Source organism: Diadema setosum, chromosome 8 (assembly GCF_964275005.1).
Source record: "Diadema setosum chromosome 8, eeDiaSeto1, whole genome shotgun sequence".
Lineage (NCBI taxonomy): Eukaryota > Metazoa > Echinodermata > Echinoidea > Diadematoida > Diadematidae > Diadema > Diadema setosum.
Genome location: NC_092692.1, coordinates 16,509,136 through 16,637,144, shown reverse-complemented (window position 1 = coordinate 16,637,144; position 128,009 = coordinate 16,509,136). Strand labels below are relative to the sequence as shown.

Below are 128,009 nucleotides of genomic sequence, written 5' to 3'. Positions count from 1 at the left end.
AATATTGAATCTCAAATTTTGTCAAATTATTTTAAGAGTATAAAGAAAATACAAGCTTAAAATATGGTATATGGTGAGCTGGGTATTTGTTTGGCTAAATGAAGAATGATTAACTTTTGGTTTGAATCAGTCTCGCAAGACGATTTCAGATTGTCTTAACAGTGTATAAAACTTGTGTTTGTTTTCTATATTTAATTAAATCAAACGAGTGTAGTTAGATGGATTCAGTTGAAGCCTTATTGAGGCCATGGGCATGTTTGGCTTAATAGATGTGCTGAATAGATTTTTATGGTTAAAAAAAAAACAAAAACATACAGTACCACATGCTCTGTCGGATCAAAGAAGACAAGAGGCAATATCTGGTAGTTAAGCCTATATATAATAATGATCATTCCACTTGAAGTGAGAACTTGTGTAAAATGCAAAAAGAAAAAATGTTGTATGAGATGAATTTTACTATTAAAATTATACATAAGGAAAGAGGAAATTGTTAATTAAAAGGTATTATTTTGAGAATCTATCCACCTTCACATTTAAGAGACTTTTTCAAGCAAGAGGTAAAGTATTGATTAATTTGTAAAGACTTTAAATGCTTTATGTATCTCAATAGGAATTCATAAATTCATCTTCCCATGACAAACAGAACTTGTGTATTTTCCCCTTTTCGTTGTGGTTGTTGTTGTTGTTAATACTTGTTGGTTGTTGTTATGATAGTTATTGTTATTATTGTTATATAATGGAACCTCATTATGATACATTGTGTACGGATTTCCATGGGACCATGCGCATGGAAATCACGTTTCTTGTGTTAATTGTCCTGTGGTGCCTAAAACAAATAGAAAATGCATGTGAAAAGAAAGTGTTTAAATCAACAGGGTCACCTTGGTGTCAACATTTATTTCTTTTTTTTTCTGAACAATTAATAACAAAGTTTCATGGTAGTAATTTGTTATTGAAACATGTTATGCTGTTTATAAACTTTGAGATTGTTATACCATGTTCTTGTGCCTATTTGATACAAGGTTTTGAACAATAAAGAAACTTGAAATTTGAAGCGATGAAATTGAAGAAGGCATGGCACCACGCAGTTTGGATCGGGCATGCACTAGCTAACATAATGTTATAACACAGAAACACACGTGTATGACAGCTATAGAATTAACACCAACGACAAAATTATAAGTGTTAAGAAAAATATAAAAAAAAAAAGAAACAGTGCAATTCAAGATTTAATCAACTAGCATGTACTATAAGATTAAAGAGACGGTCAGTTCATCAGTATCATAGTTATGTGTAGAAGATGGCATGAGGGAATTACAGTTGTGGACTGAATTCAGTCAGAGTAAACTATATAAGGTTTTCTTTTTAAACATTAAGAGAGAAAGATTTTGACGTTGATAGTTATTTTGATTACTATCTGATAAATCAATCCATGCACTATACAGTATAGGTCTACACAAGAATAGGGCTGATGTGAAATGACGATAAATCAATGAAACAATAAATCCACTATACAATTTATAGCTCAGTGCTGAAACCAAGATGTTATACATTTGGGAATCGATGCGTATCCGTAGATTTGACTTTGTATTATTTATGATACTAACATACTCGATACTGTCTTCACCAGGTTTTGAAGAAGCTCACATTAGCAGGACACTCTCTCATTAATTCCTACTTCTTTTATTTTTGAAAGCATGTGTATTTTAACTGCCAGTGTCACAGGTCTATACTGCCCCATAAAGGAGAGGGTGTTGACTTCTTCGGTCAATTTCTTCGTCTATTCTGTTATACCATCATTCCACAGAGATATTCTCTCACCGATCACTCGTCGGAAGCAAGGATGTTGCTTCCGAAGTGTATCGGATCGCTCCCCAGTCTGATGAATCCGACTTCGTTGACTATATATCAGGCGAGTGTGTGGCGCATGATCCTCATCGGACGACCTTGCCTCCTCGGATCACCACCCGACATGTCTGACACTGACCTGAAAGTCGATTATTAACTCAAGCCGGATTCATCAGACCGGTGGGTGGCCGGAAGCGATAAACAGCACTTTGTTTCAGATGAGTGAACATGACCGATGAGAGAAAATTTCTGTGGAATGGCGGTATTAGACCTATGCGTTTTAAATTTTGTTGGTGGTGCATGGTGGTGGTAATGGTGGAGGTAAATTCCTTTCTCTTTTTTTTCCTTCATCAATCATCAACGTATCATTCATAAACAAGGCAGGAAGTTAGTGGTGCTTTTATTGGCGTGCCACTTAATCTTTTGACAATTTGCCAAATTTATAATAATAATATTCTCCCAGGGTAGCCTATTATTATTATTATTATTATTATTATTATTATTATTATTATTATTATTGTTTGCCAAATTTGTGAGATTGGCGTGCACGAACCGATCTAATTTAGCGCTGTATAGTCCTGCCAATATTTTTGTTTTGACTGTCTGAATTCTGCTGTTTTTTCTGTAACCATTTAGTATTTTCTTTGAACAACCACTTCCTGAACAACTTTATTGTTCTTTATCATTTCTTCATTTTATTCTTTTTTATAGTCTTTCGTCCACGACGAGACCGAGTTCCATTGGAGTGTCTTATGGAGATGACTCATCAAGAAGAGCTATATAACAGACTGTTATAGGCCCGAGTGTCTCTGATTATGTTCCTATAGATAAAGAGTTTGAACGTGTTTTTCAATTATCTATTTTTTTCCCCGAAATTGTTCCAGTTCATGTTCTTCAGAGACCAAGTCTTATGGATGGTATCTTGCGTCACTATAATGAATCATTGAATGTTCCCGAGATGCACTAAACCCTATGGCCCGAATTCACGAAGGTGGTACATTTAATGAAACCATGGTTTAAACCATGGACAAAAACCATGGAGCGCCAAGTGTCGCATGGAATATTTCGTTGCGAAATCAGTCATTTCGTCGATGAAATGATTATTTTGTAACGAAATGACATCATTTTGTAGCTAAATGAATATTTCGTCCACGAAAATTTCGTTAACGAAACGGTAATTTTGTCGATGAAATGACCAATTTCGTAAAGAAATATTTCGTAAACACTTTGCGCTCCATGGTTTTTGTTCATGGTTTAAACCACGGTTGTCATATACCACCTAATTCGTGAATTCGGGCCTTTATGTGCTTTGAATGCTGATTGACACAGGAATATCCATAGCATATGTAGGCCTATACTGTTCAAAGTCCCTGGCAAAGTAAGGTTTAATGGAGAAATGGTATGACTTAAAACGTGCCATTGACAGTTATTTGCCATAAACATTGATATACTTGTAAGGACAGGGGGGTAATAGGTTAGTCAAGGCGAGATAGTTTTGTAAGCGTGTGAGTCTATTCTAGCCCCAGAGCCGTCATGGAGAATGACCATAATTTTTGAGAAAGTTTTCGATTCAATATAGGTTGAGTGGCCAATGCCAACGGTTTTTCCATTAATAACCAATGCCTTTTTGTGTGAGTGTGTGAGTAAAAATCTCAAAAACAAAAACAAAAAACAACAACAATTGATTTAAGGGCGGTGAGTTGGCTCAGTCGGTAGCGCGTGTGCCTCACGATCACGCGGCCCGGGTTCGAACCCGAGTCTGGACTGAGCAATGTTGTGTGTAAACATACCGTCCCCTCTAGCAAGAGGCAAAACGCTCTGTCCCTCGGATAGGACATAAAATGGAGGTCCCGTGTATGAGAGAGTCACAGCTCATGCACGTAAAAGATCCCGCTTCATTCATTCATCGCAAAGAGCAGGGTGTCTAACCCGGTGAAGTGGTCCCAACCCACATCCAACTGGACCCCATGGAAGACCAGCTTAGTGTAGCTGAATATGGGCTATCCAGCCATCTTCACAGATGGAAAATGAACAACAACAACAACAACAACAACAAGAACAACAACAACAACAACAACAACAACAAGTCGGGCCTATATTATGTAATGTCCTTTACTGAGCAATGAATTCAAATTCTTTACGTATAATTCATTCCATGGATTATAATGACTGATTTACCGAAATAATAAAGTCGTCTAAATATACATGTATAACAATCAATAATTGCACTTCACAATGTTGTCAAAGATGGGTAGGCTATGGTAATCGTAGTCGAATATTGTGAATGTATCATTATTATGAAATTTATCAAAACAACCTATCGATATCTATGACTGGCGTTCCTGGTCTCTTAAAAAAAAAAAAAAAAAAAAAAGGATATTAGGATATGTGTTGTCTAGGCCTATATATATATATACCATACAATGTGTATTCTGTATGAATTCATCTTTTTCAGAATCTACGTACACCATGCAGCTCATCCCCATGCGCTTGCATGACATGCGCTTTCCATTGGTGCATGAGTGCGGGCGGCGGTGATGGCTGGCTTGTGCCTTGAAAAGCTAGGGGTAAAAGCTGGTCAGCGGCGGTGGTAATAATAGCAATAACAATGATGATAATAATAATAATAATAATAATAATAATAATAATAATAATAATAAACTTGTTGGTGGTTTTTATTAAGCAGCTTTCTTTCTGTAGGATTGGGCGTGAAGCTTTATCTTGAATTGCTGTTCCGATGTTTGAATTGTTGTTACGATGGGTTGTGGGGAGGTGGCCAGTTTATAGGAGTTGATATACATTTCGGCAGTGGTGGATCCTGTAAATTTGTGCCTGCACAATGAATGTTTTTGTATTTCCTTTTGTCCTAATACGGTGATCCTGCTGCCATGGTGTGGAGTTGGGATTTTTGTTTTGTTTATTTGTTTGTTTGTTTTTAGTGCTTTGCCTGCCTGTGTATTTATTTACAGCCCTTATTCTCTGAATTTCGTTCGATCTCTTAGCCTTAATCACGGCAGAATGTATACCCCCCCCGCACACGCAAACACACACACACACACACACACACACACACGCACACACGCATACTCACACACACTCACACATACACACTTACTATTATCTGCAGACTATCAATTAAAGTATCCGCATTTTGTGATGAATTCAAATTTGCAGAGGTGGAGAGTTATTAATGAAATCTGGTAAATTGTTCTAAATTTGAGATCCTAATGATGACAATTTTTCTTACTGACTGTTGAAAGTACAGTTAGTTTGAAAGAAAGAAAGAGAGGGATTTCGTTTGTTATCAAAAACTCTGAATGCTATAGGGTCAGTCCATTTATTCATTTTTATCTCTTTATTCACATCTTTGAACATGGACATTCTACAAGTAACAATCAAGCACCATCTCAAGATGACAGACTCTTGAATGTGTCTGTGTGTGTGTGTGTGTGTGCTTTCTCAAACTGAAAATAAGTGTGTTGCTGTTTTCTTTTATTTCGTTTCATTTGTTCTAAAATTTCAGAGATTATCGTGATTTTTTTTTTTTTTCGTATGTACATATTCATTTTTGTTCAAAGTACATGTACCGTAAACCTTGGATGATTTTCATGGTAAATGCAGAAAAAACTTCAAACTGAACTGAACTGAACTATTCCATCAGGACTTTTTTTTTTTTCCTTCTTCTTTTTTTTCCCCAAAGAGCCATATATGCAGACTCACGAGAGCCTGGCTCGACTGTGTGAGCGTTGCTGTGATTTCAAGTCCAAAAGAGGAAGAAAAAAGAAAACAACGGAAAGTCAACCTCGGGAAGACGTAACACGATCATGTTGGGATAAGGGGTCAAAGGCAATCACCCCCCGGGCAATTACCCCCGGACCCTTCCCCTGGCCCTAATCCTAATCGTAATCCTGAACCTAGTCCTAACCCTAACCTAAACTTTAACCCCATACCTAACCTTAACCCTAAACTTTACTCCAATCTTACCACTAACTAGTATTTAGCCAAGGGGTAATTGTCCTCGGGGGTAATTGCCCTAATACGGGGATAAGATTCAAGTACTTCCTCGCTCAATCTATTCTCATCGATCTCAACGATGGAACGGGTGAGGTTATCTCACATGGCCGTAGGGAGTGTCAATGCGGTCAACAACAGCTGATTACTAACTATTATGTAATCAAAGCGGTGTGCCCCGAAGATACATAGCAGCCAAATATTGTTATCTCTTTCCCGTTTACATATTGATTATCTTCCAGACTGAACAACAACAACCGAAAATCGTATACAAGAACTAAAATGAAATGACCATTGTTTCCTTCTTTCTGCCTTTTGTGTATGTCATGGCGCATTGGGCATATTGTACATAGTATGATTATATGTGTATATATTGGACATATTGTACATAGTATATATGTGTATGTATATACATATACATAATGTCTAGGGGGGGGGGGGGTGGAGGTCGGCATCATTCTGTTTATAAACAGTGGCTGGCATTATAGTCCTTTTCTTTATAGCCAAAACAGTGAAGTTTGGGATTGTGAGGTTCGGTCAAGTGTTAATTGAAATGACAGTTATAGATCGAACAAACGTCAAGAAAAGAAACACACACACACACACACACACACACACACACACACACACGCACACTGTGGAGAGCTTTGCTACAGATAGAAATACTGATGGCAAAATTTAAGGTGCTGAGCGCTTCGAAGCAGCTAGAAGGGCATAGGCCTATACTTAGATGACTGCTATACGTCTAATATACAAATTCCCATTATGCTTGCAGAATATTACCCAAAAAGAACACTTGTGGAGGTTTAGGGACCTCCAGGAATGCATGGTGCTCTTTTGTACATTTCACCACACTGCGGATGGCAATTAGGGCCTACCTGTATAGTTTGGAGAAAGTTTAACCATGCGTTTTCAAAACGAAAATCAAAATGTGAAAACTGACCCCCACGGGGCACACTCACGGATATGCTATGAACAAACTTGAAACTACAAAAAACTAGATGCAAATACACGTTTTTGTTTATCATTTTTTTTTAAATAATATCCGTGAATATTTTTGAAAGGACTGTAAAGAAACTTGTTCTCTGACCATGGGATTCTGAAGATAAGTACCGTTCCACAAGGTGAATTAATGACGAGGTATAGGAATCCACATGAATATCATAACTTATTTAAATGGATCGTATAGCTTTGGTTGAGACCTAACTTCAGATTTTTTGGTGAGATGAGAAACCTTTTAAGAAATATGAAAGAACATGTAATTGTAAGAGGTATCCAATGTTTATTGGGTTACAGGTCGTTATTCCGAAGGTTCGTTATTCCGAAGGCTCTTCAGTCCGAAGATTCCTTATTCCGAAGGTTAGTTTTTCCGAATTTCATTTTCGGATGAACAAATCTTCGGAAAAACGAACCTTCGGAATAACGCCACAAATGTTCGGATTAACGAACCCTTTTTCATTTTCGGATTAACAAACCTCTAGGTATAGGGAATTTGCGTGTTTCGGATTAACGAACCTTCGGAATATCGAACCTTCGGAATAACGAACAGCACCCTGTTTATTGAATGAAAATTGGTTTTGAAATGGCTAAGATGTCCAAAACAGAGCGATCCGAAAAACTTCGTTTTTGGATGTCTTAGCCATTCCAAAACCGATTTGAAATCCTCTTAGAATAGTATGTTCTGTACTATTCCATGCAGAAACGGTTTCTTGGTATCTTGCAAAAAAGTATCTTGCAAAAAAGCCCAATCTCATCTCCTCCAATTTATACTATACAATCCCATTAAGATTAAAGAAGTTTCTTTATTTGACTTTACATGTAGGAACTTACAGCCAAGAAGAACAACTTTTTACTCTCATTGGGTATTTGGATGAGGGCATCAATTATTTCATTTGCATTTTCCTATTACATGTAGTATCGTTCATAAGCTCATAAACTTGAATGCAGGCGTGTAATTTTATAGTGATTATTCAATATGTTCACTCTTGCTTAAATCATTTTGATCTTTCGCGTCTTTCCATTCATCCATTTACCCACAATCATTCAGACACTATTGCTATCTATGCAAGTCCAGTCTCTGATTTTCACCACAAGTCATGGCCATACCATATTGTGTAGACGCACATTGTATTTCAGTGGTGTATACCATCAGTCAAGACAAAATCCAGCACAGGAGATAGGAAGCTATGAAAAGGTGAAAACACTTTATTCATCATCTCACATAAATAGTACGTATTTGAGTGTTTGTGTATAATGATTATATGTATATACAGTATATGTATATATATACATATACATATATATATATATATTTTGCTTTTTTTTTTGCTTTTTTTCTGCTAAACAACTGAAGAGATGTTGGCAAAGACTGTTCATTGTATTTATATTTGACTTTGCAGGTGAGCATCGTACAGAGCTCGATGCATGAAATAGATCAGATTCACTCAATATACATATACATATATATATATATATATATACATATATTTGCTTTTTTTTGCTTTTTTCTGCTAAACAAATGAAGAGATGTTGGCAAAGACTGTTCATTGTATTTATATTTGACTTTGCAGGTGAGCATCGTACAGAGCTCGATGCATGAAATAGATCAGATTCACTCAATATCGATCTGAACAGTTTGAGTGAGTTACATTATGATAAGAGCTAAAATATAACCCCAAACTCCACCATTATTTACAAAAAGAAAAGAATAATCGAAACAAACCACCAAACTACAACTGCAACCCTCACGTCCCACAGGGAACTGTCAGCGGTGAGACATAACCATAATAATGTTTCAACACTGCATGGGGGGGGGGGGGGAGGGGGAGGTATTTCACGGAGATACTGATATAGCCAGACAGGCATGATCATTATATTTTACCTGATAAATAAGAACCAGAAAATATTCCCTAGCACACACTGCCCTCACCCTCTTCTCTTGTAACATCCTTTACAAAATATGATTCATGAGACAATTATTATGTTTCACAAAACCGACAAAAAGTCGCATGCACTGACTTTGTGCGAGGACTTAAAGTAGGTTAAACGGGTATACCTGTAGTCAATCTTACTTTTTCATGTTTTCTGAAAGAGAAATTCTTCTTCTTCTACATTACTCTAAAGTTTAGGATCATCTATAAACGAAAGAGAAATTGTATTTTTGTTGTTGTTGTTGTTGTTAAGGAATTTGATATCTTTTTTTTTTTGTCCCATTTATTGCAAAGAGCACGGCTGGGTATTCAAGCACTCGAATAGACCCTACTTCAGAGCCTTTTTACGCAGTACACATTTCCAGGACGATGTGCTTTCTTTCCAATATTTAGTAAGGTTAGAAGAGTGAATTCCATTTGATTTATACATCTTTTAAAGCTTAAAGTCTTTTCCTTCGGAATCTCTGCTTAACTGTTAAAAAAAATACTTGTCTGACGACTTTTTGTTGGTTTTGCAATGCAGGGTCACATGATAAAGACTAAACTGATATTTAGGGTTTGATGGGCTAAACTCTTATGTACCATTACACTGCAATGCAATACAATGAACAATATTGTTGAAATATCTTCGCTGAAGATGCCATAACATGTTGGCAAATATAAACTGTCATTTCATATTTCTTCCACAGGGTACTTGTCATCCTCAAACAAAATTAAATAATGAATATGAAAGCAAGAAGAATCCCTACAATTTTCACCGCATGCAATGCATCAGTTTTTCCACGCATGGCACACAATATAAGGTGCTTGTGGTTCAGTCCAAGTATTCTGTGGCATAGTGTGAATTGCTGGGACGATAACTCCCAATCCTTGAGCAAGCATAGCTAGTGCACATAATTTTGTGTTGCTTTAGTTTGATATCTGAAATGCATTGTAAGAGAAATTAAACTTACTGTTCCCTGTATCCCTTTAATCTAGCAATTACCACGTCATCAATAGAACCTTTCTAATGTGCTGGCCCATCATGCCCACAGTACGAAACTTTCAAAACGGTTCACTTTTGAGCACAGTTTTCTTAATAATAGTGCCTGTATATATGATATCGCCCCAACGTTGCTCAAGAGTTCTATTGATATTTTACATTCTCTGAATCTACATGATTGTGGAAATTCCACAGTAAGTACACAAACATAAGACTATATCCCTTGGCTAAAAATGGCCATCAAAGTAAAAGACGATGGCCGCAAAGTGGTTTTAGTAGATGCTCAAGATTTGTCCACAAAAACATGTTCTACGTTCACAGCAATGTTTTAAAAAAATCTACACACTTGATACACAGCCTTCATAATCACGAAGGCAGTTGAAAATGATGGTTCCTGTATGAGGGTGATAAAAATTGTATACCACTATTTTGTGCAATATGACTGTAATCAGACGTAAAAGATCGAGTACAATCAACAGAACTAATTGCACGATCGTGCGATCATAAAGTTATACAGAATGAAGATTTTACTCTTTTCACAGGACGATGACATTACAAGCAATCACATGATTATTAAAGGAGACGATGGCATGATGCCACAATTACTTCTCCTAATTTTTGCATACAGAGAAAAAAAAAATACCGAAGATATGTTCTCATCATAGCAATTATACAAGTCCAGACCTTTCCCCTAAAGGTCTTTCGTAGTGCTCTGTAGATACAAAATAGTGATTAATGTGGAGGATACAAGCTTTTGTCTTCCATACCTTATTTGACAACGGAAATTTAGCACAGGATTTGTGTGCAGACCAAGTGGAGATTTTGTGGGAATTTCATTGTATTCTCAAATAACTTGCCTATGTGGATGCCACTTGTAATGGTTACATGTTTCATGAAAACATGCGAAAACTTCGAAGCCCGATCAAAGTTATTTTTTTGTTATTTGTCTGATATTTTGAGACTTTTGAAGTCTTGCTCTTTCGATTTTGCTTTTTTTTTGCCAATGCCAGCTTGAAATACAAATTGAATAGGGTTAACAGCTCGTTAAGATTAAAACTTCACTGTGTTTTCTGTAGAAACCAGCGGTAAATCTGTCAGCCTGTTAATGCCGCCGTATGCTCTCAGGCATTTTGTAGCCAAAATACGCCATGTCCGCAGAAAGCCTTTGGTTGACTTTTTCAAACTGTTCATCAGAAAGCGTGTCATAGTATTTTTTCATTATGGCGTCATCGCTGCTATTCGAAACGTCAAGTGCCTTGTACGGATAGAATTTAGAATCCACACCCATGAGCTTCAGCACCTCAATAACATCTTCGGTGTACATCTCCAATCTTCCTATGTAGTCGTAACCAAGGCAAGGATTGCAGATCTTGTACACATCTTCCCAATGAATGTCGTAATTCTTGGCTAGGAAATAGTCGATGAATTCTTTAAAGGTGACATTGTACATCTCACTTTTTACTGACGGACCGGGCATTTCTGCTTTAGAATGATTTCCATATTTTGTGTATATTTTCTTATTGTGAGTGCGACGGTGATATAGATTCCTATTCGGATAGGCTTCTAATCGATCTCTAAACGCAGCCAGGAGACGGGTGTAAGGATTCCGGACGAAGATAACTTTCTTATACTGGGCTGCGTACGATTTCTTCACGCGTTCACTGATGCTCTTCAGAAACTTGAATCGTTTCTTCAACAGGTTGACAGTTTCCTGTGCGCTCACTTTGGCGTCTTGACGTTTAAATCCGTAAATGCTGAGCAGAAGTCTGCCCCAGTTCGTGCCCCCACATTTAGGAATGAGGAGAAGGAGTGTTCGTTGTTTCGGAAGGACTCTGAACTCGCCGCAAGCCTCCACAAGCCGCCGGGAAGCACTGGTGTTTTTCCGTAAACATTCACGTCGCAGGGTCTCCTGACGTGCTGCCTGAGTATCTTCAACAATCACTGGTAGCGTGGTTGGGTTCTATTAATATGAAGGATAAAAAAATAAAAGTGGAGTTTTAACGGACTAAGGCTTGTGAGGCCAGCATGAGATCACCATTCTTTGATTTTTTTTTTTTTTTTTTTTTTGCAACTGGGGTCGCTGCTACGTGACTATCAACCTTAGTGAAACGGCGGCCATCTTGAGTTCACAGAATTATTGTGGCAATGCAGTTATGCACAGTTTTCATGTTAAGATCTATTCGACTAGTCTTGTACAGTATGTAATAATGTTAAAGATAGCATGCTATTGATAATAACACGTGAAAATTATTCATACACCGGTCTGAATTTAGAATTGGTTGAGATAAAAACCACTTTCATACTATTTTGTTGTTGTTGAATTTTATTTTGCTTTAAATAAATATTAAGGATCACTATCTATAATATAGAATTGCCCTTTAAAACACTTCAAATACCGAAGGCCACAAAAGTATCACGTAATCATAACGTGCCGGACCACTTTTGGGGCCCCTAAAACATAATGCCAAAAAGCATTCTTTATTAGGAAAAAATGAAACAGACAAGAAAAAATTAAACCTGCATGAATAATGTGAATTGGGTGTTTGCAGTAATATCTGCTGAGAGCACAGAAGTGGAGTTAGAGGAAAATCATATATTGCGTACATGCGTTCAAAAGTTAAGATTTTTAGAAGTTTCGGTATAATACAGCCATCGATGGATTTAGAAATTGAGATAATGAATGTTGTCACAGGAGGACAATTATCCCTCAACATGATAAGTCAGTAAAGAAGTGGAAGAGTCCGTACTTTTCCTTTTTCTTTTATGTAATATTTGAACCATCGGTTGATCATAGGTTAATAAGCAACTTTCCAAGAGTTTATATAATTTTCCAACTCGTGCGTTACTGATTGGAACAAATAATAAGATAACATACGATTACGCCTTAAGATTTGTCAGAGTAAATTGAAGCAAGGCTAAAATGCTCAGAAAAGAAAAAAAAAAATGGTAATTTGGAAAAAAAAAAGTTGTCTTCAGAAAAAATAACAACATAGATATACAAGACAAAGCATATCAAATTAGTTCCTGGAGTGTAAATGATGGAAGGACATTTTTTTTTTTTTTTTTGATTACGTCAATGAAGCAGTAGTGTAATAAAAATTCGATCTACAGTATGATAATCATCATAAATTATCATAAAACAGTGAACCTATAAAGTATGCACCATTAATTCTACATTTAAGCAATCGCATTGATTAGGTTTGTGAGTATAGATATCTTGGTACAGTGATAGACACTAAAACTAAATTTCAGTAGGTACTCAAGGTCTCTCATACAAAGCCTCCTTACATTCAGCTTGATAATGCCGATGCAAAAATAATTGTTGAGGAGCTGGAGAGACCGAGAAAGTTCTTTCAGCTGATTAATTCAGATCTTTTTTGAATCAGTTATTTTTTTTTTTTTTTTTTTGGGGGGGGGGGGTAAAAACCAATAGTTATGATGATCATAAACAGAAATACATTTGTAAATATACTCATTTTTAAAGTTCACAAGATAATGAATAACCCGACACACCCATTCCATTCCTATTACAGCTTCAGTCGCTCTGGTATTCGTATTTGCGTTCCAAAGTCCACTCGCAATAAAATTGTTGTTCCGGTTTTCTTCTGTTCCTAATTCAATTCACATTTTGAAGAACAATGTCATTGGAAACTAGGTCTAGTTTCAATTCTGCGCTTTGTTGTGCGCAAAAGCATGAAAAGTATCTACTTTGTATAGGTCATTCAATTTTGCACACAGTTCATGAAAGAGCATAAATAAGTCATTCAATTTCGTGGAGAGGTCAGCAAAAAATAGTCATTGAAATTTATCAAAGGACAGCTAAAGTTGCCAGTCGCCAATAGACGTATACGAATTCGATCGCACAAAGTGCAACCAGGGAGGTGGAATACAACCATCGACGTCGCTCTGAAGCCCGTACTGCAGTACAACTTTTGCATTCAGTTAGGCCAAGTTGGCAGGTGTTCCATTGGCAGAGACTCCAACTCTCCCGTTTTCGACGGGAGATCTCCCGCCGAAAACCCATTTTTGCAAAATCTCCCGTTCTCCCGTTTGAGATCTAATTTCTCCCGCCCCGGCTGTTTGTCTCCCGTTGGAAGGGATTTCTTACTTATTTCTATCGTATGTTGAAAAAATAAGCCTTAGATAGCACAAGAGAGCATCTAGAACCCTAGGAACTTCGCGCTTCGCACACATCAAGTTCGAGTCTCCCGTTTGCTAGGGGTTTCAGGCGGGAGAATCTCCAGATCAGAAGGTGCTTTGGGTTGGAGTCTCTGCATTGGTATAATTGTTTTTATAGCTATCTCATGCTTCTACATTCTTCCACGTAATGATTTAGTTTTCTTTTTACGGGGTCATTCATTTCATTGGTCTATAAAGTGGCCAAATAACCATAACATTGCTGTTGTTGTTGTTGTTGTTGTTGAATGGGGCAAAAATGAGGAAATAACGACTGCCGGTGAAGGAGCGAGGTTCTCCGGGTTGTTGTTGTTTTTGTTTTTTTTTTCTTTTTGTTTTTTTACTACTCGATATGTGTATGTCAAATAAATCTTTCTTTCTGCTGAATTCAAATATCTTTTTTAATCTTTTATCTTTATACATTTTCTTTCATAACGCATTTTCGTGTATGGTCATTTCAATGTCATTTACACAATCTTTTTCAATTTCAAGCGTGTCAACATGTACAGTATATAAACCAAAGAGATAGGTCATAGGATGTAAACAATATATGATTGTAATAGGCTCTTTGACTATTACAGAGAGAGAGAGAGAGAGAGAGACTATAAATGAAATATCACATATTCTGCCGTTTGGGATAAACGTGTAAACACAATTTTTTAATGGAATCTCGAAAATAAACAGGAGAACTTTAACAATATTGTTGGATCTGACAGGGCCACCTTTACCGGAGAAAGAGGGGTGGGGGCCCGCCTCCTCTATTTTTTCGCAGAAGAGATGTGACAGCAAATCCCCCCCCCCACTCCCATCATAAAAAAACGAATCGAAGTCCCTGCTTCCATAAAGTCGGCCCCTCACTTCGGAAAACGTAGCACCGCGCTGTCTCATATCAGAGAAAACTTTCGAACATAAAAGTGAAGAAACCAGAAAAGCGAAATATAATGAAAAAATACAACAATAAAAGAAACGAATTTTTAAATCAGTAATATAAAATGAAATCATTTTATTTGTATATGATACTGTTCATTTTGTTAAACAGTATTATGTTCTGTCTCTCTCTCTCTCTCTCTTTCATTTTAAACTACCGCGATGTACTTATGGAATTGTACATGGTTATCTTTGATTGATCATGTATTAGTCGAGATGTGTGCCATAGTTTCATCACCATGTTAGTCTGTTTTCTATGTTTCGTTGTTTTTTCTTTTGTATGAATTTTTGTTTTTCATTTCTGATACATGTGCATCTCACTGATGACGAACATGATCATTGATTATCGAAATACAATAATGCAACATTTTACGAGTTCTTCCCTATTTGTTTCCAATGATCAAAACAAAACAAAAAACTTAATGCACCCACAATTTGTATAATAAGCCTAATTTTGCAGGTCTTGTAAATTGGACATGCATTTTTTCATTCTTTAAGACTTTTTTTTAGATGACCGAAGTCATATCAAATCTGGGCATTATCATCCAAATATTTATTTCTGTCTCCACTACCAACAAACTAATTGAATGAGTTCCCGGGTAGATGTTTTAAGTTTAACGCATTATCTTAAATCGTTAAGGGCATTTCCTCACTTGAGTTGGACTTCTGCAAAAATACCCCCTCCCCCCCCCCCCCCAAAAAAAAAGGAGAAAAATCAAGAAAACGTTTGTGTAATTCTGTCACCTGAAGCACCTTGCATTTAAATCTGAAATTTATTTGTATATGATACTGTTCACTTGTTAAATAGTATTATGTTCTGTCTCTCTCTCTTTCTCCTGAACTCTCCTTTGTGTTCGTCTCTTTCATTTTAAACTACCGCGATGTACTTAAGGAATTGTACATGGTTATCTTTGATTGATCATGTTTTTGTCGAGATGTGTGCCATAGTTTCATCACCATGGTAGTCTGTTTTCTATGTTTCGTTGTTTTTTCTTTTGTATGAATTTTTGTTTTTCATTTCTGATACATGTGCATCTATGTTGTATTTTATCCGCACTGACCTGCGGAAGAACAATCTCCGAAATGAAGTATGTATGAGTTTTGTTTTTCATTTCTGATAATGTATATTTATGTTGTATTTCATCCGCACGGGCCTGCGAAAGAACAGTCTCCGAAATGAAGTATGTTGCCGTGCTTAAATAAATGAATGAAATGAAATGAAATGAAATGAGACAGTGCTAAATTAAATACACTAATCTGGAACATGAATGCCAACATTAGTAACGTGTTCTCCCGTGCTAAATGGACGTACAATACACTACTTCTATAAGTGTTTTCGGTATCATAATAAGGCACTTTTTCCCATGCAAAAAAAAAAAAGTCAGGAAACATGTATTTAATGTCATTACAGACTGTCGTGTCCTTGAGTGTTGTCCATGTTTACACATCCCATCTCAGCTCATGTGTCAGTACAAAAACTTGACAGTTATGTTCGGAAACTGAGCCAAAAATGTTAAAAGGTATATCTTTAGGGCTATACATGCTGTCACAGCACGCACAATGTGCAACATGATATTATCACTATAGGATCGTTAAATGGACGAAACACAATGTTTATGCACTTACGGGAAAAGTGACATTGTTCTTTACTTCCTTGGTACAGGGCTGGATGACAGGTTTGGGTGTAGTCCGATTAACACTGGCAGTTGCATGACTGGAGACGTGCCTTACAAACGAGGTCCCATATGCATCTGTAAAGGATAATTATGTAATACAGTATTATACCTGATAGATGTAGCATTGAAGGGGCCCCGGAACGTTTTCAGTGTGTGTGTGTGTGTGTGTGGGGGGGGGGGGGGGGGGGGGGGGGGGGGGGCAGATTGGGCCGATGGCGTCAAAGATTGCTATAATAGCCCCATCCCCCCCCCCCCTCCACACCCCGTTTCGCGGTCCCTGAATTGAACTATGTCACAGACCATGCATGCGCTTCTCAAACTTTTCCAACCCGAGGCCATCTTTGGCGCCTACAATTTTTTTTTTGAGGCCCAGTAACATTAAATATGAGTCTTTTCTATTTCATTTTTGGCCGACATCGCGGCCCACTGGTTGAGAAGCGGGGTCATACACGCTATTCAAAGGTTATACAAGTTGTAGGTCCTACTGTATAGTAAATGACTGGGTTTAAGTGAACTCATCGTGCGGTAGACTGTTTTTAGAACGTTCGATTAAACAATTGGTTCTTCCTCACATACTAATATGTATAGAGGGATTACAATAAGCATTGCTACAAATTACTCACTGATGACGAACATGATCATTGATTATCGAAATATGATAATGTAACGTTTTACGAGTTCTTCCCTATTTGTTTCCAATGATCAAAAAAAAACAACAAACAGCAACAACAAAAAACCTTAATGCACCCACAATTTGTATAAGAAGCCTAATGTTGCAAGTCTTATACATGGGACATTCATTTTTCACTCTTTAAGACTTTTTTAGATGACCGAAGTTATGTCAAATCTGGGCATTATCATCCAAATATTTATTTCTGTCTCCACTACCAACAAACTAATTGCATGAGTTCCCGGGTAGATGTTTTAAGTTTAACGCATTATCTTAAATCGTTAAGGGCATTTCCTCACTTGAGTTGGACTTCTGCAAAAATACCCCCTCCCTCTCCCCCCCCCCAAAAAAAAAGGAGAAAATCAAGAAAACGTTCATGTTAATTCTGTCAACTGAAGCACCTTGCATTTAAATCTGAAATCTATGCACCCCCCCCCCAAAAAAAAAAAAAACAACAACAACAACAACAACAACAAAAACATGATCTCCTTATCGGTGGTTTACTGCTTGTGCTAAAAAAAAAAAGCGCTTCGATATATAATTTAATCTATAAACTCCGACAGAAACGAGAAAGTTTCAAGCAGACAATATCAATTTCTCTCTTAAGCCTTATAAAAAGAACATGAAGACACATGTAGATCGTGCCCTATATTGCTTGTTTCCAACCTATTCACACAACGTCGGTTGTTCAATATTGCATGGATGGCTTGGCCGAAATCTTGAGAATAGTTTTCATACTCACCCTCGCAACTGAGAAATCCCACAAACAGGATGGCGCAAATTGCACAAACTCCAACAGCTATGGACCGGAATCGAAGACGAGGGGCCATACTGTTCTGAAGGTGTCGTGTTCATTAACTCATCCTACGAAGTGATGTCGTGTTCAGGTGGGACATCTATGAAACTGCCATCACGGCTATCGCCGCAAATGTTTGGCCTGTTAACACCAATAATGGTTAACCAATGCTAACAGATGATAGGGTGACGTCACAAGGCTGCCTGATGGCTAACAGCAATTCGGGGATCTGCCTAATTTTAATGGCACATTGCACGTATACACTTACCGCGACTTGTGGAGAGCAGCATTCTCTCCTCTCTCCCCTCCTCTCTCCTCCCCTCCCAATCATCACGTGTTAAAAATGCCCTTGATGTTTTCCTGTTCTTTTTCCTGCGTTTTGGTGACAAATGGGAAATATTCTCACTTGTGTTCACATGACCCTTAAAATATATTGTGTTGCGAGCACTGACAATGCTCCGAGTACTCCGCTCTAGTGACTCTTTTCTTAATGATTGTTATGAAGGAGGCACAGGGTGTCATGGACATGAGAAAAGACGTGCAACAGAACAGATGGAGCACACTCTGTACAGATTAAAGTTCGACCAGCCCTTTGAGGGCGCTACTTATTTCCTGTGCGCGAGGAAGAAAACTGTTGTATGCAATGGTGTCTAGAAAAAAAAAAGTGTTAGCAACGCAAACTGTGTAGAATACATGTAAATGCATAATCATTTCTAATAGTGATGCGCTTTGAATGTAACTTCAAACATTCATCAAGTATGCCCACTTTCAGGTCGATCGAAATGCCCTTCAGCATTCTGACTCTGGACAAGATGCTGGACTTGTCAATTTGGATCAGAACAGAGCATCATAATAGTAACACTATGTGATCACACACATCGGTGGCCCAGAAGTTTCCTCCAAATTGGGTAATTATGATGGTAAAGTTATGGACATTGAAATCTTTCGCAGAACAGTGATACTGGCCGGAGGCGCCTCATGCAAAAGCATCATATCGTGAGCTAAAAACCTCACTTTCTACTCACAACGCCACGTCCTGCAGCTAACAACCATTAGTCTTGCCACCAGGACCTATGACATAGAAAGTGTATTAAAAGTCAGCGTGTATTCTACCTGTCATGTGCTTCTTATTCTGAATCTCTCTTTTTTTTTTCGCACGACATTAAATGTGATGACTACATACATCCTAGATAGGAGAGTAAGCCTATCGATGAATTCATCTGATAAGAATCAGTGATACATAAGTTTCACAAGTTAACCATACCTAGGGCCTATGCAATATTGACACAATATTATAGGCCTACAATTATTATATAATATTGCACTGTTTTATGAAGGAAATTACATTATAAACGTTTTCAAAAATACTGTGTACACTGTATTCCTAAAAAAAGCAAGCTCTTTTTTTCTGTATTCGAATTATGACATGTAAGACGTGCATGTTTTACATTTGCACGATTTTGCTTTATTTATTGAAAGGCCCAGTAAAGTGGGGAAACACGGGTGGCCTGATTGAATCGTCATTCGCAGCCCACTAGGCTATATTCGAAAACCACGAAAATCCACACATCGGTAACGGTGGACTCTAATCGAGATTTTTCAGTAGCTGTACAAAATTCGTTGCGCGGATTCTTGAATACTGTGAAGTCTCCCCCTTCCCCCCAAGAAAAAGAGAGAAATTACAATATCTGATTTTTTTTTTTCATAACTTTTTGATACCTTTCAAAATATTGAAACAATCTAGATGCTATTTCAGGCTATGAAACTGTAACTTGTAACTTAAATGTTGCAGAAAACCCCATTGAATTTGGTTCCGTGCATGGTCGTGGAGAAATGTTGATCTTCGTAATGCATGTCATGGGTCCGTTTGTCCAAGATTTAGCACTTTTGGGATCCATTATGAATGAACATATTTTGCATACAAGTCATTTACCGATTAAATCGTTTCAATATCTAATAAGAAAACACAGTAAATGTGCAATGGGAGACGTGGCCACACGAGGAAGCTTTTGCATATTTACATTAAAATTCAACAAGCTGGTGAGAACTTGTGGTGAAGTTTTTGACATTTTTTATCCTAAAAAGATAAAGATGATATAATGCATTGGTTATGTTTAAATTAACACCCCTCCCCCTCCAAAAAAAAAAAGAAGAATAAATAAATATAGGTTTTCCCGGCCAATTTCGCACTTTTTTCAGTCCAATTCCTAATTGCTGCATTCAATTTAGCACAATTTAGCCTAGACGGCATGTTCGGTATTTCAATTTTATAATCTTTTCATTCAAATTCATTTTGGAGCATTCAAATTACCTTTTACATCATTCGAATCAGCACTTTTTCGCTTCAAATTCGTAAGACAAGAACCATTTCGCAAATCGTTTCCCATATCGCAATTTAGCAGACACGTTTATGCCTTTATTCTGATATAACCTTTGCAACAGTACTTTCAAAATAAGTGTATGTGTTTATAATGTTCGATAGCATTATTTCATTCACAGATACATTGATCTTAAGTTTGTTTTGTCAATAATTGGGAGAAGGAGGTTTCAATTTACATGATTATTTCTTTCATCTGCATGTTTCATTATTTTCATTTGGTGGGTGCTAGATTGCGTTAATTATCATTAGGAATAAATAAAAGTTCTTGGATCAGCTCTAGCCATCAATTTGTCAAGGTTATTACCCTCACTCAAATGCTTATATGATTCTTTCCCTGTTTTCTTGAGAGATACGCCTGTATCTAACTCGTGCTGCTATGACTGGACATAAGAAAGTGAAGTGAATCTATGGTACTGGTGCAAGCATGGCATGTATAGTTCTGATAACATGTATGGAAGAAGAGGGGTGTTACAGAACAACAAATTTGAGTTATTTAGGGTCAAAGATACCTTTACTATATACTTAACAGTGTGTGGATGAAACAAAAATTCACATTTAAATACGCATACTAGTACGAGCTGAAATTTTCGCGTACAGATATTTTCGCGATTTGCTACTTGGAGGACATTTTCGCGTGTTGTTAATTTCGCGGTTACGAGGGTCTAACTGAACGTAGTTAATCGCGTGTTGTTATTTTCGCATGTTGTTATTTTCGCGGTTCGAAGGCAATTCGCGAAATTCGCGAAAATAAAACCACCGCGAAAATTAGAATCACGGTTCTCACTTTTTCAAAATGGAAATAACATTACGCCAATTTGAATGAACATAATTATTTGGAATTTGACTGCTCATACGCGAAATTGAATGACTGAAATACCATTTTCCGCCAGTGCTGGCGAATTTGAATGACTGAAGAGCACGTGCCAATTTGAATGCCCGTTTTACGAATTCGAAAGGCACATGTGCGAATTTCATTGACCGAAATGCTAAATTGAACGAACAAGTTGCAATTTTGAATGACAGAATGTGCAGTGACGAGGATTTTCGCTAAATTGAATGAACTTTTTATCAAATGGACTGACAAAAGTGCGAAATTGGCCGGGAAAACCTATAAATAAATAAATAAAAAAACTGAAAATAAACCAACCATGATCACTGCAATTACAGTTGTGGCTTTATTGGGCCTCAGGCAGATCTCAAGCAGGTTTTCTGGTTGTATGGAAAGTCTTTTTTTATGAAGACGTGCATGAAATCTGAATAATATGTTAGTAAACTTGACTATTTTGTGTCATTTATTTTGGGTCAAATCCCAAAGTGGGGTCTTTTGTTGAAATGTTACAGGTGCAATTTGTTAAGTTTTTGTTAAAAAAAAAACCCCAAAACAACTGTACATCATAGTCAACGCAGCCGTACTGAAAACACAGCGTATTTAACGCAGCTGCAGATGCATTTTGATTGTTGTTGTTGTTTTTTGTAACACGATGTGCTCCATAATGAGCAAGACATTACCAGCTATCTGATAACAGCGAGGGCAAGCAAGAATGTCGGCATGAATTAGTGCCTATAAAATCTGGAAACTGTCATTCTACACTGTTGGCAAACACGAAACAGAAATCAAAAGGACGCGTGAGTTTTGTTTTGTTTAGTTTTTTTCCTGACAAACTCTTTTGAGCTACTAAAATCCTTGCATCTGATCAGCTGAGAGCATATCATTTGTCAGAAAAGAAGTGAAAAAAAGGCTAGATGACATGTCCCTCCCCCAAACACTTGCTGTCATTATGTGTCTGCCAGTTGTTAATAATTTTCATTTTTTGAGGTCTGAATTTAACCACAATTAATGGATAATGAGTATGTGTGTTGGATGTAAGATTGTTAACATTTTTAAATCTTACGGAAATGATAATCTGATGGCTGAGCGAGGGGAATTGTCATCAAACATTAAAAAGAAAAAGTAGAAATGTTGCTTTGGCGACTGGTATGTCGCGTCCATATTGCACAGTTCTCCCATCTGGTCTAGAGAACATCTGGACAATGTGAGACAACAGTTTCACATAACTGGCAAAAAAATTGAAATGACATGTTTGCTACAAATTTGTTGAGTGTTTACTTTCCTTGCATTAGCTTTCATTCGAGTGGATTTAACATCCATTTTCATGACAATACTTTTAGCTCTTTTTTTTTTTTTCAAAATGTGAGGGAAAATTGTGACATTCATTGATCATGACATACATCATAACAGACAGGTAAGTTCATCGTAAGGGTGAAAACTTTATGAAAGTATCACACTTTTGGAGTATACATAGGTGAAAATATGAAATGGAATGATAAAGTGTCTCGTAACGTTAGTATACACTATAAACTTAAGTATCAGGTCTCTAAGAGTATTTTATTTACGCCTTATAACTCCTTGATAATCATCTTACATCTCATATTATATTGCAACGTTGTTTGGGCAACTGCAAAAAGTCACATGGAGAGTATATTACTTCTATAAGAAAGCTTTACGTATTTGCATCAACCTAGGTTATTGGTTACCAGGACCATTCATATCCTTTATTAGCAGAATTAAAACACTCAAGGTAAATGAGAATGAAGTTTAAAGTCCATGTACTCTTTTACGAAAGCTATAAAAATAGTGTTGCTCTGTGGATATCAATCATTTCCTTATGCAGGCCCGTAGCCGGGGGGGGGGGGGGTGCGTCGGGTGCGTACGCACCCCCCCCCCCCCAAAAAAAAAAAAATCTGAAAGGTCCACTTTTTCATAATGACTGTTTTTAGCAATTCTCAAGATAACAATCCAAATAAATATAAAGACACCAGACATTATAGGCCTATGCTACGTAAATGTGGAAGAGTACGTTTAACAATGTTAAAAATAATTGTACGAAACCCTTTTGTTGTATGAACCATCGGATCGTCCCCATGCACACAAACACAAATGTTATGTATCAATTTGTGCGAGCTATTATTATATTGGCACTGCATGCCATGGCCCTTGGCGCGTGTGACCGGTGTTTTGTTGTTGTTGTTGTTGTTTTTTTTTTCCCACTGGCCGCCCGAGTACGTGCGATTCGTGGATGACATTGAGGTTGACACTTGCATTTTTTCACAGGAACAGAGGTAAGTGGTTGAAAATCTAATAGCCTCAAGTTTACATATATGATAAAAATTAAAGAAATTTCCTCGAAATTACTATAATCGAAAACCTGAGACATATTATATCTACGTCTCACAAAGATATAGTACATGTATATATAAGTACATGTTGGCATGATAAGCCTGGGGATAGATTGTTATGTCAACTATTTTCCATTATATGAATGCATGCTCCAATCAAATTGTGAAAAGGTGGTCATGAATTAGCATTTCTTACGAACGATCAGGAGAGACAAAACAAAATGAAAGACCTGTCTTACTCCAGTTCTCTTGTAACACTCATTGGGCCATTATGCATGCCTAACGAATCATAATAGCTGATTTTTCTAGCCCTTTTGCTAGTACCAATATTCGAGAAAAGATCATCTATCAAGTAACTGTACGACCTCCGTGCATAATCTAATGCTTTTAAACACACTTGCCTACTCGCCTTCAGCTGGCATTTGCTTACGGTTCCAACAAATTATTAGTTATACATTTTCTCATGTTGTGACAGTTCGATTGGTTCTCATTTTGAAGTGAGCCAAAACCTAAGAACATTCTCACTTATAATTTCCAAAGAGTATTATGCAGGCACGCAAACTAAATTTAGTTGTATTTCATTTAAATGTAATGGGTAAAAGGGTATGAGAGAGAATGCTGAGCTATGAAGTAAAATGGTAAAGTAAAAAGTTTGTCAGATAGTATTACAAAAGCCTGAATATTGCAAGAGCTCCGGAGTAAAAACAGTCAGTGAAAAACCCTATGTATGATAGCATTGTGAGAGCGTTAGACTGCATTGTGACGCAACGTTATTTAATTTACATTCTTTATTGATATATTTTCATAAATATCTCAGGTAATGAGTCGGATTGGATTACAATTCTCACTTAAAGCTTTGTAGAAGTCTGAGTCAACAGTATCACACAATACTTCAAGACGTATTATAGTACAAACGATTTCTTGAGCCTGCACCGTTTCAGGCTTTGTTCTGGATACGGCGGTAGAAACTCATTCTTTTTTGTTGTTTATTTTATCATTATTTACTAATCTCTTTTCTAACTTACAGGTAGCGGATTTCTTGCAGGCCAAATTCGGAAATGTAGTGTTGATTATTACTTATACATTTTCTCATATTGTGACAGTTCTATTGGTTCTCATTTTAAAGTGAGCCAAAACCTAAGAACATTTTCACTTATAATTTCCAAATTATGCAGGTACGCAAACTCATTTTAGTTGTATTTCATTTAAATGTAATGGGTAAGAGGGTATGAGAGAGAATGGAAAGTGCTGAGCTATGAAGTAAAATGGTAAAGTAAAAAGTTTGTCAGATAGTATTACAAAAGAAACTCATTCTTTTTTGTTTGTTTATCTTATCATTATTTACTTATCTCTCTTCTAACTTAAAGGTAGTGGATCTCTTTGCAGCCCAAATTCGAAAATGCCTAGAGACAGCTGGTAACCAAATATGCTACTATAATTTAATAAATAAGAAATAACCATTCCAGTATGTATCTTAGTGTGCACAGTAAGACAGATCAAATCAAATAGGAAAACATCTGAGCATTAAGCCTGAGGTCTGAATTTGCACTCAACTTCTTCCAATGGCTAACGGATGTTTAATTTTTGAATTTCACTGACCTCCAAATTTCACAAAGAAAACCTTCCTAGCATGATGGTTAATATGACATTTGACTGATATTGGAGATGTTTGCGAATCGGATCTACTACCTTTAATATTATTAAATCTAAAATGATTATTTGAAAGTTCGGAAATGCTGGAAATATCCTACCACAAGGAGGCAAAATATAAATGGTTCACATTTACAATTCATTTTGTTTTAAAATTTTTCTTATTTATTTTCGTTTTTGACAAACTCGCATACCAGGCTTGAGGCCTGCTAACGCGGGTATACAATAGAAAAAATAAAAGTTAAAACAACACCAGGAAAATCACTATTCTCAATTTTGCGGCGCGCTACGCGCGCAGAGTCTCGAACACAATTAAACTTTGCAACTTCCTGGCAAAATGAGTTTTTACTATTTCCTAGATGAAATACCGTAACGCGATTGCATGCAACAGACAAAAATACAAATTTCCTCGAGACTTTAAAACGTCATTAAAACAGTCAAAATTCACAATTTGCGGCGCGCTATGCGCGCAAATTCTTATACAACTTTTGTAGTTCGGTCGTCCAAAGAATATATATATATATATATATATATATATATATATACATAATTGTGTGTGTGTGTGTGGGTGTGTGTGTGTGTGTGTGTGTGTGTGTCATCATTGGTATTGGTACCAAAGGTCCGTTTTTTTAGTGACCGCACCCCCCCCCCCCTTGAAAAATCCTGACTACGGGCCTGTTATGCCATAGTTAAGTCAATGTTTCCAGCAGACTGACATCAGCTAAGGTGTCATTAACTTTTCAAAAAGATTAATCGCATAAAAGCTACTGCCGGCGTGAATATGGTGTATTTATAAGAATTGATGTTCCCGACCATACAACGTATATTTTCGTACATCATCAAACCAGTAAGCTACGAGTAAGAGTAAGATGTGTAGGCTTAAGTGTTTTAGGTCCCTTTTACTCCACTTTATTATTGACCATGCTTTTCTCAAAAAAGACATAACTTTTATGTTACATTGATATTAGGGTCAAGAAACAGTTGAAGCCACTTGGAATGTTTAATGGTATCAACTGGAATTAACGGGTCACAGTTTGAATCCATTTGACCCAACACTGATATCTAATGTGTCATTTTTTTTTCAACTGGTTTCAGCTGGAACTTACTGATTCACATTCTGGACCAGTTCTTTCCAGTATATACCATGAAACCATTGGAATGAACTGGCAAATTGTGAAATATACCAGTCGATTCCAGCTAAATGTGAATGGAACAAACTGAGTAATCATACCACTTGCACAGTGGCGTAACTACGGGGGGGGGGGGGGGGGGCATGGGGGGGGGGCACGTGCCCCCCAATCCGCTGGTTAAAAAAAAAGAAGAAAAAAAGAAGAAAAAACCCTACCAAAATGGTAATTCAAGGGTTAGTAAACTGCTTTTGAAATCGACATGAAAGGATGATCAAGAAAAAAGATATTTTTTCTAAGATTTCTTTTAACCATATAATTAAAGAGGTATTATAGTGAAACATTGTTCAAAAAGCCCGGAGACGACAAAAGATTGTGATTCAGTGTGATTCCTGGTTGGCTTTTTGAATACAAGCAGGATGTGAGCAGTGTACTCAGAACATCGGAATGGCAAAAAGAGTCGCTGCAATGTTGCGCAATGTGATGTTTGATAGGTTGTACACATTTGCTATCAAAGCTTGATCATTGATTTTGCAGTGTTGCTTTACATGCTAGTCTATATTAAAATGCCTTGCATTGCCAATAATAAGACTTGACCTTGGCTATTTCCTAACTTTTCCATCTATATGAAACCCACACACTCACAAACACAAACAAATTAGGGGATGCTCTATATAAAGTGCAGATTTGGACACCCTTCTCCCGTTTGGTCACTTCGACGCCCCCTCACTGGTCATACCTCCCCCAATCATAAACATAAACCGACACCATTGACTACCAGTGGCGGATCCAGGGGGCGCACCGGGCGCCCCCTCCCTCCAAAGCGAAAAAATATTATTATGTAGCTACAAACGACAGTTTTTGGACTGTAAAATGTCAAAATTTTCAAGCTCTCTCGCTTCGCTCGCTCGCATTTAATCGTTATGCAATTCTCCTGATGCTGCTGTCAGTAATTGCCAGTAGTTGCGCCCGGTGCGTCCCCTCCCCTTAATTTCCAAAGCGAAAAAATATAGCTACAAACGGCAGTTTGGGGACTGCAAAATGTCAAAATTTTCAAGCTCGCTCGCTCGCATTTAATCGTTATGCAAGTCTCCTGATGTTGCTGTAAGTAATTGCCAGCAGTTGCGCCCGGTGCGCCCCCTCCCCTTAATTTCCAAAGCGAAAAAAATATAGCTACAAACGGCAGTTTTGGGACTGTAGAATGCCAAAATTTTCAAGCTCGCTCGCTTTGCTCACTCGCATTTAATCGGTATGCCATTCTCGCGATGTTACTGCCAGCAACTGCCAGCAGTTGCGCCCGGTGCAACCCCCTTAATTTCCAAAGCAATATATATACATATATTATTATATAGCTACAAACGGCAGTTTGGGGTTTGTAAATAATGTCAAAATTTTCAAGCTCGCTCGCTCCGCTCGCCCCTCGCATTTAATTGTTACGTTATGCAATTCTGATGTTGCTGCCATGAGGTGCCCCCCCCCCAATGTCTTGACCCACGGTACGCCACTGCACTTGGAAGCCCTTCAACACAACCGACTGATTTACCATTTGAATTCGGTTAACACAAATTGAATTAAGTGGCACACTCTATATAATAATGCCTGTTGATTTCAAGTAAAACATGGTATTTATACTGGCCAGTCTTATATCAGTCTGAATATACCGGGCACACATGGCAGATTTAATTTCATTCTTCAAACTGAAAGCAAAATAATGTGAAGAACAATACATACTTTGACTCATTGTAAACTACAATTGTGGTCTTCGCAAGGATGGTTTTTATCAAAGTGGAGTAATACTTCAATTAATGACGATAGGAAAGATTAAACAAAAACCTGCAGGATACCTTACAGACTATTAACAATTGATTAATGCCGCCGTATGCTCTCGGGCATTTTGTAGCCAAAAAACGCCATGTCAGCAAAAAGCCTTTGGTTGACTTTTTCAAACTGTTCATCAGAAAGCGTGTCATAGTATTTTTTCATTATGGCGTCATCGCTGCTATTCGAAACGTCAAGTGCATTGTACGGATAGAATTTAGAATCCACACCCATGAGCTTCAGCACCTCAATAACATCTTCGGTGTACGTCTCCAATCTTCCTATGTAGTCGTAACCGAGGCAAGGATTGCAGATCTTGTACACATCTTCCCAGTGAATATCGTAATTCTCGGCTAGGAAATAGTCGATGAATTCTTTAAAGGTGACATTGTACATCTCACTTTTTACTGACGGACCGGGCATTTCTGCTTTAGAGTGATTTCCATATTTTGTGTATATTTTCTTATTGTGAGTGCGACGGTGAACTAGATTCCTATTCGGATAGGCTTCTAATCGATCTCTAAACGCAGCCAGGAGACGGGTGTAAGGATTCCGGACGAAGATAACTTTCCTATATTTTGCTGCATACGATTTCTTCATGCGTGCACTCGTGCTTTTCAGAAACTTAAATCGTCTCTTCAGCAAGTTGACAGTTTCCATTGCGCTCACTTTGGCGTCTTGACGTTTAAATCCGTAGATGCTGAGAAGAAGTCTGGCCCAGTTGGTCCCGCCACACTTGGGAATGAGGAGAAGGAGTGTGCGGTGTCTCGGGAGCACCCTGAACTCGCCGCAAGCCTCGATGAGTCGCGGGGAAGCGCTGATATTTCTCCGTAAACATTCACGCCTCAAGGTTTCCTGACGAGCTGCCTGCGTATCTTCCACAATTACTGGTAGCGTGGCTGGCTTCTGTAGATATTAGGCAAAGAAAACGAAAACCGGTTAAGTTTGAGGGGAGTCATGAGAAAAAAAAAATCGTACCAAAAATTGTTACCATGGGTACATGCAGGAAATTTTGGAACCGCACTTTTCTGGAACAGGAGCAATAGGAAATCCTCTTTATGAACGAGAAGAGAAAAAAATAACTATGTGCTTTAATTACTCTGTATTTTCGTAGGCCCTGTAGAGTAATCTCATTAGAGTCTGCAAAGTTCATGTACGAACTTAATAACCTTCTTCCTAATGAATTCTCAAATTATTGTAGCCTGAATAGTTCAATCTGTGATCATAACACCAGAAATGCGCAGAACATCAATCTCCCATTAAATCGCACATCTTATACGCAGGCGTCGGTATTTTACAAAGGTACAGTTTTATGGAATAATTTGAATTAAGTTTTTGAGATCAGTAAGACCGTAAGACAATTTAGAAGATTATTATAAACAACACCTTTTTCTATACAATTAAGTTACAACTTGATGAATAGCTGAATATGGAGTTTTCTTTTCTTTTACAATGTACAGATTTGTTCTTTGACTTGATTTCAAAGTCATTGTGAATTTTATTGCATATATAGTTTGTAATCATATTTGATCCAATTACATATGATTATAAATGATTACACATATGTACATCATAGTATTTGTTTAGGGATCATTTTCAATGCGCCGATTCTTGTGCTTCTCATGATTCCGCCACTATAATACTGTATTTGATATCATGCATTCTTGTTTGTTTGTTTGTTTTTATGCAAACTTTAAAGTCAACGATGTAAGTGGAAATAAACGAAATGAAATGAAGTACACTGTACAACGTCTCTGATTAAAAGTTAATTGTTCGATATCCATTATTATAAAAATAATCATTTTTATGCATGAGTTTAACTTTGGATTTGTTTACACCCACGAGCGCAGCGAGTGAGTTTTAGACTGTTCCAAACCAATAAACGACAGCACTCAATTCTCAACGATCCACAAAAAAGGCCTGTGCAATAGTCGATTTATAAAATGGGCCCCTAAATTCATGAAATTCAACCCTTTCCCCAGTCATTATATCCGGTACAGCTGTATCAATTGTAAGGCTTGAGCCATGCGTACTGATTAATTCCGGACGCATGGCTCAGAGTGGAAATAAGATAAAATAGAGGGGAGTGAAACCTACATGTGTATATAAAATTAATGTATATAAATTGAGTATTTGCAGTAGCGCCTGATGTCAGTAGTGAAGTGCTTTGAGGAAAATCGGGCATTGCATTCAAGAGTATTATTGTTATGCTTTTTTGACGTTTCGGTACAGTCATCGCTGGATTCGAAGATTACAACGATGCGTAATGTCACAGGAGGACAACACTAACAGATATTTGCACATGATTTCATCTTTCTATACAACAGGATAATGAAAGAGCACTTGGCTTGCCTCTTTCAGAAGGCAGGGGGACAATACCATCCCTCAACATATACATGTTTGGTTTAGTTTGGTTTGGTTAATTTCTGCATTCAATCAAATAAATACGAATTCAACACAAATTTCAAGTAAGACACAAAGAATAATATCAAATGAAATGATTAAGATAATAACAAAATATCACACAAATAGATAAACATAAGGAAACGTATTGTGCCATAAACATAATAGAAGCATATAAATGAGATAATTATATAGGAAGTATCTTCCAGTATATATGAGTATTGACGCAGGAGACCGCCACCATGAGCGGTGAAATTGGAAATGGATGGGGCCTCATAAAAAGAATATTGAATTGAATTACTGGAAACTGGACTGGTCTCACGCTCGACATAGAGTGAACTGTTCCAGCACATTTATTTTCATATTTCACTTGATATCTACAACACTAAGCAAAAAATACAAAATACAAAAATACAAACACGCAAGATACATAATAATCATGACAACAAAAGATGGGTCATGGCTAGAAAGTGTGTCAGCATATGTACACAAAAGAAAATTCTCCCATGTCTCTATAACATGTGCAATATAAAGGAACCGCAAAGCAAAGCTTGTAACCGCGGATTGAAGGGGAAAAAATACTAATGTCAATTGATTTTTTTTTCCATGGAGAGAGGAGACAAAGTACTAATAACATGAATAACGAAACTATATTATGAAAGCTAAAATAGCGAGGTTTCAAAGGGCAGAAGTAAAAGAAAAGAGAAAGAAAAAAAAAGAAAAAAAAAGAAAAAAGCTGAGTGACAAAATGGCATCAATACACAAGGAGATACGAGCATAATCTACAATCAAGTCATAACGAGTTCAAAGTATGGGTACCAGTGTATAGTGGTTATATGGGAGCATAAACGCTGAAACCAGAGGTAAAGCAAGCGTACACTGAAAATTGATCCGCCGTGCAAAGAAAGATGATAATGTAAAATAACAGGTTAAATGATTCTAATCAGGCAAATTGTACTCATTAAAGTAGCATTAATTTGAGTTTTTGTTTGAAAATAAACAGAGAATAATTGATTAAATCTGCGGGAAGATCATTTCAGAATTTGGGTCCAGTGAACATGGTGAAAACAGAGCAATCAAGACTGTGCGAGTACGTGGAAGGTGCATGAAATGACTCTCTTTGTCTTGTGAGGTAAGCATGATGAACTGCAAGCCTAGTTTTTCGGTAGCATATTCGGCGACACAACTCTCTTGAACGGAGGAAATTGAGTGGGTGCAGTGCAGTTGCAGGTGTGGGTGCAGAATGCAGTTAAAGTAATAACTGGTATAGGCATATATTGCATTCATTCCAAGAATGGGGAGTATAATAGCTTTATTAAATACAGCATAAGTGTAGCTTTTAAAAAGTAAAAGATAGAACAAGACTCTATGTTGTCTGGAAGATTATTCCAAATGTCCGGACCAGAACGAGTGATAAATTTGTGCGTTACTAATGGTTTGGACTTCGTCAAGATGGAATATTATCCACACGAGCGAGTAACAGTAGTGTTAAACCTGAACCTGTTATATCAAAAGATGGTGGAAGTTGATCATGAATGTACTTGAACACACTTGAACATGACTGCTACTAGAATAATGTTCAAATTAATGATATTGATGCGTTAAACTCATAAAATAAAGATTCATTATGACCTACAATAACGTAGCTTTCTATTGTGAACTTATTTTTGTAGAACCACATCTCAATATGTATCAATATATATCGGTGTTTCTGTATTATGCGAATATTTTGAAATGCATAAAATTAGTTGTTTGGTTTTTTTTTTACAGTGCATTCCCGTTATAACAAACATGGTTATAACGGAATTCTGATTACAACGAAATAGAAATTCAGGCTACAATATCAGCTCCGTGTTTTTCATCATTCACTTGTTCGGTTATAACGAAATTTTGATATAACGAAAGAAAACTACCGGTCCCGCAGACTTCGTTATAACGAAGCCCACTGTATCTAAAAAACGTTTCTTGGACTTAAGCCAATTTGACACTTTCTTATTTCAAGAGTTTTGATCTCTATGAGAATATACTTTAGTATCGTTGGCAAATAAACCAAGAGAAAGAATGGGGTGTGTTGATAATATCATTGATATTGTGACGGGATAATAGCGGGCCAAAGATCTAGCCTTGAGGACACTACAAAAAAAAATAAAATAATCCAATCCAAAGAAACATAATAAGAATGTTATTGTCTTCTTTTGGTTAAATGATTTTTAGACCATGAAAAAGATTGACACCGAATTCCTTAAAGGGATCATAATACAGTTTTGGTTCAGACCTAACTTCAGGTTTCTAACATCTTTGTTGAGATAATGAGAAACCTGTTATAGAATATGAACGAGTATGTAATTTCAAGAGGGATTCAACGTTTATTTGATGAAAATTGTTTTTTAATGGCTGAGATATCCAAAAAAGAGCAATCCTAATTAGAATCGCTTTGTTTTACTTTGTTTTTGCATGTCTCGGCCATTCCAAAACCGATTTTCACCTATGAAATTTTGAATTCTTCTTAGAATGGTACGCTCTGTATACTGGATATAGTTTCTTGGTATCTAGTTAAAAGTTAAAAAAGTTAAAAACCCATATTTTCATCTCCACCAATTCTATACCATCCCTTTAATGACTGAGTTTTCAGAGTAACATAACTTGGTTGAGAGTATCAAAAGCTTTACTCAAATCACAGAATGAACCTCGAAATGTGTGTGTGTGTGTTTTTTTTTTGTTAGCAATAACACTCGTAATCTTGTCAAAAAATAAAAACACTAAACAAAATGCTAAATTAGTTGGTAATTCTTCCAGAGACCATTGATTTGAAGGGAGTATGTTATGTTTGGAAATTTGAGTAATCAATTCTAAGTAATTTCTCGAAGATTTTGGATGTCGTAGGTATAGTAACGAAATTAGACGATATGATTATTTCATGGGGATCTTCTTCAAAAAAACAATAGACTTAACTTTAGCTATTTTCAACAAATATGGAAAAAAAAACACCCTGTGATAACGAATGTTTGAATACATCATTTAAAGGTTTTGCAAAATCAACGGAGAAATTATTTCTTTCTAGAGGGTCACACTTATTTTGTCAAAATCAAGAGATTTTTAATTGTTAAGAGATTGGCTATTATCAATGATTCACAGAGATTTTATGGCTTTATATTAAAAAAAGGACTCTCCATTTTGGTCTTGAAGATAATCTATACTATTATCAATGATTCACAGAGACTTGATGGGTTTGTATTTAAAAAAAAAAAAAGACTCTCGATTTTGGTCTTGAAGATAATCTGTAAAATGAACATGAGAATTATAAATTTTTCTGGTTAGTTAAGGACCAATATTAGTAAATAAAAATGATTTAAATGAACTGGCAAATAAACTGGGATCATTTATTTTGGTGCCATTTAGTGTGATACTATCCGTTGTTGGAGGATCTAACCTTTTCCCAAAAGCAAGCCTCTGATAATTTTTCCCAAGTTGCATTCGCATTTGAACTGAGCTTTTTTATTGTCGGGAGAATATAATCTATACGGGATAAACGAATAAATTTTTATGTGTTTAAATGACAATCAGTCAAATTACGTAAATTATAACTTATGTAAACAATAGAAGTTTGTATTGAATTGATTATACCCTTTGTTATCCAAGGATTTTATTTTGTATTTTTCTTGTTTTCATTCAACGTAAAGGGATATTATTGTCATAATGATACAATAATATATCATTCATTAGGATATCTACATGCAGTATTAACATCATTTGCCTTTTATACATTTTCCATAAAATCCCTCCAGAAATTATTCTGTTTAAGCAAATCCATGTTGCGTCTGGTTTCTTTACGATAGAAAAACTCGTCGGATGATTTATGAAAACACTTATAAGCTAAAAATGTGTACAAGTGATAAGAAACCACAAAACAGTATAGGCCTATCCCCATTTCTTTTCTTTTCTTTTTACAATTATAATAATACATTCGAAAAAAAAAATCATCAATATGAGTTGATGAATAGGGACTCATACTGCTGTGTTTATTGTAATCGAAAAAAAAAATCCATATGACATAACTATTGTAATTGTATGAGTTTATAATGAGGGACGAAATTGATGCCAAAATCACCAGAAATAAAAAAATATTATGGTTAATTTTATTTCCTATTTTACGAAGATAAAAATCCAATTCATCACACACACACACACAAACACACAAACACACACACACACACACACACACACAACTCATAATTGAAATGGGGGGGGGGGGTAAATACCCATTCCTTATTTCAAATTCACCTTTTTCTGAATTCAATATAAGAAAAGAAAGGAAAAGTTAAAAGTAGGGCTGAGAAGAACGGTCATGTGAAATAGGTTAGTGATAAGTAAAATGAATATGGAATAAGAACGTAAGCAAAAAAATAATGGAGTTTTTAAACCAGCGGTAAAAGGTCGTTGTAAATTTACAAACAACTTAAGTACATTTGATTTTTCCAGTCCGTGGAACGTGTAATAGAATATGCAATAATGCACTGATATTCTTTAGAGTAAAGCAAAGCTACAATGCTAATCAAAGAAAGAATTGATGACTTGAAAAATGGAAAGGTCCTTAAAAAAAAGTTAATAAAAAGGCACAGAATAAAAAAAAAGAACCAATGAGTTGCCGAAGTGTATGTAATGACTGAAGGGCAAGTTTTGATTATGTCAAAGAATTAGGTAGAATTCCGTCTAGTATTATGAAAGATGAAAATAGATGAAAATGGGGAAAGGGACAATAGTCATTTTGCAAATGATACAGTCAAATAAAAATGGCAAAATCAGGCAAAAAGTCAATATATTAAAGAAAAAAGTTTTCATAAAAACAAACTGTCACAAGAGGAAAAGGCTCTATGGTAGGCTGTCACTTAGATGACGACACTTATCACGAGAGGATCTGGATACAATCATTAGAGTCAGATCCTACGAATTTATACGAGGGAAAAGGTACACAAGGAGAAGCGTCTAAATTCAATGAAATTTATGTAATTTTGTTGCGAATAATGTGAATAGTTATCATTTCATATTACAAAAAAAAGAAATAAATTAAATGAAAAGCGTGACTAATGTATGACATTGTAAAAACTGTTTCACGCAGTATAGATACAAATACCCATATCTCGAAAACTGCTAAAGACCAATAAAGTTCTTTTTTTCTTGGCAAATTTAAGTTGAAATATCTTTTTTTCCACTGACGCCTTTTATATTTCTTTCAGGAAATTTGGCTAAAACTTTTCGATGTTGATGCAATTTGAGCAAAATACAATGATACTATGAACATTTGAACACAAAAGAAGATCCGGATCTGACCAATAGCGTACGATCCTGTGTGGACTGTTTTCTGTCTTGACCAACCAGCATTATCCTATATAGATATAGGGCTGGGGTATAATCTGATTTTGTGAGTTTTGAACTCTTCAAAAGTGCTTGGCAAAAATGGACTCAGCACGTGGAACATGGAGTTTTAAGTTGCCTCGTAGTCTTTGATAGTTTGACGACCTTTCCCTTCAGGGTGCGTTTATCAAAAAAGTTTGTCTGTCGATGCACTTTGTATTATTATATCAGCAGTTGAATTATACGTGTCACATTCGCAAGCTGTAATGATCAGACGATATAAAACTGGATTTATTGCACGGACCACCTTTAATAACAACCTTTGGGCCTTGTTAGTAACATTCGAAAATGCCAAAGACTCCACACAATACATAGCAAAGAAACTGGATCACTCTATTGATTTTGGGGGTTCTTTTTTTTACTGCTATTGATTTCTACTGGTCTTGAGAATAATTTGATAGAGTCACCCCGAAATCATTTTATTTCAATAGAGATCAAAAAGGTGCACCCAAAGCAAAAGCCATCAAATTTCACTGTTGGTTATAGTAAAAGTACAAAGTCACTCAAAGAAACCAACAGGTTGTTGATCCCTTGGGCCGGTTGGTCTTAAAACCTGTTTGTGCCATGGGCCTGCTGGTTGGTAAGTTGGTCATAGCTCTGATAGACCAATGCAGTATCTCCGTTGGTGCCGTATAGCTCTCGTGTCTCATTTTCAATACAGCAAAGCAATTGTCTTAAAATACGTGTTTTTGGTGGGATATGTTCTATGGGCTGCTATATAGGATCTTCGACTTGGAAATTAGTGCACTTGAGGGCACACTTGCAACCATGTTTCCTGTGTGAAAGATCTGAGCTCCATGGTTTTACCTTGTACCACGGTATTTTATTATGAAGCTAATATGAGAAATGCGGCTTGAAATAATTTAACGCTGAATTTAAAAAAAAAAAATGCAAATCTGGGGTTGACCGGATTAATCATACTCAATATTTTCTATAGTGTTAGAATGAATGAAGTATTCAGTAATCCTATGTTTTATTAGCATGGAAATATTTTTCTTTTTTTTTTTCATTAGCTCTCATGACTCAGACATAAGATCAATAATGATAATTTGAACATGTTAAAGCGCGCAATAATTAAGGAGAGTTTTTATGCGCTGAACAACTTCCTCTACGTCAGAAAAAAAAAGTAACAAGTTTTCAAGGATTTTACATATTGCTTATAGTATTTGTCTCAGCCGTATACCTACGTTTGACTGGCAGCAAATTTCTCAAAGAATGTGCTGCAACTGCAAACGTCGAACGATCTCCATATACAGTACTCTCCGCATAATCGGGTATAGGCTCGGGCAGAGCGTTTCTTACCCGATTAAGTGGAGTACCCGATTAACAGAAGAACACGTCTCATTCAAAATTGACACACACAATGTGTATGTACATGCATTGTACACTGCATCAAACACCTACACTGTATGCTTAACACGCGTATTTGCACGGCACATTATACATACCTTACACTTGGTCAGTTACGAGCAATAATTTATACTCTTCTTATGGACAAATATGTCTTCAAAAAATTTGTCGTTTGACTATAGACTCCTCGCTAACACGCAGTCGTTTTCCGAAATGAGCACGTCTCTTTGAGTGCATAGTTACGAAGAACGTCGGGATACTTTTCGAGAAGTGACTGGGGGAAAAGCAAAATTATGGAGCTGGTGCATGGCCTGGTTTTCGTTGCAAACTTCTCGTATTGTGAATGTTGTTACGGAGCAAGGGAGGAGCGCAAGACAGTGTGTTCAACTCCTCTCTGTTAAATGCAGTGCCAGCTACATGTGTAATATTATTCGTTTACGTGTGGCAAGTCGGTACTGGTACATGTGTTTTCATGTTTAATCACTCCTCTGATCGGTCTTCTTTGCAAACTAAACAGCTAGAGAATGCGATTAGCCGTGGAAAATTTGACATTCATGATTTCTTAAAATGTTTGCGATAAAATGTGGGTAGAAATTAGATAAGAAGAACATTACTTTCCCATTAACATGCGGAGAGGCAACCCGATTATCAGGTAATTTTAATGTGCATTGGAACTGATTTTGACATTACTCCCCAATTAAACGGAGTACTCATTTAAGCGATACTGTCCCGATTACGCGGAGAGTGCTGTATTATGAAAAGGTGGATGAAACTGGTATAGGTTACAGCAAGTAAACGCTATAATCAGAAGAGTTATTGAGAATACCGTCAGACTGTGATATCTATACATATAAGAAGGGAATTACTGATTACAGCTCTGTAACATAGAAGAACAATCTTGTACAACATTTTTTTTTTTTTTTTTTAACAGATAACCAGTGCAGGCGATTCAACATTGGCGCAATAAATTGCATCCTTACGCTTAGCGCTTTATGGGCTATCTGAAATTCCTCTATTTCTCCCTGTCAATGAGGCCATAATAAAGAATGATAGATAAATCTATGATGAAACAAATGAATGTGCACTGTGTGCTTACGAAATTACGAATTTGTGTCATTTTTGAGAGCAGACATAGATGAACAACAAACTTTTTAAATATAATTTTCGAAGTCCTGAGCAGTGAACTACCAGGTTTCGTTCCATGTACATGTTTCATTTAACTCTAATTCCATCAACAAATGCAGCTATTGGCGAAGTGGATGGATTGAACTTTGATGAAAAAAGCAAAAGCTTAGTCTTTTGGACGTTGATTTTAAGCATAGTTGTTGCTTTTTTGAGGGGTAGTTTTTTTTTTCTTTTGCGCATGCAAAAAAAAAAACACACAAACAAACAATAAGAAATAAGTCAGGAAGACATCTATTTGTCACTACGAATTAGTGCCGCATCCAGGAGTGTTGTTTACACGCTTGTACAGCTCATGAGTCAGTATAAACCAGACAATATTTCTGAAACTGAGCCAAAACAATGTTCAAAGGTGCCCTTGCTTAACACATACTGTCACCGTATATGCACCGTGTGCAATATCACGAATAATTAGGACCGTTTAACCCTCTGCGTACGAACGTTCTTTTACTGCCTATGTGGTACCTGTGTGAAATTTGTGCACATTCTGACTCGATTGCACACAAAGGGTTATGGACGAACCTTATGCTGTTATGGGAAAAATTACTCTTTATTACCCTGGTATGCGGCCGGACGACGGATTTGAGCATGTTGGGTGTGGTCCAAACACTGGAGACGTGTCTTGCAAACGAGGTCCCATATGCATCTGTAAAGGAGAATATTATGGTAACTGATGTAGTATTGCGGGGGCCACGGAATATTTTTAGTGTGTGTGTGTGTGGGGGGGGGGGGAGGCTTGAGACCGATGGGGATCAAAGATTAATTTAATATAACCACCACCACCACCACCCCCCCCCCCCCCCCGTGTCTGCGGTCCCTGTATTGAACTATGTCTCCTAAAAGTTTTCTTGAGGACCAAGACTGAATAAATATCTTTATTTCATTTTTGGCCAATATTGCGGCCCACTGGTTGAAAAGCGGTGTGTATAGACAACACACGGCGTGTACGTTATTCCCCACAAGGTTATACATGTACACGTTTTGGTGTTTAGGGAAAGGTGGCGTTTAAGTAATTCATCGTGTGAAATGTTCATAGAAATATTCGTGCAAGTGCTGATAAAGTTCTTCTCCACATAATTACTATACAGAGATTACAATAAACATTGCGATGAATTTCTCAGTTAGAATGAACGTATTGATTATCGAATAATAATAACGTAACGTTTCACTATTTTCTTCCCTATCACGTGTTCTCTGCTTCATGTAACATTAACCAGCAGTACACGTCATGTAGGCCCAATGGTGCTGGTCTTATAATGGGACATGCATTTTTTTTTCATTAATTTTGTCTTTTCTTTTTACATGTCCAAGTTATATCAAATCTTGATGTTATCACCAAAATATTTGTCTTTACTACCAACAAACGATTTGACTTCCCGGGGAGAGGCTCGAAATTTAACGGATTATTAGAATCGTTCATGGCAGTCCCTCACCTCAGTTTGACTTCTGCAAAAACACCCCCTCGAAAAAAAGGCCAAACAAATAAACAGACCAAAATAGCAAAAACAAACAAAATAAACGCTGTACAAGTATAACATTGCTCCTCATTCAGCATTTTTACTAGCCAATTTGCAAAATTATTATGTTTGTGCTCGGAGTCCTGAAGCACCTTGCACTTTCATCTTAAATTTATGCCTCTCCACCCCCATTTTATCCTTGTCTATGGTTCATTGTTTGCGCTAAGAACTTCGGCTTCAGTTGTAGGCCTACGCAACAAAACAGACAGAGAGAAGACATAATCCGATATAAATATTTGTCTCTCATTTATAAAAAGAACACGAGGGATCATGCCCTATTACGTATTAATAAAGAAAGGTGATCTTATTTTGGAAGACTACTATTTCATAATTGTCAGCCATGGAGAGCGCAATGTTGTTTGAGAGGAAAGGGTACTATTCCTCTTTCCATTGATACCTAACAACGTGGACTGTTATCATCATGCATGACTGAGCACATGAACTATAGACAACAGAGACAATATAAGTGCACTTTTTTCCAAGTTTGGGTGTTATGGTGAAAGGACAATGAATATCTCACCGTATAGAAGAGATCTGTCTATGGAAGGGTGTAGTGGTCAAATTAACAAGCCAGCCTCCATGACCGCAGGTTTGTGTTTAGGGTTTCTTCTAACATTGTATATAATAATGGTCTATAACCTTCAACATGGCCATGTTGACGATAACTACACGTAACCCATTATCCATTGTATTCGTATTCAAGACATGGTTTGTCGCTGCGAGCTGCGTTGAGTATGAATGGATAAGAATAGACTGTGTGGGTTGGCCTTTGTGAGAGTGACCAAGTTATCGGACAGGTAGCCTTTTTTAAAGGTTATGGACCATAAGATATTAAAAGAATACATGTACCTAAACACAAACCTGCATGTGTACATGCTGGCCTATTCATTTGGCCACTTTCATTGAAAATCTCATCCATTCAGTAAGACACTCATTTTTCCTTCATGTGGAGTTCTTCATTCCCCACAACCAACATTGTGCTCTCCATAGCTAACAATTATGAAATACACTGTGCAGCAGCTCTCCAAAGATGGATTACTATTTTTTTTTTCTTTGATACGCACTGTAATGCTTGTTCTCATGTTCAACCCACTTCGGTTGTCAATATTGAATGGATGGTTTGCTCGATACCTTGCAAATAGCTTTGATACTCACCATCGTAACTGAGAAAGCCCACAAGCAGGATGGTGCAAATTGCACAAACTCCAGCAGCTATGGACCGGAATCGAAGACGAGGGGCCATATTGCTCTGAATTATTAAGGTGTCGTGTTTATTAACTCATCTTACGAAGTGATGTCGTGTTCAGGTGGGACATGACATAAGACACTGCCATCATGTATATTATTTTATATCGTCGCAGATGTTTGGCTTGTTTACAACATTAATGATTAACTAATGCTAACAATCATGTGATGTCACTAGGCTGATCGCTAGTAGCAATTCCCGGGGATATGTCTCTGAATGGCACATTGTGCCTACACTATAACAGCTATATTTTGTGGAGAGCATTTTTATTCTCACCCCGCCCCTCCTCTCCAAATCATCACGTGTTAATGCCCTTGATGTTTTGCTGTTATATTTCTCTGCCTTTCGGTCACAAAAATGTGAAAATATTCTCACTTGAATTCAAATGAATTTACTTTTAAATTTATCGTGCTGCGGCAATATCAATGCTCCGTATGAGCCTTTTCATTCGGCCGAGGCATGCATAAAAGGGCGCGCAACAGATGGAGATGTTGTGCACACTATGAAGTTTGATCGGTCCTTTGAGGGCGCTATTTATATCTTGTTCGCAAGGAAGAAAATCGTGTTATTGCTGTCTATAAAGTGCTATTAAGGCATGTGTTTATAAATTATACATATTGTTCATTTGTAATAGAGATGTCGTTTTAATCTAACTTCAGACATTATCAAGTACGCCCGCTTTTACGACCACAGACAATGCCCTTCAAAATTTTGACTCTTCAGCGAAGATGCTGGACTTCAATTGTCAATTTAGACTGGAAATCATAGGCCGTATACGCCCAAATGCAGCTAAAAACAGAGTACTGTAGGCTTATAGTAGGGTTTCAAATTCATTCTACAGTCATACAGATCGGTGGCCGAGAAGTTTGCTCAAAATAGGCTAGGCCTATAACATGGTAAAGATTATGAACTTTCAGATGTTGATCAATTTCGATTAAAGGCCCAGAAACCTGGGGAACACGGGTGGCCCGACTGAATAAATCTTCATTTGCTGCCCACATGGGGTATATTCGAAAACCACAAAAAGCGCCTGCCAGTGAAAAACATGCAGCGAAGAGTATGCGCAAATCTATAATGGTCGACTCCAGTCGAGACATTTTGGTTAATATTCGTTTTGAGGATTCTCAAATACAATGTATATGATCCGACCTAGGCCAGCCTTCCCAGTAAAGGTTCATATCGAAGCTATACAGTTTGTGAATTACAAAAATAATGTCCGAATGCAACAATGACATTAGAACTAATGCCGCATTAATTTCCCATGTTTAATAAGGACCCATTCTTTGGCAATATTGTTTAAGAGAGCAAGTGTTTGGGGATTTGAGCATTTTCACCTGACCTTTAATCCTTATCCTTTGACCCATTGGCCCACAATTCTTCAAATAATCACTAACTGGTAACATAATGGCAAACATCTTTCCCTACAAAATCAATGCACAATACCTAGTTTGATTCAGTTTATGGATTGAGTAATCTCTAAGGTATGAAGAAAACAGTGTAATTGCAGCAATAAATAGAAGAATTTTAGCATTTTAACCTGACCTTTGACCCTTGACCTTTAACCCCATTACCCTAAATTCCCATGGAAATCTTTTTTTTTTTTTTGGGGGGGGGGGGGAGGGGCAGCAAGCCTACTTGTATATAATCTAAGTGTCATGAAGATATCTTGAGTCATTTCTGAGAAATGGAGAAAAAAATAGAATTTTAGCATTTTCATTTGACCATTGACCCCCATGGCCCAAAACATTCCTTAAAGAAGTTTTATCTAGTAATAAAAAAAAAAAAAAAAAACTTCAAATGCTGCATAGATATGGGGGAAATAGTGAAATTTTAAGAATTTGATATTGACCTTTGACCTTGAGTATGTGACTCATAAGTTGATAGGCACAACTTCGTCCACTCACACATACATACATGTATGCCAAGTTTCACTGGGACACCTCAAAATGGTTTTTAAGCTACACTGTCAACAAAATTGATTGTGGACGGAAGGACAGACTGAAGGACGGACAACCCGAAAACTCAATGCCTTGGGTGATACTTAGTACGACAATGTACTAGGTGTTACAAAAACACATTTCCCACTTTTGATCCGTAATAGTTGAAATACTATACATCAGATAAAACTGACATTGATATCAGCAATAGCTGAATAGTGTACAATTTAGTTGGAGGTGATTTGAATATGAATGCCTATATAGTTTCATGAAATCCACGATTTATTTCAATGTTAAGTTCTAGATGTTGATCAAGTTTTAACCCTCTGTACAACACTTGAACTTTACACAGGAACCAATGATGTGTATGTGAGTGTGTGCTAACAATGACCCTGAACAATGGACATGGCTCACACCTGTTCAGAGCTCTGCTCCAAGGCACATGAATGCTTTATTAATTATTCATGCAGATTGCCCTGAGCACTGCTAGTCTGAATTCATGACAAAGGATGAAATGCATGCCCATGAAAACAGTAAGCACATATTTCCGTGCCCTTGCATACACCACATTTCAGAATGAATAAAGACTAGGTGTGACTGTGGAATTCCTCATGAATATGTAATAGAGCATTCCAATCCTGGCCATTGTCCAGGACCATTGTCTGGGTGTCAACTACATACTCCCATACACACCAATGACTTCCGTGCAAAGTTAAAGTTTTGTACAGAGGGTTGAAAATAGAGCAGAATCTGAAACCTAACTGAAAAATTAATGTTGAATTTAATGAAACCGCGCAATGCTTTCATTTTCAAATTAACTCCAACAAAATTGTACACTATTCAGCTATATTGCTCATATCAATGTTAGTATTATCTATAGTTTTTTAACTATTACGGATCAAAAGTGGGACATGTTTTTTGTAACACCTAGTACATGTACAGTGTAGTGTAGGTAAAAAAAAAAAAAAGTGTATGAGACAATGTCCCTAGTCTTCTATTATTGTTTTCCTCTGACCTGATCATACAGGAAGTTGAAATGTGGATACGTGTACATGTACAGTATGTGTGTTGCACACTATACACACACCTTTGTACGTACCCATTTGAGACATCTGAGCTTTGGTTCTACGAAATCGTATTCCCCTCATTCTTACTTTCTAGCAGGGAAAAGAGGGGTAAATTTATTGTATCCTCCTCTTTCACAAATGCCTAAGGGATTTGCCTATTAAAAGTAGTCAAAAGTTAAGATCATGATGATTTCTGTTACTGCTCAAGGTGCCTGAAATGGGCAATCTACAACCATACTTCAGAGAGATACAACATAAATTGCCCTCACTAAAATCGTATTGCCCTTGTCTTTGACTCGGGCAATAAAATTCTAGTTCAGACAATAAATGACATATTCCTCTCAGTAGTGGGACTCAAGGCCCATCCATACTACTTCAGTATATAAATATCACATTTTATCAGCAGTCTTCTTTCCTGTCTTAATTTGGCCCCATCCGTAATGATGTGCACAGTCAGTATACAGATTCATTCATTATCAAAAAACTTTAACACACTGGCAATGCAATTTGAGACACACACACACACACACACACACACACACAAACACACAAGCACTTTTTATAACTGCCCATTAAACTGAATTTGCTGTAATCTTGGATATTTTACAGTATTTATTGTACTGTAACTTCAAGTAATAGCTAGCCCTCCATCCCCCCCCCCCCCCATTCAAAGCATGCTCCTTGTCTGTTAATCCTGAATGTAGATTTTTTTTTTTTTTTTTTTGGGGGGGGGGGGGGGGGGAAGGGCAATAGAGGTAGCATGTACAATCTTTGTTAATATTCCAATTGGATTTCAGCCCCAAGCACAAGATGTCATTATGTTCTTACATCTAGGAGTGAATAAGGATCAAACTGTGTCAGACTGGATATATGGCGACTGTTAACAAAATATATTTTCTCGGCTTTTACATTTGTTGGCAATGAATCTACACATATTTGGATTAAATGAATGGCATAGCTTGGTGAGACACAGCTTCAGTTTTCTTTTCTTTCTCTCTCTCTCTCTCTCTCTCTGGTGAAAGAACACAAATCTACTTATGAAATATGAAAGGGCATACAGCTTATCTAAAATGAAATCAACATTTATTTCATGAAAATCAGGTTTGAAATGGCCGGGATATCTAAAAACAAAGTGGTCCTAATAAAAGTTGGGGCCAACTTTCATACGATGCTATACGATACCATCCCTTCAAAGGTTTTTCATATTACGTACATTGTAGGAGAGCAATTTGGAGAGATGTATAAATATAGATCATAATTTCAGTAGTGACTTTAACATGAAGACATCATATTTGGGCATATGGGGGAAAATTTAGATGATGCCAGTAAGAATAGCATGGAAGTTGCCACCATACACACCAACTTCGTATGCATGCTGACATTAAAACAGTTTTGAGGTGTGATGTACTCATGATTCACTACCTACAATGAAGACATTTACATCACAAATGCCTACCACTTAAACCAGTGTACAGCTGTATATGTGGACATTTATCATGATTATCTTCCACATCCTATAAATCAGCACTGGTATTTTAGAGAATAAACAAAGTCATCAAAATCCTCCCCCCCCCCCAAAAAAAAAAAAAAAAGAAGAAAATGCAACAAAATCATAATCAGGCGATGAATTTGCAAAATTTTACATAACAACAGTGATGTCCCATAATTATCTCAATCTAAAAGTTATCATAAGCATGATAACTGATGACTATGTCCACTCTCTCACTAAAGATGGGTCCCATCTGTGTCATCCGGTGGAAGCTCTATCGGAAGAGAAGAAATGTCATTCAAACAGCTTTCATGTAGGGTCTTGTCGATGAATGGATGTCATTCATAAAGTCAGGCATTCTTGGTCGCCACCTGCAGGTCCAATATGCAAAAGCACTTCTGGTGTTGCCTCAGAAGAGTTAAGGTATAACAGACGGAGATTCTTGGAGATGGTGTATTAAAGTCAGTCACGATGCCAGCAATAGAAGTTTCGACTGGTGCAACAATGGGTTTGATCACCGCTTCTTTCCCCGTTTGCCTCCTTTGGTCCTTTTCCTGCCGGCTGTCTTCGGCAGGGCTTTCCGGGATCCCTTCTCCTTCCCACGCTTGCCCCCTTTCTTGCCTGTCTGCCTCTCCGCAGCAGCTCCTTCCTGCTCCTCCCGGATCTGTCTGTTGACCGCCTGGAGGGTATGCAGTGAAGGAAGAGGTGGGCACAATTCAAGGTCGTTTATTCACTTAATATTCATTTCCCCTTTATAAACATTTACAATAACATGACAAGTTAGTCATTTTTAAAGCCAAGGGACCTCACTTTTTGAGAGTGTCCTATCACAATATTCATCAATAACTGCTGGTTTAAAATGAAATCAACACAATAATAGTGTAGAACTGATGTCTGAACAGCATATGATTTATCCATAAGCAATCAAAAGAACAAACAACACTTACATGTATGTTACATGTACAAATTTGTTGCATTTTGAGCAGGGAACTGCTTCAAAATATGCAAAATTAGTCCAGGGTAAATCTTTTGAGTCTCCATTTATCACCTGTATCCCAAAGCAATGCAACTTTGCTCTATGAAATTACTACATTATTGCATTTGAGGGCTTGACATATCAGCATATCTGCACATAGACAGATGAATGTGAAAAGAAATCAACTTTGAAATTCAGTATCATGATGGTAGCCAATTTGTGGGAATCTCAATAAATAGAAAGTCTATCTATGAAAGGAGAAGTTCCCAGACTTGCTATGCTACTTGCTGCATGTCTGAGACATGAAAAGAGGCTGACAAAAAGACTTTTGTGTGGCAATGGCAATAGGCAATAAATGCAGAAGATTCATTACTTGCACAAAGATTTTGAACACGGGGACAAACACTTTGTTAAAAAGGCATCTAACAAGTATTACTGCTATGTCATGTATTAAAGGAGGATTTCCCCCATTAACTCTATGTGTCACATTCGCACACCTGACTCAGTTGAAGGCATGCCAACTTCGCATATTCTGCTCGAACGCACAAATCCGCCCAAACCATTCAATAAATCACCAAATGCCACGGTACAATGAAAGCATTTCTTGTGGTTCCATTCCTATCACACGTACATGTAGCTTGCATTTCAAGTGGTGATTGATTATCAGGCAGTGTTCCTTACTTGATTTGCAAGCAAATTCTAACTTTCTGTAACTGTATTGTAGGCAAAAGAAATGGCTCAACAATAATGCATTTACTGGTCATTTGAAAGAATAATACTTGTAGATCTCTCATACAATTTACATCAAACCAAAGATTGGTATTTTCCCTTCAACTTGGCTCATTACATGTCGAGGGTACGTAACAGAAATCTATAAAAGTTACATAGTTTGGAAAAACAGGATGTTTTCCCAAAGCAGGACTACATTGCTGTCTCAGAATAACTTGGCACACAGGGGGTTTACACCATGGCACATAGAGAGTTAATGATCCAAAGAGATCCACAACTGGCAAGGAAATTAACCTGTTCCCTGTGGGAACTATAGGTGGTCTATGCACTAAGTCTGTGGGGATTTTAGAATTCAGTACGTAGTAGGGTTAAGGGAAAAACAGAATGAGAATCTCACCTTGGTTACATTCATCTCTGGCTTGCCTCTCATCAGACCAGCTATGACATCCCTCTGGAGATCATGTTCCTTCTTCAGTGAACCCATCACGGGGTCAAACTGAAGCCATGAAAAGACAAAGTAAAAAATGGATATAATAGTAATTCACCATCATCCCACTGGCTATTATCCCTAACTTGCTAAGTTTAAAAAAAAAAGAAAGTATGTAAATGTTCCTTTTTTGGCAAAATCAACCACACAAACCTTAAAGGACAAGTTCACCTTCATAAACATAAGGATTGAGAGAATGCAGCAATATTAGTAGAACACATCAGTGAAAGTTTGAGGAAAATTGGACAATCGATGCAAAAGTTATGAATTTTTAAAATTTTTGTGTTGGAACCGCTGGATGAGGAGACTACTAAGGCTCGTGATGTCATATGAGTACAACAGTATAAAGAAAATGTAAAGAAAATTCAACATATTTTCACTTTTTTCGCATAATAAAAGAGCACTTGACTTGCCTCTTTCTAAAGGCAATGGGAATAATATCACCCATAACATATGTCAGTAACGAGTCAAGGGAATGTGTACTTTTTTCAAAAGATGAAATTTTGTAAAATTCTCTATTATTTTCCTTATATTGTTGTACGCATGTGACATCATACACTGTAGTAGTCTTCTCATCCAGCGATGACTGCACAAAAACTTAAAAAATTCATAACTTTTGAACGAATTGTCCGATTTTCCTCAAACTTTCAATGATGTGTTCTACTAATACAGTGTATTGCTACATTCTCTCAATCCTTATGTTAATGAAGGTGAACTTGTCCTTTAAGGTCACAACAACTTAACAAACAAATCAAAAGCAAACAATATAGAATCTGGGCCCCAACTAGAATTATCACTGAAGGTGATTAATACCCCCGCCCCTAGTGTTGCTTTATAGTATGTGATGTCATGAGGGAAATGACGTTAATACAAAGTTTGTGCACTTGTCAAATTGGAAACAGAATAATTTTAGTTTACTGTACAATTACAGAGTTGACACTGAGTTCCACAAGGTTTGGGTAAAAAGTGTGGTTACATGTACCATGGCAATGCATTGTCTGATACAAACACAAGGGACATTTTGCATAACTACTCTTAAAGACCATCATACATGCCAAATATGACCTTCATAGCTTGAATGGTTTATTTTGATACAAAAATGAGTGGTTACCATGGCAACACATTTTCCTTAAACTAACACATTGGTGTCTTGCAAAACTACACTTCTAGATCATGATACATATTAAATTTGACTTTTATTGCTTGAATGATGGAAAAGTTATTCGATCTGCAAGGTTTTGGTAAAGTTGTGGTTACCTTGGCAACGGTTTGTGTGACAAACACAAAAATTATGTGTTCCACATCTATACCTCAGGGCCATAATGCCTACCAAATTTGGGTTCAATTGCTTGAAAACTGTGGAAAAAGTTCACTCCACAGGATTTAAAAAAAAAAAATGAGGTTACCATGGCAACGCATTGTCCGATACAAATACAAAGGACATTTTGCAAAACTACACTTAAAGAGCATCATACACATCAAATTTCACCTTCATAGATCAAATGGTTCAATTTGATACTAAAATGATTGGTTACCATGGCAACACATTTTTCTTATATTAACACATTGGTGTCTTGCATAACTACACCTCCCAATCATCATACATACTAAATTTGACCTTAATTGCTTGCTTGAATGATGTGGAAGTTATTCAATCCACAAGGTTTTGGTAAAATTATGGTTACCATGGCCACGACAAACACAAAAGTTATGTGTTCCACATCTATGCCTCAAGGCCATAATGCCTACCAAATTTGATTTCAATTGCTTCAAAACTGTGGAAGTTGTACACTCCACAAGATTTCGAAGAAAACATGCGGTTACCATGGCAACGCTTTGTCAAGTACAAACACAAGGAGTGTCTTGCATAACTACACCTATAGATCATCATAGATACCAATTATATATACCAATTTATATCCCTCCCAATGAATAGAGTAATTGACTGCTGGTATTCTGTAATTTACCCTTTTTAGAGCATCCCTGACTCACTCTTTTTGAGAAGGTTCACAGGTCAATCATGCTTGGGAAAGCAGCAGCGCATACGCGTATTATGAAGAGACAACTGCGCACTCAGGCGCAGTGCACTGCTGTACAACGTACTGGTAAACATGCGCAAACTGCAAACTCAGTACGCGCTTCATGCATGCAATACGCCTATCTGGTGACATGTACGTCGGCGTGCTTGAGCTGATCAACGATGTGAGCTGCAGCTGTTGTTATGTTTTCTATTGTCTTTCTAGCGTTTTCTAGCTGTCTATACATGAATATGGACTATCCTTTGCGGGAAAATGCAAGTATACATTGTAAATTTGGGTAGAACATTCAGTAACGGCAAGTCGAACGTTAGATCTGGCTTAAGTGCCATCGTAAATTTGTGTGATTCGTGTTCTAACACGTCTCAGACTCCTACTTACTAGCCTAGACGAGTCTAACGTTACTCAAATAACTGATAGACTCTACTAGGATTTCTAAAGGATCAGATTACGGGAACTACGGTTAGACAGGTAGAAATAGGCTTAGCTAGATTTAACTTACACGAAAAATAGTTAAGCAGGCCTAACCTGTTAAATCTGTCTACTACATTATTGTCAACATCTTTTGGGTGGGTCGCTCGAGTTTATGAACTGCAAGACCAAATTTCAAGCGGTGAAGCATGAACTCCCCAAATTTACAGGCAGTCCTACACTGGGACAGGCATAGACACTTACCTCGAATCTAGCATACCATAGTTAGGGGATCATACTTTCTCATACATGGCTCCAAAACTTTGGAACGACCTTCCAATATCTCTATAGGGGGTCTTTATGAGGCCAAGATCTACGGTACGTAAAGATCTCTAGAATCTAGAGCCCATGTTTGCTATAGATCTACAATAACGCCTACTCTGTTGTAACGTAATATTCTATTCCACAACGCCATGGGCATCCTTTTAGGTAGAAAGAGAGCTTTATAAGAATCTCTCTGGGTGAGTCTGTTATTTTCTCTAAACGTAACACGTATCGAGTGTATTGTCTACCGTGTGTCATACTCATTCATTTGTGCATGAAAATTGACTGTGTGGTTCTCGCGAAGTGAAGGCGCTGCGATACCATTCATTTGTGCATGAAATCTCTCGCGAAGCAAAGTGCTGCGATACCCATTCATTAACACGTGAAATCTTTCACATCGCGACGTAAAGCAAAAAAGGCGCGAAATTCACCAGCGTGATATAGTTCTTTTTACTATTTCAGTAGGGAGAATAGCGAGACGCGGATTTGTATGGTAGAAATATGTTTCGTCGTTTTCAATGCTCTCGACCAATCAGAGGACGAGAAGCAATTTATGAGGGATATAATAGTCAATAACAAACTATCTATAAGACATTCATCACTCTCTTAAAGTCATCTTGAGAATTCTTTCCTTTAGCAATCATATTACTGGCTTCACATGATGTCACAAATGGACACACAAGACAGAAATACGGACTCAGTCATACAACTCCTCATACATGTCAACAATAGAATTACAGTGCTGAGAGATAAAAGAGTTTGGTGCTGACAAAAATACTACCATTAGTATCCACAAGGCGGAATCAGGAAAAGAAGCTACAGTGAGTCGGGACTGTACACACATGATGTCCAGTGCTCAAATATAAACTCCTGGGGGGGGGGGGGGCATTTCATAAAGCATTTTGTCAGATATTTCGTCTGACAAAATGTTAAAAGCTACTGAAATTCTTGCATCTGATTGGCTGAGAGCAAATATGTCCGACAAGTTGTCGGACAAAATGCTTCATGAAATGCCCCCCTGGTTCATATTTCACTGACACTACTAAAAGAGTAGTTTTAATTAGACTCATATCATTTAGATGTTCAGCAATATCTTTCTTTAAGCATCCATCCTGGCAAATGCCCAAGCAGGGTTGGCTTAAGTCTTTATGTAAGAAAGTGCTGTGAACAAAGCATCAGTCATACTACTGTTATTATTGTTATTGTTGTTGTTTTTAATCCAAGAGCTGGAGAAAATAAAAACACAACAGAAGGTCCGTGTATTGACCGATTCTGTGACGCGCTATGTGTAGTTTTGGCACGGGCGCAGCCATACATAATGTAGTGGGTGTATCAGCCGACCCCCCCTCCGCACTCCCCCACCCCTCTCCCTACATTAGCACGCGCGCAGAATGAAAAACTGCTTTAGCCAATGGGCGTCTCGTACTGAGTGCGCAAATGCTTGCTTAGTGCGCGGACCTTTGTTACAAGTGCATGATAAACATGTTGCCCGGGGGTGGGGGAGAGCAGGGGGGGTCGGCTGATACACCCACTATGGCTGCGCCCTGTGCCGTAAAATGTCTGCTGCCCTCAACGAACCCGAATCGGTCAATATGAATTATTAAGAAATAATAGATGACAAGTTGTGTGAAAAAAGGGCACAATGTATCCTAGAAGGGGTGGGAGGGGCTAGAGGAGCAGCGTGTACAAAAACGTACACCAAGGTAAACGAAAGATGTTATCGATATGCTTACCTTTCTTCTTTTTCCAAGATTTTTCACATCAGGTTCTTTAGGCTATTGATAAAGAAAGTTAAAATAATGTATAAAAACTTGTTCATTGTGTGATAGATCCTCAGACATAATACAACCATTGAATAGTATACAAATAGTGAATGGTCACGAGTGCAATGGTACGAGATTTCGCACGAGGTGAAAGATAGAGGCGCTCTATTCAACGAGGCGAAGCCGAGTTGAATAGTGCGCCTCATCTTTCACCGAGTGCGAAATCTCGCTCCATTGCACGAGTAAAGACCATACACTATTTGATTTATACAACGTCCAAGTAGATCTTTTTGGTCTAAGTAGGCCTAGAAGTCTATATATGTATGAAAAATATAGCTATACTTACATGTGTATCCACTGCTATTCTCTTTCTGGCTTGTGCAATCAGTGTAGATACAGGTCACAGCTATACTAGCGCTCATACACGTACACTAGCACTACGTAGGCCTACGTACGCGCATGCATGTACCGCACACGTACCTGCGCTAGCTGCATGCGATCCTCAATATGCAACACACAGTACACGCAGTACCGTACAATAATTTCTCGAACCGTGGAATAGAACGAAAAAATCGAACCAAGTTGCACGCAAAAATAGAACCAAAATTGCACGGCGCGTTGAATGGAGTACTTATTTGATATAACGTCACCAACAATCCTCCAATCAAATTACAAGGATCTACTTGGACGTTGTATAAATCTTGCTCATTCCATTTCTTTTTGAACAGAAATCATCAAGGCACTTCCATGAATACTAAATTGCACATTCACATCAATATTTCTACCATTCTATACTGTACATACATGGGTAATTCCATGAAGTTGGGGCAGTGTCCATGTAGCATCGTGATATTTAAAAAATACATTTCAGCATAACTCAATATTAATTATGCTATACATTTATTGTTTGTAGGCTTTACATTTGCATTGAGGCCACACATTTTCCTGGAAATTTTGTGCCATTCAGACTCAATTTTGATGAAGTTATTAAACAATATGTAACAGTGTCCTGTAGCATCGTGACGTGTCCATGTAGCATCGTGATATTTTAAAATTTGGTCCTGAGAGACAAATTATGGCAATTAGCTTGACCAAAATTTGATGCAATATGCATTTACAAGATATGAATGAGATAGCTAAATATCTCAAATTTCCTGTACAGAGTTTTAATTTTAAAAGAAAATTACAAAATGTATCACGATGCTATGCGGTGTCCTTTTTTGTTACATTTGGTGGACACCGCGTAGCATAGTGACACATTGTGTAATTTTCTTTTAAAAGTAAAACTGTGGAAATGAGAGTTAAGATATTTAGCTATCTGACTAATCTAGTAATTATGCATATTATATCAAATTTTGGTCAAGCTAATTGCATTTATTTGTCTTTTAGGACCAGATTTTAACTATCACGATGCTACATGGACACGTCATGATGCTACAGGACACCGTTACATATTGTTTTAATAACTTACATCTTAACTGACATTTCTATTTTCTATGTAGCCTAGAAGTCTAAAATCCCTTCCTAATAATAAGTTCGAGTATCCATATGAACTGACTATAAGGAGAACAATCAAGTATTTCACAACAAACATCCTTTCAGCTCTGAAGCAAAAAACAGACTCAGACAGCTAGTTTTCACTCAATTTGCATTTGCAATCATGAAAGTATGACATCCTTACTTCTTGAAAAAGATTATCTCAGTTTCAGAGCCAGACACTTCAATTCAGCATTCAAATCACCCATAGATAAAATTCAGCCAGATTACTGGCCAGCATGCACTGGCTTCTAATGCCAACAACAATAAATATTATAGTTCAGGGTTGAAATTACACAAGGCACAGGAGTATGAGAAAATGTAAGGGGAAAAATCATATATAATGTTTTGACTTCAGGTACCTACCAGTTTGTTTTCAAATTTGCCTATTGATGCTGTTGAATGTTTAGACAGATGAATTGCCTTGTTAATTTGAGACTTTGAGGGGTTCTCTGTTGGCGTCAGCCCAACTCCAGGAACTGTGAAAATAAGGATAAAAATCACAAATACAGACAACCAAACAAATAAACAAACTTTCATCTTCGAAACATCATAAAAGAAAATATTTATTATAGTAATGAAATTTCACAAGTCCACAAATGTGTGACAAGAACTGTGGTAAATGTTCATCACTTTAGGGCTGTCATCTTTAGCTGGGGATTTGGTCATTTCTAGTCCAGACCCTTATACACCTGTATATCATATAACAATAACCAATAAAGGCTTAAACTGTACTGATAAGTTTCTGACTGTTGCCAGTTACAGTTGTGAGGTAGTTTCTGTATGATATTGAACTATGACATGAAAATGAAATTTCCTTCATTATGAACAGGATCGAACATCACATATATACAATGTACAGTGTATTTCTCCCTCTTACCTAAACTGCCCTTTGGGGCAATGAAACCATGCTTTTACATGTATGCCAGCACAGCCCTGATTGGCAAGAAAAAAAACATGTCTGTTTTGGTACTTTTGACCTATTTTCAATATTACGGTTCCAAAGGATTGACTGTTTCCTGTTTCTCTCTACTTGAATCATTTTCCATGACACCTTGTCTACAAATTGTGGATAACATTCTCCGACTATCAAGGGTAAAATTATGTAAGAAATAATGTTTTGTTTTGTTTTTGAATATATTAACTATCTAACAAACTAAATGGCATATCTGACATAAATTTTGCAAAACAATGTATCTTGTCAAACAATATCCATGTATCTAAGCTGGGATTTGACAAACCAAAGTACTGTAAGTTGTTATGCACACTCTAAAGGGCATGATCTGTGCTGAGCTGTAATTTGGTATTCAAAACAATGTGACAATGTAGTTGACATATTGTCAAATTATTTGAATCAAAATGGGAAAAATAATGCTGAAATTAAGATTTAGATCACTTGAAAAGCTTAAATTTGGACAGATGAAAAGGAATGTCTGAATGCATCCAAAATCTAAAAATCTGAAAAAGGTAATAACGTGAAACTTGCTGGCTTGCCAAATCATGCCCGAGCAATATGCAAGGTCATTTATTTCACTTGCCAACCAATGAGTTTTAGTTGCCCAGGGCAGGCAGGGAGGCAGCTTCTGTACATGTTGTAGTATGTTTCGCTCAGGGTGTGTCATTATTACCTTTCCCCTTCCTCTGTCTCGCAATGTTCCTGAGTCTCTGAAGCTCATTTTTGGCAACCCTCTCCTGCTTGGCTTTCTTCTTCTTGGCAAACTGATCTTCATATGGATCTTCAACACACAGGACGAGAAGGGTTAAACATGTCAAGACTGGTAAATCATCATGGTCTACATAGGCCTGATGAAAGAACATGGATACATAGACTAACTTGATTGATCAAAATGAATGAGACAGCTTCAAAAACTGATCTGCTAGCAAAGGTTTTGCTTGCAAAGGGCACAGATTTTTACTGAGACAGTAAAACAGAGCTCCGATTCCTATTTGTATTTGAAAAGGTAGATTTAATTTGAAAAAAAAAAAGTGTTTCCTAATATTATCTTTTTTTTTTTCTTTTTCTTTTTTTTTGGGGGGGGGGGGGTATCAGACATCCTATCAAACCACAAAAACTTTCAAAAGATAACTTCTTCACTACAGAGATTGAATATGGTGCAGTTAATGATGCAATAGGTACATTTTCATCTGATACAATGTAAATCAATGTCAATTATTTGACATGTTGGCTACAAGTAGTTAAAAAAATTAGGAACTTTATTTCAGAGCTTTCATTCGCCAAAGGTTGAGGTTAAAGGTCGGTGAAATTTACCTGCATTGTCTGGCACCTCTAGCATCCAGTCACGTTTCAGGTCATTCTTACTCTTGTAACCATAGCGGGGGATCCATTTCTATACAAGGAAGACAATGCAAAACCAAAGAAAAATCATGATGTGTACAAATAACAGACAAACAGGGAGTCTCTCAGATATCCTGTATACACAGACATAATCTCTTATTCTCTTTGACAAGCTTCCAATTGTATAGACATGAATTATCTTTCTTTTTTTGTTGTTGTTTACTGTTTTATTATTTTCTATTTGGCCTTTGTCAGTCCACACTGAAGAAATGACAATAGTAACATGATCCATCTTTAATATGAACATGTGACTGTACAATACTTGCGTACTGTACATGTACCTTACATTCTGCCCGTGGCCAATAAAAATACAAAAAAATATCAAAAGAAGAAGAAAAGAAAAATAGTAATACTGCAAATGTAATGTTGATACAACTGGACACATGCTCCTCTTTCTGCAATGTATGCCACACAGCATATGACCGGACCCTTCCATGTTTCATTTTGTGTGGAGGGATTTTTTTTTTCTTTAATGCTCTACATTTCAAATTATGAATGGTGAGCTGTTGTCTCATCCAGAGTTGTACCATGTAGCCCTACATGGTTGTACTGTACCAACCTGTTCTTCATCATCCCAGACTTTTCCAGGCTTTCTCCTCTTCTGGATGCCCTTCAGCTTGGCATACTGCTCCCACTTTGTGGCTGGTCTCTTCTTTGGCACCTGCCGACAAATGACAAGCTTCAGAATGAATTTCACGAGGGACAGGTCATACATGTACTTTCACAGCTAGGGCACCACAGAACCACATGCCCACTGGACTGGGAAATCTATTACCGGTACGTCATGGCTCCCTGATGAGCAAGTTATGCATTAAATGGGCACTTGCCCTAATGGGCAGAAGGGTGAGAGGGAGGAAAATGTTGTGCAATGATGTAACAGCATAAACCTGGCAAGCAAAACAAAGGATACACTCATCTGTGACAAAGTTAAGAGAGTATTTTTGAGAGGACTGTCAAGAAACTTCTTCTCTCAACAGTGGCATTACTAAAGATTGGTAAAGAATGCATAAGGTGAATTCAAGACACGACAAAAACGTACCTGTAGATAAATCAAAATCTGATCTGAGATTGAAGATTTTGCACACCATACTTGATTCTATTACTATGTGCAGATAGCCAACAAGAATAATGTATGACTTTATTGGGAACTGGCTTGGACAAGATCACTTTTTATCTTAAAGAGTATTTGCATTTAACAGCAGTCATACAAACAATGTTCACCTATAAAGGAAAAAAATACACAAACACACATTCTACACATTCTGAAATACAGTATAATTTACATCATGTGTGTATGTATACTGGTGGTATACTTTATCTGACGTTTAAATACTAAGTAATGCAGTGTGTCTCTACTGCTCCTTGGAGCAAGTGTGTAAAAATATTGTTGCCAATGAAACATTTACTCTTTAATACTTTAATAACATCCTAATCATTCTTTTTATTATCGATCTATCTTCCATTTTCCCCAGTCACCCAATTACTCTGAGACACAATATTTTATTTATCTATTCATCAATCCATTCAATTACTGGGCATGACACCAGGGCAAGACCTACATGTTTGCATTTTGTACTTACATGTTTCTCTCTAGGAAGTACTGTGGTAGGTTCTGGGAGCTGTGGTGTGCAACAGAAAACAACAAGTAATAAATATACGACTATGTAACTTCTGGGTAATGTTTCATATTAAAAAAAAAAAATGTTTCATATTAAAAAAAAAAAAATGTTAGGACAGCAATTCTTGCTTCTCATAGCAACAACCAATCAGAAAGCTGGATTCTTGTCATTATCATGACAATTTCTATTTCAGCAAGAGTTACTATCATATCAACTTTTTTATGAAATGGGGCCCTGGTTTCAACCACAAATCATTGCCATCTGATATCATAATGTGTAGACATACAATGTAAACTGTAATTTCAGTAATGCATACCATCATACTATCAGTCAGAGCACAACACTGGAAAGAATCTGAAGGGGGGGGGGGGACTCTACTCATCATCTTTCATGAATGGTACATTTGTACATGTACAATGTACATGTAAAGCAACACATTTTCTTTGCAAAGACAGAGCTTCTAAAGAAATCTCTTGAGTTTAATAACTCAAGAGATTTCTTTAGAAGCTCTGATACTATTGATACTGTCTGTTAGCAGCGATTGCGGATCATAAACACATTTTAAAAACTACAAATTGGAATTTGCAGGTCACCACTTTTGGGCAGAGCTCCATAGAATAGACCACTTTTTAGTTTTAAATATATTTAAATTCAATCCAAATAGTACACTGTATGAGTTCTTACCGTACACTATGTACGCAAGACATAAAATCAATCCCAAACCGCATCATCACTTTACAAACAGATCAATACATTAACAATTCAAGAAACAAATAATGGGACTACAATTGTACCAAAACATCCAAGTCAACCCACCTTAACTGTGATCGCCTCGTCCACACGTTGCACAGGGAGCTACATGAATTTAATAGTAATGACAAAAAAAAAAGGAGAATCTTTCAAAACTGCACAAGAGCTACAAAAGTATCTCTGACTGACTTTTCTACACATTCTTATAAATACTGTACAGTATTCACATACTGTAAAGTGTGTATGTACACTAGTGGTATAATTTGTCTGAATTTGTATACTAAATCTTGCAGTGTGTTCTACTGCTCTTGTACTAAAACATTGTTGCCACAAGAATTTGATATTTGTACAGCATTTGGGAGACAATTGTAGGTTTCTTTGAACCTATACACATGCCACAACTCATTGGATTTTTGTCTTTTCCTCTCTCTTCCTTTATTTAAATACCTTGGTAAATACATTGATTAAGGGACAAAGAGTGGGAAAAGATTGGTATTGTAAGCTTTGTCTTTACACTGTTTACCTGCATCACTATGCCATTCTACGGTACAGTATCTTGCATCAATAATCTAACAAGAACAATCAACTGAGCTCTGAAAGACAGACCTACAAGTAAGGCTAATTTCGTACCTTCCATAAATCATTGAATAGAAGTTGCGTTCCATCTCTTGCTAGCGACGCCACATACTCTTCTTTCTTGGATCTGCAAAAATAAGAAAGATCTTGCTTCTAGAATTACCCCATTTCTTACTGGAAACAAACTCTGGTTTTAAAATAATGTATTCAATCAAATCCAGGTGGTCATCTGTACCACATGCGCATTCCCAATTTTGGGAAAAAGGGGTATGTTTTAGGAGCTCATTTTGGGAAGAAATCCTGAAAAATCATTGAAATAGGCAGTCTTAGAGGAAAGTTTCCCCGATATATTTTTAATTAGGGGATTTTTAAAATCATAACTGAATAATCCTGAAAAAGGGTCCCAATAGGTACAGATGTACAGCTGTAAGTTTCAAATCTACTCCCCTCCCAAGAAAGAAAAAAAATGTCAAAATAGGGGTACTGTGAAGGTAGTGCGGCTTTGTGATGTTTCCTCCAATTCTCTAATGTGCTTACTGCGTATGTTATGCTGCAAAGCATGCTGGGCTGGCTTTCTTTCCACAGTTCTTAAAAAAAAAAAACAAACAAAAAACCCCAAAACAAGGCAAGTGCCATAATGTGTCTCGCCCATACCGGTACAAGAAATTGTAAGTTATTATAAGTTATAACCCATAATAGAAACGTGCCATAAAAACTTAACATTGGGCTCTAAAAGTTCGTTGACCCCTGCTTGTGACCTTTGACCTTGTGGTGATCATCCACTCCCCAAGGGACATCTACCATCCAAGTTTAGTCACAAACGTACACGGATCAAAAGTTATGACCCATAATAGAAACGCGCCATAAAAACATAACATTGGGCTCTAAGAGTTCGTTGACCCATGCTTGTGACCATTGACCTTGTGGTGACCATCCATTCCCCGGTTACAGCTCGTTATTCCGAAGGTTCGTTGTTCCGAAGGCTCTTTATTCCTAAGATTCGTTATTCCGAAGGTTCATTGTTCCGTATTTCATTTTCGGATTAACCAATCTTCGGAGTAACGAACCTTCGGAATAACGCCACATATTTTCGGATTAACGAACCCTTTTTCATTTTCGGATTAACGAACCTCTAGGTATAGGGAATTTGCGTGTTTCGTATTAATGACCCTTCGGAATAACGAACCTTCGGAATAGCGAACCTTAAGAATAACGAACAGCACCCCATTCCCCAAGGGACATCTACCATCCAAGTTTAGTCACAAATGGAGTTATGGATCAAAAGTTATGACCCAAATAGAAACGCACCATAAAAACTTCATTGGGCCCTAAAGTTCATTGACCCCTGCCTGTGAGATTTGACCTTGAGGTGATCTTCAAATACATTTTATGGTAAAATGTGAAACTTTGTATGACCCCTCTTCCCTCGAAGTTTGATTGCAATTGAAGCCCAGAGTAAAGAGTTATTGAAGTTTTTGTAGCATTACGGACAGACGACGGACGGACGGACGGACGGACGGACAGACGGACGACAACGGACGGACGGACAGACGGACGACAACGGACGGAAGGACAGGTGCCGCAGGCGATCCCTTAGTCTCCCCTCACCTCCGCTGGATTTGACAAAAACTGTGTTGGGGTTTGATCTTCCCTTCCAACAAACCTTTGATAGCCTGGGGTCAAACATGAATTTCCATGTGACTCTAAGAATCTGGAAAAGCATTCAATGTCCGATTGTATATGAATGTGTATGGTTGACTGTCTGACTACGGGGGGGGGGGGGGGGGGGGGGGGGACACAGACATTGTCATTTAGACATTAGACATGATACTCCTTGACAAGAAGCGAAAAATAGTGACATACATGTGTACATTGTACACTTGTAAGTTGTATCACACACAGTATACGGCTGTTATAGTTATTCTTCCTTTTCTCTTGTGAGTGATAGCCTCTATGATTGATTCATGAATATGACAGTATCATTATCATAACCACTTGAGGTTTATGTACGAGTAGGAGAGTGAATACTCGTTACTGTACTGATCACACTGCCATAAAATAATGCACATTGTATACGTACAGGGTTCGAAATTGGCGATGGTCCGCTGGCCATTGGCCACCCAAAATCATGTCGGACTAGCTAAAAATCATAAAATTCTGAAGTTACTAGTCCGTCTGGCTAGCCAAAATACAATGTATTGCTTCAGTGTCAAAATTGATTCTAAGTAGTCCGCCTGGCTAGTTAAAAAAAAAAAAGTTAAGTGCGACCCCTGAGGGCCTACATGTATACAGTGCAGTGTACAAACAGTTGTTGAAACTTGCAGAATTACAGACGACAGAGCGTATTCAAGTTCAGGGGTTAACATTGCACCATGGACCATAACAATCTGGCGCTGGCATAAGGTAAATTTGCATATAAACCAGTATTTCATATTTCATGCACAGACCAAATGCTTTTTTTTTTTTTTTTAAATACAATTAAACTAGAATCTACCTGTAAATGCATACGTATGCAACAACAAACAATTTTCTCCACATATTATGCAATATAATCATACCGGTACACTACTTTATTCAAAACATGCATGGCAAATACCCGGTATGCAAATGTAGGCGCCACAGATATAGTCTTTTTTAGATGTGGTTCACTCCCAAGTATCAATTCTGTGGTCATGGTGGTACACTTGCAAGTTGCATAGTCTAACGTTTAATAACTTTAGTGTGGGTTGTAAACATATTACAGCTGATATCTCGGCTTGTATGGAGCAACATACAGCAGTGTAGACAAGGTAGAGACTAAATTAGAGATCACTGATCTCTAGTCTGGCATGTTTATCGTTAACCTTATATTTTAGGTAACATTTTAAATACATTGTACAATTTGTGTAAACTTATTTACAAGATCAAGATCACTAGATTCTACACTAGCACCGAGCAGGAACCTGTACCGGTATCAATCACTCAAATGCTTACCCGAAAGCCTTCAAGTCCAGTGTATTAGGATCTACTACCAATAGATTCCCAACGTCTATGTTGAGTTCTATATCACGACTGACATCAATAGACTTGAATTTTTTCTGTTCCTCCGCTGCATTCTTCAGTACTTTTTCGACAAGTTCGTTCGTGGAAGAACTGACAGCTTCCATGACGGCGGCTCAACACTACGTACAGCGCAAGGGACGAAACGTGATCTGCAATAGGCTCAGTAGTATAGTGGTGGTACGTGAGCTGATAGTACGGAGCAAAGATCATAAAGTACTGCTCGTACACACCACAGAACTTGTGGTACACACGTGTGCAATTCACATGTTGTCAATGCGATGTCACATGCCATGCCCAGTAGAGGGCGCTAGATTTTTATCAAAAGTTCTCTTTCGGCAATCTCGGCCAAGATGGTACTTATCCTACGATATTATGCGTTAAAAAATCCCTTTAAATCAGTGCAATCGGACAATGTATACACTAGAAATACGTTAATCTGTGAAAATTTATTATTTTTTCTCCGTTCTGTATTGCAGGGTATTGATATCGACCACTCCAAGCTGCGGAAAGTCCGCAGAACAGAACCCAAGAGCGAGGATATCTATCTTCGGTTGCTCGTGAAGGTGTGTACAAAGACGTGTGTGGCATTTACATAGTCCCATGTACTGATAAATACGAGATTCAAGTTGGAGAAAAATGCACCGTACAACATACCTGATTAACATACCCGGTTGTGGGCTTAAAATTATACAAAACTTACTTGTTCCAGCATATTCGTGAAATGGGCCCCACCACTGCCTGTCTGTACTAATACTATTGCTACGGGGCTTTCGAAATTTCCTGTTGACTGTTGTGTTGTCTAAAGTTTACTCGTGAATTCATCCCCACTCGCACTCCACTGCATGCTGCACTGGCACTGCATGCACTGGGCTGGGCACTGCTCTGTGCAGCATGCATGCAGCTAGCGCTGCGTGGCGTTCAACGCGAATTATACATCATAGTGTAAGCCCGAATTACAGTATGTACTTTATGTAATTTGCAGGTGCAAGGGGATGAATTTCATTAGGCCTACTTGTTGGTTTGTCCCTTCTTCAGTGAAACACGTAGGGGATCTGGGCATTATAATTAAGAAGTAGGCCTACAATGTAGATGATCTATTTCTCATGTCCTAGAACGTTAGATTTCATCAATTAATATCAAGTAAATATGGTTGGACCTACACTCATCGACAGCCTAATGTTTATTTGCTTGATAAGAATATTTAACACAGAAATTCACGTAAAAAACTTGACCTACATTTGTACGTGATTGAGAAAATCCAGCACTATCAAATGCCGTTGTTCCCTTTTCGATTCGAAGTTTCTGTGCAAAAATATCGCCGTCGAACTTGCGTGGCCTCGTTTCAGCTCCCCGCGGTAAAGCTCCTTATTGAGATCGACCGCAGTTTTTGCATTGACAATGCACGCAAACCGAGTTGTATTGAACACCGTGTAGTACGAAGCTTTTTAGAAGCCTTTTACATGTGTAGAAACTTCCATAGACATTACATTGTGCTGTCATTACGATTCGGTGAAAATATTCATTCGAAATTTTGTCCTTGATTAAAACCAATAATGAACAGTGAATTTTCGCGTTTTCCCACACCATCCTCATCAACGGTCAAAGCCAATCCATTTTTATGTGCTCTGCGCGCAGTGAAGTGCGTACTAGGCGTTCTGTGCGCCAATGTATACGCGGTCGGTTTCAAAAAGGGTGGTCGATATGTACACGTACAAAGTAGGGCTACACATTGTACCATACATGTAACTGTTACTTAGGGTGTCTAGCTAGTAGGAGTATTATAAAGTTGAAGAACTTGTCCAGATTTTGTAAGATAATTATGTCGAAGTTTGACTAGAATCAGTTTTAGTGTCAAGTGTGTCAGTTGACACAGTGTGCTGTATTTGTTGTTAGACCTGAAATCTTGATCTTGCCGATATTACGTTACAGTGTAGGGCCTATGTGTTGTGACTGCCAAAGATTAAAGTTGTTTTTTTTTATTGTGTGTTTTATATCCATTGTATTTATTCCATGCCCCGGGAGGGGCCATTTTAAAGGTCCTGTTTACCTTTGGGAGCAGTGATTTCAAAAATGTTCAAGATATCACATCTGATGCATATGTGTAGGTCTGTTGTGTCACAAAACATCCTACCATATGAAATTTTTGCAATAAAGCCTAAAATATAAGGAGATTAGTGTTTTTCTCAATAAACCGTAACTGTATATGGTTTAGTCGGGAAACTGTATAACTATTGTTTACCTTTTGTGTATTTCACAATACTTAACATTGATTATACGGATTCAAATTTATACAGTGGTTGTTTCTATCCCTTACTCGCATTTTAGGACTATTTTAAAGCACCGATGCTGAGTTTTTGTTTCATGTACAAATGGTAAATTATGCCTTTAACTTAAGAAATAAAATTCATTGTCATTGTCAGCCCAGCGCCAGCGCACGGTGGGGCTTTCTCCGTATATGTACATGTATAACACAGTCTAGGCCCCTAACTCTACTCGTGAATGCGGCCCCACCAAACGGATTTCCAAATATTATGTCTCTCGACTAATTTAACCATAGTTTAAGTAAAGAAGATTCTCCAACCCTAACCTAACCTACTACTACTGACTGTACGTCTACCAATATGTACCGTAGTAACCATGCACATCATAGACACATGGATGCACGCGCACTGTGGTACATTGTATGTGGTGGGGCCGATTTTACAAAATCACTTTGACTTTGCTCCTCTGCTCCTCCGATGTCTGGATACACTTGTGTTAAATGCTGTGTGGTTTATTGAGATGAGAATTGGCATCACTGCACTGACATTGGTCATTAGCCATGAAAATTGCTGCTCATCCAGACTTGACCAGAGACTTGAGACTGAGAGTAAATTTATAGGCCTACTTGTACATAAATCCAGATTCCAGGGTCCAAGGTCTAGTTTAGTACAGTCCTTGGAAGTTGGAATTCTCACCATGAGAGGGGAGCTCCAGCTCAGACATAAGGATCCCTGCCTCGAGTGCCTCCTCATGAGCTAAATACAAACTGTACATTGTAGTGGTTGTGCCTATGGCTATGAGCATGGCTCATGAGGCCTGCGGGATGAGGTGCTCGTGAGGCCCCATGTTCATTTTGTACTTATCATCCATCTCACATCTGACATCAATTGTTGCAAGTTTGCACAGTGATTTTTTTTGTTTGTTTTATAGCAGTATTAGCACACACATATCCACTCTCCATGATGAAAAGAAGAAAAAAATGATTGGCTTGACCTGATTGATTGACAAACATTCATAAAGAGAAAAGTGAAATCAGACTAGAGCTAACCTGATCTTGTGCATACAGTGCATACAAACATTCCGAATTACTACATGTATTTCACATAATTGATATTTAAAGAAGTAGGTGGGTACTCAAATTTGTCAGCAAACTGATCATGTTACGGATTCACTTGTGCGCTGTCTGCGCTGGATGCAGCAGGACGCTTGCACGAAAGGCAGGCAAAGGTGGGTGAACAGCAGAATTCACGAAGTAAGTAAATTATCTGTAATACATTGTGATTACATGTACATGTAGTTTGCTGACTTGAAACACACAAAGGTCGATATCGACAATTTGCGACAACCGATTTAGTTCAAATTCACAAGTACATTGTAAATGGAAATCAGCTATTAAGTAGTTGCAAAGTTCAAAATAGCCTGTGGTTTTGGTGCAATCTGCATCTGGTTCAGTGGTTTTTGAGATACTGAAGTACATGGATACAAAAGTACATTAGCGCCACTATGTAACTTGTATAATGTACGACTAGGAGATCAGTATACGCCATCTCTGTCCAGTTCCATACACTCTACACTTCAAAGTTCAGTGTGCACTGTTAACTATTGACTTAACTCTGTCACTGTGAACATGACTGATTGGTTGAAAGTATTGCTTACTCCCTACCAATGATTTCTGCAGCTGTACAGGTTCCTAGCCAGGAGAACCAATGCCAAGTTCAACACCATCATCATGAAGAGGCTCTTCATGAGCCGCAGCAACCGCGCTGCCATGTCCCTGGCCCGTGTGGTAAGTAAATACTTGTATAGCATGTGGGGGGGGGGGGGGGGGAGAGGGTTGTTTATTTGTATAGCATGTGTGGAACACTTGTAGGTCTGCCTACTAATTATTATTTTTTCTACTCCGCAGTCAGAAAATGCACACATTTCATTGGTTTATTTGAATTGAAATTTTGAAAAAAAGGAAGAAGGCTTCCTTTCCTCAAAATATCTGGTGAATAGAGCAGGAGGCATTATGTTTCTTCTCCCCCCCCCCCCCCCCCATTTTATACCGCATTTTACCCAGGTACAGTAAACGTTGCCATGTGGTATGTCAAGTCTATGTGGACTGTAAAATAGCTTCAACTTAAGAGAAAATGGGATGTATGAGGGATCAAAATCACTAGAATATAAAGAGAAGAGAACTTAAAGGTCCAGTTTACCTTTGGGAGCAGTGATTTCATAAATGTTCAAGATATCACATTTGATGCATATGTGTAGGTCTGTTGTATCATAAAACATCCTACCATATGAAATATTTGCAATGAAACCTAAAATATAAGGAGATATCAGGGTTTTTCTCAATAAACCGTAACTGTATACGGTTTAGTCTGGAAATATTTTTATTATAACTATTGTTCACATTTTGTGTATTCAACAACACTTAACATCGATTATACGGATTCAAATTTTGACAGTGGTTGTTTCTATCCCAAACTCACATTTTAGAACTATTTTAGAGCACTAATGCTTTCATCTGCAAATGGTAAATTATGCCTTTAAAAAGACCTTTGACTTAGCAATTATTGCAAGGTCGACAAAGCAAGGTTGACTGTATATCACATGATGCACAAATGTGCTAATAACACTTTTGGCAAGATCCTTCCGGGTCTGTCGTTGAATCTCACAAAATACTGTATGTTACCCATTTTGACTTCAGGTAGGAATGTTCAATAGGTCAATAGTTACCGGTTTGAATGACTGGTGATAGGTCAGATGTTTTGAGTTTGTTTGTTTGTTGTTGTTTTTTTAAGAAGTCATAGAACGTAACTACATTGTACATCACGTGTGGTAGATGTGTCGTAATCATGCAATACTTCACACAGAAATGTCCGATGTAATGTTCTTCAAAAGGAATGCAAGAAATGAATACACTTTTTTTTTTCTCATTTGAAATGATAGGTGAAAAGTCGTCAATCTTCCATTAATATGAAGCCATTTCTGTATGTTACAATGTATTTTGTGTGTTGAATGGAAATGTAGTGCTATTTTATTATGCAAAGAGGATATGAGGTTCATTCTCAAGGTTAGTGGTCAAGATTGATAAATTTCATCTCCAATGTATTTGTAAATAAAGGGGCCATCCTTGTGGAAGATATTATGTACATGACAAGGCAGACACAGCCCAATTGACTGCACTTCAATCAATTTGTTCTTGTTCATCTTTGTCCATCTTGTATCTCTTGCTTGCAAAGCCTGGAGTCATAAATCTCTTTGCAACATAATAGCATTGAAACTGCATTGAAATTACATTGAAGCCCTACATTTCTGTTATTAAAGACTTCATGACCCCTTTCTTGCAATTTAGTCCTTTGATAGTATTTGTGATTGTCATTTTGTTACAACATAATAATTTGGCATTGTATCCATTAAAGCTTTTAAGTGAAAATAATGAGATTATTATACACAATTTCCAATACGCTCATTTTCACTCTTCTCACATTGACATACTGACAGTGTGCCCTCATGACATTCTGGGTAAAAATGCTATTAATTTATTTGTTATATTTGATATTTTCTTGGGGCAGGTGCGCTACATGAAGCACGAGAGCAGGCAGGGGAAGACGGCCGTCATCGTCGGCACAGTGACGGATGACCTGCGCATCCACAAGGTCCCCAAGCTCAAGATCTGCGCCCTGAGGGTGACGGCCCGGGCCCGTGCCCGCATCATCAAGGCCGGAGGGGAGATCATCACCTTTGACCAGCTGGCCCTGCAGTCTCCAAAGGGACAGAACACTGTCCTCATGCAAGGTAATGCCAGAGAACTCGTACTGCAAATTGTACTTCGACTGGATAAATGAGAAAAATTTACACCACTCTACACCAGAGAGTTGAGCAGTACTGGGGAACCTTGTAAAAAGTTGCTGGGGATCACTGAAATCTCCTTGTCATATGGGGTATCTTGTAAAAACAGGGACACACACACACACAAAAAAAAAAATATATATATATATATGTTTGTTGTACATTGCACATACATGTATACATTTACATTACTCTTATCTGTCTTTGCTCACCAATGAACAGTACAATATTCAATAACAAAATTATCAAGATATGTTTCAGAAAGCAGAAGGTTTTCTGATCGATTATGCTCTCACATACATAGTCACAGGTGGGTAGTTACTGTTGGCTGTAATCATAGTAAGAAATATCAAAATGTGAAACTGAAACTACTAAGGATTTTTTTTTTTTAATTTCCTTACAACTTCTCAGAAATCTCTGCAAAAATATTGTGGAGAATTGTAGTTCTGAACTGGAAATTATCCATATGAGCAGCAGTGAAGATCAGTTTATAAATTCTATGAGCTCTTCTGTAAATTTTGCCGGAATGCAGAAGGTTGGATACTGTAGCTACAGAGCCATTAGAACTTACATTTCAAATGGTAACTTCGGAACAGGTAGACTGCTGTGGAATGCTTTGACTGTCATGGATATTTTTGAACTTAAATGTTTTTCCAGTTGATATAACTCTCCATGTTGATTTTTGCTGATTATGTTCTCAAAGCCTCATCATTCCTATGAAGAATTATCTGCAATTAAGCAGCAAGAATAAAAAAAAGTAAAACCAAAATATGAATTTCAAATGAAGACTTGCTTGTAGGTAAAGATGCCCATTTTTTTTTATACAATGGCAGACACAAGTGAGAACATTATTTTTATTTACTTCTTTCTTTATTTTTTTAATCAAATTATTTTGCAGGATGTCGCACAAGCCGTGAAGTGTACAGACACTTTGGCAAGGCTCCAGGAACTCCACACTCCTCCACTGCGTAAGTTGTCCATCATGTCCATTCTACCAGTTGGTTTTCCCACCTTGCCTCCCGTAATTCAGGAGATCACCTTGAACACAGTTAACATAATCTCTGTCACAGTCTGCCACTAGACTGTTCAGGCTGATTTAATAGGCCCTATTTTGATTGACAGATTACTCCGAAGGTTTTGGTGCTAACATTGTGTAAACTTATTTGTGATTAACTGATAAGGTAAGGAAAGAATATCTATGAGAAAAAAAAAAGTTCACCACAAATGTATGTGGGACTATAGCAGGAATCATTGCATGCAAGAAAAGAATACTCAAGGGTGAATTTTCATCTATTTTACTCTGCAGTATGTCAGTCAAAATAGGAAAAAATATGATTGAAAACATTCAGGATAAAGATTTTACATGAGATATACAATGGGACATCTTATAACAAGAATGTTTTCTGAAATCCTCATATTATTAAGCAGTGATTCCACAATTACATGCAAGTTCTTGGATATCATGTAGTGTGAGAAATATTTTGTGCTGTTGGCTGTCATGATAAACATAAAACAAAGTAACTTTCTCTTCCTGTGGGACATTCACTTGGCAAGGTTCCCAGTGATATTTTCTGGCAGTACACTATGCTTAAGAATCTTATAAGAAATGTCTTCCAAGCTGCACTTAGAATTGTTAACCATGAGTATTTGAGCTTCCAAGATTGATGAGTTTGACTGACTATGTTGAAAAGAGATTGTAAAAATATATTCAGTATAAAGGCGTCATCTTTTACCAAAACAAACATCCAACTGAGCTAAAATACCATTTTCTTCTTCTGTCCCTGATAATTGACTGTTCATTATTTAATCAACATGAGACTTGAATCTACACTGTATATACATGTACATGTATTCATTTTTCATTCAATTTTCATAACTGCTTATGTCACCATTGTGTTGTCCCCCTTTCAGACCGTACGTGCGCTCGTACGGACGCAAGTTCGAGACAGCCCGTGGCCGTCGCAACCGCTGCGGCTACAAGAACTAAGTCAGCTATCGATACCCATGGTCCCTCCACACCATCATCCAGTCTCCAGTGTCAGTCTGCATTGCTAGGGGATCATTGTGAATAGCACCAATAAAGAGCACACATGATACTGGGAAACATACTGTGTGATTGCTTCTTAATCTGTTGTGTGTCAAGTGTAATAACTTGATGTGAAACATACAAAGAATTGGTAATGCGATTGGAATTCCCACTTGAAAATTATATGAAAGATAAAGAATTGTATGGACAGCCACAGGAAGTCCAAAACTCGCTATCTAGTGGTAATAAGAGTGTTCTGTAGAAGCTGTTATTTTTGTCTACAGATACACATGTATTCTCCATTGAGGAGGTCACAGACATTTTCATGATGTGTTGTTTATTGTACTGTAATATGACATCAAGGCTGTCAAAGCTGCACTAATGTCTGTCCATTCCCAATATTTTTTTGTGTGTGTGTGTGTGTGTGTGTGTGTGTGTGTGTTACATTTGTGGCCCTACAGTGATTTTGAAAAATTTAAATCCTTGCAAAAATAACAGCTTTTTGCAGTACATTGTATATTAGTTGCTGACACAAAGACATGCTTACAAAGACATGCTGTATTTGAATTAATTTCTTGGAATATAAAACAAAAAGGAGTGACACCAGCTGTTGAGATTTGAGTACAGTTTACATATCAATATGTACTAGGTGTTACAAAAAACATTTCCCACTTTTGATCTGTAATACGTAGTTTGAAAATATGCATCAGATGACACTCTCATTGATATGAGTAATAGCTAAATAGTGTGCAGTTTAATTGGAAGTGATTTGAATATGGCATCATGAATCAGTTTTCGTTAAATCTATGATTAATTTTAAAGTGAAGTTCCAGATTTTGGTCAAATTTGAACCCTCTGTACAAAATTGAACTTTACACAAGAACCAATGATGTGTATGTGAGAGTGTGCTTACAATGACCCTGAACAATAGACATGGGGGGGGGGGATTCCGCCCCCCCCCCCCCCCCCCCCATGGTAGATTGTAAAGGGTAAAATGCATGCACATGAAGAAAATAAGCATAAGTTTTTCTGTGCTTGCATATGCTACATTTTAGGATGAATGAAGACTAGCTGTGACACTGACAGTGGAATTTCTCATGAATATGTAATGGAGCATTCCAATCCTGGCCATTGTCAGGGTGTTAACCAAACACTCCCATACACACCAATAGTTAATGAGCCCTGTACATAATTAAAATTTTGTACAGAGGGTTGAAAAGAAAGCAAAATCTGAAACCTAACTTAAAAATAAATCTTGGATTTAATGAAACTGTAGATCTATGCTATCATTTTTAAATTACCTCCAACAAAATTGTACACTTGTCAGCTATTGCTCATATCAGTGTCAGTGTTGATATACATGTATAGTTTTTGAACTATTAAGGATCAAAAGTGGGGAATGTTTTTTGTAACACCTAGTGCAAATGTATCATGTTTTAAACTAGTGGAAAAATAAGCAAAGAAAATGGGATTCCATCGGGATTCGAACCTGAGACCTCCGGATTGCTAGCCCGGTGCTCTACCGACTGAGCTATAGTAAGCCCTAGTTCAGTGTTCTTCCCAGAAACCCTAAATACTCAATGCTAGGATGGTTAGAAGCTGTAGCAGTGTGTTTGTGTGTGACACACACACGCACACTTAAAGCTGGCATAAACCCGAAGGATAATTCAACTTGGGGATAAATGCGAGGGATCACCGAAGTGATGCAGCTTTTTGAGTATGTAACCAACGCAAACAGAAGAAAACTGACTAGAAGTGAATGTAGATTATTGGTGGAAAAATGAGCAAAGAAAATGAGATTCCATCAGGATTCGAACCCGAGACCTCCGGATTGCTAGCCTGGTCAGTCAGACCGCAGCACGTATGCTAATGAGCCGATCCGGCAAGATTTATTCAGCACTCTCGTTGACGATCTTTGCGTTCGAAAAGTGTCTCGTCGTGCGAGATTTTGCGAGAGTTTGACAGGGCTATAGTTTTCACAGTGTAGCGACTTGTACATACATTCATCATGGTTATAAGTCACGATAAATTGTTCTCCAGACTTTGATCTTTATTTTGATACTAAATTTGCGTATAATATCGGTTCTTATCATGACGATATAATCAGTTGAATTTGCGTAAATTTTACCTGCTTTTCACGGAAGATTTTGTCGTCTAAAATTCTTTTTTGGTTCCTGACCGGATTAAGAAACTGTTGTTTCTGATTTTGGCTTTTTCGTAGAGAGGAAACTTAGGTGCTCGTCATATATTGGAGTCAAGGAGACGCAAGCATGATTTATACTAGTTTTTCCGTTTTGAAATGTCTGTAAAATTCACTCCTAAGCCAGAAGTATGCTCCATACAAAATGTACAGTGGCGCGAAAGAGCTCTCTCATTGGACAGTGCTTGCTTTCAGCGCGCGCTGTACCACTGCTTCACTAGCTTCTAGCTTCTGTCCGAAGCACAGAAATCTACACGCGTGCCTATGCAAGCATGCGCTATGCACACACGTGGCATGAAACCGTAGCAGCGTGACGGAATGCAAGCGCTGAATGCAAGCGCTGTCCAATGAGGGAGCTTACTCTTGAGATTGCACGGTTTCAAGCTGACCAGCCCTGACATCGATGTATATTTTACTGGTTCCTGACCGGATTAAGCAACAAATTGTAAAGATATTTACATGGATACAAAGATTAAGAGATGGACTACCAAATAATGCATTTTCATTGAGACGCAAGGTGAATTTGGCATTCTTTTGACGTCTTGAACATGTACTGCACGAATTACTTTTTTCATCATTTTTCAAGCTCAAATTACGCTATGATATTTTTCATTTACAATAATTTGAGTAACATGTGACGATAGCTTACATATTTTCCTTGAATTTGATACCAAATTTTTAAATATAAGGTGTATTTTTGTTACCGAAAGCCCAAGGACAAAATCCCCTTACGCAGCTCATTACGTATGCAAGCCTCGAGCGGGCTTGCATACGACTTGAATAAATACGAGCGAATTATCGGGTGCTGCGGACTGACTGTGGTGCTCTACCGACTGAGCTATAGAAAGCCCTAGTTCAGTGTTCGTACCAGAAACCCTAAATTCTCAATGCTCGGATGGTCAGAAGCTATAGCAGTGTGTTTGTATGTTTTAAACTACTGAAGATGACCAAGAGTACAGTATTCACACAGTTTTTCTGTTTTGTTTTGTTTTGTTTTTGTGTTTTTTTGTGGATTCCATATTCAAATATTCCATATTCAAATTTTGTTCAATATCAGCATCATACACACACACGCACATGTACACAATGCACTTTTTGAAAAGCCTGTGAACATGGACGTAGCTTCCGATTTAGTGGTTCAATAGGTCAACCTAGGTACCTCATACACGTATTTTTAAAAATCAGTACCATTGTACATGTACTGTGAAATGTGCACATCCGTATGACTGAGAAGTACTGACTGTTGGAAGCTATGGTTATACATGTACATCTATTTCACATGGTGTGAGAGTAATTGCGTCAGTGTGGTCCTTGATTTATCAAAATATTATGTCGTATGTTGGCTCTGTGAGAGTCAGAATCATAATTGTTCCTGCAAACTTGTGAATACAGCTGTACAGACGTCTTCGGACTGAATTCAGTCGAAAACCTGAATTATTGTGGAGTTTAAAGGTATGTGTACTTTTTGAATACGGGTATTGAGTAAGCAAAAAAAAATCTCTTCATTGATTCACCGTCACTGTACAGGCATGCTAACCTGGAAACATTAAACTGCACATTACTTGAATATGAGACCATTCTGAAGCAAATAGTTTTCACACAACAATAGATATACATGTATAATGTACTCTTAAATGAATCCCACAAGGATTGGAACAATCATCCCCAGCATTCCCACTAATTCCCACTGATCGGTTACTAGGTATCCCCTTTAAATGTGTGAAATAATTTTGTTTAATTCATTACTTTTAGATTGACGAATTAACATCGGCCAGAGGCTGTTTCTCAGCATATCCGTGCCATACAAAAACTAACATAGATTCAAGCTACAAAATAATACATTAAACTACTAATGATTACAAAATTCACAAAATATTCCTTTCGAAAAGTAATCAGAAATATGTAGGAATCATAAACAAAAATTGTATTTAAAGTACAGTATATGTACTAATGCAAAATGTTGCTAAGAACTTAAACGCATTCTTAAAGTAAAAAATACATAAAATAATGCAGTAAAAATAATCACAAAAACATCTTATCAGCAGTTTCGTTTAAACACTGAATTTTCTGTCAGTTATGTTGCACAAAATCCCCCGACACCCCCTGTCACTTGTGCATCTCTCATCACACCTGTAATCAATCTGTAGCCCAGATGGCTATCGCATACCTGTGCAACAATTAACTCTCCAGTCTAGCAACTAAAGTGACCATCACTATACCCTTCTCTGAAGTCTTTCCATCTCATTGCAATCTCATACATCGGTTTTTACATAGTTTACCTCCATAATATGATGCTCTTCTAGCCTTTTAGTTATTAAATATTATAAAGTGTTTGTCTCAAATATAATCAAATCTTTTTGAATAAACGACACTTCCTTACACTTGATGGAATCAATTTATAAACTACCTTATGTTTACGAAAATGTAAAATGCGCCTACACTTGCGATCTTCCGTCCATTACGTTCATTCCCGATTATTGGCTTACTGTACACTGGAGGTACAATGTAACGGTTCTTTCCAATTCACATCCATGACCATCTTTAGGCTCTACCATGTAAATGCATTATTTTGAAGCTATCATGATTCCCACACAGATGCACACACTTTACTCGTAGTTTTTCGTTTACAATTCTTACATCAAGCACTGACGCTTCTTTATTAGGTTTCATTCTTATTTTTTTTTTTCTGGACCCACCAAAAAAGACACATTCAACATGTTCAACGCAAGTTTATTGTAAGCCACTTAATAGTCACGTTCTTCCAGCATTATACATTATACGCTCCATCTTTGTTTGAGCTCAAATACACGTGCTGTCATCTGCATAATTATAACGAGATGTTACAGATCGTTACACATTTTGTCAGGTCATTAATATACACTAAGAACAATACTACAGTATAGAATATAATGGGCCTATCCTAGGCTACTCTCTCGCGGAATGCCACACATTACTTGCATCTGCGAAGGCACGCAGTACAATATTGGAACCTGTCATTATCGTACATAATCAAGTTTTAGTAGATCTGGAACCACCTCGGTGCATCATTGTTCATCAGTATTAACGGTCCTGTTTACCTTTGGGAACAGTGATTTAAACAATTTTCGAAATATAACATTTAATGCATATGTGTAGTTCTGTTGTACCACAAAACATCCTATAGAATTTTTGCGATAAGGACCAAGATATAAGGAGATACATTGCATCTGTATTTTCTCAGTAAACTGTAACTGATAGACGATTTAGTCTGGAACATTTTTATTGCAACTATTGTTCACACTTTGTTTATTCAATAATACTTAACATCGATTTTACCGATTAAAATTTTTACAGTGGTTGTTTCTATCCCTACGAAACTCACATTTTAGAACTGTTTTAAAGCACTAATGTTGGATTTTTGTTTCATCTACAAATGGTAAATTATGACTTTAAACTCAAATTATTTTTCGATGACATTTAAAAGTAGTGTTTCGTTGGAATGCTTTGGTCGAAAAACTAATTGATTTTCATCTGTGGTACAGAATCATCACTAAGGTCTTGATACTGTACATTATTGTAACACAAGTGTTTCTAAAATTTCGGCAATGATTGGTAATTCCGATATCAAAACACACACACACACACACACACACACACACACACACACACACACACAAACCTTTGAAATAATGTCTATGTTGAATCAGGGTGTTACTAAAAACCCTTGAAAGATCATTGACATACCAAAGGGGCAACTTTCCAAGAAATTTCTCATCAAATATCTGTGGGAATTAAAAGATTGCCGAACGTTCAGTGAGAGACAAATAAGACTATTGAGAGATCACTGAAAGATCATCTGATGTAATCATATCAAGATCTCTGAGAGACTGGCCTTTCTATGATGTCTCAGCAATTTTTCAGTGATCTCTTTAAAAAAAAATGAAAATTTGAGAAATTACCAAAACGTATATGAATGGCTAGTAAGACCCTTGAGAGATCACTGAAAAGTACTGAATGCTAAAAGACCATTATCTTGAAAGACTGCTGAAAACTATTTTTGAAACGTTTCAACCTTTTTTATATATATCTCTCTCTCTCTTGTGACTATGGACACGACGAAATTCACTGTAAGATCTCTTAGGCACTGTTAGGGATCAGGAGAGTTCTCGGACATCGTTAAATGACATGTGTACTGAGAGATAGTTGAAAGATCTGTCAATTTTTGCGGTATTCCAGCAGCCATTCAGATTGGTATTGCCCAATTTCTTTGGCAAACGGTGGCAAGTGTCGTTCATGGTATTGAGTGTGTATCTGTCCAGTTGTCCGTGGTGTTCTATCCCTAATGCTGGCCATGCATCTCTCCAAAGCTCTCAGTCTTCATTCAATACGTTTATTCCTTTGGTTATTGTGAGCATCTCTATGGATGGATCGGTATATAGCTCGCATGGAATATATCACGACGAAAAGGCTTTACATACAAGAAACAATAACGTTCATTTACACTACAAATAATATTGATGCAAATGCTGTAGCCAAGACTCTGGCAAACATTACTTACACGATTTTGAAAAGAGAACAAAAAGAAAAATAAATAATATCCATTTACTGTACGAAATAAAATGCATATAACAAGGACATCTGCATTATGAATATCAAAGAATTTGATATATTGCTCCCCCCCCCCCCCAAAAAAAAAAAGAATAGTTTCACTCTCAAAAGTACATGTTCGTGTAATAATATGCTTTGCCTGTTCTTTTCTCTCCTTGCCATTTCCAGGTTCTATTGACTGATGGACTGGATTCAGAATATAAAGTCACTTCTTTGGCTGTACGTGATGCACAATAATATTTAATGCATGGAAATGCGTAACTGTATAATGGTAATTATGAACTGATCTGTAAATTTTCACAATATATTATAAAGCTGTTCCTCAGATTCTTTTTTTTTCTTTTTTTTCTTTTTTTTCCTTTTTTTTTTTTGGGGGGGGGGGTCATTGTCTGATAGAGACGTAAGAGGGTTCCATGCTACCTGAAGTTGCCATCAAAATGAGTAAAGGAATAAATGAATAAGTAAATAAAATTCAAATGAATAACCACATAAATCTAATCGTTCTGTCCCAACAGCAATAAGTATTGGCTATATGTACATACACACTACTGAACTACGATCCCCCGAGAGACTTCGTGCAAAGATGTTGCAACCTCGTCTGGTCATGGGAGATGGGTCTCCTGGATTCTGATAAGTTTCGCAGCAGTCAAAGCCTCTCGAAGCTTGTCCCGCTGAAGAGCTGGCGGAATCTTCTCCCGCCATTCGGCGAGCATCTTCAGGGTGCCGGATGATGTTACATCGCCACCCGCGTGGTTCAGTGCCTTGAACCTTTTCATGTCGGCGATCCTAAACCCTAGCTTTGATGCCAGTGTGTCCTCGTTGCAGAACAAATCTCTCGCGATCTCTTGGAGAGTCTTGTCGTCAATTTCACCTTCACAAGTCTTCTTTGCTGCTGCCGAGGATGAATGTCTGTGGGGGAAAAAAAAAAAAAAAATATATATATATTGTTTATATGGTTGCCTGCTTTGACATATGCGAGGAGATTCACAAATGAGTTTGTGCCTACATATCCGTATTTATATGTACATGTGTGTGCGCAGATGTTTAGTCATACGTATTTGTTAGTGCTTATAATATTATGTATATGCTTGTTTGTGATTGTATGTATGCATGTTAAATTATGTAAGATTGATGCATATATACACTCCTATTTGTGTATACTCTGCCGTCTCTGCCTCTACCACTGTCGTTATTATTTTCACTATTGTCTTGATCATCATTATTTTCTGTATATGATATCCATATTCTGTATTTTGTCCGATTTGTCCTCAGTCTTAACAAAGGGCAGAAAGCCCGAAAGCTCGAAGTAAAATCAGATTGTGAGGATTCAAAAGCAACGTCTACCGCCTCTTCCTTACTCTCGTTATACACACTACTAAAAGATGCGACGGCCCAGGGGTTTAGCAGCTGAAGATACACGACTCACACCTATATATATATATACATATATATATATATATATATATATATATATACATATATATATATATAATTATATATATATATATATATAGATCAATGCACAAGGGAAAAGGCTGAAAACTGCTATCCAATAATAGCGATCCAAATGGAGTATATAGACAAAGAAAGAGTCCCAATTGGCCCGAACGTTCGATCCTCTCATAGCAGAATCTTCCTCTAAAAGGCTAAAAATGACACACTATCATGACAGGCTAATGCAGTGACTACATTATGTAATTTTTGCGGTACTAACACATTGGGGACAAGGGCCAAGAGAGCAGGTGTGAATCACTTCTTGGAGAACTTGCATGATTTTTAATTTAAATAAAAAAAATATATATATAATATATGTAATTCTAGTAAGGATAACCCAATTTTGATAAAGACATTTATTCATAATAAATCAAATTATGTAGAGGTGTTGGAGCACCAATTTCTAATTTTGGGACGAAGGTACGGCACCTGCCCACACCTCACATTTAGGACAAGTACAGCGGGTTGGGATGGATGTTTGTTCTATCCCAATGTATGGCCTCCGTGGATCTATGCATGCCTACTCTTTGCAGGATGCCTCAGTGGAGACGCCCTGCGTCCCCGCTCGGGCTCCTCCGTTGGTGGAGACGGTCCCAGTTTAAAAGGAGGGACTCCATCCAGTGTACAGCCTCTACTCGCAATGGGTAGACTCGAGCAATGACTGTCTCTATCGGTGGGATCTGGGTGGCAAGTATGGGGTGTGCTGGGTGTTTTTATAGTGACACTCTAATGCTTTTTTTTTATTTAAAAACAGAATTATCATTAATGTGTTTGTTGTATCGTTTCATTATCATTATTGAACATACATTTGTATTTATCTTTAATATTAGTTTTCTCAATTAGTTTATCTTTCCTGCGATCCTCGACCGTTGAGTGTATTAATCAGTAATCAATTAACTATCTCAAGCCTTCTTGAAAAGATGAAAGAAAAAATTCATGTGTGTGGTCTCGAGTTTGTTGTTGGATGGTGTGTTGGTGTTGACAGTCGGAGTTGATTAGCTTCAACCCTCATCTAATCAAAGTCTCATGTACAAATCCAAACATTGAAGTTAGTGCAGGACTGTGACTGTTAGCATTGACATTGTGCGTGTTAATGTGTTTGAGCGCGTGTGGGTATAGGGTGGGGGGGGGGGGGAGGGGCGCTCGCGATTCGCCCTGCTAGCCGATTATGCTTGCCACCGCTTCTCATAATATACAGTCAGCATCAGTAGTTCCGGCTTGGCTTCCGGGAGTAGTAATTCACTAAATTTTATCACTGAGCATGGGACCTCGCCTTTGTCGCAAAAATAAGATTAACATGTACGTAAATTTGCCACTTTTTGTGTTTGTTTCAGTCTGTCCGATCTATTATAATTCAATTCAATCATAGTTTATTTCCAATCAACGAAAATCCAAAAAAGAAAAAACATAGTACAAAGTATACATGTGATGAAATATTGTTCAAACGTTTGCAAAAGATTCATGTAATATATATACGAGACAAGTTATAGAACAACATATAACATGTACAACATGTACAATTTGTTTGCTCTGAATTATTTTTTAATTGTGCAAATCTGTAATCTTATTGATTTTTTTTTTGAATGAATAACAAAATTATAAAAACAAAGATATTCTACAGTGCAGTCGGATTGAAACAAACATTTTTTAAATTGTTATTATAAGGAATAAAAAATATCACATGTATTTAATTCATCAGAGCTGTGATAAAAGTAATATTGCCCCTGATCGTTGTCATCTGAAAACCTGTCATGTTGATAAATGACATCTCTTATATTGGCCAATGGAAAAACAACACCTTATAGGCCCTCATTTTTCTTCCTTTCCACGTAGAACATGTTTCACACGCGTCTAATCTGGGCCGGAGTCGCGCCGCAATTCCTCTGTCTGGTTACATATTGTGGCGGCTTCGAGAAGCAAAATCCTGCAAAGGTCATCTATACTCTACGATAATGTAATACACAATGTCTCCTTTATTTATAGTCAATCATGGGGGATTTGGTGCGATGTGTAATTGTTACAGGCATAATTTACCATCTACAGGTGAAACAAAAACCCAGCATTAGTGCTTTCAAATAGTTCTAAAATGTGAGTCAGGGATAGAATACAATCACTGTAAAAATTTGAATCCATGTAATCGATATTAGTGTTGTTAAATACACAAAATGTAATTGATATAACGGAGTTACGGTTTATTAAAAAAAAACCACTGATATCTCCTTATATTTTAGAATTTATTGCGACACAACAGACCTACACAATTATGCATCAAGTGTGATATCCTGAACATCTTTTTTAATTATTGCTCCCAAAGGTAAACAGGACTGGACCCCATTTATATAGTAGTACTTGGGTTTGTTATACGTACTCCTTGGGAACACTAGCAGGTGGCGGGGCGGTGGCTCCCGTCTGGCTTTCTCCTTCGTCCAGTATACCTTGTGAGGTAATGCCAGGAGAACAAGAACAGATTAATGCCAGGATATTTTCATCTCACTTATTATTACAATCTTATAGGGTGTATGTGTGTGTATGCGTTCATGAGCGTGTATGTGTGTGTGTGTGTGTGTGTATTCGCACCCCAGGTCAGCCGTACAAGGGCGTGGCAAGAGATGTAGGAAGGTTGCAAAACAGATTTTTATCCTCCAACATATTTTCCAAACCCTGGCCGATGCATGAGGAGAGTATCCCGAGCATGGGGTGTATCCCTATTATTATGTAAGTTGCATGCTTACCTCAATTTGTTGATGTTACACACTTCGCCTTGATATGGGAGGGATGTACTTTTATGGCAAAGTTATGTTATGTACGTGTGTACATATATTTACTTACTTATCTACTTATTTATTTATTTATTCATTGATTTATTCAAATTTGGAAAATTTATGGAATATGTATGTATATATATGTATGTTTTGTATCGCAAAAAGTACAAAAACGAATTTGATAAGCATAAAACTGTTATGCCGATATGTTACGGCAGATGGTACAATCCCCATATAAACCGAACTGCTGTCTGATATTCATACTATTCATCAATTATTGCTCACTAGCAGTTTTAATGAACATATATATTATCGTAAACATGATAATACTATGAATAGACCGGCCAGGGATGATCTAGGGTACGCTGTACTGTGGCCTCTTTTAAGTCTGTCCGGTTGAAAATATTGCAAGAGCCGGTTATATGAAGTTAGAGAGCGGTGAGATTTTGCTCTCCACATGTTAACACAACACAGTAATTGACATGGTGCATGGTGAACTTTCATACAAAACTCAATTATTGTTCCAGCCATTGCGTAAATAGATCTACGACTCACTTGACATGTTATGAATTTTCGACCGAGAACTTAATTGTAACATTCGGAAGCGCAGTGCCGAAGACGCGTAAGATATACCCACGTCTAGTCGTTCACTATAATACTGCATTCTGTTCAATCAATTTGACATAATAAACCATTGTAATGGACACTGTGCAAAAGTCAAAAGCACTATAGAATGGCTATACATTGTATCTAAACAAGTTGATTCGTGTAAAACATTATGAGCAATCAAACACAACAATCATGTTATTATCATGTCAACCCCAAGAATTTTGCGTTTGGCATGGGCGAGTTATTTTACTGCTTGTATACTTTTATATCGTAACCTGCATATTTTGCGGGTATTTGCCACACTGTTACACTATTCTTTTCGAAAAACCCTGAATCATAAAGGCAGGATAATTCGTCCGTTTCAGGTTATCGTATGATCGAGGGGTACAAAATAAATATCAGAAAGGCGAAGGTCATGCAAAGATAACATGGCGGCTTCTATAGTTCATTGATTTGGATGCATTATAATAATGCATGTACACCGTATGTGTTTATGACATTGGTGAACAAACTAGTAGGATCCCACGATCGTACGGAATTATTTGCAACTTTTGTAACCCGCAGTATGCTTGTACATGTATTTGCCATGACAGGACACAGTAATTGAGATCGCATTTTAACTGCCAGTAAACTACCGGTAGTCTTTTCTACCTCCATGGATAAACCATGATAGTGTACTTGCAGAGCGTGTCGTGTGTGCACGAGGTGAGGATAGTGATCGACCCCACTCACCAGCTTCAACTCGGTCGGCCAGGCTGCCGTCGCCGCACTCCCGTAGCGCCGCCACTAGTTTCGCCTTGGTGGACCCGTCTCTCTTGTTCCATATTTTTAGCATGTCATGATTTCCTTTCCTCTTTACCAGGTCCTCCTTGTTTTTGTCTTCGAATGCATCCACATCAGCTTGCTCAAAGTCCAGTTCGAGCCCAAGTTCAGATATGTCTGTGATCTTCTTTGAAATACGTAATATTTCCTTGTCGTTCAGCCGCGCCATGTTTTCGGGCAGTCGTGTGTTTGTTCATCACAGTTTAGTGTCACGGTTATATCAATAGGAGCGATTATATTCCGTACATGTTTGTACTACAAGCACTGGGAATCAATCCCCTTCCGCGTTGAGCAGAGTCCACTTCCAGGGGGGTGTTTCATCAACGTTTGTCGGCGCTGACAACTTGAATCACCATAGTAACAGTCAGTGACCAGAGCATCTCAGCCAATCAAAACCAAGGATTTTGCTGAAATTGGTCAGCGCCGACAGTTGTCGGCGCTGACAAGTGTTGATGAAACACCCCCCTGTATTCGTAGCGGTATAGCATCACATGCAGTGTGTGCCCACTTAACCCTATAAAGCCCAAGCTATTTTGACCCCTTCCAGGCCCAATAACTTCTTTATTATATGATGTATGACCGTCATATTTGGCACATGGGTAGAGCAACTCATACTCTACATGATCCAACGTTTGAAATTTCTTAAGGTCATCCACGGAGGGCGCTATTTACCAAAATATAAAGGAATACATAGGAAATATGCTAAAACCATGTTTTTTCTTTTTATTTCTTTATCCCCAGTATTATGCTTTTATTTTATATCAATCATTTTCATATTTACCAAAAAGGAAAAGCAAGTCAACCTTCACTATTTGTTGTGGTTGAAATTTCTCAAGGTCTACATATGGGGGCGCTATTCATTACAATATAAAGAAATATATAAAACCTATGATGTATTGCTTAAAATGGATACATATATATTGGTATCGCATTTCATATTTCCAAAATATTGACATTTTGAGTTTGCAGATTGATAATATGATAAACAAATGATATTACAGGCAAAGCTTGTGTGAAGATAATACAAAATAAAAGGGTAGTCTTGGGAAAATGCTGTATTTTCGATTATTTCTATCATATCTATTGTTTGATGCCTATGTCATAAAGAAAATAACGGAAATAATAAGAAGACCATTTCAGGGTAATTCACAATCATGATTACTTCACCCTTTGGTCCTTCAGCAAATTACAGCCAAAAAAAAAAAAAAAAAACATTTCATCCATTATTTTATTGTCAACAGAAATTGGTTCAGAAAATCATGCAAAATCTGACGAACATGGTTGTCAGTTTACGGTTGCCATGGCAACCATCAATATCTGACATAGCTAACTTATACATCAAAATGTGCGCAATAAGATTTTAGGAAAAGTCACTAAATTTGGTTGAAATCGGGTAAAGGGTGTAGGAGTGGCAAACGGAGGTTAGGGCGGGGGGAGGGGGGGGGGGCACAATGTGCCCCCCTCCCTCTTGGGCTTTATAGGGTTAATACTATCACCGATCCTGAATTCGGGTTCGGTGATTTTTTTCGGGAGTTTCAATTGGTGGATTGTCGCAATCAGCGGTTGGGCGCATTGTGTGGGGTAGGCCTATATGTTAATACGGCACATTTTTTTTTAAATTTACCAAAATGTGCCGTAACTATTACCAAAAATAATGTGCAGTTACCAAAATGTGCCGTAACTATGTTACGGCACATTTTGGTAACTGCACATTTTGGTAGATTTACCAAAATGTGAAGAGCATTGACGGCACATTTTGGTAACTTTCTGCTCCTCCACAATCATCACAAAAACAAATTATAGTGCAGTTGGTTTTTGTCCCCACCGAATGAGTTCGGCAGCCTAAAGGCCGTGTCACACCTTTCCGGGCAAGCTACGCGGGCTTGTTGCGAGTCAGGTTTTCCAGCACGCAGGAAAATTATCTCGCCCGTAGTTGCCCGGAGCTGCGCACGCAAGTCCGATTTACCTGCGGCCAAGTTTTGAGCAGCACCTCGCAGGCAACTCCCACGCAGGTACTTCGCAGTCCCCGTATGCGGCCAGCGCGGCCAAGATAATGACATTCTGTCATTTCTGTTGGACTTCTGCCATTCCTTCAGATGAATTTCTGAGTTGTCAGCCCCCACGCGTCTGTGGCACGCAGGTCACACAGAATACCCGCAAGAAGAACATAAGTAGCACGCATCCAGCAAGTAAGACACGTGCATAACTCGCCCAAATCCTTGTCCACCCTCGGAAATTGTCCGGTATGCTGAAAAATCTTCACACGCACTGCAACCCAGATAACAATTGAATGCTCCGGTGGGCCAACGTCAGCAACGGTCGCCACGGTCGCGGCCGGTGAGATGACGTTGGCTCAACGTTGGGCCAATGACTTTATGGTCGCCATGGTCGCGGTCGGTGAAATGACGTTGGCTCAACGTTGAGCCAATGTCTTTCATGGTCGCCACTTGCGGTCGGTGGATATAGTTGGGAATCCTACGATGGGTCAACGGTGGCGATGGTCGGCACGGTAGCAGTTTGTAAACTAACGTTGGTGCAACGTTGGGCCACCGTCTCACCTTGTCGGTGATGCAAGATGGATATTGGTTGGTAATCCTACTTTGGGGCAATGTTGGCAATGGTCGGCACGGTTGCAGTCGGTAAGCTAACGTTGGTGCAAGGTTGGGCCATTACTTTCGTTCCCGAGGGAAGGTGGAAATTATTTGGCAAACCTACGTTGGGCCAACGTTGGCAATTTTTGTTTTCGCACAGCCGTCTCACTTTTGTCATTGATGCAAAATTGATATTCGTTGGCTATCCTACGTTGGGCCAACATTGGCGATTTGTCAGCATGATCGCAGTCGGTATGCTTACGTTGGACAACATTGGCCCATTGTCTTACTTTTGTAACTATTAATCTAAGGTAGATATTGGTTTGCCAACCTACATTGGGCCAACGTAGGCGATTATCGCCACAATCGCAATCGGTAAGCTACATTTGGAACATTGGCACAACATTGGGTAACCATCTTATTTTTGTTACTGATGAAGGGTGGATCTTGATCGGCTATCCACATTGGGCAAATATTGGCAATGGTTGGCACGGCTGCAGTGAAAGCTACAGTTGGCAGGCACAGCCTTTGGTTAGGGCAATAGTGGCACAAGAGGCAAAGTCTGACTAACTTTGGAACAATGACAGACCATTGTTATATCAACCATTTTTCAAACTTGAATGAACCGTTGGGCCAAAATCGGCCCAACAGTGTGAAAGTCTGACATTGGAATGACGTTGGCACAATGTCAAATAAACATCGTATCAACCATATTTCCACTTTGAATACTGCATCTGTCCAATGTCAATCCAACTTGAAAGTGTGTATGTTGGCAAAACGTTCGAAATATATAGCCCGCGTAGCTTGCCCGGAAAGGTGTGACAAGGCCTTAACATGCAGTTACGGGTAAAAAGGATTTGCGTGCGCATCTCCGGACGACTACGGGTGAGATACGTGCTAGGCACTGTTACGTGCAGGTCATCTGCGGGGACCTCCGGGAAGTAAAAACTGTTCTTCGCAAGTCGCACGCAAGGTTTGCCCGGAAAGATGTGACAGGGCCTGTAAGGCTGTGTCACACCTTTCCGGGCAAGCTACGCGGGCTTGTTGCTAGTAGGGATTTTTCAGCACGCAGGAAAATTTTCTGCAGGCGGACAAGAATGTTTACAAGTTTCACACTTGTGTCTTATTTGCTAGACGCGTGCTACTTACCTTCTACTTGCATGTATTCCGTTTGATCTGCGTGAGAACTTTCAAACCGATCCGTTTTCTGTTACGAGCGACTTACGGGTACTGGGAAGTACCTGCGTTGGAGTTGTCTGCAAGGTGCTGCCGGTAAGGGTCTCCTACTGGTGTACCCCCGCAACTCACTCGGAACATATTTTGAACAAGCTCAGGGCCTTGTCATACCGTATCTGGGGAAGTTTGACTTGAGGGGAAGCAAATTTGCTACCCGGAGCTCTCCGCAGTTCAATTTCAATTTTATTTCCATTTCCATTGAATAAACATGGAAAATTATATACAATACATTTACAGAACATATTTGTAACAATTTCAAAGAAAACGTACAAGTGATCACAAGTAACAACAGAAATTCCTTTTTTTAAGGTATATACATAAACGTAATACAAAGATTAGAATGAAAATGGAGGGTCCCACTAAAAAGCAAAGCTGGTAAGGTGTGGGACCCTCGGAAAATACGTATACACAAAATCAAAGAAACCAATGTCAACTGACATGAAATTAACTTAGGAAGGAAAAAGAAAGAAAAAAAAAGGAAAAGAAGAAAAAAGGGGAAATGAGACTATGGTACAACACATGCCATCGTGGACACAAGCATACTGTACTTCATGATGTAAATGCAATAATAAAACGATAAAACGCTCCCTGGTTTGATATTGCGATTGATTGGGTGCATATGTGGTATGAATGCATAGGAACGGATGTTAAAGAGAAAGAGAATAGACTCATTGTTATCTTAATACTTGTTCAAAAAAAAAAAAAAAGATGACTTGATTGAGACAATAAAACCGAACCTAATTTGGTTGTATATCATAAAATTTCAATAAAAAGAACTTTAATTTGTTCTTAAAAGAATTCAAAGTTTGTGCTGTTTCTATGTTATTGGGAAGTGAGTTCCAAAACTTAGGCCCCTCGTAGATGAAGGTTGCTGAGCCAGCAAAGTCCTAAAAAATGGCAAATGAAATTCATTGGATTGCCTTGTAGGATAATTATGAACGGATTGATTTTTTTGAAAACATTGATTCAAATAATGGAAGATTATTTTTATTGTAATTTTATATAAATTGTTCTAAGTTAAACGAATACAAATCTTTAATTTTTAATATTTAATTTTCAAAAAATAACGGATCAGTATGAGACAAACATGCAGTGTGACATATCGTCGGGCGCATTACGAACCGGCGAATGTTCGAATTTGCGCGGAAACACGATTACGAGATAATCGCGTTTAAAGAATCGGGACTTCTTTAAACGTATAAAAACGTGTCTTATAACCGCACATTGATGATAATATTAAGAGAGTGATGAAAGCGGTATTTTCTGCTTTGTTTGATACTAAATATTATTTTGTAGCAGCACCTGGGGCTCTGTGATAGTGATGCAAAGTGCGTTTGCCGGTTCGTAAAACCCCCCATTTCAGCGTTTTACGTACATTGTATATCGTGTACTAAAGAGAGGGCATTACGAACCGGCAAATGTAACATAAAATGGCGCGTATCATCACACATTCCACACGCTTAGGTGGTACACGCACAGTGTAATGTATACATTTGCCGCTCTAGGTAGTGGGATTGTAATACATTCATGTTCATTCATGTTCATTCATGTTAGTTGTATCATAATCATGGATATTAGGAAAGTGTAACAAACACCACAGTTATTTTCTCAAACTATACAACCTACAGTACCTGTACTTTTACACATCAATTGTTGATGCGAGTAATGTTATCAAACTGTGCAATGGGTTTTTGATTGGATGAGTACCGTTCTATTAAAGTGTGCCTGGTAGTCACTGCAGGGCTGCCAACTCTCACTCATCGAGAGTGAGACTCACTCGTTTTGGTCCTTTCTCACTCTAAAACTTTATTTCATTTGCATGCATTTCTATTGATCTCACTCATTTTGCCTCCTAAATCATAGCATTGGCCTATGGGAGTCTCACTCTCAACTAGTTTCAAATGTTGGCAGCCCTGTCACTATCTATAAACATTACAAGTGTTAAGTCAATATCAGTATTGAGAGAATATAATTACACCCATACAAACACAAACATACACAAACACACATACACGCACATATACCAGTAAACACACTCGAACCCACACACACAACCTACTTTCCGACACATTAATTGTTGATGCCAGTAATGTTATCAAACTGTGCAATGGGTTTTTATTGATTACTGGATGAGTACTAAAAGTGCACCTGGTAGTCACTGTCTATAAAAAAGTGTAAATTCATTATTGAGAGAATATAATTACACCCATGCAAACACAAACATACACAAACACACACTATACATGCACATACCAGTACACACACTCGAACAAGCACACACACACACATACCCTCTTACAAAGCAGTCATAATCACCTTGTTCTCCCAATTCTAGGTATCTGTGTCTCTCTCACTCCTCTTTTTTCTATTCTTTTGTTCTTTTTTTTTTGTTTTCTATTCACCAGTCCCCAAGTTTGTGAAGAATTCTGCATTTTATTAATTCAAAATGCACCATTCCACATGTGTGTTCATAATTACATACAGTAACTACAAAACAAAGCATTCTCCTCAAACTTCCAGATATAACCTGTAAATTCAGAGAGTGATATATTTTTTTTTTTGCATTTTCGACAGCTCACAATAATTACATTGCACACTATTATTACAATACATTATATTACAATTGATACAAAATAAATGTGACATTCTCCATGATACTTCACTATGTAATCTCACTTGGAATGAGAAGTTAGGCATTTGTTGCATTTCAGAATTGTGTTCTGACCACTATAAAAGTGGTGCAATAACATGTACAAAATACAAAATTCTCCCAACACTTCACGAGGTAATCTGACCTGTAAATTGGTGAGAAGTTCTGCATTTCCTTGACTTTAATGTATTACTGTTAGTACGCGTGTTAGTCACAAATAGTGCAATAACATGATCAAGTGTACCATTCTCCTCACACTTCACAAGGTAATTTTGCCCAGGGTTGAATTAATGAAAGTGATACCCAATGTGTTTATAAACACAAGTCTACAAACTTTAACAGTCTGCCAACTACTGGACTGCTGGGAGGAGAGTAGTGTACGTCATTTGTCTCTTTTTGCTGTCCTTAGGATGGGGGACAACATGACAACATGTTAATAACATGTCTGGCTAGCCATTCTCTTTCTAGGACCAGAATTTTCAAGGCATGATAATATTGTCTGATAGACATTCTGCCATTTTCACTGAGGCAATCATAGCCAAAAGATTTATGGTTACGTGTTAAATCACATCTTTGATGGTTAAAATGTGTTCTACCATCTACAAATATTTCTGACTTTTTGTAGGCTTCCCCACTGTTCAGCTTTTTTTTTTTTTTTTGACAATTCTGTTTTAGATTCCATGAATTTTTTCATGACAACTGAAGATCTATCAGGAATAGAACTGATGTCAGTACCTACATATTCTTCCACATGAAAATCTTCTGGCTTTGCACTGACATCTATCTTCCACTCCCTCAAAAGCCTCAATGGCAGTAGTTTCCAAATTTGCAATGAAGAGACAATAAATGGAATACATACTGGAACACTATACTTTATTTCTATTGTTTCTTTTATATTTGAATAAGGTCCTCCCGAAGTGATAAAAATTGGTCGATTTGTGTGAAACTGTGTTGAAATTATTGAAAGCATGTAGCAAATATGTAACACTGAAGATAAAATAATTACCAGAAAGTATTACAACCTTGATCATGCATCAAGTCTATATTTGTACAAGGCATTATGAGCAAGAAATTCACCAATAATTCCCTTTCCTTTCCTTACAAGAAACATGTACAATAGTTTGCCTAAATGGTCTTTATTTTAGGAAAGTTGGTCAACAGTTTGTGCACTACATATAATAATGTAAATACAACCAGATGTATACCAACAAGACTAGATAGAGGGCAGTATAGAATACATACAGCACATGAATATGCTGTACTTCCATTACACTTCACAAACAGTTTTCTATTGCTTTCCTGTGTCCGGTTACCATCAAAATCGGTTCTTCAATGTCTGACAGGGACATTGCTTTCTCGAGATTTAACAGTTTTCCATCATCCAGCAAGGTTCAGTATTCTTTGTAATCTGAAATAAGAGTGGAGGACTTAGTCTGCTTTCAAATTGAAATCAGGTACACCTAATGCAAGGAAAACAAATACATAATTTGATGAAACTGCCAAGTCTGGTTGAAAAAAAAAAAGATAATCAAAGTATTTATCACATGTTTAAATTATTTTACATTTGTTATTGGAAAATGAAGTTTTGGCTCATAATTGCTTTTTTAGGAATTCGCACCACACAGACAGATAATGCAAGAAATACAAACAACAGTTATACAATGCCCTGAACTTCTCAACTCCAGAGTGAATTACCTTCAGTTTCAAAGGTAACATTGCTGCGTTGTTTCTTAGAATGCGGACACCACAGTTGTTTGTAGAGGCTCTGCTTCTGTTGCTGCTGCTGCTTCTAGCAGTGTTGCTAATGTTCCTGGAAGTGCAGATGCTAAAGTTGCAAGTAGAGGCTCTGCTGCTACAGTGGTAAGTAGAGGCTCAGTTGCTACAGTTGTAAGTAGAGGCTCTACCACTGCTGTCGTACTTAGAGGCTCAGCTGCTAGGGCTGTATGTACAGGCTCCACTGCTGCTGCTGCTGCTGCTGCTTCAAGCGGTGCTGCTGATGTTTCTGGGGATTCAGCTGTTACAAATCGACGTTGAGGCTCTGCTACTGCTGTCGCAAGTAACGATACTGCTGGGGAAGTTGTAAACAAAGCATCAATGAAACAAATTATGTGACCATCCTGAGGGTAGAATCAACAAGATTTATACTAGATATATTGGTACTTGCAAACATCTATCATGGACACTAGAATCTACAGTGTATTACATGCACATAAAGCAAATTATCAGTAATTGATTTTGTTTTGGGACTGAGAAGAGACGTTGACATAATAAATTGTAAGTAATAATCAATATAAGACTTTTAAAGAAAGGAAGTGGAAAGCTAACAGTCTTCAGCATCCTACAGTCATTACAAACTGCAATTTGTTTTATTCATTACACAGAATTGAACATTTATATTGAAATGGTAATGCAATGAAAGTACATTGTACCTACATGATACTATGCATAAAAATCTCTACATCATTTTAAAATGAAACAAGACATAATATATCTTGATAAACTTATTGATGTAGAACAAATCAGTAACTATGTATTCAAATTACCTCAGGCAGAAAGAGGAATGCCCTCGTCATCTGACATCCTACGTCCATCCATGGGCATGTTGAAGACTTGAAGCACCCTCCCTTTCCACCAGCCATTTTCACTTCTCATATGTACGCAGGAACCTTGTTTCGGTTTGGTCCGTTGAGCATGATAGAGGTCACTTGAGCTGACAGGATTCATAGAACCATCCATCCCTCTTCCACTTGACAAGAACATCTATGCCTACGGTGGTTCAAAAACACAAAAAATTGTATGGACAATTTCAGTGAGAAATTTGACAGTTGTGTCATACACTATGTGATAAAACATTACAAGTACCTGCAGGTTTGAAAAATGTGAAGAAGAGTATTTCTTAGAGCTAAAGCACAATTTCAGAAGAAAAAACAAAGTAACATAAGGAAATTCTTTACAGGAAATCACCTATACGACATTTTGTGAGACAAAATGAAAATAGCTACAGCCAGCATACCTATTTGAAATGCAAAATAAATTGTCATCAAAGTTTGCTGATCTCTGAAGGGCATAGTAATTCAGGTGCTATTGGTCGAGCTTTTACACCTTGGGGTTGGCAAAGGTAAATAACGATAACTGCTACACATTCTTTGATTAGAAATGTGATGTCTTTCACATAAAAACCTAACAATCTTATACACAGAAGTGTTAGTGCTTGCTTTTTTTTTCTTTTAATACATTGAGTAGCAGTCAACATTGATATACAGGTACATGTATGAAATAATTACAGTAAGGCCATTAGAAACTTGCCCCAAGTATGCTCAAGCAGGTGCCTAGGGAAGAGCTTGTAATATCAACATGAGCCTGTCCTCACCAGGTTAATATCTGCATAAGATACTTGACAGTAGAGTTAGATAAGATCAACATTACAGAAAAGGTATGACTACATTACATTCCAGATATCAAAACAGTGATTTCTGTCAAATGACATCGTATTGTTTAATCATCTGTTCCACTGAAAGTAATAAATGACCTATCCCATTCACCGTAAACTGAGAAATGTTTGTGAATACCTGGTTCCCGGTACACTTTATGGTCCACAAGTACCGGTACCATAATCACTTGTTACGAATCAAACTTACCATTATAGGCAGAAGGAAAAACATCCTCATCACCACTACTCTCTGCAGTTGTACGTAGAGGCTCTGCTGCTACAGTCTGAAAGGCTCAGCTGCTACAGTTGTAAGTTAGGATCATACTGCTACAAATGTAGAGTTTTACGGTAGCATACGTAGACGCTCTGTTGCAATAGTACTGTCGGTAGACCTACTGTAGTACATAGAGGCTTTGCGACTACAATTGTATGGAGAAGTTCAGCTGCTACAGTTGCACTTTACAGGCTCTGCTAATGCTGCTCCTGCGCCGAGAGGTGCTGCTGATGTTCCTGGGATGCTAGCTGCTACAGTTGTAATGATAGCGGTGCTGCCTTCGTTTGTGGGGACTCGGCTCCTGCTTGTAGTGGCCTGCTGCTCCTAGAATTATCCCCAAGATATAAATAAGGAAAATCATGTCAGTGTTATCAGGGCACAAATAGGATACCGCGTTAACTTATATAGAATAAAAATCCCTGGATATAGGCTTATACTTGTACATGAGTGTTAAAAAAAAACTGTGAGTACCGTACCGGTACCGGTAATCAACTTCGTTTAATTTTTCTGAAAGTTCATTGATATCTGTCCCGGTAATCAAAATAAGTACCTTCGGTAACGTACCGGTGAATACAACCTCGATCTAGCCTATAAATTTACTGTTTATGCAGGATTTTAGTTAGACAGTAAAGGCCAGAGTAGCTATTCTTGCATGCTTAAGGAAGCTATATGTAACTATAACTGACTTAACACTGACGCTAAACAGTCTCATCATGTAATTTCATTCTTTATTAGGGCCTAAATACAATTTTTTTTTTTAATGCAACAACATGAATCCAGGGCTGCCAACTCTCACTCATTGAGAGTGAGACTCACTCATTTTGGTCCTTTCTCACTCTAAAACTTTATTTCATTTGCATGCATTTCTATGGATCTCACTCATTTTGACTCCTAAATTATAGCATTGGCCTATGGGAGTCTCACTCTCAACTAGTTTCCAATGTTGGCAGCGCTGTGAATCTTTGAAAACAATGATAATCATTTATTACTTTGGGCCTATTTTCAGTTCTACCTGGGTATATGCAATTGCTACACGATATTTTTTTTTTCAGTTTATAGATTCTACTATGCTTTAGTTTAAAAAAAATGCATCCGGGTTGTATGGGAGGATTGCTTTATCTCTGACCAAGAATAATCAAGGACCCCCTTCGACAAAATGGTGGCTAGTAGGATCTGCAAGGAAATGAAATACACAGGAAAGCTACTTTTACATGATAATGTCGAGCAATTCTGCTTCTCTGATGTAATATTTTATGATTACACATTAACCTGCCCCGATTAATTATCATTACTTTTGTTTTTAAACAGAAGATTAAATAACAAATGAGCAACAAAATGCACCTAGTAGTTACATACCAGCACAATTCCGAGTGCATGGGACTGATGGTGATGACGAGCCCTCGCTCGCGGCCTCGCAAGCTCCTCGATTCGCCCCACATACCAAGTACCTCACGTGTGTTCCGTCTGAACAGGGATTTTACGAACCGGCGAATACGAACATTCTGTAGAGCACCTCAAAATCATGAGAATTGTGCAAAATTTGACTAAAGCATGAAACGTTCACCAGTGTTAGTACATACCATAAGATTCATTTTAAGATTGGGAGGTAAGTCTGATTTGACCTCTGATGACCTCCAGAGGTCAATGAACTTTAAATATCAGAATATTGATGTTTGGAGGCATTTGTGAATGATAGGCCTAGATCTTGGTTACGCTGCACTAAATATGCACTTGTACTACAAATCTTCCGATTCCACAGGGCATTGACAAGTTTCTCCCTTTGACCTCTGATGACCTTTAGAGGTCAATGACCTTAAAATACCATAATATTGATCTGTGATGTTATTAGTTAATGATAAACATGGTTAAGATGAGCCATTATGATTATAATTATAGTTATGTTGTATCAAGTGGCTTTCCATACTCTGATCGGTTTCCACGTGTTGTGCACGCTATGTGTTACGTGTGTGCAGTTGACTCGGTCACGGCCATTAAACTCTTGAACATCGTATACCAAGATCGTCTGATGTTTCTCCTTATTTACTGGCGTGGTGACAGCGCTGATTCGAATCCGTGAATCATCAATAGACGCTACCAGGATCCTAGTTTAAGGTGAATCCAGCCCAATCAATAGGGGTCAGACGCTCACCAGATAATTTGGTGTGACAATCGAGGTTAAAGACACTACAGTTCGAGTTTATTGAGTTGCCGCAGCTTTACGCACTGCAATGCCCGCAGCATCGACGCAGCGATGCGCGGCTGTGGCCGAGCCCACTCGTAACGGCACGGCATCCGAGCGCGAGCGGCGTTGCGCTGCCGCCTCCGCGAAGCCGGAGGTGGAGAAAGCCAAGCCCTGGCGCCCGGTTGACAATGCCTCTTCGGACTTCGAAGTGACACGCAAGCCTGACGATAAGGTCCCTCATTTCCCTGCTACCCTTCGGGGAGGTGATGACGAGATTTTACAGGTAGAAATGCATTCTGGTTCTCCCATTAATTTGGTGAGTGAGTCAACTGCTGAAGCGTGTGGTTTGGATATCGTTGTTGACGATTTTGGCTATGACGACTACGTTGATTTTGCTGAATCGTTTGCCCTCCCACCATGCCTTGTTGGTTTCACTTCTTTCCGACTGGTCCACAGTGGTTATGAGATGTGGTTTGACGGCTTTGTGGTTGAGGATGGGTATATGAATGCTGCGGTCGCAGCAGGTGCTCCATTCATGGAACACAACGATTTGTCTATTAGGCCATTGAAACACAAGATCATGTTTGGTGACGAGATTGTGTTCACATACACTGATTCGACGGTAACCGTAGGTTGTGTTGATATGCCTGTGCACACAGTGATGAGTGATACTGTCCATGTAGTGAAGATGGAGACAGAGTGTGAGTGTGTATGTGAGGCTACATCTGAACATACAGGTTATGGGGAGTGTGATATCCCTGTGCAGATGAATAAGACTGCAACAAGTACTAGTGCATGTGGGTATGAGCGGTCACATGAGCCTGAGTCGATCGAGTCTGAACATGACAATGCTCAGATTACTATGTCTGCCCGGAAGTGCAAAGAGAGTGAGGCACATGAGCAATGTGTTGGGGATCAGCCCGATGGTAGTTGTGAGTGGTTTCTCGAAAGTATGGAGAAAGAAAGTGACACTGGTGGTCAGTCTGGAGTATGTCAGTCTGTTACATGTGAATGCTTTCCTGAGAATGAGAGGGAAGATGAATGTGGCATTAGTACCCAGTCTGAGGGTGACAATCCTGGCTTTGACCTTGTTGATAAGGGTGATGGGTTGGACGATTTTCCAGTTACACATAGGAGTAAGTCCTCTGGTATTTTGACCATTCCATGTAGTGGATCTGAGGTTGACCGTCCCACTGCTACTCCTGTCACTGAGCCCAGCTCTGCTTTTCCCTGTACGGAGGCCAGTAGTGTTACCATGGTTACTGAGCGTAGCTCTGAGTGTGACTCTCGTGGGACTGGTGCTGCTCCCTCTTCTAGTGAACATAGCATCTGTTCCTTAGTTTCCATGGATAGTTCTGGGTCCTCCCTAAATAAATGTACACACACTAAATCCCCAGTCGTTGATATCACGTGTGATACTTCCATCACTGAGCCTAGCTCTGATCCCCCTGCATGTACTTCTGAGGTTAGTCCTGATATGCTTGTGTTCATCACTGAGCCTCGCTCTGGGAATCCCGTAGGTCATACACTGATGGGACTCCACCCATCTCCTGAGAGTGTTGGTCTTCCCAGTGCTGGTGAGACATTTCCCCCCTTGTATCCCGAGTACATCACCCCTCCTGATGATCATCAGAAGTGGCCCATCATCAGCTCTGATGGAGAGACCCCAGGAGTTCCCCACAACAGTGATGGTGTGGCTGTCTCGCCTCCGCTACATCACAACGCCAATCGTGACATGGCAGCATTTAGCTACCAGTGTCGGTCTGCCCTTGACCGGAGTGACCAGCTGTCAGCCCTGGTTGTTGCTGGAGAGCCTCGTGATCCTGTCCATCAGCTGGATTGCCATACTCCATCACCATACGTCTGTCCATCAACCAGTCAGACTGCGGTTTCTATCCTCGCTGCTGACCAGTCACGAACCCCCAATGCCGATGATGACACCCTGGGCCTCCACCTGTCCTTGGATAGTGCTGGCCCTGCCTGCTTTGACGCTAGCCCAACCTGGAGTTCGTTCCCCTGGACCTTTGGCCACCGCCTGCCTTCAATCCCTGTTGAAGGAGGTCCTTCCCTTCACCCCATTGATGGTGATCTGCATCTTGCCAGCTGGATGATGACCACCAAGAGCGATCCTGTTCACCAAGCTCCTTCCAATGAAATCACCGACTGGTTGATCGCGGACGTCAACTGCTCTCCTGTGCCTTGGATCGCGCATCCCCCAGCACCCCCAGCCTTTACTGGCCTCGCAGTGCCGTCCCACGCTCCCTTGTCCCCAGTCACTCCAGGTTGAAGGACTTAATTAGGGTATTTTACCCCCTTGTCATCTTCTACTGCTTAAAGCAGTGTATTACTCTATATGTTGTTTTGTTTTTTACTTTTCCTTAAACCACGGTTAGTATAATTGTAGACATAATTCTGACAGGTCCATGTTGGTGGACTATTACTTCATATTTTCTGCATTGCAGGATATTTTGTTTCTCAAAGTGGCATTAAGGTTATGTTAATTGTGTTCACTATTGTCACAAATGTGCCATTTTTTTTTCTTAAAATTTATGACTCTTTCCTTTTTACAGATGAGGGGAATATGTCAAGTTATATGTTTAAGTGTTTTATCATTGTCTAATTGCAGCTCAGTGTCAATAGTAAGTTATGAACATAAAACTTTGTTACCGGGTACATTTTTTTATTTGCCAGCTCCTTGCAGCATATCTTGTGTCTGCATGTTTTATACATGTATTGAAGAGTCAAATACCTCCCATTATTTCCATACTTACCTTAGTATCAAGTCCAAGGGTGTATTTTTTCCTCAGATGTGACATCAGCTGTACGCGTATTTTGCTCTCCGGAAGGGACCGCACATTCTCCTCTTTCTACTGGGTGATGAAGTCTTTTACAGTGTACATGTCTGTGCTGGTTTTCAATATGTACCAAGTTTCATACCTGTTGGTACTCGCTGCTGGTAAATTCACATTGTGATGTACTCGTAGGTTGTACTGTATTTTATTTCTGGATTATCACAATGACTTTAATTTGTATATTAGCTTCTCCCATGGTGGTGCCTGTATGCCTTGAATTTTCATTACATCTTGTTGCATTTTTTTTTTTTCAATGTACAGTGTAATTTGTAAGAGGTGTCATCTTTAGGCACAGTTTTCATATTGTATACCGGATCATTGCTTCTTATACCTGCCAATCATTTTCATAATATCTGTACCTGATATATGAAAATTTTGCTTACAAACGCAGCTTTTCTGAGGGGCAGGTACATGTACCCATTCTCCCGGCCTGACCCTCTGTTCACCTTTCGTAGTATCCTATGCGGATATCCGTAACGCACTGTTTCATGAATGTTAATGTTTTTTTTGTTTTTTTTTTGTATATCACAGTACAATGTAGTTTGCTTGTACAGCCATACTTCAGGACAATTTTTATTCTTTATAGATTTCACACTCGGCCTTGGTGTGTATCGGATAATGTTTTGTTTTATGGACTTCTGTACTGCATGTGGTTATGTTTATTGTTCATTATAGTCTTGGACTATAGGTAAGGGGTTTTTTTTCCCACTTCTCCCATGTATACACATACAGTGTATGTTTATGGCCCTTTTTCTAGTATCTTATACCCATTAATTGTTGTTACAATAATATTGTTAATTTTTGCTGTTTTTGTTACACGCTATTCCTCTTATTGCATAAGCTGATTCATTGTAAGTATGCGTTTGGCTTAAGAAGGAAAATAGGAGTGAGGCGTGCCGTAAGTGTTGAGTGTTTATGATAGATGTACAGTGTATGTAGTAAGATAGGTACAGTTGTAGTTACACATGTATGTACTTCCATTAGGCGTGATGGAAGTGTTCCTTGAGTATTCTTTATAGGGGTAAGTATTGAGGTAGGTAGGTATATGTACTTCCATTGCTTGTTGTGCAAAGTACCAACCTGTTCTCAACATTTCGTTCATTGATTTTACTCTGTTAAAGTTTGGGGTTTAGTGTAACCTATTTATGCGTTACGCTGTGTGCTAAAGCAGTTATAAATGTGTCAATTATTTTGATGTTTGGTAAAGAGTGATTATTTATTAATGGAGGTGTTTTAATCAGAATAATTTTAGTACATGTATGGTAATCGTGTTTTGAGTGATGTTATACAAGCTAAATACTATGTGAGTAAGGTAGGCTTGATTATGTAATGTGTTTGTGATAGTGTATGTATGTGCTAGTTGCATAATCAATCTTAATTGGTTTAATGTTATGTTGTCGATTGTTTTGTTCTATGATATGTGACCAACATCTATTTTTAGAGTTGGCCGCTATAGATAATAGTTGTGTAACAGCTATAAGTTCTTCAGTGAGAAGGATATTGATAGTTGTTTTGTTTATACATTGTATATGTTACATTGTTCAAAGTTAGGCCCTATGTGGTGTGAAGGATAGTGCTTGTGATTGTTGTTTTACTCATGCATAGCCTGACACCGTATTGTTGATCAAGGCTGTTTCAGAAACAGTAGTTTCGAGTAGATTTGGTACAAGGTAGTACATTGTATCATCATTTAAGTAATGAGAGGAAAGAAGAAAGGGATCACGCCATTATGATTATAATTATAGTTATGTTGTATCAAGTGGCTTTCCATACTCTGATCGGTTTCCACGTGTTGTGCACGCTATGTGTTACGTGTGTGCAGTTGACTCGGTCACGGCCATTAAACTCTTGAACATCATATACCAAGATCGTCTGATGTTTCTCCTTATTTACTGGCGATGTGCAAAACAAGCATATCTGTTTTACAATGAAATTGTCTTCATATTCCAAAGAACGAAGACAGATTTTTACCTCTGACCTCTGGTGACCTTTAGAGGTTAATGACCTCAAAATATCATAATATTGATCTGTGTTGTCATAAGTTAATGATAAACATGGTTAAGATGTACAAAACAAGCATATCTGTTTTACCATGAAATTGTCTTCATATTCCAAAGAGCACAGACAGGTCTCTACCTTTGACCTCTGGTGATCTTTAGAGGATGTACAAAACAAACATATCTGTTTTACAATTGTAGCCCAGATGGCTACTAGCACATAAAATAAAGAATAAAATAGAATAGAATAGAATAGAATAGAATAGAACAGGATAGAGAGCAAAAGAAAACAGAACACTTCATCCGTTTTCAATATGCTCAGTATTTTTCCCTTCTTGGAATTTATGAAAATGTTTATCTTCCTTCCAGCTATTTCCTTCTTTTTTTTTTTTGGGTCAAAACCCCCTCTCCCAAGAGGGAATTTTGACAACAAAAAATTTATTCTATTGGTATTCTATGGTCATGGGAATTTATGAGTTAGACATTGGCTATTTTCCCCACTAGTGGTCAGTTCCAATGGCTCTCCATCCCCAAAGTCCCGCACCAAATTACGGGGAATGACATGATGGCGTGTTTTTACCCTCTGATCCCCAAACATAAATGATCTTCTGAGCTGGAAGGTCGCCCTCCTGCCAGAATTTTTTTTTACACTTGCAAATTTTTGCTTGGTCCCATACCGACGGTGGGACCAAGGGAGGGGGGGGGGGGGGGGTTCTTAGCCCCACCAATAAGGAATTAATTTCTAGTGAACACCACACCCCAATATAAGAATGAGCCAATGAAATGCTTTAGGGAAAGGAAGTTTGTTAATAAATTAGTTATAAGAACAAGCATGTTCGAGCCGAGAAATCAGTTAGAGTGGCAAGCTGTAAATGTGATGACCAATCCAATATCTATCCGCCTCTGTACAATAATATGGTCGCCGGCTTGGAGAAAGTCGTAAGGAGCTTTTGGGAACTTACACAATAATGACGTTGTATTCCAAAGAGCACAGACAGGTTTCTTCCTTTGACCTCTGATGACCTTGACAGTTCAATGACCTCAAAGTATCAGAATATTGATGTTTAGCATCATTGATTAATTGAAGGGGTCGGTGCATTATAGTGCTAGCCCACACAATGTTCATTTTGAGATAATCGCTTTTGAAAGTTTGAAAAAATCCATAAATCAGGTTAATGACTCGAGAAGGCCAATTTTTCGTATATGAACCTTTACATACTCAAGATTAAATTGTGTCTTGGGGAAATTTACTGCACTGATATTTTGGTGGATTCAAGAGGATTTTTCAAGTCACATTTTGAATTTGTGGCTTAGCACTTTATTGCAGCCAAATCCGTCGTGTATACAAATACTCTTTATTTTTTGAAAACTCACAAAATGTCAATATCTCTTCGCTAAAAATGGAAAATCAATGTAATATTTGAGTTTCCCTCCTTTGTGATGTGAAATTAAAATAAGATATACTTGTTTTTACTGTCTGTATTGTATAATCTGTGTGAATTATGAAGACAAACTTTGCATATATTTCAGACGCACACACGCGCACAGAATCAATCATATACGCATAAAGACATCCTGAAATGTGGATATTAAACAATTTCAACAATTCAAGTTTTAAAAGACAAAGCATTCAGTGTCATACAAAATAATAATATGATTTGTTGGGGGGGGGGTTATATCTCATTGAGGATTTTACACCTTCCGTGTACCTAAAAGCAGGGAAAGAGTCCATTCTTCAGCATTTTGCATATAACACATTTTAAATTTAGAGTATCTAGATCAGAGAAAATAAAGTAAAATGTTACATATCAACATTATTCCAGAGATTATCATGTCTTTTGTTAAAGGGAATAAAATACCATAAAGTAGACATTACGGCCTTGTTTAGCTATATTGGTTTTCTTGTTTAGGGTATCAAAATCACCAATAGTACTCTAAAATCCTTCTTTGTATGACAACAAATTTACCAAAAAAATACTGTTGCATGAGAATTATGACTGTACATGCCTCAATGAATCCTCCTCCTCCATGTTCGTTGGTAAATGCAGGCTGTGTGAAATTATGCAGGAAAGTTCTTATCACAAAATGAATGACTAACTCTTAATGGCCAAAAATCCATGAAAAGAACATTTTTAAAAATTGGGAAAAAATATTTTTGGAAGTCTGAACACTTATCCAGATTTCGTATATTCGGACAGACCATACATGCTGAAATACAATGTGCCGAATAAGACCAAAATAGTCTACGTATTATACCAAGTTGGTGTGTTTATACACATACATTTTACCCCATATGCACGTTTTCAGACTACATTTGGATCATGCAGATCATTTAGGAACAAGAAAAAAAATGTTCTCATGTCAAAGCTGTTACGGTGACAAAAACATACACGAAAAAGTGAAAAATCTATATGCTTTCAATAGTTTTATCAATCACAAATCTCCAAATTAATTTGAAGGAAACTTTCTTTTTTGTAAATCAATCTTGAAAACAACCCTGTGAAAAAAAAATAACTCTGAAATTTGAAACAGAATACAGTAAATACATTTTCTTTCAAACATGGAGACTTCTTCATAAAAATGCATGATAAATACCGAGTTTAAAGGGTAAATTCAGTAGTGGAAAAAAGGGAGCTATTGACTCACAATTAAATTACGTTAAAAAACACTATACTATCAGCATTGATGCTTTAAATTCCGCTTTGATTGCTTTCAACGTTTATTGATTTAAATTGAGAAACCGTATAGAGGTATCAACAACGTGGAACTATGAATTTTATACAACAGCGTTAGATTTGAAAAATAATGTTTGCAGTTATATCATAAATGTAACATCCTTTCAAAGGATGTTAAACATGTAAGTATCGTGTCTCGGTTATGTAAGAAAGTACAGGGAAGCACAGCAGGATTTTTTTTTTTGGAATATTTGAGGTAAATTAATCGATATTAAAAATACATTTTGTTTTCATCCATTTTCTACTGTCTATAGCTAATCCCCCTAAATATGGCTGTGAAAGCATAGCAAAGTTGCATTTTATTTAAAAGAAGTTACAAATTAATCAATGACAATTTCAAATGTTGTTTCACTAGTGATCTAACTCTGTAAGAATTACTAACATATAAGGCACATGTCCAAACATCCAGCTATCCGTACATTTTTTTTTTTTTACCCATATGAATGTTTTCAGATCACACTTGCATCGGGAAAAAAAATCATAAATTTAGAGACAATACACTTATTACAATAAGCCATTTTGATGAAAAAACATACATAACAAATGAAGATTTATATTTTGAATATATTTCATCAATTATTTAACTACTGATTAATTTTGAGGAAGCTTTCCTTTTGAAGCGAAATGTCAGCATGAATAAAGTGCTAACCCACTAATGAAAATTTAAGGTGCTGGGACAGACCATGAATGTTGATTAATTTTCTTATAGGTCATAATGCACAATGCTAAAATACTCCTAAAACCAGTGATTGTGGTATTTTCGTGATAAGTTCAACAAAAATAAAAAACTGGCGAAAAATGTCATGATCAGTAAAATTAGCATGAAAACAGTGCTAACCCCAACAGTACAAAAATTAACAAAAAATACTCATTAAATGCTTAAAATTTCATTAATGTTTATCTCATCTCTATTTTCATAACTGGCAGAAGAGTACAAGTTATGTTATGAATCAGAATCACTCATTTTTGTAGATGAAAAAGTTTCCTCACTGTTCAGATTTAGATATTTTTATGACACCCTTCTGTCTGCTACCATGGAGGTCGCCATCTTGAAAAGTGTGGCTTAGCATTATATTCCTGCCTATAAGATGTGATTAATTTTCGGGGCAAAAGATGCTTGCATTAAAAACCCATTTATTGTTTAAATTTCAAGATGACATTTTTAGGGATTATAGAGCAGTGATTCAGGATGATGTAAATGCATGTAACTCATTTTTCACCAAAGTGTGGGTTAACACTATAATGCACCGACCCCTTCAATTGTAAACATGATGATGCTCTATAGAGAGCATTGGTTGGCCCTATTATTAATCTGGTCTGGTGCATACTGAAAACGGAAAAAGCATAATTAAAAAAATCGAGCATTGACCCTTGCCACTGCCCCGGAGGGCCCCCCCCCCCACCCCACGCTTAGAAAACACACACACACACACACACACACACACACATACCGCCGCCTCTGTTTAGGTGTACTCTTCAGGAAAATTGAACATGGAATTGTGAAGTGTATGTCACCATGTCCCCGGGGAGTAAATTACATTGTACTACTGCACTTGCAGATCTGTCAAACCTGTAACCTGTATATATGTATATGTATATATACAAGATGACGAAGTAGGGTGGTAATGCATTTCAGTCCAACAGTGTTATTTATTCAGAGCAAATTTTCGATGAATACATTCGTCTTCCTCAGGGTCGACAATGACAATTGTCATTGTCATTGTCGACCCTGAGGAAGACGAATGTATTCATCGAAAATTTGGCATGAATAAATAGCACTGTTGGACTAAAATGCATTACCACCCTACTTCGTCATCTTTTCTGTACTGGTACCAACACGCGGACTACAAGTATCATATATATATATATATATATATATATATATATATATGTTGATTAGGTAGTCCTCGTGTTGGCAAGATAAAAAGATAAGTAACAAAACTGGAACAAAGTTCATGCTGTATCACCAACGGTTTATTTCTGCACATAAATTTTCGAGCGTCTCGCCGCCCTTTCTGCCCTGTGTGCAGAAATAAACCGTTGGTGATACAGCATGAACTTTGTTACAGTTTTGTTACTTATATATATATATATATATATATATATATAGAGAGAGAGAGAGAGAGAGAGAGAGAGAGAGAGAGACATATATATATATATGTATATATATATGTATATATATATATGTATATATATATGTATATATATATATATATATATATATATAAGAGAAATCGTTTAAGAGGAATGACTTTAATTTACGTTTGAAGACATTTCAAGAGATGTAGTCTGTTTTGTTAAGGAGCAAATCATTCTACTGTTTGCAGTCTTTTAAACATATACTTGTGTCTTTAGCGAAAACTGTTCGAGTACATGGAAGGTGATAAGTAGGCCCCTTTAATAGAATTATGTATTTACCAAATAGGTTCTTTTGAACATGTATTGTGTTGAAAAGTTCTTGGCAAAAATCCAGGGAAAATGTGTACCTGAAAATTCCGATGTTAAAAGCATGTGATAGGAAATGTAAACACTATGTGTTAATGCTTCTATGTTTCCTGCTAAACTTATTTGTCAATGAGGAAAAGAAAAGAAAAGAAAAGAGAAGTCTCGCTCTATTGACCATGTCTACACCACAACGCCTACGGATATCTAAGCTGGAGGTGGGTTGGAATGTCTTGTTTCGAGCACCAAACTAAGTACAGATTAATTGGCACGCTATCTTTTGAAGAGAAACAATACTTTGTTTCACACACGATGATAGCAGAAAGACAATAACTGATAATCATCCGCTCGTGTGAAATCAAGCAGAAGTTTTTCAAAACATTTCAAGAGGCATCTTGGTGAGTTACAGTCTGTTAAACAAGTCAATATAATGTGAAAAACAAATTGAAGGCCACCTGCAATAGGCCACCTGCAATACAGTCTTGCATTTTCCGACATCACAACAACTTCATGTGAAATGATCAACACGTTCCATATTATACTCGTGATGGAGAGGGAAAATAATAAACAACAACATTGCAATATTGATGAAGACAACAGAAGGGAACTGATTCCACGTAAAACACATGAACATGTATGTATTTTGATTTCTCTATGCATTTCCACATATCATTGCACACAATCATTGTACACGTATACTTGATATGGTGTTCAGCTCACGGTGTGCAGACTGAGCGCGACCCGATAATTCAGAACCTTTGCCTGAGAAAGGATTGGAGCCTATCCCGCGAGTCGAAAAGAAGCTTTCTTATCATCTCGTGCATCCTGTACTCTATGTGCAATGCACCCATCATAGAGACAAGCTTGCCTTCACCCAAACTGTTTAGATATTGCCAATGGAAGACTCTGATGATCGCATACAGTGGTTGTGCACCTGGAAGAACGCTTGTCTGACCTCAGGATGTCTATCAAGTTTAGTCGTGGTAGAGATCTGTGTGCCGATCCGTGCAATGTAAGCTCAATCGCGTGCTTTACTGAAGACGCAGATGCTGCCCTGTCTTGAAAGAGATCGAGGGTCATCTAGACCAATTTCAGCAGGAGGTTACACTGAATAAATCACTTGCTGGCAGAGAGTTTTAACCGGATCATTCAGGTGATATTACCCGCTGCCATATTACCCTGATTCACACATTGGATGCAAACCGAATGGCGGCCATATTGGAAACAAGCAATATTTGGGCATGGGGGCACAACTCTTGGCCAGGCCCAATTGTAAGGAGTATCGCGTATGAAGAAGACAATTACAGCAAATAGTAGTTCCACTCCTATTTAGAAGTGAGGTACCATACGGTACCTAAAGATATCAAAAATGCCCCAAGTTGCCTGACTTAATGACCTAAACTTAACTGGATAACAATAGCAAGACACAGGATTACTTTATGTGGAATGCATGTTAGGCCTCACAGTATGTCGTTTTCTAGATGGTCCATGACGTCACTGTATTCTCCAGGACCTTGAGTCATTAATCGGAACCATACAGCCCACGAGCTCGAAACTAAGTAGCATTGCCCATGAGCTTAACACTAAGTTTAGGCAAACCGGGCCCATAAGAGGTCCACAAGACCTATACACTGAATAGATTAAGCTCACTGAAATACATATATTAATCTCGTACCGTGGGCCAAGTTTTCCTCGTGTCGAGCTCGCGGACCGCACAGCATTTGGGCCTATTATATTTGATGTCGAGCTCATGGACCTTGTTCATCTAGTGTTTAGGTCACAAGATGTATGACTCGTGGGCTGGGTAACTCATGGCCTGTACGACTCTTGAGTTGTTTGACTTGTGACGTACACCTGATGAGGTGGGCCTGTTGTTTTCTGGTTAGCATCTTTCACCCTTTCATCCAGTTCAAGGGACTTTGCCATATGCCTGTTCACATACTATTAAGTATCAACCTAAAATATGGTACTCCTCTCCCCACCTTCCATGTTTAAGCATACAAATTTTGTCCAGTGCAAATTGGATAATGTTGCACATAATTTCATGCAAGCTAGGCTACAATTATAACTAACCCAAACATACATATAATATTTGAGGTCACTGCCATTACTGAAGACACGTAAGCTTCAATTCATTTCTGAAATAATTCACCGCTCACATTCATGAGACCTTTTACTATAAACCAATGCTCTGTGGAATATGCGTACATGCTTTGATTATAATGTCAAGGCGTGATTTGTACATGATTAAACTTTTAGGATTAAACCAATGAAGCCAAACATCAATATTTGTAATCCTACACAAATTTTGATATTCTAAAAGTCTGACCTCACATTGTCAAAGTTGGATATACACAGGGCAATGACCAATGTTCTGTGGAATGAGAAGACGCTTCTATTGTAACATAAATGCTTATAGCATAATGCATGATAGCACAACAGGTATACGGTTAACCATTGAATATACGTCAAATATCAATATTCTGATATTTATAGGTCATTGACCTGTCTCAGTCCCTGGAGGTCAAAGGCAGAGACATGTAAATAATTTCCCTTGATCTGAGGAATAGGAAAACGATTCAGTTGTAACACAAATGAAATTTTAAGACATCGTTATGTTTATCATCAACCAATTGCACCAAATATCAAAATCTGATAATTTGAGGTCATTGACCTCTGAAGATCATCAGAGGTCAAAGGTAGAAACCTGTCAAGGATCGATGGAACATTGAGGCAATTCCACTGTAAAAAAAAAAAAAAACCCAAACAAACAAACATGGTTTTAGTACATCATTGCCGTGTTTATCGTTAATCAATGACAAAATATCAATATTCTGATATTTTGAGGTCATTGACCTCTGGAGGTCATCAGAGGTCAAAGGTAGAAACCTGTCAGGGTTCTATGGAACATGAAGACAATTCCTCTGTAACAAAAAATGAGTTTTTAGTACATCATTACCGTATTTAACATTCATCAATGACGCAAAATATCTATTTTTATCAAATTTTGAGGTCATTGACCGTTGGAGGTCATCAGATGTCAATTCAGACTTACCTCCCGATCTTAAAATGAATCTTATAACATGTACTAACACTGGTGAAAGTTTCATGCTTTAGTCAAATTTTGCACAATTTTTCGGCTTATCTGCTCTACTATTTGCCGGTTCGTAATGTCACAAAGTGCAGCATTTGGACATTTTGAAAATTCGTCACTACCAAAAATACATGTTTTCGTGAATTTTGCGATTTGATATTTTGGGGATAGATAGAGTTTGGTATGGACATTCAAAAAATGGAAAAAAGTGAATTTTGAAAAATTGACCCAAATTCGAACATTCGCCGGTTCGTAATGCGACCGACGATATAATACGCAGTGACTTCTTTTGTAGCAGAAGTAATTTAGAGTTTGATATGTTTGATATGTATTTCCCCATCCGTAACTCAAATAAGTTGGTCCGCACCTGACAGTACCTAGCGCGTATCTCGCCCGTATTTGCCCGGAGGTGCGCACGCAATTAAGTCCGATTTACCCACAGCTAAGTTTACAGCATGACCAAAACTTTTTCCGGGTGAGTCGTGGGAATTGCCCGCAGAGGTACACGCAGAACGCCAGTAGGAGGCATTTAGCGGCAGCACCTAGCAGGCAACTCAGACGCAGGTATTTCGCAGTCCCCGGATGCGGCCAAATTAATGACATTCTGTGGTACTTCTGCCATTCCTTCAGATGAATTCCTTCACTGAGTTGTCAGCCCCACACACCCGGCACGCAGGTCACACAGCATACCCGCACGAAAAGCAATCGCAATAGCTCACTCCCCATAGAGACGTGTGTTAAAATTCAAATTTCAAAAAAATCTGTAAAATAGCTGGGAGAAATGAGGTGTGTTTCAGCTTCACTAACCTGGATAAGTGACATATACCCTTTCATCCATCAAATTTCCAGGGTGGGTTCTTCAGCTCAAATTCTGTCCAAGGGTCCGCAAAGCCCGACTACGAGTTCTAGTCACTCAAAAAAAAATCACCTATTTTCCGTACACGTACCCAATGAAATATAGTCCCCTCAAATTCCATCACAATAGCTTTCATCTTCCAACCAAAGTGCAGTTTGTAGAGGAATTTATACTCAGTATCTACAGCTATTCAGTTTTTTGGCCAAACTACATCATTGATTTTTAATTAATTTTTTTCTTCATTTATTTTGGTATCTTTGGTACGAATTTGTGAAGGGGTGTGGGACATTCCATTTTATTTACGGGTGTGAGCCCTAAAAAGGGTCCAGAGCTAGACTAGTTCAAGGCTGAATCTCCTCTTTTTCTGCTCTCCTCTCTTTTTCGGTAGCAGAATATTTACAAGCAGTTTAAAAGAAAACTGCTTGTATTTGTACTGTATTAGCTGTTTGAAATACTGTGTAGTGGAGACCATTCGCAAATGATAGAATACGGAGAGCTATAATAATAATGACATCGGCCAGTTGAGACTTTTTTTGAAGCTGCTCTCATAGCCGACTGCCATATCCCCCCTCCCCCACATAAGCCATGTTCAGACGTATTTCTAGTCGGAGTAAAATTTTATGGCACAGCAATTAAACTTCCAATTGATACTTATCTTACCACGACCCTGTTTCCACACGACGGTCATGGGAAGAAACTTCAACCAATTTACCACGACCTTCGCGGGATCACCGTGGAGGGTTGGTGTAACCTCCGGAAGTGGTAACGTCGCACATGCACGTCGACCATGCTGCTTTCGTCTTCTCCATTCTTGTTAATGAGAATATCTGAGCGCTACCCTTACGGAACAAACACAGTGTTACCACATATAGTTAACTATGTGTAAAATGTGTGAATATAGTGTGTCCACACTGTTGCCACAGTCTGAAATTACAAACTATGTGGTACACCACATACAACTCACATAGTCATACACAGTTACCACAGCTTACCACAGCTTGCCACATGATGGTCACAGTGTGTCATATGCTACAGTATGTGGGCATGGTGTGTTCATAGAGTTGTCATAGTATGCATTTTCAGACTATGTGGTTCACCAAATACTTATTATATAGTGACATGCAGTTACGACAATAGCCACGATGTGTCACATATTGCAGTCTATGGGAATAGTGCCTCCACAGAGATGTCACAGCGTGAAACGATGGACTATGTGGTTTATCTCCTGCTAGCCACAGAGTAGTATACAATTACCACAGCTACCATAGTCACAGTGTCCTACATATTTCAGACTGTATTAAAGATGTGCTCACGTAAAAGCACAGTGTGTATCTAAAACTATGTGACTTACCACATGCTGATCTCATAGAAATCAGTTACCACAGCTAATACCATAATAATGACCATACTGTGTCACATACTGCAATAAATGTGAAATTTGTGTGCCAACAGAGTTGCAACAGTGTGGAATTCTAGTCTATGTGGTTCTTCGCCGAAAGTCACATAGTAATCACAGTTGCTACAGCTTGCCACACAAAAACGACATTGTGTCACATATTGCAGTATGTGGGAATATTGTGTCCGCCAATTTGTCACAGTGTGAAATTCTAGATTATGTGGTTTCTCACCTGAAAGTCACACAGTGACTCGTCATGTACCACAGCTTACCACAAAATAACCACAGAACGTGTCACATGTTGCAGCATGTTGAAATGTAGTGTAACACTACATTTCAACATGCTGCAACAGTTGAAGATTTGTCGTGTCGGATTGTTTTTTGTTTGTTTGTTTTTTGACATTCTATATACCACAGAACTATCACAGTACAATACCACACAAGAGTACAACGCACCAAAATCACAAGCAGTACCAACTGGAATAAAACACACACACACAAACACACACACACAAACTAACAAACAAACATATTTGAGGATTTAATTGAAAGATGAGTTATGCTGTGAATTATAACTAATTTGATAAATGCTTAACCTGTCCTATACTCCTATACAGCATTACCTATCAAGTGGGAGTGCTGTGGTACAGCATGTGATACTTCATGTGGTATTTCTGTGGTAACTCTGTGGTATTCCTGTGGTACTCCTGCGGTAATCCTGTGGCAAAAATTTTACATAGCTCATGAACATTCATAAAAAGCAATCAAAATTTTAGAAAATACATAAAAGACTTCTAAATTTAGAGTATTGATAATGGGACTTACTTTGAACTTTATTAAAGATTGTCTTATAATTTTATAATATCCCCAATGTCGTAAATTTTGTTATGAAAGTGTAATTTCATACCTTGATAATAAAATATTGTCTAGTTAGTAACCATGCAATAATGTCTTACGAATAGGTGGCCTATTATGTATATATATATATATATATATATATATATATATACATACATATTTATATATATATAAATATATATATATATATATATATATATATACTGATACACCCGATGACTAACTTGGAATAGGATGACTATTATAGATCTACTCAGGACTAGAATGGTACTATAGGCTGTATGAGTTGTTTGAGGTTATATATTAGGAGATGGGCAGGTTATGTAGGTAGGGACATACATGTATTTGTCCTGAAATTTATCACTCGCCTATCAGGTAGATTCTGGGATATATGGCTTTTGATTGTCCAGGATTTTTTTTTTTTCGACTGTGGTTGATATCACAGAGTGTAAGACTGTGATAGATAGCACAGTGTGAGAAACTGTGGTGGATAACACAGATATGGGATGCCTCAGTTTGACATACTTTGTTACCTATACAACAGTATCCACCCTGTGATTTTCCACATTGTGATAATCCACAGCATTACCACATGTCCGAATTTCACAGGTAACCGCAGTGTGACATAACACACTGTTTCACACTGTGAATCACAGTGTGTTTTACTATGTGGCAACACTATGACTGTTCCATAAAGGTATACTTCGTCGCGATCGGCTAGGTTAGAATTGTACTGCACGCGCACGAGTACTCGCACGTGTACTCACATTGTGATTTGACCCCGGAAGTTTTACCCAGGTCGTAAGGTTTGTAAGGTCATAGATACTCCGAGGGCTTGTCTGCACGGGCAATTTACTCCGACCGGCTAGTTGTGGTAGCGAGATACTCCTGAAAAAACTCAGGAGTATCCTGGTCGGAGGAAGAGGTCGTGGTAAGTTCCCCCGACCGGAGGAAGTTACCACGACCTTGTTCACACGTGCACTACTCCGACCTTTCCCCAGACATTCCTCCGACCAATCTTCATGGCTCCGAAGTTACTCTGACCAAAACTGTCTTCGTCTGAACGCAGCTATAGACGCCCCCTTCCAGTGTATAAGGCCATCCCCAGCTGGCACTGGACCCCATCTACTGACGAGGACCAGCTGAAGGCATCGCTCTCCATCGCCTGAGGGAAGGACCTTGCATCACAAGTCCAGTTGACTCCTACATCTTTCCATAATTTAATGTAGAATTCAATCCATGAGTTTGTAAAATTCCCCAACTCCTAAAAATTGTGTTACAAAGTACTTAAGTTAATGTTTGAGATAAGATTTAGAATTTTCCTGACACACTATTGTTTCAGTTTTAATTAATGAAGTGTGGTTATTTTTAAAGTGAATTATACATGCTTTATGCTTTGTGTGTAAGGAAGTGTTGCAGTTCTTGCATCATTCCCTCGAGCTGCGTCTCGAGAATTTAGAGATAAGATTTTCCTGTTATTTCACAATCTGTGTGAACACACCCTTGTTACCGTTATTATTACGATTGTAATTCCGGCTTGGTTAACGTCATTGACCTACTAAGTCCAATATCATTTCCCTTTAACTGCAATTGGCGTGTTATGTTTCTTTCAAGTTGTAAAATTTCAAGGACGCTGTATCATCTACTTAAATAGGTCTAGTTAGGGTTAAAACAAAAGAAACAACAAGAACAAAAATGGGCATGTGCACCACCCCTTCCCCAAGAGATTCATTGTCAGACATGCTTATAGTTTCACGAAGATAAGCTATTTCCAAGATATGGAGGAAAAATTGTGAATTTTTGGCATTTTATTTTTCACTTGACATTTAGCCTTTGACCCCATGGCTCAAGGGTATCCCTAGATAATCTGTGACCATGGCCTATATAGGGGAAACCTATTTGCAAAGAATGACAGCCTTCTACAGGTTTTTGTCCCAATGTGTGAGTTTGGGCTGCAAAGGAGTGCCTGACTTGGCAGGCATCACGCAGGCACTGAATAAGCAAACATGATGCGTTCTCAGTTTACCCTGCAAAGCGATCGTTCTTGTTCACGGGAAATGCACGGTGTCAGAGACCCTGAGAGGCTTCCGACGACCTTTTCAAAACGTGGGGTCATTACCTTGTATGCAAAATGTACAAATTCAAAGTCCCTCAGACCGGGCCCTCAGAACGGGAACGAGCCACAACCTCAACAAAGGATACTGGTACACTGTGTATAATATACCCAGGCCATCAAGGATCAGCTATAGGTGTAAGCGCATTTTTGTGTCCAACTGACTAAGTGTGACTGCGTTTTTAAATGCTTGACATGACCTATTTTGTTTAATTCATTACTTTTATTGATTGACGAAATTAACATCGGCCAGAGGCTGTTTTTCAGCATATCCGTGCCATAAACCACTAACATAGATTCAAGCTACAAAATAATACATTAAACTACACGTGTACTATTGATTACAAAGTTCGCAAAATTTTCCTTTCGGAAAGTAATCAGAAATACATTGCATTTTATTAATAGGCATCATAAACAAAAACTGTATTCAAAGTACAGTTCATGTTATAGTGCTAAATGTTGCTAATTAAACGCATTCTTAATGAGCAAAAATACATAAAATAATACAGTAAAAATCATCTTCTCATCAGTTTCGTTTAAACACTGAATTTTCTGTCAGTTATGTTGCACAAAATCCCCCGACACCTCCCTGTCACTTGTGCATCTTTCATCACACCTGTAATCAATCTGTAGCCCATATGGCTATCGGATCTGCAACAGTAAACACTCCATGCAGTCTAGCAACTAAAGTGACCATCACTATACCCTTCTCTGAAGTCTTTCCATCTCATTGTACAGCGTATAATCTCATACATCGGTTTTTACATAGTTTATCTCCATATTATGATGCTCTTCTAGCCTTTTAGTTATTAAATATAAAGTGTTTGTCTCAAGTATAATCAAATCTTTTTGAATAAACGGCACTTCCTTACGCTTGATGGAATCAATTTATAAACTGCCTTATGTTTACGAAAATGTAAAATGCGCCTACACTTGCGATCTTCCGTCCATTACTTAAATTCCGGATTATTGGCTTTACTGTACACTGGAGGTACAATGTAACGGTTCGGTCCAATTCACATCCATGACCATCTTTAGGCTCTAGATGCATCATTTTGAAGCTATCCTGATTCCCACATAGATGCAAACACTTTTTTTTTTCGTTTACAATTCTTACATCAAGCACTGCCGCTTCTTTGTTATGTTTCATTCTTTTTTCCCTTTCTTTTTTTTTGGGGGGAAGGGGGGGGGTGGGGGGGGGGGGGGGGACTCCACCCAAAAATAAAAAGAAGAAATTTTTCGCATTCAACATGTTCAACGCAAGTTTATTGTTTGTAAGCCACTTAGTCACTTTCTGCCAGCATTATACATTATACTCTCTAAAAAAAATCGAGTGAAAATTTTCACTCTAAAAAGAGTGAATACAAAAAAGAGTGAATTTCGAGTGAAATTGGAGTGAATTTTGAGTGAAAATGCTCATTTTCACTCATTTTGGAGTGACGTCAGGGATCACACCAAAATCTTCGAGTGATCCCTGACGTCACTCCAAAATGAGTGAAAATGAGCATTTTCACTCAAAATTCACTCCAATTTCACTCGAAATTCACTCTTTTTTTGTATTCATTCTTTTTAGAGTGAAAATTTTCACTCGTTTTTTTTTTTAGAGAGTACGTTGAATCTTTGTCTGGGCTGAAATACACGTGCTGTCATCCGCATAATTATGCGAGATGTTTAACAGATCGTCACACATTTTGTCAGGTCAATAATATACACTCAGAACAATAATAGAAATGGGCATATCATTTGTATCATGTACAAAGTACATCATGTACAAAGTACATAGGTTACTCTTGCGGGATGCCACACACTACTTGCATATGTGAAGCCACGCCATTAACAGTACAATACTGGAATATACATACATTGTACTTATGTTTTAGTACCTCTGGAACCACATCAGTGCATCATTGTTCGTCAGTAATAAACTCAAATTATTTTTCAGTGACATTTGAATGTAGTGTTTCGTTGGAATGCTTTGGTCGAAAAGCAAATTGATTTTCATCTGTGGTAATGAATTATCACTCAGGTATTGATCCATTATTGTAACACAAGTGTTTCTCAAATTTCGGCAACGATTGGTAATTCCGACATTAAAAAAGCAAACAAACTCGTTAACAGAACAGGGGCCGCGGAAGCGGGGGGGCTGGGGGGGGGGGGGGGGCTGCAGCCCCCCACACTTTTGGGTCTTGAAAAAAAAAATCGTTTAAAAAAAATCGGGAAAAAAAATCGTAAAAAAAAAAAAAAATCACCCATGAATTTCAATTTCCAAAGATTCCGCCCTTAGATTCTTCTAAGGGGATCTATCAGTATTTTTTCAATGATCTCGTGAAAAAAAATGTATATATTTAATTAAGAAACTGCTGAAATGTAAGTGAAAGATCGACTCGTAAGACCCTTGGGAGATCGCTGAAAGGCCACTGAAAGACCATTTTTCTTGAAACACTGCCGAAAACTATTTTTGAAACGTTTCAACCTTTTTCTTTCTTTTTTGTGACTATGGACAAGATGAAATTCATCATTTTAAGATCTCTTAGGGATCAGGAAAAGTTTTTTGGAGATCATAAAATGTTTCCTGAAAGATCACTGAAAGATCTGTCAATTTTTGCGGTATTCCAGCAGCCATTCAGATTGGCAAACGGTGGCAAGTGTCTTTCATGGAATTGAGTTAAGTGTATCTGTTCAGTTGTCCGTGAGGTTCTATCCCTAATGCCGCCCATGCATCTTTCCAAAAATCTCTATTTTCATTCAGTACGTTTATTCCTGTGGTTATTGTGAGCTTCTCTATCGGCATATAGCTCGCATGGAATATATTACGACGAAAAGGCTTTACATACAAAAAAAACAATAACGTTCATTTACACTACAAATAATAGCTATGCAAATGCTGTAGCCAAGACTCCGACAAACATATACTTACTTTTTTGAAAAGAGAACAATATAATATATATATATATATATATATATTATATATATATACATTTTGTATATACAAGTATATCCATTTACTGTACGAAATAAAATGCACATGACAAGTACACCTGCATTATGACATTATGAATATCATAAGGATTCGGAATATTGCCCCCCCCCCCCCCCAACACACACACACACACAAAATGAATGAATAAATGAATAAATAAATGAAACAAATAAATGAAATAAAAAATTTTTAACCCTCAAAAGGGCCCTACATGTTTATGTATTATGTTTCCCATCTTCTTTTCTCTTCTTCCCATTTTCCATGTTCTATTTATTTATTTGACTGATGGACTGGATCCAGATTAAGTCACTTCTTTGGCTGTACAGTCATGATGCACTATAATTATGTAATACATGGCAATGAGTAATTGTAATTATGAACCGATCTGCAAATTTTCATAACATTAAGCTATTGCGTAGATTCTTTCTTTTTTCTTTTCCTTTTTTGGTCATTGTCTGAGAGAGGCGTAAGAGGATTCCTTGCTCCCTGAATTTGCCGTCAAAATGAGCAAAGGAATAAATTAATAAGTAAATAAAATAATGAATAACTAAAAATCTAATCGTTCTGCCCCAACAGCGGTAAGTATAGGCTACATGTACATGTATACACACTGCTAAACTACGATCTCCCGGATTCTTAGAGGTTTCGTGCAAAGATTTTGCAACCTCGTCTACCGGCGTGGACGGCGCCATTGGTCATGGGAGGTACGTCTCCTGGATTTTGATAAGTTCCGCAGCAATCAAAGCCTCTCGAAGCTTGTAACGCTGAAGAGCTGGATCAACTTTCTCCCGCCATTCGAAGAGCATCTTCTTAAAGCCGTCTGATGTTACATAGCCACCTGCGTGGTTCAGTTTCTGGAACTTCGTAAAGTCGGCGTAATTGTACCCTAGCTTGAATGCCAGTTTGTCCTCGTTACAGATCAATTCTCCCGCGATCTCTTGGATAGTCTCGTCGTCAAGTGCACCTTCACAAGTCTGTCTGTGAGAGAGAGAGAGAAAAAAAACAACAAATATATATATATATATATATATATATATATATACAGTGAAACCCCGTTATAACGAAGTCCGTGGCCCGGGACCGGCGATATTACCTCATTATAACCGGTACCTCGTTATAACCGTACGCATCAAAAACAAAGAAAAACATAAGCACGACATCATATACCCATCAATGAAACTTAAGAACATCCTCTGCGTTGTTATTACACTATTATGGATCGTTATTATTGAGAGAATAAAGGGAAATTATTTGTGAATTAGACGAAAAAGTAGGGGTTGAAATGAGTTATTTCTTTATTGTATATTAAATTCTTGTTAAGTTTTTCTATTAGCACCAGCGCAAATAGAGTAACATACAGGCGTTGTTTACCGTAACTTGCGAGGTATTTTTACGCTGTTGGTGCACGGCAGGAATGTGATGATTTCATGAATCATTTCGGCTGTAATCTTGTACAATGTGTGATCGTTGCGCCCGAAGGGATTAAAAATGCGTTCTTTATTTTCTTCCGAAAATCTCTTCGCGTTTTGTACATCCGTTCTTGAAAAATATGCGACAGGATTTAATGTGGAAGGTTGTGATCCTTTTTACGCAAATCCGTACCTGGTAGACCATTCTGAAAGCAAGAAAAATCTTCATTGTGAAATGCAGTGTTAAAATTGTGATAATGAACAAACCTAGATTTATTCAAACTAATAAATGTTTTTGTTTCTTTTTCTGATTTAGGTTAACATGCTTCATTCAACTATTTTTACGCTACATATTTAAATTATCATTTGTTAAATGATAATGAACAAATCCAGATCTATTCAAACTAATAGATACGTTTGTTTCTTTTTCTGAACACCGATTAAGTATAGGTTAACATGCATTATTCAAGTATTTTTACGCTACTGTCAACTGGCGAGATCACGATGATTTCATGAATGATTTTGACTTTAATCACACACACTCATATTTAAATTATCATTTGTTAAATTATAATGAACAAATCCAGATCTACTCAAAGTAATAATTCTTGTTTGTTTCTTTTTCCGAACACCGATTAAGCAGGTTAACATACGTTATTCATCTATTTTTACGCTACTGTCACCCGGCGAGATCGCGATGATTTCATTAATTATTTCGGCTTTAATCATACACACTCATATTTAAATTATCACTTGTTAAATGATAATGAACAAATCCAGATCTATTCACACTAATAGATATGTTTGTTTCTTCTTCTGAACACCGATTAATTACGTTAACATTATGCGTTATTCAACTATTTTTACGCTACTGTCAGCCGGCGGGATCGCGATGATTTCATTAATTATTTCGGCTTTAATCATCCACACTCATATTTGCTCACTAGCAAAAGAATTGGAAGTCGGAACTACAAATGGAAAGGATATAATGATGAGTTGCACACGCATTCCAATTGTCCACTTTTAGCCACAAGTGTCGCTACATGGAAAGTTTTTGAATGCGTTATTTTTTTTTTCTCGTTGCGCTTTGATCTGACCTAAAATCACGCACGCGTATCTCGTGAAAAAGAAAAGCGAATGATTATATTAATAATTTAGTAGGAACATCGTAAGGCATTCCTGTGCCTTATCGCGTGGTTTAGAAGAAAACACGGAAGGAACGGTTCTCTACAAAACGGGAAAAAGACGTGGATTGCGTAAATTCAGTTTTCAATGTTTCGTTTGTCGCGTGTTTGAAAGCGGCAATTTAGTCAAGAAATGGAACCTCGTTATATCCGATCAAATTGCTTATGTTTTTCTTTGTCATGATGCACAGAAATTGTCCTCGTTATAACCGGAATCTCGTTATAACCGAACTCGTTATAACCGATTCGTTCTGCCATAGGTTTACACGCAAAGGAAAACCGGACCGACGCGATCACCTCGTTATAAGCGGTTCCTCGTTATAACCGAACTTGTTATAACGGGGTTTCACTGTATTTATATTTGCCTGAAGATCGTCCAGCGGAAGGATGTGAAACCGTCGGTAGCGGTCTCCGTGCGCCCAAGGTAAATTGCTATATATATTATATGCATATATATAATTGTTAAAAAAAAAAACAAAGACACACACACACACAAAAAAAAAAAACTCTGAAAACTGCTATCCAATAATAGCGATCGAAATGGAGTATAGACAAAGAAAGAGTCCCAGTTGGCCCGAACGTTCGATCCTCTCATAGCAAGATCTCCCTTTCAAAGGCTAAATGACAAACATTCATGACAGTGATTCAGTGATTACATTATGTAATTTTTGCGGTACTGTATACTAACACATTGTGGACAAAGGCCAACAGAGCAGATGTGAATCATTTCTAGGAGGACTTAAATAATGCTCAGGGTTTATAATACTAGCAGGGATAATCCAATTTAGATAAAGACATAACAAATCAAATTATGTAGCAGGTGTTCGAATACCAATTTCTAATTTTTGAACGAAGATACGGCACCTGCCAACACTTCAAATTTGGCAATGACCGACTGCAGGCAACTCAATTATGTACTTTATTAGGACAGGTACAAGATGTTCTGCAGCGCAATTTGATTAAAACAAACTTGGTTGTATCTTTTTAAATCGTGAGTACAGGTATAAAGGAGAAAAAATATATGTGACCGTGCACCCCAAAACGAACATAAAGTCGCACACACTGATTTTGCGTGAGGACTGAAAATAAGTGAAATGGGTCAACCTAGCCGAACTTAACTTTTTCATATTTTCTGAAAGAGCGAGTCTTCTTTTACATTATGCTAAAATTTGGTATCATAAAACGGGCAGGAAAGTGTGTTTTTTTAGCAGTTTATCTCGAACATTTTTGGTAGAATAGTGTGATTAGGTGTGTCTTTAGAATCCCTTTTTCATTTCTAAAAAACCTTGTCCACACTCTTCACTTTCAACTCTAATAACTTTTGAAAGGATAGTGCTACTGCTTTGAAAGTTGGCATTAATTATGGACAGAATGTGTTAATGAGGCATGCTTAATGATAATCCCTTCATTGTTGTTACTCTGGTGGTTTACTTCCTGTTTTTTGTTCCATTCATGGCACAGCCAGCACGGTTTGGTAAAGATTAAGCGCTGGAATAGACACTGTACTTCAGAGCCTCTTTTCTCAGTTCACACTTTTCCTGAGTTTGTGCTTTCTTTCCAATATTTAGATAGGTTAGGAGAGTCCATTTGATTTGAGTTATACATCATTTTAAAGCTTAAAGTCTGCTCTTTCAGAATATGGTCTTAACTAAAAATTCATGTCTGGCGACTTTTTGTTTGTTTTGAGGTGCAGGGTCACATATTATCATGTATTAATTTTAGTTCATCAGATCTGTGACAAAAGTGATATTTCTCCTGATTGTCAGGCTACGTTGTCATCTGAAAACCTGCCTGTTGATAACTGACTTCTCGCAAATTGGCAAATGGAAAAACCTCACGTGTTATAGGCCGCCCTTTGTCTTCCTTTTAGATTAGGCAGTACGTCTCTCATGCGTCTAATCTGAGCCGGAGTCGCGCCGCATTTATTAAATCTGATCATTATACATTTATTGTGGCGGCCTCGAGAAGCAAAATCCTGCAGGGTCATCTATACACTATACGATAATGTAATACATACGGGGGATTGGTGTGATGTGTAATTGTTAAACTATGTCAACCGTTTCTGAACTTGGGTTTGTAAAAAATTGAGCTACACGGCAATACGTACTCCTTGGGAACACCAGCAGTTGGCGGGGCGGCTGCTCCTCCTTCGTTCAGTATACCTTGAGGTAATACCAGTAGAACAAGAATAGATTAATGTCATGACATATTTCTTCTCACTTTAAGGTATGCACGTGTGCGTATTTGTGTATTGGCACCCCAGGTTAGCTAAAAGGGCGTGGCAAGAGATGTTGGAAGGATGCAATAGATTTTATCCTCCAACATCTTTTTCAAACCCTGCCCGATGAGGATGGAGAATATCCCCATTGGGTGAATCCCTATATATATGTAAGTTGCATGCTTACCTCAATCTGTTGATGTTACCAAGGAGGTAGATGTTACACCCTTCGCCTTTTGGCCTATCATTATGGAAGGTATACTGAATGCCCCTTTATGGCAACGTTATTTGATGTCTGTACATTATTTACTTACTCATTTATTTGTTTATTAATATTTTGAAGGGCATTTATATGTATATGGGATATGCCAATTTTCATATTTTATATCGTAAAATGCACAAAGATCGAAATTGATAAACACAACAAACTGTAATCACGGTATCTTACGGTAAATGGTAGAATCCCCATATAAACCGAGCTGCCGTCTGATATAGGTTAACGACATAATGACGAGGATATGATTGAAAACGATTCAAGAAACACATAACAGAAGATAGTGATAATTTTCATAAGATGATGATCGCCGAAAAAAAAAAATGGATAAGTCGTTTTTTGTGCACTATTCATCAACAATTAACTCATGATTCCGAATGAGGAGATTCTTTTAAGTTAAGAGAATGCAGGCCTAATCCTTAACATTACATTGAACGTAATTTAGCTACAGGGTACTTGACCTCACTAGCAGTTCTAATGAACATAATTATCGTAAACATAATAAATAGACCGGCCAGGAATGATCTAGGCTACACTGTACAGTGGCCTGGAGCAGGTGATGTGAAGTTATAGAGAGCGGTGGGATTTTGCTCTTGTTCAGTTCACATGTTAACACAACACAATAATTATATTGACACGGCGAACTTTAATACAAAACTTAACTATTGTTAAAGCAATATGTGGGAACAGAGTAATTATGACTCACTATCCGTGTTCTGAATTTTTGACAGAGAACATTCGGATGTGCAGTGCGGAAGTCACGTAATATTACAATATACCCACGTCGAGCCGTTTCCTATGATGGATTCTGTTGAATCAATTTGGCATAATGGACACTGTGCCAAAGCCAAAAGCACTAGAATGGCTACACATCGTATCTAAACAGGTTAATTCGTGTACGACATTATGAACAATCAGACACCACATGTTGTTATCATGCATGTAAACCCCAAGCAGGCTTGCTTCTTTGTGACATTACTATAACCTGCATAATTTGCGGGGGCTTTCCATCAGACTATTATTTTCATAAGACTCTGATTGAATGCCGCACAAAGGCGGGATAATTCGTCCGTTTCAGGTTATTATGATCGAGGGGTACATCAATATAATAAATATCAGAAAGGCGCAGTTCATGTAAAGAAAATGACCGCTTCTAGTTCATTGATTTGGATGTACATGTATTATATTCATACTGCATGTGTCGAGTCATGCGTGTATATGTAATGGCATTGGTGAACAAAAACGTACGGCATTATTTGTAAGCATGTATTTGCAGGAGAGCCATGACAGGACATAGTAATTTGAGATCGTATTTCAACTGCCAGCAATCTAGTCTTTTCTACCCTGTCCTCCATGGATAAACCATGATAGTGTACTTGCAAAGCGTGTCGTGTGTACGTGCCCAGGCGAGGATAGGACCTCACTCACCAGCATCTACTAATACTCGGTCGGCCAGGCTCCCGTCGCCGCACTGCCGGAGCGCCGCCACTAGCTTCGCCTTAGTGGACCCGTCTCTCTTGTTCCATACTTTCAGCATGTCATGAGTTCCTTTCTTCTTTACCAGGTCCACCTGGTTTTTGGCTTCGAATGCATCCACCTCAGCTTGTTCGAAGTCGAGTTCGAGCCCGAGTTCTGATATGTCCGTGATCTTCTTAGCAATTCGTAATATTTCCTTGTCGTTCAGATGCGCCATGTTTTCGGGCAGTCGTGTGTTTGTTCTTCACACTCAATAGGAGCGACCGTTAGGAATACAAAGTTTCTCTGCTAGCAGTTCTTGCAACCGTGTTTACACAAGCACTGGGAAGCCCCTTCCGCATTGAGAACTGAGGAGAAGGTCGTGAGTTTCACCTCCGTGGGTATGTATCATAGTGGTGCAACATACTATCCGTATCCGGGCAATTACCCCCGGAGGGCAATTACCCCCCGGCCAAATACTGGTTAGTGGTAAGGTAAGAGTAAAGATTAGGATTAGGGTTAGGTTTAGGGTTAGGAGTTTGGGTTAGGGTTAGGGTTAGGTTCAGTAGGATTAGGATTAGGGCCAGGGGAAGGGTGCGGGGTAATTGCCCAGGGGGTAATTGCCCAGGGGGTCCGCTGGGATTGACAGACACCCCTCCCCGATATATAGTAATGTTATGATGATACACGCTCTTGTGACTCTGTAGAAATTAAAGACTTTACGCTCTAACGTTTTACAAAAAGTACACATAGGGCTACCCTCGGAGTATTTAGTACTAACATATCTATAGAGTAACCAAACTCCTCGTATCATGCATATTATGCATTTCTTCATTCATTTATCTATTTTTTTTTTTGTTCATTCATAGATTATTTTGTTTATTCATCTATTTATTCGTCAAAATGAATTAGTGGTGGGTATCTTCAAACGTTACACGGAACAAATCGGACAACATCAGTCTCGTGTCAGGTCCGATGCAAAGTGAATATGGTAAAACGGAGGAGGCTGCCTGAAAGGTTTTGATTATACATTTATCTATTTGTCCGTTTATTCATTCATTTATTTGAATTTATCTGTTTAATTTGTCAATGGATTGGTGATGGTTATATTCATACGTTATGTAAGGACCTCGGACAAGATCAGTCAGTCTGTCTGGTCCGGTGCAAAGTGTCGTGTGTGCAGGGTTAGATTTAAATGTGAATAATATGATTATATGATAATGCAGTTTACAATTTAAAACTCAAATTTACAATTCCTCTGAGGCGTGTCCAGCATCCAAAGGAAGTATAATGTTGCCTAACTGTTGGTTATCAAGCATCTATGGCTTGTCTTTTTTTTTAAAATTCGATTTATTTCTCTTCCTTTCGTACCACAAAATAATTGGGCTTTGGACAGTCCGTTCTCTCATAATTATTCAAGGCCTGGTAGACATGATTCGCTTGAGAAATTCATTTAACAATCAAATAATAACTGTCGGTCACTAAAAATCCGACTTGCCCTTGATTTACACGACGCTGCAGAGTTGTTTGTCCTTCCAATCAGAAAAAGAGAAGAGCGCCAGCTTTTGTCTTCCCACCGCCCATCTCCATGAATTGGACAGATGGCAAGATGCAGGTGTCGCGGGATTGAACACAAAAGACACTCGTCTTCCTTTCAACCAACTCGAACTAGAAATTTAATAAACAACGGCATATGCTTGCGTTTCCAGAGCTGCGTCCCCTAAGACTCTGTTGTAGTTTCGACAAAATGTCTTTGTGTTTTCAACATAATGGCATCCATGCCTTTGGAAGTCGATTGTATAAAGACAATAATATTCAGTTAATCCGCCACCGCGCGAAACAGCATCAGAATCGTAAACCTTGTTGGTGCACCACCAGAGTCCAACAAGCAACCTTCAATACACAAGCAACGGATGGATGCTGAAAAATGGGTGTAGGATAGTGTCAAAAAATGTTTAATGTGCTTACCTTTCCTAACCCCCTGCGTGACACATTAATTAATATTGTTCATAGGTTTGCGTGCAAATTTGCACAGATTTGACTCACTGACAGAAAAAAAGCTCAACAACCACAAACCACCGATTACCTACACATTATCACAATAGCAATTGTTTGAAGGCAACAACATTTTCATAGCAATATACAATGCAACTTGAAATCATATTGTAACAAACTGCGCCAATTAAATACAAGAACATCGAGAAAATGTCTTTGGTTGCAGGGATAGGCGAGATGCGCAACTAGAGGGTATGCTTCATGTTCCGTTTTTCCGTTATAGACTATCTTACATTGTTTTTGACTTGCGACCCTTCTTTAATGGCTACCGGCAAAAGTAATTTTTAAAATTTCTTGGACACTCGGAGGTTCTGCAAAAGATAGAGTCCACTATTGCCTATTCACGCCCTGTTGAAGTCCAGTGTGGACGGAAGATAATGGATCAAAGTTCGTGCTTCTCAGCGGAACCTATATGCCGTAATACTATAAAGAGCAACAACCTGTGAGGAAATAGGCCTACCTATCAGGGATTAATTTCGTACTGTTTTGTTTTGTTTTGTTTTGTTTTGTTTTTTGTTTATGTTTTTTTAGGAGAGAGAGGGAAGGCATATACTAAATCTGAAAATGACAGAGTGACCAAATTTGTATCTGTGACTTTTATTGCCGATCGTAAACCTTTAATTCTATCAATCGTATACGTTAATCACACGTTGCCACACACTCTCCTCAATCAGTCAAGCTGGTCTTACTTCCCATCAATCGAATAATACACACGTGTAGTATGGTTTCGCCTGTTTCGAATAAGGTTTGATTTTTTCGATATTAGAGTTTAAGCATTGAAAGCCTTCTCTGTAGGGACGTCAGTAACCATGACAACGGCACCTGCAGACGTTCGATCGCCACCTCGAGGCATCCATCAGCTGGCTGTCGCGCCTCACCGATCGTACCGTCTGAACCTCTTGTCATGCGCTAGCCCTGAACTGCGGGTCGGTGAAAAACGCGTTCGTTCATAGGTGTGCTGCACCTTGGTGACTCTTGGTTTTGTTTGTTTGTTTGTTGTTATCGCTTTACTTTCATTTACTTCCCAAGTTTTATTTTCATTTTGTCTGTCATAACGTCAGAGCGCTTGACATATTTTTTCTTCTTTCAGAAGGCAGATGGATCAATTTCCCTTTGTCATATTTCTAAGGAATGCGTGCTTCCCAAAAGTACGTAGAATTCTCTTTTTATCAACACCGAAAATACCAAAACGGATTGCTCGAATTTCCTCAAACTTCACAAAAATGTCCTACTACTGATATTATTCCTGAATTTCGGCATATTAATGTGGGCTGATCATTTTTACTCTTTTGCTATCTTAACAGCATTTTGTGACAGTTTCCGAACAGAGAGCATGACAATAATTTATTGTCTTAGTTTGGCTTACATTGCAGGTTGTCATAACTTATAGCACGTTAAAAGTTTTCAAATATTAGCATTGCAATCATTTTAAAATTCATTGAAGCAGAGTCTACACAAACAGTTTCAATGTCTTGTTTGTTTGTTTGTTTGTTTGTTTGTTTGTTTGTTTTTTCATCACGTTGCAAACGTATGGGAATCTCAGCGCCACGAAATATCAATGACAAGTATTACCCGTTTTTAAGGGCAGGTTTGATGCAAGCCTGACAGATGAATTGCACTGTTTATTATGTTCATCTGCAGATACAGGGGATGAATTTCATTATATTTTTGCTTGTCCCTTTTCCAGAAAGAGAGACTATTGTATTTACCAAGTAGCTTGACGACCAGTAGACCAAGTGCATTACATATGGCCAAACTATTCAATTCAGCTAATGCTTGCCATTTGAAAAAAAAAATAGCCAAATTTGTCAGAATGATTATGTTTCAGTTTTTGTCAAAAACCAGAGAAGAAAGACTGTAGTTTTAATTGTAGAAAGTAAAGTAGATGTGAATGTGTGTACACGTAGTGGTAGAGTAGTTAAACGTCCTTTACGCCTTGTTTTGTAAATATGTTCATTTATATCTGTTATTTTCACATGTACATGTACATTATCACTTATATTTTTGTATTCACATATTGTAAATAATTATGTTTGTACTCTCATACCCCGAGAGGGGGTCGATAGAGTCAATAAAACAAACAAACAAGTTAAACAAACACACAACTTTCTCTGTTAGACGGTTAACAGTCGAATCCTCATGACAATGTACAGATTTAATCAATATCTATTATGTCCTGAATTAATGCAGTTTCCGTACTGTTCATATAGACAATGGACTATTCGTCACTCATACATTGTAGGCCTATATCACTGATACAATCCGGAGGTGTAAGCACTATAAGTATCAAGGGTGTATCACTCATTGTACATTGTACATTGTACATTGTACCCCGAGACCTCGATCCATGTCAAACTGCTGCTTATGATCGCGGTCTCCTGCTTTTCTGTTATCATAATGTCTGAAAATGCTCAATTCTAAAATCAATTCATTTAAATCTCCCTCTTTTATTTCTTTTTTCCCTGAAATTCGTTTATTGTCACGTCATGACATATTCTGAGCGAATAATCAATCATTATTTACATAATTTGCCACGATTTCCTTCTGAACATTTTTTTGTGAGTGATATCATGTTATATACGTCTCATACATCGAATACTGTCATGTTTATATATATATATATGTATGTACTTCGAATTGATTTGTAAGACAGTATGCTAGCTTGTGCGTCGTGTAATCTTAATTTCTAAATATATGTATTCTTTTATTATGTGTGATTTGGAAAAAGGCAGAAATAAAAACCAAACCAA

The 128,009-nt window shown here is 37.9% G+C and overlaps 6 protein-coding genes and 1 long non-coding RNA gene across 7 annotated transcripts; 1 reads left to right on the top strand and 6 right to left on the bottom strand.

Annotated features, from left to right (window-relative positions):
• Positions 1 to 10,246: 10,246 nt before the first annotated feature.
• On the bottom strand, positions 10,247 to 18,066 carry LOC140232009 (carbohydrate sulfotransferase 9-like). Its single transcript, XM_072312159.1, has 3 exons — positions 17,963 to 18,066; positions 16,501 to 16,625; positions 10,247 to 11,731 (listed from the first exon to the last, which is right to left on the bottom strand). The coding sequence occupies exons 1-3, from the start codon at positions 18,048 to 18,050 to the stop codon at positions 10,874 to 10,876; spliced, it is 1,071 nt and encodes a 356-aa protein (XP_072168260.1). The 5' UTR covers positions 18,051 to 18,066; the 3' UTR covers positions 10,247 to 10,873.
• A 10,150-nt stretch (positions 18,067 to 28,216) lies between these two features.
• On the bottom strand, positions 28,217 to 41,275 carry LOC140232097 (carbohydrate sulfotransferase 8-like). The gene is made up of 3 exons (XM_072312248.1): positions 41,188 to 41,275; positions 39,073 to 39,161; positions 28,217 to 29,074 (listed from the first exon to the last, which is right to left on the bottom strand). Exons 1-3 carry the CDS (start codon positions 41,273 to 41,275, stop codon positions 28,217 to 28,219), a joined length of 1,035 nt encoding a protein of 344 aa, XP_072168349.1.
• A 3,793-nt stretch (positions 41,276 to 45,068) lies between these two features.
• LOC140231555 (ribosome biogenesis regulatory protein homolog) lies at positions 45,069 to 62,577 on the bottom strand. The gene is made up of 11 exons (XM_072311693.1): positions 62,308 to 62,577; positions 59,389 to 59,461; positions 58,825 to 58,863; positions 57,970 to 58,008; positions 56,949 to 57,050; positions 56,303 to 56,381; positions 55,662 to 55,769; positions 54,400 to 54,512; positions 52,468 to 52,509; positions 47,874 to 47,972; positions 45,069 to 46,450 (listed from the first exon to the last, which is right to left on the bottom strand). The coding sequence occupies exons 1-11, from the start codon at positions 62,478 to 62,480 to the stop codon at positions 46,286 to 46,288; spliced, it is 1,032 nt and encodes a 343-aa protein (XP_072167794.1). The 5' UTR covers positions 62,481 to 62,577; the 3' UTR covers positions 45,069 to 46,285.
• Positions 62,578 to 62,669: 92 nt separating this feature from the next.
• On the top strand, positions 62,670 to 70,582 carry LOC140232307 (large ribosomal subunit protein eL18-like). Its single transcript, XM_072312436.1, has 6 exons — positions 62,670 to 62,729; positions 62,853 to 62,939; positions 66,317 to 66,424; positions 68,202 to 68,424; positions 69,377 to 69,446; positions 70,390 to 70,582. Exons 1-6 carry the CDS (start codon positions 62,727 to 62,729, stop codon positions 70,463 to 70,465), a joined length of 567 nt encoding a protein of 188 aa, XP_072168537.1. The 5' UTR covers positions 62,670 to 62,726; the 3' UTR covers positions 70,466 to 70,582.
• A 7,037-nt stretch (positions 70,583 to 77,619) lies between these two features.
• On the bottom strand, positions 77,620 to 83,147 carry LOC140232054 (uncharacterized). Its single transcript, XM_072312206.1, has 3 exons — positions 82,889 to 83,147; positions 81,154 to 81,220; positions 77,620 to 78,200 (listed from the first exon to the last, which is right to left on the bottom strand). The coding sequence occupies exons 1-3, from the start codon at positions 83,145 to 83,147 to the stop codon at positions 77,894 to 77,896; spliced, it is 633 nt and encodes a 210-aa protein (XP_072168307.1). The 3' UTR covers positions 77,620 to 77,893.
• A 6,041-nt stretch (positions 83,148 to 89,188) lies between these two features.
• Positions 89,189 to 92,178, bottom strand: LOC140231913 (uncharacterized). The gene is made up of 3 exons (XR_011901461.1): positions 91,999 to 92,178; positions 91,151 to 91,520; positions 89,189 to 90,915 (listed from the first exon to the last, which is right to left on the bottom strand). It is a non-coding gene; the product is annotated as an uncharacterized lncRNA (long non-coding RNA).
• A 25,181-nt stretch (positions 92,179 to 117,359) lies between these two features.
• On the bottom strand, positions 117,360 to 123,442 carry LOC140232096 (uncharacterized). The gene is made up of 3 exons (XM_072312247.1): positions 123,178 to 123,442; positions 121,365 to 121,419; positions 117,360 to 117,642 (listed from the first exon to the last, which is right to left on the bottom strand). The coding sequence occupies exons 1-3, from the start codon at positions 123,440 to 123,442 to the stop codon at positions 117,360 to 117,362; spliced, it is 603 nt and encodes a 200-aa protein (XP_072168348.1).
• Between the last annotated feature and the right edge of the window lie 4,567 nt (positions 123,443 to 128,009).

Bases quoted from the DNA above. Each gene is read 5' to 3' on its own strand.
- LOC140232307 (XM_072312436.1), top strand. The intron at 62,940-66,316 runs GTGTGTACAAAG...TGATTTCTGCAG, and splicing joins ATCTTCGGTTGCTCGTGAAG to CTGTACAGGTTCCTAGCCAG. The intron at 69,447-70,389 runs GTAAGTTGTCCA...TCCCCCTTTCAG, and splicing joins ACTCCACACTCCTCCACTGC to ACCGTACGTGCGCTCGTACG.
- LOC140232009 (XM_072312159.1), bottom strand. From the start codon at position 18,050: ATGGCCCCTCGTCTTCGATTCCGGTCCATAGCTGTTGGAGTTTGTGCA. The intron at 16,626-17,962 runs GTGAGTATGAAA...TATCCTTTACAG, and splicing joins GGGATTTCTCAGTTGCGAGG to ATGCATATGGGACCTCGTTT. The intron at 11,732-16,500 runs GTAAGTGCATAA...TCATATTAATAG, and splicing joins AGAACAATGTCACTTTTCCC to AACCCAACCACGCTACCAGT.
- LOC140232097 (XM_072312248.1), bottom strand. From the start codon at position 41,275: ATGGCCCCTCGTCTTCGATTCCGGTCCATAGCTGCTGGAGTTTGTGCA. The intron at 39,162-41,187 runs GTGAGTATCAAA...TCTCCTTTACAG, and splicing joins GGGCTTTCTCAGTTACGATG to ATGCATATGGGACCTCGTTT. The intron at 29,075-39,072 runs GTAATAAAGAGT...TAATATCTACAG, and splicing joins TCGTCCGGCCGCATACCAGG to AAGCCAGCCACGCTACCAGT.
- LOC140231555 (XM_072311693.1), bottom strand. From the start codon at position 62,480: ATGGAAGCTGTCAGTTCTTCCACGAACGAACTTGTCGAAAAAGTACTG. The intron at 58,864-59,388 runs GTACGAAATTAG...AAATTCATGTAG, and splicing joins TATTCAATGATTTATGGAAG to CTCCCTGTGCAACGTGTGGA. The intron at 54,513-55,661 runs GTAATAATGACA...TTATTTTCACAG, and splicing joins GAGACAGAGGAAGGGGAAAG to TTCCTGGAGTTGGGCTGACG.
- LOC140232054 (XM_072312206.1), bottom strand. From the start codon at position 83,147: ATGGCGCGGCTGAACGACAAGGAAATATTACGTATTTCAAAGAAGATC. The intron at 81,221-82,888 runs GTGAGTGGGGTC...TTACCTCACAAG, and splicing joins GGCCGACCGAGTTGAAGCTG to GTATACTGGACGAAGGAGAA. The intron at 78,201-81,153 runs GTACGTATAACA...TTTCCCCCACAG, and splicing joins CCTGCTAGTGTTCCCAAGGA to ACATTCATCCTCGGCAGCAG.
- LOC140232096 (XM_072312247.1), bottom strand. From the start codon at position 123,442: ATGGCGCATCTGAACGACAAGGAAATATTACGAATTGCTAAGAAGATC. The intron at 121,420-123,177 runs GTGAGTGAGGTC...TATTACCTCAAG, and splicing joins CCGAGTATTAGTAGATGCTG to GTATACTGAACGAAGGAGGA. The intron at 117,643-121,364 runs GTACGTATTGCC...TCTCTCTCACAG, and splicing joins ACTGCTGGTGTTCCCAAGGA to ACAGACTTGTGAAGGTGCAC.